The sequence below is a fragment of the Hirundo rustica genome, chromosome Z (assembly GCF_015227805.2).
Source record: "Hirundo rustica isolate bHirRus1 chromosome Z, bHirRus1.pri.v3, whole genome shotgun sequence".
Classification (NCBI taxonomy): domain Eukaryota; kingdom Metazoa; phylum Chordata; class Aves; order Passeriformes; family Hirundinidae; genus Hirundo; species Hirundo rustica.
Window position 1 is genome coordinate 77,525,078 of NC_053488.1, and position 115,736 is coordinate 77,640,813.

The window sequence follows — 115,736 nt, forward strand, 5'->3', positions numbered from 1 at the left end:
GCTCGGCGGGACGAGGGGTGCGCGGTTTGGTCCCCGAGGGTCTGGAGGCTGCTCCCCGAGCGCGAGGAGCCGGGTCGGTGCCGGTGTGCGATCGCTTCCATTACTGTAGGCGATCGATAAGACGGAGTCCGAGCCGAGGTGAGACGGGATGGCGGACCCCGCCCGCCCCACGCACCCGTCCCGCGTCCCCTCTCGCCTCGGTGCGGCGGCAGAGGGAGGTGAGTTCAGCATTTTTTGTTCAGTTGGGTTTCTAACCCAGGACCCACCGGGAGACACAGCACGATTAACACGCATTGTTCCCCGACACCTCTGACACACCACAGATGTGCTGCATTATTGGGCACCCTGCCCACCCCGATGATGATGGGCAAATGTGCTTATCCTCAAATACAGTATTAATTTTGTACAATTTCTCATTTAAAAATAATTTCAATTTTTATTATTTCAATCGCATCCGGTGTTCCACACATCGTACTTTTTCAGCAATTACTTCAATTTGTTAAACACTTATTTACACATTTTCATTTTGCATCTGCATTTCCCCAGCTCCTCCAGTTTTATTTAACATTCCCTCTACCATTTCATTGTCTTTTCACATGCTAGAAAATGCTTCTAAAAGTTTCCTAGTGTTTTCTAAATGCCCATTGCCACTGAAACTGAAACTTTTAGCATATTCACTCTGCAGTGCACTGTATTTCGTTTCTTGATTCTTCCAACTTTTAAACTGTAAATTTTAGCAAGCTCCTTTTAGATCTGTGTTTCAATACTGTGCTTCCTTCTATTTATTATGGAGTGACAAGATATGCTTGCCTTGCTCTTCATTGGCTTCTAAAATGGGAAAATAACCAGAACATAAATATGAAACAATAAGCAGAGAAAAGTATTTTAAAAGATCAGTGTTTCATTGACATCTCAGCCCCAGACATCACCATGCCAGAGTGGATATGGTTCTGGGCATCTCTATGGACCCAGAGAGATCAAGGGACTGTAATCATTGGCACTGCTGTGCCAGCCATAAGAGTAGGAGCCTCAAATAACAGGAATATGAATGGACCTATGAGAAGGATAAATAGTGAGTGTGTAGTGAGTATACTAGAAATGCCAAAAGAATATCAGTAAATATTGATATAGAATAGAACACTGATAAAATGGCACTAGAGCACTGCCCTGTTGCTCACCCAGGTTTGCTTTCTGCAACATGGTGTGACGACCGGTCAAGGTTCACCAAAGCCGAGGCAGCAACCAGGGCATGTGGCTCAGGTTCATTTGAATTTATTTTACTCTCTGCATGATTTTCTCAGTGTTCACTGCCAAAAATGTCTTTTCTTCACTTTTCTGGACAGATGCCTTAAAGATCCCTCTGTTCCATTTTTAGAATTGTTTCTGAGGCTTTATTTAAATGTGGCCATCTCACCAAGCAATTTCTGATTCCATGTGGGTTTTTCTCGTATGAGTGTTACCAGCAGTGTTCTACTCAAAACACAAAGGGCTCTTTACCTGTCATTTCTAATCACTGAGACTGCAAGTTGGCATGGCATTTTACTGCACTTTGTATTAAGGAACTCTGCAGAAATATTGTCTCCATATAGAAATGAAATCAGGGTTGTATGTACATATAATGATAATCTCCTCAAGTCTTTAAGTAGCGGTCAGAACATCTACATTCACAGAAGTGTTTTGAAAGTCTAGGCTCCCTTTTCTAAATGATTAATTCATTCATATACATTTGGTTTTTAAGAAATCCTTCCATGCAGGATGATGGGCTGTGTACAGAGTACTGAATTGTGCTGGAGAATGAGTCTGTGCTACGTGGACTTGGTTATGTCATCCATTCAGGAAATATGCTGTCCAATGCACTACATTCCCATCTAATAATAGCACAATAAATAGGAACAGCTTGCTCAGCAGCCTCAGATGGAGTCAAAGATAATTGTTTTATGCTTCATAAACAAGTTAGGCTTGTTGTTTATCAGTGAAATATTTATTTAGTCCCTCCTGCACCCAGTGGTATTCTGCCTGAGTGCAAGATCAGAAACAAGCACAAGGAAAATTATGAAAATACTATTTCTTCTTTATAACTTCTGTTTAACAAGAAATTCAAGGTATACCTGTGTCCAGGGGATCCACATCCCAATAATGACCCAGTGCAGAGTTTTTTTCAGTGTGTGGTAGCTCAGTGGGAATTGTTACATTTCCTAAACAGAAATATATCTTTGTAGACCTAGTGCAAAATATTTCTTTGCACATAGGTAAGATATCTTTCAATACAGCATGTAACACTGAGGATGAAATCCTAAGTTACAAGGGCCAGGACTTTAACTGAGTGGATTTTTCTCCCTTATTGTCAAAAGGCATGTAAATGTTTGAGGCTGTAGCCATGTTTTTGTCAATGATCTTTGAAGGATCAGAAATTATCACATCTTTGAAGGATCAGAAATGATCACATTTCTGATCCTTCAAAGACTTGTCCATGAAAAAGGGATTACAGGCTGATTTTGAAAAGCCAAGCACTTACACACAACACCCTATTTTCTTGTTTGTTAGCAGACATAACTTATTTAAATCTAGCAATCCTTATTCAAAGTTCAAGTCCATAACTCAAGACCAGCTCTCTGTTGACTGCCTTGGCATCTCTCCAGACATCTGTTCCTGGTGTGGGCAACACTCTCTGCAACAGGTGCCCTGTGGCTTCACCACGTTCACACTGACATCCAACAAACCCATCCCTTAAGTCAGAACTGTGCAGTGGGGAAAGCTGGAGGAGTTCAGGAGCTTCAGCACCTCTGAATACTGGCCAGAGCCCTGTGAAATTTAACTGTTACAGGGTGAGAAGCACAGGCATGAAACTCTGTAGCTGTGAATTGAGAAAGCTGTCACAGAAATGAAAACACCCCAGGGAGGAATAAAGTGAGAAAGATGCATTTCTTCTTTGTGCACCTTGTAGAAGAGGAGCAACTGTCTTCTTGCTGAGGCAATTAAGGAAAGAGCAGAGATAAACATGAGCAGGGCGTAAGAAAAACCAAAGGCAGGTAGAAGCACCATGTTTATATGAAGAAAATTCAAAAGGTTTCAGGAGAATGCCACTGTTTTATCATCTTGTTTTGCTGTGAGTATATTTTGGATGAAGAAAGGTATTATATAACAACATTTTCTTTTAGATCAGTGACAGTGTAAAAGTCAGACAGAAGATTCATCTCTGATGTCATATCTTGATTAGCCCATTTGATTTTGGAAGAATATTTTATCTACCCTCAAGCATATTTTATCTACCCACAGAGCTTGCTTTCAATACACAAACTGAATTTAGGTTAAAATACTCATAGTTCTTGATGGGTAAACAATAAACTGTCTCTGTGAGAAACCAAAATAGGTGTGTTTAGTGAACAGGAGGAACATATCCTGAACATGTTACTGAGTCCCTGCACCCACTCCTGGATTCACAGAGATAAGACCAGGTCTTTACTCTGGGAATCTTCCACCGCCATAGACAAACAAAGCAGAGAGTTGTCTGCAAGCCTGGCTTTGACAGGGAGAGTGATGCAGAGGCAGAGACACATGCTGGGGGGAACAGGTCAATCAATGCACAGGGATCAACTTTAAACCCAGTCTTGGACCAAGTATTTTGGCTGCTGAGTATCACCAGCCTTCACCTCTTAAGGATCTCTCTCCAGCTGTTCGGACACTTTTCTTCTTTTGTTTCTCACTCATGTGCGTTCACCCAGGAGAATAAATTCTTCTAGAAAACCTGTTGTATAAAGGGATCATTGACATTTCTGCCTGCACCTCATTCCACAATCTTCCTGGTTTTAACACCACAAGGCCAGTAAGTCTTACACAGCTGTTGGGAGTTAAAGGGTTGTTTTTTTTTCCAAACTAAAACTTCAGGCTGTAAATTATAAAGCCAACCAGGAGTTGATAACTATTTCACTAATTCTATTTGGAGGGCCTAATCTGAGGTTGTTAACACCCTTCGAATGGGAATTGTATGTAGCTTTAATGTGCTAAGTCAGAGCACATTTTAAAAAGAGAGTAGCTGGGAATTCAGTTTGATGCCTGAAGTGCTTGTGGTGGCTGCTGCAGTTTAATTAGTTAAATACTAAAAAGGACTGTTCTGCTTATATTTAATTTGGCTGTGGACCGAAGAACACTCTTGAAACCCACTCTTTTACAGTAACACCATTTCTTTTTCTGCAGGAGCCAGTATTACAAAGCAATTGGAGGATGGCATAAAAGAGGCCATATGTGCAGGCAATCACAGAGGATAAGGGGGGACACCTGTTTTTCCATCAATTACAGCCTGCAAGTTTGCAAGGCATATTTATTCTGAGGGCATTACATTTGCTTGGGTAATAGAGCATGATACATTTCCAGTTTTACAGCAGACAAACCCTGAGAAGGAGCTAATCATGTCTGTACAAATGAAACACAAACATGCTCTCCCGGCCGTGCCCGTGGTTAAATGGGCCCTAATGACACCAGGAGCCACCTGGGGCCAGCAGAAAGCAGTTGGGGAACAACCACCCATTTGTGGCCACTTGCATGATTCTGTTTGCTCTACGGCTGAAGCCAATCCTAGCAAAAAGCCCTGGGAAAATGCATAGGTGGGACTATGTAGGAGAGGTGGATACCTGCAGAGAAATGGCAACAAGCACTCTGTTTGGTAAGGACAAAGTCCAACTCAAGTATTTCACTGATGGCAATCAAAAGAGGTATTATTTGGGTTCATATTCCAGAGTGTTTTTTTGATAGAAGTGATCAAACAAAGGAAATATTTTAAGGAAACCTTTTATCACCTTTATCCACAAACCCGAAGTTTTAAATTTCTTCATACTTATGTTACACTTTTAATAATAATTTATTTATGGTAATGATTTTATTGTCCTTGTGTGCACGTCCTTCAGTAAATTCCTATAGGAGGATGAATAAATTTATAAATCTGTTGTTGATTTATTTTAATAATAGCATAATTAATATTTCACCTTGATGAAAACATTTCTGAGAACTCAAAGTTACTGTTTTAGTTACACATTTATTTTAAAGGGGGTGTTTTTGTAGTAATGTTTTAGAAGACTAAGTACATTGATTAATTGTTTTAAATGGCTGTTAAGGTGTTTTTTTCCTCTTCATGTTCATTTCAAGTAGGATGAAACAGAGAAAAGACCGGAAAGAACAAAGAGCATGTATACACGAGAGAAGAGAAAAAATACATGGAAAAACACATTAAACCCCCATTCAGAGCCATATAGAAAACTGTAGTTAAAAAAAATCTTGTCTTTCTCTGTCTCTTTTTTTTTTTTTTTTTTTTAATAATGAGTGGGTAACAAAAAATGACAATAAATTATGATTTTCGGTTAAAATTTCACGAAAGCTTTCTTGTTGGGAAAAGGGTAGTCTCACTGAAGAAAACTGGGAGAAACTAAACTGTTAGTGCTCCTTACCAAAGCCAATACTGGGTCTGTAACATATACAGATAAGAGAAAAGAACCACAGAACAGGATGACCAAGGTTGGAAAAGACCCTTAATTGCAGCCCAGCACTGCCAAGCTCACCACTCAGCCACATCCTTAAACTTGCTTAAAATTGGTCTCATTTCTTCATAGAGCATGAAATTCCTCTCCTCATTGTTTCACTGCCTAAAGCACTTTGGTTTGTATTATGCCAATGAGGGATAAGTCTAACCATGCTTAAACTGAAATTAAAACATCCTCATGTTGGTTTGTCCAATACAGTGTCAGGCTGCAGATAAGCCAGGCCTGTGCCTGAGTTTTGCTGCTCCTTGGGGCAGTATCTCAAATGTCTGTGTTACACAACCTGCCCTGCTGGGTGACATTTGGGCACAAATCATATTTTTGGGTGCTTTTGGATGCTTTTGGATGCTTCCAAGAGCTGTCTGAGTACTTTTATCTAATAACTCAAGTGTTGCTTTATATCATTACAATCTAGCTTCAAAGATGCAAGAGTTTAGGCTACTGAAGTACCAATGACTGTTTGAAAGGATTTCTTTAAATATTCGTTGAGTTCAGGTTCAACTGCAATAAAGCAATGATATTTCCAAGTAAATCACTCAGCCCTGTCCAAAGCTGATAAACACACAAAACCAGTCCTTCTGTCTGTGTGTCATGCATGTGGTTGGAAGCACTTTTACCAGTGCTGTGGCAGCCAAAGGAAATATAATTTTTAAGGGCAGGGTATGCATTTTAGAAAATGTTTTAAAGATGCAGCAGCAAATTCAGAGGTTTTCCACAGTGCACGGTCATGTACCCTTACATCTAACACTGTCCCTAAGAAGGTCCTTCCAGGACCTCCAGGTTCCTGGGTCTCCACTGTCTCATCAGAGACTTTTCCTGAACCCAGAAAGGAATGCCAAGTATGTTTCCCTTATATCATGCACATGCTCATCTCATTAAAGATGCCTGGATCTTGCTGTGCTAGGCTCTGCATCTGTTCTACCGCTGAATTCTTTCCCCAGGGGATTTCCTAGAGGGGTTTTTAAAAACCTTCTGTACCACAGGAAACATAAGTCAAAAATAACAAAAAAAATGCAGGTGTCACCCTTACTAAAAGGAGTACTAAGTGCTAAGGGTTAGTACTACAGTTATTAAATACCTTCATATGTGTGGTGGGACTGCCTGCCAGACCTCCACCCTGCTGCTCTTTCCTTCATCCTTCTCCAGAGGGTGGTGGGAAAGAAATAAGCAACTATAGCAGCTCACAGGTTGAGATAAGGACAGAGAGATTATTACTTACCAATTATTGGTAAGTAGTTGCAGGCTAAACAGATATGACTTGGGGAAAATTAATTTCATTTAACCACTTTAATTGACAATAATTTATTACTGCTTGAAAATAAGAGTAGTGTATTGGATAATGTAACCTAAAAATGTATATTCTATTTCATCTGTTGAAAGCTGGTTTTCAGGACATGTGTTAATCTCCTTACTCCAGGGGGGAAGGAGGAGGATGCCTCCTGATAATGACCCAGCCATTAAATCCAGGTGGGGCAGTGTTTCTTATCTTTCACCACCCCTCCATCCCCCAGGGGCACATCTTCTGATAATGGGCCATTAGGGCCCACCGATGCCATGACACATTCCATCATCCCATTGTGAGATGCTCCACCCAGTGGGGCAGGAGCCAGCTGTTCCTAGCTAGACAAAAACTGGCACTGAAGGACACAAGTATCCTGTTTTTCCACTGGATTCCCAGAGGAAGACTGGACCCATCTCTTCACCACTGGATTTTCTACAGGACCATCGCTACTCCACAGAGCCACATCTGTTCCTCCAGGAGGACTTATTTGGACTGCTTCCAACACCCTGACCAACAGGGTGCCAGGTCATATCCCTGACTCTGTCAGGGTGTTTTCCAGGATCTTTGTTTGCTTCCTTGCTTGTTTATTTTCTACTACTACATTTGTATTTTCCTTTTTTAAAATATTCCTAGTAAAGAACTGTTACTCCAGTTTCCCATATCTTTGCCTGAAAGCTGCTAATTGCAAAATTATAATAATTTGGAGGGAAGGGGGTTTACATTCTCCATTCCAAGGGAGGCACTAGCTTTCCCTGGCAGGCAACTGTCTTTCAAAACCAAGACAGGTAGTATAGTGAGAAGCAAAGATAAGAAAGAAAACTTGTGCTTCCCACTTCACGGGCTGAAACACGTGATCTTGAGATTAAGCGTCCTGCGACACAGCAAATGAATCTGCTCTGGCCCTGCTGATCTCAGAGACTTCTTGTTGAAGGTTTGGTTTGTTCCTTTTTGTCTTAAAGAATTTTTCCCCATAAATTGCTAAGAAACAAAGTGCTGGTACTTAGATGGTGCTTGACCAACACAAAGGAGGGGGAAAATCAGAGGAGTTTTGGGGCAAGAAAAAGACAGGGCTGGGGGAGCTGCGGGTCCTGTTTGCTCTGGGCATTGAAGAGGACGGTCAGGCTGCTGCTTGCTATGGGAGGGGTCCACTGTCAACAGAAAGTGCAGTCCTGGGAGATCTACCATCATCTGCTCGTGTGCCCAGGAATTCTGAGCTCCTTCGCCTGCCCTGGTGGAGCTGGGCCAGCCCTGTCCGGCCGTCACATCTTCTTCAGCACTGCTCACTTTGCCGGGACATTCCCCCTGCTTGCCGGGAACATCCTGCCATTCCAGCCACCAACCCAGGAGTTTCCACCGTTCCAGCTTGGTGCTTTCAGAGTCCCAAGAGATCAGACTGTCCTGGGCTTTGTGAAACAAAGCCTCTCGAGGTTCTTGGTTCTGTTTGTTATCAATGCTGTAGTTGTTGTTGGTTGTTTGCCTTGTTATACTTACTAGTAAAGAACTAAGTAAGGAACTTCCTTTCCCCATAGCCCTGCCTGAAAAACCTCTTTAATCTTCTAAATTGTAATAACTTAATGGGAAAATATTAGAATTCCCCATTCCTAGAGCCGCCCTCCCCTCCCCCCCCCCCCGCCCCATAGCAGATAACTGTCTTTCAAACCAAGACACTTCTAAAATTAAGAGGTCTTCTGAGAGGCCACCTCACCACTCTACTGGGACTTGGCTGTGTCTGTCCCAGCATTCAGCACCGTTAGAGAGGCATGCCATCAATAAGTACAGAAGAAGGGACCCCTTCCCTGCAGCTGTCTTTCCCTTCAATTTTTGCACAAGGCCTTTCAGCTTAGAAGAGGTTTCACCATCTCACTTTCTTATGTCCTCCTCCTGGGCAGTAGGAAGAACAAGAGGATGGTACCAGCATCTGCTTTTTTCTTCCAGCTATGAATAGGAAAGATCTGGTCAGGGATTTAAGATAAAGATAGCAACTGGGAGAGGCAGTGGACAAAACTTGGACTGGAAACATCCAGAAGAGTGGAATAGTTTTGAGGAATATTTTATTGTAATGTTGTGAGGGGCCAAGTATTACAGTTTTATTATGTTTGTAAATTGGCCACTTCAGTTAGTGCTGTGATGGCATTACTTTTGTTTTGGTGTGGGGAATATTTTGGTATGAGGAATATTTTGGTGTAAGGAGAAGTGTCTGTACAGTGGCTCATTCTCAGTTAGGAGCTGTGGCTCATGGAGAGGACCCACACTGGTATGGGCTTATCTGAGAGACTGCAGCCCAGGGAAAGGGCCTGTGCTGGAGCAGGAAGAAAGTGTGAGGAGAAAAGAGTGTAGAGGGAATGTTATGAGCTGATGACAGTCCTCATTCCTCATTGCCTCCCATTGCTTGAGTGGGAGGAGGTAGAGTCAGAAATGAAGGGGTGAAGGGGAAGGCTTTTTTAACTTCTATCTTTGTTTCTAGCCATTCTTTACTTCTATTTCTCACTGATACATTAATTTTCAGCAAACCATATCCATTTTGCCCATGATGGTAATAATTTTGTGATACCCCTATCTTTATATTGATACACGAGCTTTTCTGTCTTATTTTTTCCCTGCTGCACTGAGGAAGGGGGATGAGAGATCAGCTGGGTGTGTGTCTGTCTGTCTGCCAAACATGGTCCACCCACCCCAGTCCATATTGATGCCAGTCTATCTGGGATGGAGGTCACTTTCTTCATAGCACCCTATGTGATGTGTGCACCACAGCTCACACCCATTGCTGTGAGCTGTGGTGCACACACCACATTGAGATTTTTTCTCTCCTTCCTCTACCCTGTCCCAAAGCAAGGAATCTAGGGGTGGGATAGAAGCTGGAAGGAGACAGGGAGATATTCAAGCTGACTTTGTAGCTATCCCATATGATGCCAGGATCAGCAATAAAAGCTCAGGGAGAGGAGGAGGAGGAGGATGGGATGTAAGTGATTATGCCATTTGTCTTTGCAAGTGGCCATTAACCAAGCTGAGGCTCTGCTTTTCAGGAAGCAGCTGGACATCTGCCTGCCAGTGGGATGCACTGAGTGAATCTTTACTTTGCTTTGCCTACATGGGTGGCTTTTGTGTTGCTTAATAAACTCCATTATCTCAACCCATGAGTCTCTTTGCCTCCCTTTGATTTTTTTTCCTCCCCATCCCCCGGGAAAAGGGAACGAGTGAAAGGCAGGGTGGATGCTTGGATGCTGGCTGGGGTCAGCCCACTACAATGTGTTATCAACATCTATAAATTATCACAAAAGTAATGTACCTGTTGAGATTTAGGTTTTAAAACATTTGCAATGAAAGTCAGTGGAGCCAAGAAGAAACACAAGACCTTTCCCCACCTGTACTGTCTCAGCAACCTCTGCTGACACATAAGACACAAAATCACCCACAAGCAATGCAGAACCAGGAGCTATCCAAGAAGCAGCAAACGGTGTTGGTGGGGTAAAAAAGGAGGTGCTGAGTGCTTTAAGCACCCTGGAAAACAACCCCTAGACACATCCATAGGCATTTCTGAATTTACTGTGTAACCTGAACCCATCTCTCTGGGTTTGTTTTGTTTCTTTTTTTCTTTTTTTTTTTTTTAATGTTACATTCCACACAGTGTTTGCCAGTAATCTGAAGACATATTTCCTTTGTCATCTACAAAAGTAGCAGCTTCCTGTGACACTGGATGTTTTAATCTCATCCTATATTTGAGAGAAGCCACAAAAGAAGAAGAAGAAGCTTGTATGTCTTAAAAAGCATTCCCAAATCACATTTCCTTTCCCAAACAATCACAGAAATGTATTCCTCCTGAATAGAAAAGACATGTTGGGATTTCCACAGCTACCACTGTTGGGTCCAGGGAAGTGCAATCTGCCATACTTTCCTCTGGGAAAAAATAATCCAGGCAGAGCACAGAGCCACAGGATTGGGGAGGACCTTGCAGGACAAACAAAGCCAACCATGTAAGCAAAGAAAATTCATCTGCCAAGAAGCTAAAATTAATTCCACTGACAGTTGAAAACATTGAGCATCTTCCAAGATGATAGTGTCTAGCCACAGCCAAAAAAATGGGCTTTCTGGGGAATACAGTACTTGAGTATCATCAGAAAAGAGATGCAAAAGGCTAGCGAAAGCAAAGCACATGTATTTCAAATTTCAGTCATCTGACACAAATACCTGCAAAAGCCACCAGATTGGGTTCAGAACAAAAGGTATCCTACCATAACATTGCTGGAGAGTTCAATGGAACTACGCAAATAAAAATACTTGGAGTTTCTTGGAATTTTACAGAACATTAATAAACCCTATTCTCTGAAATAAGACATTATGGACAGCCTGCTCTTCTAAGCTTCTTTCCATCAACCCCATTTCCTTTGTCTTCAGTTGCCCCTGATATGTTTGAACAGATGTCACATAAAGATGTGTTTAATCACATTAAAATCAAAGCCTCTTTTTCAGATGCAAGCAAGCACTCCGAGTTAGTTCCCCACAGATCAAATACTTCAGGTTTGTATTTTATTGTTTTATTGCTCAAATCTTCCAAGGTAAAACAGTTCCATCCAAGATTAATACCAGCAATATTTCCAGAAAAGTTTATCCTGAATCATATTTTTGGGTGTTTTCGTGTTTTTATATAACCCACATGAGGTCCTGTTGCTATGCAGAACACAAAATCAATATAAAAGGCAAGCCATACCAGCTCATCTTTGAATATCTGTAGACATTTCACTTTCTTGTAACTACTTCTCTTTTAATGGTTTTCTCCCATAAAACTCTGACTTGACTTATAAACTCGTATTTTATATTTCAGTATATTCTGGAATATATCACATAAGACATTGCGCTATTTGGCTTAAATGTACCACTTTGATGAAACTGCTAAGACAGCCTTCCTTATTAATTTACCTTCTCTAACTAATGAGTGAAATTAGATAAATTTTAATCAGAGACTCATTCAGCTTCTCTGACAATATCTTCTCCAGCCAAATTACAGCAACTTTTGCTGAAATTCTATATTGCAGATAGTTCCTTATTTTCAGTCACAAGAACCACTTAAAAGCTTGCTCTCCACATCAAATAAATAAAAAGTTTATTTTATTTTTCTAACAGAATACAATCATTGTACAATAAATCTCCCATGTCATAGCTGCCAGGAAGGGTCATGCAGGCGAGTTGAGCTCTTCCTTTTTAGCTCATGCTTTTGTCTTCTCATGGGTCTGGTAAGAGTGTCCTGCTCAGGCCAGTACATATGATGTTATGTTATAGTCTCAGTAATTTTAGACATCATAGAAACATTTGGATTGGAAAAGCCCTCTAAGTTCAACCTCAACCCAGCACTGCCAAGCCCACAATAGAACCGTTTCCCTTAGTCCCACATCTACATGTCTTTAAATCCCTTCAGGAATGGTGACCCAACCACTGCCCTGGAAAGCTGTTCCAACACTTGATAACCCCTGTCATAAGGAAATTTCTCCCAATTCCAAATTAAACCTCCTTGGCACAATCTGAGGCTATTTCATCTTGTAATATTTCTTTCAGATATTTATCCTCCATGAGGTCTGGACTAAGATTATGGTTTTGGTGCACTGTGTAGTGTTGGCTTATGATACAACAGTGTTGCTGGTTGTGAAACTCACCTCGTCCGTGTGTTCAGTACTGCAATCATCTTCATACTTATGAGTCATCTAGTAGAAACATTTTTGTGATCCTTGCCTGAGGAAACAGGCATTGACAAAGCCATTGGGAAAATGACATGAGCCCTCAGACTCTGGAGACTACTCCTGCCAAGTGTGAGGGAAAGGTATCCTGAGCTCTGGTTGTGCTGAGCTCCTCTTGAACTGTGTCATCAGTCTCTGTGATGTGCAGATTCTCTGCTCTAGTGTTCCCAAAATTGGTCTCCAGACTCATTTTCTGCTCCAGGGTAACTCCACCAGGATATAGCAGGAAAGTGGGTATGAAATTCTAATTTGGAAATTGTCCTGCTGGGTGGGCTTTGCTGTGATTTTGTAACACAGCAGCTCTCTGGCCCACACAGTGCTGCTGGCAGAGCCGGCTGCTGCCTGCTCAAGGCTCAGGTAGGCACCTGAGCTGCCCTGCTGCACGGCCAAAGCCATCTCGATGGTGCAGTGCAGGCCAGAGATGCTGCTCAGCTGGAAGCTGCAGGACTTGCTGGAGGGCAGCGCCGTGAGCTGGCAGTGGTGCGAGTGGGGCAGAAGCAGCCAAGCCAACGCCACCAACCTCTGGACCCAGCAGGTGACTTTCTGTTCCTGTGGTGGCTTGCAGCTACTCTCACCTTTATGCATTGTTCAGGTGGTACCACTATCCTCACTCTGACAATTTGGCTACTGCCTGGGCACAGTTACATAACAGGAATCCAAATGGGAGATTCCCCAGAGCTCAGAAGCTGTGTTGGTAGGGTGTGCACCATGGCCATGGACCAGGGCACTCTGACAGCACTGTCTGTGCCCACATGGTCCTGCATGGCTCATCGCTACCTAATGCTCCCTGCACTGTCCTGTGGGTTGTGGACATGTCTGAAATGACCTGCCAAAACTGATACCAGCAGAGCCAACTGCACGGTCCAGCATGGGCAACAGCATGGCTGGAATGGTCAGTGACATCCCAACATCTGGGTGCGTGCCTGAGTTGCCACAGCACTCATCCTCAGCCACAACAAGAAGGACACTGGTCAGAGAAATGTTGCTGACTGTCTAGTGCATCCAGACTCCGAGCTACAAGGACACACATGATATCACACTGTACATGTACACATGCATTTCAGCATGGTGTGAAGCTCTGGACAAACCCAATCAAACAAACAGCCTTGGCTGACCTTCTCAGTTCAGACAGTAGGATTGACAACCATGCTGCTAAATCTCTTTTCTGTTGCAAAAAACAACTGCTTTACTTCATGCTGAAAATTACTCTCAGCACTTGTGAGGGGGGGAAGCCAAATCCAACAACCAAACCAAAAATATTCCATCCTGAATACCCAGAACAGAAATAAATGTTGCATGATTGAGCAGATATAGCACAGCAGATATAGCACAGATTAAAAGAATGATTAATTCATACACTTTATATTTACAAGTTATTTTGGAAAGAGCATGAGCTATATATGCCTGGAAATTCCCAATTAGATTCAAGAGCATGTTGGAATGAGAAAACCCACGTCCACAGGAGCAGATGTTTGTTTGCACTAACACAGTGTCATGTATCACCTACACATCTCATTTCAGAGATCAGAGGGGTGACTAAATGGTTCTGTGTTATTCACAGTGACTGTAGCCATCATTTTACCATTGCACTTCTCTGAATAAACAATTATTGAAGAAAATTTCAGGACAAAATGCCGAGAGAAAGAGAAAGAAGAAAATTCTTACCCTGTTTCCAGAGTGGAGGTTTCTGAGCTGATATTTTTCTTTGAGCTATTAAAAAAGGTCAGGGGAGAGCATAGGGGAAAATGGAGAAGGAAAATATGTTGAACATGGTGTCAGCCACCTGACAATTTTCTAATGACTTCTGTGGGCTTTAGTAGGTTGGAAATGGTCTCTGATGCAATTCCCTGGCCTCGCTGGCATCCTTGTATCTAGCTCCCCTTCTGGATTTTGGGACACTTTTGTGTCTGCTCCTCTGTCCATGTGCTGCTTCTTCTCTTGCCTTGCCTTGCCTTGCCTTCCCTCCTTAAATGGATGAAATTTAAGAGACGTTGTTTTAACATCTTGGTGGTTTTTCAGGTTGCTTGCTTGAACAGAAACCCATCCAGGTTCCCAGACAGGCAGCTTGGTATCTCATTTATCTGCTCAAAGCTCATCAGGTGCTTGTGCGCCCACACCATGGTGTCCATCTCTCAGGGTGCCTCGCTGGCTGCCGATCCAGGGCAGCTGGTGGTCTTCTGAAAGATGGGAGAGGCTGTCATTCCTCCTTTCCAGCTCTTCTTTTGACTTGTGTAAACAATGGAAGAGGACTAAGCACAACCAAACACAGAGCTGCAAAGCAGAATTTTCTTACTGGTGTGCAAGGTAACAAAACTCCCAAATCTATTCACACATGAAGTTCCTCCAGCATTTCTAGGACCACTGTGTCAGCTCTTAGTTTGGAAAGGAAGCCAGAAATCATAGATCTGTTTCAACTGAATAAACAATGACATCTGTTTTGGTTTTACAAATGCTAAGAATATCTTAAGGAGAAATCCCAATTTTTTTAAATATGTACTCTGACAGTGTCCTATAATTCCTTTTGGGAGAATGGCAAGTTAAGAGATAAGACACTAAGACAGCAGGATTCATCAACTTACTCTTTACAAGGAACAGAATTGTTATTTCTCTTTTATTCAGAGGGAAACTGGAGGAACAGGGAGGTGCCATAACTTTGCAGGGATCATGCAGCCAGACAGATAAATCTCAGAACTCAGGGGACGCACCAGTGCTTTATCTAGATACTGAGTTAACTTAAAAAATCAGTTTTGTTCCTCATATCCATTGGAAGCCAGTTTTCAAGCACTGAAATAACTTCATTAGCTCTTAATTTTTCCACTGGAGCAGGTTGCTTTTGCCCCCCTGGAGGGAGGAGAAGGTGGCTGACAAGCAGCAATCAGCACTGTGCAGAGCTTTGAAACCCCAGGCTCTACTCAGCACTTTCCTGATACCAAGTAAAAGTCAACAGATGTCCAACAAACAGCAGCAATATATTCAATTTTTGGGGAAAAAAACCCCAGCAAATAGCAAACATTTGCATCTACTGAAACCTAGTATCTAGGACTTCCTTCAAAATCCTCCTCCAAACTATACTGAGGGCAGAGATAAAATAGTGTAGATATGTCAAGTCCCAACTCTGATCACATTGACATAATTTTGGTTAAAATGTGGCCTTAGATTTGAATTCCCCCTCCAAAATCATAAAACCATAGAATTAAAGAAGCATTGAAACATAGAGTCTTAGAGTAATAAAATCACATAATCATAGAATGGTTTGGGTTGAAAGGGACTTTAAAGACCATCCAGTTCCACTCTGCCTGCCAGTGGCAGGGACATCTTCCCCTAGACCAGGTTGGTCAAAACCCTGTCCATCCTGACCTTCATCATTGCCAGAGATGTTTTTTTGGTTTTTTTTCCCACAGCTCCTCTGGAAACCTGTGCCAGTGCCTCACCACCCTCAGAGGGAAGAATTTCTTCAAATGTGTATTTCTCTTCAACCAAGTTTTTGTCTAAACCCAGGAAAATCCCTTGCTGTGTTGCTTTGACAGCAGCCCTGCCTGGTTTTTCCTTGTGTGGTTCCAGGGGCTGCCCATGTGGCTTCACAGATTCACAGAATGTGTAGGTTGGAAGAGACCTTCAAGATCATCTAGTCTAATCCATGCCCTGACATCTCAATTAAACCATGGCACCAAGTGCCACATCCAGTCTTTTCTTAAACACGTCCAGGGATTGTGACTCCACCACCTCCCCGATCAGACCATTCCAGTACTTTATCACTCTTTCTGTAAAAAACTTTTTCCTAATATCCAACCTAAATTTCCCTTGGTGCAGCCTGAGACTGTGTCCTCTCTTTCTGTCAGATGCTGCCTAGGGAAAGAGACCAACCCTCACGACTACAGCCACCCTTCAGGAAGTTGTAGAGAGGGATAAAGTCACCTCTGAGTCTCCTTTTCTCCAGGCTAAACAACCCCAGCTCCCCCAGTCGTACTTCATATGGCTTGTTTTCCAAGTCCTTCGGCAGCCTTGTTGCCCTCCTCTGGGCGTGCTCAAGCATCTCAACGTCCCTCCGGAACTGAGGGGCTCAGAACTGGACACAATACTCAAAGGTGAGGCCTGACCGGTGCCGAGTACAGGGGAAGAATGACCTCCCTGCTCCTGCTGGCCACACCATTCCTGATGCAGGCCAGGATGCCACTGGCCCTCTTGGCCACCTGGGCACACTTGTCGGCTCATGTTCTGCCACTGGCACCAGCACCCCCAGGTCCCTTTCCTCCTGGGCACTGTCCAGCCACACCTTCCCCAGCCCATAACGCTTCAGGGGGTTACTGCGGCCAAAGTGCAGCACTCGGCACTCGGATTTATTTCATCCCATGGGAAGGGCACAGAGGCCTTCAGAATGCAGCAAGGGTGCCAGCATGTTTTTGGGAATGTGTGGCCCCTCGCCTGCCAGTGGTAACCCCGTGTAGCCCCCAGGTCTGCTGCTGGACGCAGCAAAGGGACAGGGCAGTACTGGGACAAAGGTCTCTGCTCAAGGCATTTGGGTCATCTTGAACCCATTTTTACCTGCCATACTCCTGTGACATACAGAAGTGCTTGATCCTGGCCTTTTTATTTTTAAGGAACTGTTGTGCTCTGTCAGGGCAATGCTGGTTATGCCCTGTATTTCTCTTCCCTTTGATCTGATATTGATAACACTCAAAACTGCTCTCTGACTCCTTGTCTGCTGTGTTAGTAAGGGGGCCTGGAGAACAAAGCACAAGCAGGAAGGATGAAAAAAGAAAAAAGAAAAAAATTCCACGAGAAAAAGCAGAAGCCCTGAAGGCAAGTTTTTCATGTCAAAACACTTGTTGGTAGCTTGTTTAGAGTGCTTTGATTTAAACAATATACGAAAGACAGTGGCCTGAATCCTCCGTGTAGGAGCCTTGAGGAGACCAAGAGAAGTGCCACAGCTGCTGCAGTTCTATCTGCTGAGCAGGCCACAAGATGCTGTTGTTTCTATTTATTTTTAGATCTGGAAACCTCTGCTTCTCTCTGATACTCAGCACTGCTGCGCCGGGAGGGCTGTCAGAAGAAAATCTGTTTTTATGCTCCCTTTTGCTGTGACCTTATCATGTACAGCTCTGAGGTCTGCTCAATATTTCCAGCAAAACCTTAGTCTCCAGACTGTCTTGATAGCTTTTTTAAGCAGTGATGCCACTCATAAGACTTCAGAAAAATAAGATAATTAGTGCTGCTTGTAAGTAACTTTTAGGGAAGAGTCAGCTGCTCTGCATTCAGAGTATGCTCAAGCAGTGTTCTTCAAATGCTTGAAATTTCATCTTCAGCTTCCTGTGGATGAACAGGCCACATCTAAACTGTGTAGTAACTGAAGTGACACCAGAAAATTTCAGATAACAGAAACCTGCAGACTGTGTTAAATATGGAAGACTAAAATTAACACTGAAGAAAATAGAGAGGGTGAAGTGAGATTTGTTGCTAGAGCATTGTGGTAGTGAAGGATAACTTCCATCACTGCTTTTGGGAGGTGTGTTTACCAGGAATTTTGATGTTAGGTCTGATCTCAGTTGTCATCTGCCATTGCTAAACAGTTTGCTGTTGTCCTCCTACCCCTGTTTCTAGGGGTAAACAGAACTTCTGAGCCCTTCTGGTTTCCAAGCTGATTGATGGCTTTTTGAGAGGAAGGGTGTGGATGAAGGAATCAGCCAGTGGTGGCCACCATCCACAGGACATGTGGTCACTGCCAACACTTCCACTGCCCCATGGGCACCACTGGCCCGGCAGACCATTAACTTTCCCTGCTGGATTCGTAACTATTGTCTCATTCTTCTCAAACATTGCAGCAGCCCCGTGCTCCTCCATGCGTGCTTGAAAAATATATAACTAATTAAAAATAATGTTCCCTACATGAAAATAAGAGCAAAATAACCAAGCTAAGCACACCGTCAGATTAATAATATTAATATATTTTACAATGAGCACTGATTCCTTTGAAATCAGTCACAAGCTTGAAGAAAGATATTTCTTTCTGTATACTGAGTTTCCTGCCTAATTGCTGCAGCTAACCTGTTTAGGCAGGCTGCCTTTCCTCTGCTTTCTCCCCTTGAGAGAAGCAACAGCTTGTTCGTATGAAGAAGCATTTCTCTTGATCTCTGTAGTGCCTCTCATCCTAATTGCAGCTATCTCATTTAAAATGTCTCCTTATCTTACCAATTAGAAATCAGCCCCAGGGTTTGATTCCTGTCCTCTCAGCTCCCCAGCAGGGAGCTGGAGGCTTGCAATCAAGCTTGAGCCTTCTTCCCTGTCTCCTGAGCTGACAGGCTGGTTCAGAGGGGCTGAGAAAGACAGGAGATATTATTTCATAAGATCCTTATCAGCAAACCCAAGAAATAACCCACAGATACCCACCTGCCAGCACTACAGCTGACAGGCTGTGTCATAATAGCTGCTCACTGTGACAGTGCTCTCTAATTAAGGGGAAAAAAAAAAAAAAAAGGAAAAGGCAAGAATAAAAAGGGAAAAAAGAAAATAGAAGAGAAGCTTTCTGCATACTAAACACCCTCAACTTCTCAGCACGGATGGACAAACATGTTTCCAGTTGTTCGTCAGAGACAGGGAGCAAAAGTGTTGTCAGATGTAGCCATGGGAGCAGAACCTTTCTGAAGTTACTGATGATGGCTAACAGTGCTGGGCATGGGTGATAGAGACTGGGTGAGATAGAGATATCTCTAGAGATAGAGACTGCCTTCCAGGGGCTGGAAAAAGCTCGGATGTCCTGCCTCCAAGGGCAGAGAGGACAGGGCATACGTCCTTGAGCTTTCCTCAACAGACTACCCTTCCATTTCAGCCCAGACCTGCCTTTTTTCTTCCTCCCATTTTTCCCCTTGGGGTCTGACTCAACGGGCCAGTTGTCTCACTGCAAGTCTGGATAATTTCTTTTTCTAAAAAAAATAACCAACCCAGATCTATTTGTTTGAAACGTACACACAAGTGCATGATTTACATGTAACCCCCACTGACTGCCAAGAAAGAGAATAAAGCTCCCAACTTTTAAATTCTGTCTTTTTCACTGATGGGAAAACAGTGCTTAGTATTCAGGACCCTGCATCTGAATACATTGAGTAAATTATACGTGCCAAACTATTCACACTTCGCCTGACTGTAACATTTACTCACACAACCAGCCACAGAAATTACATAATAGGAAATAAGAATAATAAGAAGTTATATTTCCAAAATACAGATATCCTGGCTGAAGAGCCAGCCTGACAAAGAGAGGGATCCACTTCTGCTGTAGGTACTCATTTAGGGAATCCAAAATCTGGCATCCCCAGCAGATCTGGTGTTTCATGTCTCTGTGACCCAGGCAACTCTTCTCTCTCTGCGTACAGAAATACCACCTTTTCCTTTATCCCACCTGGGGTTCTTTCCTGCTTGAACAGGCTTAAAATGATTAAGCTGAATGTGTCAGTAGGTCTGAGAGCTGGTACCATTTTCCACAGAGCTGGAGGAGGGAAGCTCTATGAGTTGGATGCACATACACCCTTCCATGAGGGCACTTCAGGGCCACACTCAGGGAAATAAAATACACCATGCAGTAGCTACTAAAGGGAGGTAAAAAAGAACAGTGTTTCCAAGTAGCTTCTACAAAAACCAGATGGAAAACCCCCTCCTGGTGGGTATGGTTGCATTTCTGGTTGTTGCTCACTCTCTGAAGTGTTTTTTCCTAGCTCACAGCCATGTGGGAACACTGATGGATGTGCTGTCTCTGGTAAGTGTCCAACACAAGCCACCCCAAACAAAGATTGAGGCTCACTTTGAAGTCTCAAACCTCGTTAAACTGAAATCAATGAGGGACAGGATCTCCATCCTCTGGTTGTGGGAGATGATAACCTGAAACAGCCTTTACACACACATTTCCTGCCAGAGGCAATGTGGGTCAGGTGGATACACCAGAAACTCCATGGGGATGGCAGCTGTTTTCATAACCCGTGTTGCACATGCTCTATTAAACCACATTTTCCCTTCTGTAACATTACCCCCATAGTGTAGCTTTGGAGAAAACTGAAAACACGGACGTGAAGAGAAACTGAGCTAGACTGAAGCAGGCTGGCCAGCCAAGTCCCAACCTCTGTCTGCATTCGAGCTTGTTGTCTCCTGACACCTATCCAGCATGTTCCAGGGTGCTCCAGAGGAATCCACCAGCCGCAGGCGGCTGGGAAATGGATGCCAGTGAAATTAAAAGAGCAATCAGAAAATTCAGTATTTTCTGGTTCAGAGGGAAGGTCCAGAGACAGCTGGTCACAGCCAAGGGTGAGTGAAACCATGTCTTGGCTGTAAAATATGGGGAGGATGCAAGAGGAAAGCATTGGGTGTGTGGCGTTGCCCACAGTGCCCATCATCTCACCATATGAAATATGCAGAAAGAACAGTGAGAAAAGGCTAGTGAAGGAAGCTTGGAAATGGGGATAAATAATACTGGAGAGTGGAGAGCACAGCAGGGTTTGTGTCACAGCAGATGACAAGTCTGGTTATGGCTGAGAGATGGGATTGTTCAGCCTGGAGAAGAAAAGGCTTTGAGGAGGTATTAGAGCCCCTTCCTGTGCGAAAAGGAGCTCTAAGAGAGCTGGAGTGAGACTTTGGGCAAGGTCCTGGAGCAAAAGGACAAGGAAAAATGTCTTTAAACTCACAGAAGACTGGATTAGAAAATCTTGTCTGTGGGAGTGATGAAACACTGGAACAGGTTCCCCAGAGAAGCTGCGGCTGTCCCATCCCTGGAAGTGTTCAAAGCCAGGCTGGATGAGGCTTGGACCTACCTGGTGTAGTGGTAGGTGTCTCTTGCCCATGGCAGGGATTGGACTGGATGGTCTCTAATATCCCTTCCAACCCAAACCACGTTGTGATGCCATGATTCCTTAACATGTATCTTTGCTTTGCCTTAGGCAAGTGAGGAACATTAAGTCCAGCCTCAGATGATGGGTGAAAAGAGTTAGAATCTTATTTCTATGCATACACTCTGCATAGGCTGCACATCACACTTTTTGTATTTACTGGAGGATGATTTTCATGAGATGTGCCACCCTGCAGGGAAACAAAGACTAAAGCTGAGATAATTAATCCTTAATACTAAGTAGATGCAGCTTGTTAGTTTTCATTTCACCATGTAATTATCTCTGCCATGAAGCATTCTCAGAAATCCTGGGCTGCTATTCCTCAGCACATCCAACCTGAAAATACCACAGAAAAAGGGGCAGAGGCCAATGACGTGATGCTGGGAGCATTGCTGACTCATTTGTGGGGCAAAAGCTCAGCCACAGACATTTTATTCAGAAGCCTCCTTCATGCCTGTGTCAGTGAGAACACACTGACAGTGGCTCTGAAATTAACTGCAGATTGGAGCTATTAATCTGAATTTAAATACAATGTGTTCAAGGATTTCATAGGCAATTAATGATCCCAAATCTAATCTTCCCAAATGAAGTCCCAGCAAATTCCTCCAGGATCCTCAGCCACAACCTCCCATTGCTGCATCCAGGACTGCAGCACCGAGGTTTAACTCTGTTGATCTCCTTGTACAGACTTATTTGCTCATGGATTAATCATGCCCACCCCAGGAGCTCTCCTGAAGCATATGACAACATGATACATAGGGATACCCTCCCCCCTTTCATTTTCTTAACTGCTGTATTCAAAGCAGTCATTCAGCTCAGAGTTAAGACGCTTTGTGCAGAATTTTTTATTAAAATCTGAGTCTTGAAAGAGGGTGACAGTTCCACCCTAGAGGAACAGATACAATGGAACTGAACAGATACAATGCAGGCAACTTGCCCTGTCTGCTTGTGGAAGTGTGAAGACAGGTTCACACTTGCTGGGAAGTGACAGTGACTCGAAGGCCCTTGTGCCTTCAACTAGTAACCAACTAAAATTGTCTCCAGCTATGAAGGTTTTCCTAAATTACCACAGGGCTCTGCAGGAGATCAGTGAACATGTTCGGAAAAATATGTTTCTGCTCATCCCAGGCCAGAAATAATGGAGGGAGCTGTGCTGGCACCAGCAGCCACAGCAGGACTAAAGGATGAATGAGGCAGCAGTCACTGGCGGATGCAGGGGTAGCAAGCATCTGGGTGGAGGCTGGGGAAGAGATAGTACATGATAGGGGTGTTGTTATGCTATTATGACCCCCTGGAATAATGTTAGGATCCCACATCTGGAACAGTGTTAGGATCTGCTTATCAAAAGATGCCTCTGCCAGAATTAAGGTGTAAACAAGACCATATGCCAAAGCAATAGTATGGATTTTATTTAGCAGTAAATATGAGGTAGAGAAAGGGATAGAGGGGGAGAGAAAGAGAGAAAGATATTAAGTAGATTGTTACCACCACACAGGTTCCTGTGGCGTCCTGCTGGTCCCTTTTCCTCTGCTCAGTTCCCTGAATGTTCTCCTGAAGGTACCACCTTTATACAGTCCAAAGTACCCATGAGCCATATGACCTGTTCCCACAGCTTAGGATGGAATATGTGTAAACAGTGACTTCCTTTCCCACAGTTTGCCATGGTTGGAATTTTGTCTGGATGCGTTACCCAGATCTGCCTCACGAGGCCTGGCATCTTCCTCTTGTACCCTCTCTGCTTTTCCCACAGGCTGCTTAGTGGAATCTTGTCCAGCATGCTAATTCCAAGCCTTTCACCTCCATGTAGGCCTGACATAATGCCTTCCCACTTGCCATCTGTGCCTATTGTGGCAGTTCATCTCACCGGAATGTCCCCCTCTGACAATGTTTTGAGAAAAATTGATGGCATTCTTTATGTCCTGGCGGGTGGAGACAGAGATCAAAAGCCTGGGAGGACCTGTCAGACTGCAGGTGACTTTGAAACCATTGGCTTTGCTGCCCAGCTGCTCCTCTCACTCTCCTCTGGAACACAAATCATCTCCCGATGCAGATATTCTGTGCCTTGCCTTTTCTTGACAGCCAGCTACCACAGAAAACACAAAGTGGTTTTCGTTATTCATATCCATTGGAAGTCAATTTTCAAAATAGCTTAGTTATTTGAAATATCTTACTTAGCATGTTCTTGATTTTTCCACTGGAGAAAGTTGTTTTTGCCCCCCTGAAGAGAGGAGAAGGTGGCTGTTTACTGACAAGCCATAATCACCACTGTTCAGAGCTTTGAAATTCCAGGCTCTACAGAGCACTTTGCTGATACCTAGATGAGTACAGTCCCATCTCTGCCTGTGATCATGCTGGCATCATTTTGGTTTAAAAGCGATCTTAGGTTTTAATTCCTCCTCCAAAATCATAGAATCACAGATTTGAAGATGTATTGAAGCATCAAGTCATAGACACATAGATTTACAGAAACATAAAATCAAAGAATCACAGAATAGTTTGGAAGGGTTGGAAGGGACCTTAAAGACCATTCAGTTCCACTCTGCCTGCCACTGGCAGGGACATCTTCCCTTAGACCAGGCTGGTCAAAGCACTGTCCAGCCTGGCCCGCAGCATTGCCAGAGATGGGATGCACACAGCTCCTCTGAAAACCTGTGCCAGTGCATCGCCATTCTCACTGTAGAAAACTTCTTGCTTTTCTGCAGTCTGAAACTTTGGGGTTTTTTATCCCAAGCTGTGTTAGAAGTGCAGCTAGGACAGCAGAGTTCCACTGATGGCCCCACCTTGCACCCATCCCTCCCTTAGCACATCCTGCTCCCAGAGAAGATGCACAGAGCTGCCATTAACTCATGGGAAACCTCTTGTTGTGAGATCCCTCTGCCTGCCCTGCTACAATGAAAATGTCAGGGAAGGAAATCTGGTGCTGCATGACTCAGGGGCGATATGTCAGGCATACAGGTCCACCCCTGCCAGCCCCTCTCACCCAGGCCTCTTACTGCAGGCTGCTGCATGACGTCCCCGCGAGCCTGCGTGTCACCATCGTGATATAATCTCCTTCTGCAGAAACTTAATTAGCACACTGAAAGAGCTGACCTTTCCCAAGATTTTATTTTTCCCACTATGCTAAAAATATCCCACTGAATATGTCAATAGTATCCTTCATTGTGCAAAGCACTCTGACAGCCTGTTGTAAGGGGAGAGGAATTTTAAAATCGAGAATGAAAGAAACAAGCTTTTAAATACTCTTTAAAATGGGCAGCATTATTTGGAATCAAAATTATTAAAATTGTGCTGTGCAAAAAAAACCCAAACAAACAAACCAAAACAAACAAAAAACCAAACCCAACCAAGCAAAATAAAACTAAACAAAAACCATGGAAAACAGCACACCATCTTTATCATGGTGCATTTTACAGCAGGACTGGTAATCAATATTGCAAGGCATTTTTTGAAAGAACTTTATTTCTTAATCCGTCACTCAAAGGGGCTGGGAAAATTAAACTGATTTCCCAAAGCCCATCCCACAGGCTGTCCATCTTGCAAGTTCTGTCCACCAGGAGAGAAATTTCTTTCTTTATCACTTACTAATGCTGCATTTGCCTTCACTGAAAGAGCACCAGCTGACGCTGTTCTATGTACTAAGGGACTATATATATACATGTATGTATAAAATGAAAGTTAGATTGTTTTAGAGCACAGGCTACCTACAGGCAATTTGCTGGTAATCACACTGCCTCATGACCAGTGATAATTTTCTATTGGAAATCATAGTCTTCAAAGCTGTCAAGATAAGGGAAATATTCCGTATTTACAGATTCATTATATTCATTATATTTATTATATTTATTTATACAATAAAAAAAATCTACTCCCTTCAGTTGCCCCTTTTCTACTATTTTCTTGTGAAAGAAAGTAGCAGCTGGGTACTCCGTCTGGGCCAGGACCCTCTTCTGCTGCCACAGCAGTAGTGGGAAGAGCTCACAAAAGTCAAATCTTCATCTCTTTGACACTAAGTAAACACCCTCTCCTACAAAGTAAACACACATTTCAAATGGGAAAAATGCTTTTTCTTATGTATTTATGGGAATATTAGGCAGTGCTAATCTTATGACACAACACTTGGCTCAGAAAAGTTAGCAAATTTTACAGGTAAAATTAGCTCAGATTATCTCTTGCACCCTGTTTTTGAGAACTCTTAGATATTATGCTTCTTTCCAAAAAAAGATAAGAAAAGAAAGTGGATCCACACATTCAGGATTATAACTTTTGGTGGAGTGAAAAAATAGTGAGCATCAAAAGTCCGTGCCATGTCTGTGTTATAGGAGTGAATTAAACCAGCTTCACCTTAGCATCATAAAACTGGCATCCAGCACAACAACTTTCTCATTTGCTGGCAGATATTTTTGATGTCTTTTTTAGCTCTTTTGACATTGCTCAGGGAATAAAACATCAGTACCTTGACTTTATGTATTATTTTACTGCTTCTTTTTGCAGTAATTTGGAAGCCTGAATACTTGTGAGATAGAGAAAAAGGCAGTGCTCTTTATCCAGAGGCAACTCAGATTTTACTGATCTGCCCTCAAAATTTCCACCCTCTTGGCTGGTAAAACAGCTCAGGCAATTTAGCTTGCTGTTGTTGTTTTTATTGTGGCCTCTTTGCCCCCAGAAATATTACAAATGTTTGTATTTTCAATGCACCCAAAAAAGGACAACTTTCTGATTTTTGTGGCCTTTCTAAGGTTACACAGCAGCCCAAAGCAAAGTTGAGCAGCAGCAGTATGCAGTGAGTCTTGGTGATATTATGGCATAAAACTGAATCAGGATTTTAGCAGATATAAAAATAAATGAAGGATTGATTTGAACATGAAGGATTAATCCATCCTAAAAGATTTGCACTTCTTTTTATGCAGCACCTGAGATGTTATAGACATGAAGACACACTATTTGTGACAATGCCGGGTTCATGAAACACTAGTTACATGCATTAACTGTAGCACCACAGTTTTTTATCTGTTTTGGAGGGGATAGTAAGGAAGAATCTGTTTCTGAAGGCAATCGCATTTTTCTTGGTTGACTGATAACCTTCTTAGAGGCTCTGGGGGGCTGTAATAGAAAATGCCTGTGCCTTTCATGTGAAGGCAGGAACATCCCCATGTTCAACCCTCCCATCATGCTGAGCAGCACTTGGTAGATCCCCAGGAGATGGTTTAAACCCTCCAGCCATTCTTGGTGCAGGAAAAATTATAGCAGGACCAACAAAAACTGGAAACAGGGTATTTTTCATGAAATTGTGAATGTTCATTTAGTGTGCAGCTCCATGTAATCAAGATACTGTTAATTTAAAATTAAAATGAGAACCAATGTAGAATTTATCCTTCAGTGCTTTCCCTGAGGATTGATAGCATCCTGCAGGCTTGAAAGATCTGCAAAAGCAATTCATAACAATAACTGTCACGCATCAGACATCACTTTCAGGGTGGTGGTGCAACTCAAAATGTAGCCCAGCCAAAAATAGAAATATATGGTTACTCTAACAAGGTACATCTGAACATTTATCTCCTGGGCTGTTGCTCAAACTTCTGCTTGAAGGCAGAATTTAATAACAGGGTATGTAAACTAGAGAAAACCTTTCACATGCAGAGGGAATAAGTGTCAGGTAATGAGGATAAGTCAAGGAGACTGATGCAATGATGATTAGTAATTTTTCATTTATCCTTTGCTTAGCCATTTTTCAATAAAATCTCAGTTTATGGAGTGGAAACTTTCACAAAATCTGGGGGAAAAAGAAAAAAAAAAAAGAAGATAGCTAAAGTCATCTCTAAGTCTTCTTCAAGAACATTTAAGAATTCATAAGAGGCAGCATTGGGGAGGCAGAGCTTGCTGTCCCTGCTCTGGTGGCTGAAGTCCTGCAAGAACCACTGACCAGCTGACATTTGTAGACATGTCTGGTCTTTTTCTTGTGGTGTTTTTGGTTTTGTTTTGGGTTTTGGTCAACAGGTTTGTTTGTTTGTTTTTTAAAAGGGTTCTTACTGACTTTAAAATGAATAGTAAATAAGTTTCCCATGCAGTATCATAGACAGCTCAGCCATCTCTGTATGTGGCTCAAGTAAATGTGGGTTGTAACCTTCTCATCCAGAGGATGGGATGGGGTTGGATGGGATAGGAAACCTCATGCACAATTCAACTCAGGAAAATGTCTTTTCACCAATTTTTCCTGCAGGATCTTCATAGCTGTCAGTGCCTCTGCTCTTATTTAACCAGCTAAACTCAAAAGATTGAGCTAATGCTTGGTATTGTCTCAGAGCCATCCTGAAATTAACCATTTATGGTAAATTTGCTGTAGGCCACCAGACAAGTGAAGACAAATTCCAGAAAAATGTGAGCATAAACACAAGTATATTAAATGTGCCAGAAGGGCACAGGAATGGCTCTACACTGCATAAAGTGTTCAGTGATAAATCAGTTATTTTAGTGTGTGATCACACTGTTTATTTCTTATTTCCATCCATGATATCATGGCTATAGCTCTTGAAAGATGAAAGAAATTACTCCTATTGTTTTCACCATTATTTTACTGCTAATTTTTTTGTTGTTGTTATTATGGAGTAGAGCAGCCGTGCTTGTTTTCTCACACATACTCTTGTTGATGGTATAAGAGATATTTTTTTTTTCATTCCACAGGATTTTTTAAAATCCTTGGGTGATTTTATTAGCAAGAACCCTATTCCACTGTGACAACAGATCTCCTTTGTCTCTCATCTCTTATTAAGAAACAATGAGTCACTTTCTTACTCTTCCTTGGCACTTATGACTGCAGAATAATATGAATTAAATATTTATGAAGAGTTCTGCGTAGTCGCAAAGTTACTGTGAAGATCAAACACATTGGGGAAAGTGTGGTGAGTGCACTCCAATGCTGTGGTTGTGTAATACCAGGTAGCTCTATTGTAAAAGTGTTATTTATAAAAAAAGCAAACAATTTTAATTCCCAATGTCCAAGTAAATGGTCAGTAATTCAATCATATGGTCACTGTATTCCCTGCTTTCCCAAAAACTTGAAAATCAAGACATATGTTCTCTCACATGATGTGTAATAAAGAATGGTTTTCTCATAAACCATTTATTAGTGACCAATAGTTAAATATCAGGATGTTATGTTTGATTTTTCTCCTGAAAAAGCTGTCTGTGAATGCTGCTCTCCCAAGAAGGTTGATGGTACTTTCACAAGGATGCTTTCACAACAAATCTCCTTGGCTCAGGACTGCACACGCTCTGTTTTAGGGGGTTTTGTTTGTTTGTTTGTTTGTTTGTTTCTTTCTTTCTTTCTTTCTTTCTTTCTTTCTTTCTTTCTTTCTTTCTTTCTTTCTTTCTTTCTTTCTTTCTTTCTTTCTTTCTTTCTTTCTTTCTTTCCCCCTTCTCTGTTTTTTGGGGGGTTTTTTGGTGCAGAAAGGATTCTGCTTTGTAGGCTGTCTTCAATTACATAACCTAAAAATGTGTATTCTATTTCATCTGTTGAAAGTTGTTTTTTGGGGAGAAGTTTTATCCTTCTTACTCCAGAGGGAGGAGGATGCCTCCTGATAATGGCCCAGCCATTAAATCCAGGTGGGGCAGTGTTTCTTATCTCTTTCACCACCCCTCCATCCCCCAGGGGCACATCTTCTGATAATGGGCCATTAGGGCCCACCGATGCCATGACACATTCCATCATCCCATTGTCAGATGCTCCATCCAGTTGGGGAGGAGCCAGCTGTTCCCAGCTAGATAAAAACTGGGATGGAAGGACACAAGCTGTTCAGTTTTTCCACTGGATTACCAGAGGAAGACTGGACCCATCTCTTCACCACTGGACTTTCTACAGGACCTACTCCACAGAGCCACATCTGTTCCTGCAGGAGGACTTCTTTGGACTGCTTCCTGACCAACAGGGTGCCAGGTCATATCCCTAACTCTGTCAGGGTGTTTTCCAGGATCCTTTGTTTGCTTCTTTGCTTGTTTATTTTGTAGTACTACATTTGTATTTTCCTTTTTTTAAATATTCCTAGTAAAGCACTGTTACTCCAATTTCCCATATCTTTGCCTGAAAGCTGCTAATTGCAAAATTATAATAATTTGGAGGGAAAGGGTTTTACATTCTCCATTCCGAGGGAGGCTCTAGCTTTCCCTGGCAGGCAACTGTCTTTCAAAACTAAGACACAGGCTTTATTTGCTAAAGAGTTGAAAAATTTGTGAACCAGGTGAAGATTATATTTTCTTTTGCCATTTTACTGTATTATAAACTGGTCTTGGGTTTCAGGATCTTTGAAGAAATGCTTTGTCTGGCTGACGCATTACCAGCTTTCCCTGCCAGTGTGGACACTAAATGCACCCTGTACTTCACTTCGGGGATTATTTGTGTGCAATGGCTTTTTCTCTTCCAAATAATAATTTCTTAAATTCAACACAAACTACAGAGACTTGTACTTTGTCTGAGGTGTGAGCCCACCCAAGATCTTCTGAGAGCACAATTAAGGGTTTTTTATAAACTATTTTGAAGCTCTTTCCCTCCGTCCCACCCTTAAAAAAAAAAAAAAAAGGCAAGTTACGCTTGAACAAGGAGCATTTTTGCTATATGCAAACTTCAAGTAAAGTTGTTTTAGAGTAGTTCCCATTTTTCTTTTTTCTCTGCAGTTTAATATAATCTTGGTACAAGATTTTATTAGAGTAAATCTAAATATCTTCATTTTGCTGTTGGACACAAATTCAGTTACACCTAACAAGCATAGGGTTGACTGATGAGCAGGAAATAAAATGAGAAAATTGATCTTATTATGGACACCCAATAACTGACATAGGATTGACTCACTTACCCTAATCACTATCAACATAATCAGGTATCTTCCCAAAGCAGAATACAAGGAGTGTAAATGGCACATTAAAATAATTAGGAGGTGCATATAGAGAATAAAATTTTCTTTAACCACCCTCACACTATGAATCTTCACCTCCAAAGATGTACAATTGGAGTCATGAAAGGTCACCATCAGTGTTTTGTTATCATTATTGCTCTTTGGGAGCTTTGGGGGACCATCTAAAAGTCTCTGCTATGTGGCCCACCAGGAACGGTATAATAGTCTGCCGTCACTCTTAAAAGCATTAAAAGGGTTGATGCCACCCTGTCCAACCAGGAACAATTTTTATAAGAAATCTATTTTATCTAATTAAAGGCTGTGTTTACTCTTGGAATAAAGGGATCCATTTCTCCTTTCCCATGATCAGAAAATAAGAACAGCAGAGATATATGGCTGTGGCTCCTCTCTGGACATTGATTTTTTTGCCTGTTGATGTGTCTTAAATCCTGTGCATGTGTAAAGAAGGGCAACAGGGCTGTTGAAGGGTTTGGAGTACAAGTCTGGTGAAGAGTGGCCAAGGGAGATGAGCTTGTTTAGCCTAGAGAACATGAGGCTTACTACCCTCTGATAAAAGGTTGTAGCAAGAGGAAAGTTGGCCTCTTCTCACAGGAGAGGATGAGGAAATGGCCTCAAGTGGCACCAGAGGAGGTTTAAAATGGATATTAGGAAAAAATTCTGCACCAGAAGGGTTGTTAGGTGTTGGCACAGGGGAGTGGTGCAGTCACCATCCTGGGGAAGAATTTAAGAGATATGTGGAAGTGGCACTTGAGGACTTGGTTTAGTGGTGGGCTTGGTAGTGCTGGGGCTGGGCTTGGTGATCTTATAGCTTTTTCCAACCTGAATGATTCTGTGCTTCTGTGATTTACAACAGACACAAGAGCAAAGGCTGTAGTTCAGTACCTGGCCTTTATTAGCCAGATTAGTCATGGTGGGTTTGCTTCTCCTAAAGTGAAAGGAACTGCTGTTCCTCCAGCATGGGGATCAGCAGAATAGCCTGGTGTTGCAGTTGGTCATGTGTGCCTATTCAGGAAGTGTGTGGAATGCAGATGGAAAGAGAGGGAAAAGGAAAAATTGGCTGCTAGTCCTAAGGAAAATCTTCAGAATCTCTGTTCTGACACTTGTGTTCACTGTCATTAGTATTAATAGAGGGAACATACATGGTTATGTATGTTGACTAATATTAATAGACGGATAGATGGATGAGATAGCTTCCCAATAAATATTAAATAGAGCTGGTTTTCTAACTCCTGTGAAAACCCCAGGTAAAATGCAGGCAGGAGGACACCAACACTGCTCTCAAAGAAACGTCAAGGATAGGAACATTTTTACTTGCTAATCATGCCTACTGATTTCCCAATACTACATCAATAAAATTCCCATTTGCCTGATGTAGAACATCCATTTCCTCATGGGTTTTTGCCAATTAAGGTAAAGAACTGATCAATGAAGTAAAATTATGGGATTCATGAAAGTTAAAAAGTCATGTATAATTTACAGGCCATGCTTAATTCCAGCCTGCTGGAAATGAGGGAGATATAAACCAGCCTAACTACCCTGCTCTGCAGATCTTCAGAAAACCAAGCCAAATTTCTGCATTTGGTTAAGGTACAGAAAGTATTGTCCCAATATTTTTAAAGCAATCAGGAAATATGGACATGGAAAAAGATTTATGACTCTGATTATCTTCTTGCTTGCTGATGTAAATTAGTCTTCTGGGAAATGAAAGTTATTTCCCAATGTGCCCTTAATGGTCTGAGTCAGAACTGCAGATTATCTGTCTCCTACAAAGGTTTTATTGTTAAAACAGAGATGAGAACTTCCATTGCAAAGGACAATAGAAGTGGGAAGTGAAATATTTCATGAGTGTGAGCTCATCCTCTAGTGTGTCACAAGCATTACAGCCTAGCAAACAGAGCTCTGGATGGAAATAAAGTGTTTACTTTTCCGCTTGGATCAGGTCGATGGATTATTCCAGCCATTGACATTATTTCTGCAAACAAGGAATCATGCCTTGGACTGGCAGTCAGGGTTTTCAAGGTAATGAAAGTTGCTGGTGCCTGAGATCATCCCTGACTCCATGTCAAGGATATGGAATGACTAATGCACTCCCACATCCCTTGTTTTGATGAATGGACTGATCGTCCCAGCTCTGCGGCTAGCACCAGTCCAGGGTCTCACTTCACAAACTCCCACAGACAAAGCTATGTGGAGGGTACCAGTTTTGGCAAGCTAGCCCAAAGCCAGGAAAGAAGGGAGCTATGAAACCAGGGCATTCCCAAGGTGTTTCCTTGATGTTTCTATTTCTTCATGCTGTAACCAGTCCATGTATAACCATGGTAAGTAAAGCTGCAGTTGTAACCACACAAACAGGTTTGTATGACCACCTGCAAATGAGCTGTACTATGAGGAAAACCTCTAGAATGCATTCAGATATGCTTATCTCTTTGCCAGAGGGACATCTCTTCTCATTGCAAACTTCTTAGGTAGTTGGAATAGTGTGTAGCCTTGGCCTGAAAAGGAGTTGCAAAGGTGGTGATCAGATGCTGAATCAGGATGATATCTGGGAACACAGGTAATTGCCAGCTGACCCTAGATGTTCCTCTTACTTGGCTTCTATAGAGAAATTTTGAAAATAAGAACTGGTGTCAGAGTACTTTCACAAAATTCTGTTTGATTGAAATATCATTGATGGGCAAGATGAGACAAATTAACCTCAAATTTTAAAGTTTTGGCATAAAACTAGACAACATGACAATTCATGCTCCCACTCATTGGTGCAAAGGGGGTGGCTTGGACCCAGAGGTAAATCAGCATCCAGCATCCTCTCTTGTCTTCATGAGTGGCTCCCACATCTCCTGGTGAAGCTTTAGTAGCCCCGCACCAAGAGTCTGCCACAAGCATCACTTTTTCATGGAAAGGACAGTATGCATGTCACGTATGTTCACATTAATGGAAATTCTAGTGACATTGGTGACTAGACTTTAACAAACAATGATCAGTGCTTATCAATATTGGGTTCTTACTGCCTTCCAATAAGCCTTTTGTTATTCAGATCTTTCCCCTGCACTGCCTCTTCTCAGAAGGTAAAAGTAATAGGACAAGAGAAAAGGACCTAAAATTGCTCCAGGGGAGTTTAGTTTGGATGCTAGGAAAAATTTCTTCACTTCAAAAGATTGTCAAGTGTTGAAAAAGATTTTCCAGGGTGGAGTTACTGTCCCTGGAGGGATTTAAAAGGCATGTAGATGTGGCTTGGGGATATGGCTTAGTGATGGACTTTGCTGTGCTGGGTTAGCAGTTGGACTCCACGATTTTGGAGGACTTTTCCAACCTAATCTTTGAGGAATTTTACGACCAGAATAATTCTGTGATTCTGTGATTCTCCTGTTTGTTCCCTGCCTTGCAGAGCCTGTCCTGACAGTGGAGGCAGCAAAGCTCCTGGGCAGCACAGAAATTCTGCACTTGCACTGATGATCAATGGAAATGCTCGGATTCAGCATGTACTCATCCTGAACCAACTAATTCTCATTTATGCAATGATCTCATGAGTTTTCTTCCTACAGCATAACATTTTATTGACTTCACCTGCTGTTATTTTCATGCAAAGAAACCCTGCTTGGATTCCTAATGTGTTTTCGTGCATTTAGACAATAAGCTTTCATCTGGACCTGGCAGAAAGTACTGTGTTTTAACAGCCTGCTCTGTGAGGAAAGGCAACAAATTCAACCCTCTATACTGTTTCTCCTGATTAATAATTTATCTCCACTTATTTCTGAGGAAAAATAAGAAATATGTAGATGTGCTCTCTGCACCACCTACAGAGTCCCTTCAAACAGATCTCCTCTTCCTCTCTTCTGCTGAAGTTGCTGCAAAACAAACTCAGGGACGTGACCACCCCCACCACCAGATATTTCCTGACGGCTTTCACCAGCCCTGCAAGAGGGAAATGCTTCCAGGTCACCCAAGGTTTTGAACAACAAGCACAGTGCATTCTGTTGTGGAGCTGCGTCCTGCCATGGCACTGTGTGGTGCTAGAGAGAGAACGAGGCCCAAAACTACAAATATGAATTCTTAAAATACATTTTTTTAAAAAAAGCTTTCACAGACTTTGATGGACTCAGAAACTGAGCAATTTTCAACAGAGTAGCACTAATTAGCCCATTATTCAAATGAGGCAGAAATCCTTCTGCTGCTGTTGGGAGCACAGTGATGGTCCTGGGGGAGCACTAGGGGCTGGATCTGTAGCCCCTTCCCTGGGCTCAGAACACTGGGCCAGGGCTGTGGCCAAAGTGCTGGAATTCAGCCCCCCGGCCACTGCTCTTCCCACTCCTTGGACAGCCTGGGAAAGAGAGACACCTCCAATGCTTGTCCATGCTGCTGAGGTACAAATCAGGAAAAATAGTGCTTGTAAAAAAATTCAGTCTCTTCTGGTCAGGTCTGCAAAATGCTGAAGCTCCATTTTCAACAACAGGGACTACAGAGAGTACATCACATCATCTCATGTGGAAGAAGGACTTCCCTAACCTAATTTGTTTAGACTTTTCTATAAAATTCTAAAAACTATCCTTCACTACCATGTCTTGGAGGCAACATTGAGAAAACATCAGCAGAAATGCAGCAGCAATTATTGTCAGGTGTTGTGTTCCTCTGAGGAATGGTTTTTCCCCTCAGAATCCCCCTGAAGCCTGTGCTATATAGTTCAACCCTTTTTCCCTAGCATACCTACTCCTGACCCTATTGTCTCAGGGCCAATATCTTTCTTTGGCCCACAACTAGGTATACCCCTGTTTCTTCCTGGTTCACTCTCTCTCTCCTTGGCCTCCTGGAGCATCACATCGAGAATAAAGCTTGGACGGAAGCTGGGGTTGAGAGCCACTCTTTTGAAATCTCTATTCTGTCTCTCTGAAATATATTTCCCTAAAACCCCTGAATAACTGAGCTAGCGAGAGCCGGGGGGTGGCTAGAGGGAAGTATAATTCAGTCAGGTCCTCCTGATTTTCATAAAAGCCATGGAGTGTGAGTTACAGATTTCACAGAGACAGTTTTCCTCAAGGTTTACAATGCAGCAATAAGCACTGGGTATCCTTTCCATGGCACCAGTGCAATTTGTCTGTCCTCTCTCAGGCTGTGCAGCTGTCAGAACTGCCTCTGGGAAGAGCAGGAAAGGACAGGGGTGTTTCTGAGATGTTTGCCTCTTGACAGAAGAGAGAATAGGGCTGGACAAGCCTGCAGAGATATGATTGCTGTTTTGCAGAAGATCACAGGAGATTTGAGGCAATATAAATTGAACAGCCATGGAAGGGATTATGAAATAGGATTACTGGGAAGATGCATTTTTGGCAGAGAGGGGAATAAACCTTAAATGAAAGTGGACTCAAAGGAGAATTACCAGAAGGCCAACAGAGATGACAGACAGGGCTGTAAGGTATATCTCAGTGGTGTGAAGCATGATGTTAAAATACCTCCACAAGTTTAGAAGCAAACCTTTTCACCAGGTTCAGTTGGGTCCATCTTTAAACCATGCTTAGTCATAGTGAAAATGGGGCTTAGTAAGTCATCTCAGCATGGAGAAACCGAGTTTCATGATACCATTATCAGGGCTGGATGCAGCCATAGCCAGCAGGAATGGTCACACTGTGTCTATATTCACAGAATCACCGACACAGGGAATCACAGAATAGTTCCAGCAGGAAAAGCTCTCTAAAATCCTCAGCTCCAACTGTTAACACAGCGCAGCCAAGTCCCATCATATGTCCCCAGGTGCCACAAACACATCTTCATGTGCCTGCACAAAAGATGGTAGGACCAAACCTCACATCAGTGCATACTGGGCTTCTCCAGGTCCCTCTAACGCCTGCTGAAACCCAGCAGCATAGTGTCTGCTCTCACCAGGAGGAGCCTGGCCCTCAGAGTCTGACCACAAGTAGGCCGCCCCAGCATTGTCAACCCTTTGTGCCCACTGCTGAAATGCCCTGCTTTTAATTGAAAAACTGAAAGGCTTCAGCCTGCTAGATACCAAAAAAACCTTTCTGACCTTCAAAAAAAAAAAAAAAAAAAAAAAAAGACAGGAAAGAAACCAAGCAGAATGTCCTCTGGTGCCTAAGAAATTGTGAACTCTGAAGGAAGTTTTAATTTCAAATAATACCAATTATAACAACTGGGAAAAGTTATTCCACGTATGGACCTACCTGCTGCCACTGGGTCTGTTGCATTTCCTATAAAAATGGGGGTGGGGGGGAAGAAAAAAAGAGTTCAAAGCTCTTTAGAAAACTAGGCTAATAATGCAAGACAGGTTTTGCTTTAGAAAATAATAATACAGGAAACAAACACATTTCGTAATGGTGAGCATCTTGGCCAAGATTCAGATGGTTTCCAGCATTGTTTTAGGTATTGGCTCTCTTTAAAAGGAGGCTTAAATTGGCCTTTTCACCATATGTGAATTCCCTGCAAGAGCATGGCTCCTGTGACCAGAGGTGCTGGGGTTAGAGCTAGATATTAAGCATCCTGAATTCTTGTGAGACCCTGAGAGCACAGACAAGTGTGCTCCCACTCCAGAAGGGCCATGCTTCTTTTCAGATTCCTGATGAAAAAATCCTCGAAGCTGTTGCAGCTGGATGATGATAAAGTTCCTCTCTCAGAGCCACACAAGCCTGATCTCTGTCCCGGAGCTACAGCTGAATAATGTTGCCTAATTTCCAGCATTTACTGAAATACAAAGGTCTTACAGACAGGAGAAACGCCATCGATATGTGACAGCTCCTTCCCTTGCATAAACTGAATTTTCAGAGATTTTGCTCAAATCAGGCTAAAGAATCTGCTACCTGTTCTCATCATGCTGTCTTTGAAAAATAAAGGAAAATCTTTCCCACAAAATATGACATTCATAAAGCCTATATAAATTATTGCTGTGTCTTCACTCTGCATCTGCTTTGGAATATTAACCATTCCAGGTTTTATTGTGAAGTTTCATTGATCATGATCATCTTTCAGACACAACATAATTGGAAAGCAAATGAACTTCCACTGGCTCTGCAAGTGATTTGCATTTTCTAGCGATTGGGATAGTGGTACAGGATAAATTCTATCCTGAAATCTTTTCCTAGGGGCTTCCCAGTGTTAATGGAACCTTCTTCTCTTTCAGCAACAAGTATTTCCCTGCAGATGTTATGCTGTATTTCCTTTCTAACTTCTCACACACTCGGAATATATTCTGCCATACATGACTGTCTGGAGTGACTGATAGCAAACTGTAAACATTTTTCTTTATCCTTCCCTGGTCCTTTGCAAATGCCCCAGACTGTTTTTAGAAGCACAGCTCAAACTATTTCATGTTTTCTTAATACAAGATGTTACCCTGGAAGACTGAAGCTATTACCTCCCTGCTGTCATTCTCTGGAAAATCGATCAATTTGCTAAGTAGGAGGAAGAATAACCTGCTCTACCCATCAGTCTTTTTTAATCAGTGGATACATTCATGGCTTGTTAGCAGAGCCTCGGCTGCCTCTCTGCATGCTGCCAGCCTGACACAGCACCCTCTTCCCCAGCACTTTCCCTAAATCTTCATGGGAAAGCTGTTACTCAGAGAGGCTGGCTTGTCCTCACTATTATGTGACGAATTTCCATACTGCATGCAAGTCAAGGGGTGTGGCTGTTTCACAGGGATGGCTACAGCCTTGGGTACAGCCAGAGTGATGTGAAAACAGCTTTTCAGTTAAAAGCAGGCCATTTTTTGCTTCCCTCCCATTATACTGGCAGCCAGACCTCTGAAAATAAATCAGAGGCATTTCAGCAGCTGGCACAAAGTAATTGGTAATGCTGGGGCAGCCCTACTTGTGGTCTGACTCTGACCACAGACTCAGACACCTTCATGTACACATACCTTAATATCTAGCAAGGCAGACCCTTCTGCTGCAACCTTAATGAAAGTCAGAAAGAAAGAACTAGAAGGCACAAATCTGAGAATCCAAATTTGATTGACTCCCAGGATCAAGAAGAAACCCGTTTTACAGGATTTTATTTGGGAAATTTTTACCTTTAGGTTTAAAACTATTTTTCTCTTCCTTAAGAGTATGGGCAGCCTTGCTAAGATGAACAGAGCTTGTGCTTTGGCCAGCGTGGTTTCTTCTCATTTGCTTTTGGGACTGAGCTTGTTCCTGTGGGACTGCTGATCCTGTGTCTTCACAGACCCTGGGAGGTGGACATTCAGTTGGCCCTGAGCCACACTGAATGAAATCCATCTACCGTGCACTTGAAACCATCCTGAAAAAAAAAGGGGACAACCACAGGAACGCCCCTGTACTTCTCCTGGATCATCACAGTGTGTCACCCTTGCTCCAAGTGCTGCTTTGCTGGGTTGCACGTGTAGGGAGCTCAAAAGTGGGTGAACCAGCAATGCAGGAGGGCAATTATCATGTTAGAATCTGATCTTCCTCATCGCTGGCTGGCTTGTTTTCATCCAGCTTTTCCTCTTTCCAGGAGAATATGCAAACACTGAGCAAGAGCTAAAAAGTCCTTACATATGGCCCTTCCTTGTCCTCAAAAAATCCAAATAGTTTGGGGAAGAAAAAAAAAAAATTAAAAGGGAAAAAAAGGCCTGAAGTATGTACTAAAGATAAGAAACTATAGATTGCAAGAAAGGGGCAAATATAGACACCATTAGCCTATGACCACAACACAAAATTGTTGCCTGCAGTCCAGGTCGCTTGCTGACACTGGTGTTTCCAGTTTGACCACAAAACAACCAGAATTAAAGAATCAGTTACATCATGCAAACTGTTTCATGCAAACTAGTCACAGATTTAGTTTCAGTGTATTGACAAGCAGCAGAACTGTGGTGGAGATCTATGACCACAGGGCAAGTCTTGCTTCACCAGTCCAATGTCCTTCTGTGACAAGGTGGGTGAGGGAAAAGCACTTCTGAGGTCACATCTTGAATCCTGTGTGCAGTTTTAGGCCCCTCAGGGCAAGAAAGCCATTGAGGTGCTGGAGTGTGTCCAGTAAAACTCAGTGGAGTTGGGGAAGGGTCTAGAGATTGTCATAACAGTGACTGAGAAGTGTTTATCCTGGAGGAAAGGAGGCTCAGGGGGGATGGCAGCAAGATGGGAATGGATCTCTTTACCAAGATAACAAATGACAAGAGTAGAAGCAATCCAAGAGTACAAGAGGAGAGGGAGGAGAAGAATTTTGTCTCCATGCAAGAGGACATAACTCTTTGTTGCAAGAAAACTCAGAGTCAAACGACACAGCCCAGAAAACCTCTCCACCTAAGCCAGCAACATCCACTGATAGTCCCCATGTTCCTTTCAGTTACATCTTTGGAGGGCCTGGCCAAGGGCCCTCTTAGTCCAGAGAGCCCCCAAGTTGCTCCTACGGCTGGGTTTGCCCAGGGTGAGGATGCCCATGACTTGCTGAGCACAGCAGTGGGGACCAAGGCTGGGGCTACTGGGCTGGGAGATCCAGCTCTGGGGCTTCAATATCATGGAGGATGTGCCAAACTGGAAGTTGTGCCAGGGACATCAACAGGCAACCCCTGGCCCAGACCCAGCACATTTGGATTCTGGCAGCCAGTGAGTGCATACACAAGGGGAATGCTGGGCTGGATGGGGGCTGGGAAAGATGTCCTGGGTGTTTAAACCCAGAGTGAGAGCTGAGAGCCTCAGAGCAGGGCATTGTATGTCTCTTAGGGCTGCAGACAGATAGAGCTCGAGGCTCCCAGTGACAGTAGGTGCCCAGAGAGGCTCTGGGGACATTCCAGGTGCCCACTTCCCCCTGCTCCCTCCCAGCCAGACCTACTGAATGTCCTCTCCCCCCACTTCCTCCAGGCCATGGGTTCAACAACAATTCTCATCCTGGCTGTGCTGGGCATCTTCCTCAGCTTGAAGCTCAAGCACCAGGTTGATGCGTCCACAGCCACAGAGGTACAGGAGCGTGGAGAATATCTGCATCGGGAGATGACTCGGCTCCTGCAGGAGATTGAGGGGAGCAGTGGCATCATGGAGACCCTGCTCTATTGTGCATGGCAACAGCAGAGGCTGCTTTGGGTCACTGCAGCAGCCCTGGCTCTGGTTCTGCTCGCTATGGGCTGCTGGCTGCTCAAGGGAAGGAAGCATCAGGAACCTTCTCAGTTGTTCATTCTGTTCTGGCCTCCCAGAAGACACCTGTGAGGCTGGAATCAGGCTGATTGTGGGATGTATGCCAGTGCTGAAGTCTTCAGTCAATGATTTATGGTTCATTTGTGAATCCTCACAATATTCAAGCAAGTGTCTATATGGTGGCACTGATAATCTGCCAACAGCTCTTTGGTATAACAAAATCCCATTGGTTGTTTTCTATTTTCCCAGTGTCATCTTTTTTTTTCAGTCAGTCCCACCTCCCCGTCTCTCCTGTCATAATGGATGTGTGAATCTGGAGATTTGCCCTTTTCCAGGGAAATCATTGTATTAGAAACAACACTTGACGTGAAACCCAAGGGTGGGTGATTGTGCACACAGAAACATCAGCACTGCAGATATGAGTAGTGCAGAATCGAGGCTTCAGCACCACCTTCTTCCTGGCTTTTGGAATGTGTTGCTCCACAGCACCGTGCTGCCTCTTCCAGCAAAGCCAGAATGGCTCCCCAGGGAGCAATAACAGACTTCTGGAGCTGCATCTCTTGATTACAGCAATGTTTTCTGGTAGCAGAAGATGAACTGCAGGCACTGAGCAGCAAGGGTGGAGCCATGCCTCATATCAGGGCCAAGATATGCCCTTGATTTCCTCTTACCACCTCAGGGTGGTGTCTGGAGGGAGCTGTCCCTAGTTCCCCTCACAGACCTAAACATGCTGCTGGGACAATCAAGATGTGGTGGTTTATTTTTCTCTTTCATCATTTCTTCCTTCAGGAGAACTCCTCAAGACAATGACAGGAAAGGGTATGGGCTGCCCATGTGAATATAGAAGAGCAACCTAAAGGTTTTCATTAAGAAATTTTCACTCAGCAAGGCTGCCACTGCTAATAGGAAGGTGTCTTAAAGGACAGTATGACTAATGCAGGGTATAACAAATGTCTGCAACAGCAAGAAGTAGATGAGCAAAGTCCCAGGCTGAATTACTCCATCCTCTAACCCCTTAGAACTCACTGCTGGAGCAGGATCAAATCCCTGTTCCACTCTAGAATATACATATCAATGGAGAATTTTGGAGACAGAGAGATGGCGTGCTGTTCCACAGGATTCTCTGTGGCAGCAGCAAACCCAAACAGCCTCTCAGGAGAACTGAGCCCTTTTCTGAGCCCTGTTCCCCTGCTCAGACTTAGTGATGAGTCTCACCCAAGGTCTGCAGCTCCACAGCCCTGGTGGGGATGTGGGAGCATGCTACGAAGCAATGCCCTTGAGGGGATATTGTGGCCATGGAGGAGACGCTGCACCTCACAAAGAGTGACACACAAAGGGATTCTCACAAACTCTCATTCTGATTTCAGCCTCATAGGTGTCTTCTGGGAGACCAGAATGGTTGTCTGTAAGCTGATGAGGAGACTCCTGGAAATTCTCTTGCCAGCCATGGCAAGCAGGATCAGAGTTGCTGCAGAGTGCCAGCTCCAGGGCCTGCCTGCGCTTAGCAGCGGGTTGCCATGGCTACAGAGTGAGCTGCTTTAAAGAGGAAAAGATGAAATCTGGCCTGGCTGCTAGTCCGCAGCTACTCTGGGAGCTGTGGCTGTGCCTTGTGCAGAGTGCATCAGTGCAGGAGAAGCTCTGATGCCTCCAAAAGCTGCTGCTCATTCCAGGGCTTCCACCTTCCAGATGCTGCATATGAACTTTGGAAGAGTAAAGTGAAGTCATCCTGAGCTATTACACGAATCAAGGAAGAACTGAGCACTTTTTCAAACTTCACTGTCGTTAGAAGGCTCTTTGTCCCCATTCCTGGCCAGCTGCTGGCACAGGAAGGGCTGTGTCTGTCCCCACCATCTCCATCTCCTGGGCACCACAAAAGCTGACGCACAACACGGGTGTCCTTGGGCCACATCCAGAGCTTTGTCTCACTCCCCAGCATGGCTTGGCAGCTCACCATTCCCTCACTCCAAAAATCACCTCTGCCTCAAGAAGGCTTTTTTTAGCTCACTGCATCCAGGAACTGCAAGCGTCATGTTAGGGGTGAAGTGTGAGCACAGAGCTGAATGTAGAAATCTCTTGGCCGTGGATTAGTTTTCAGCTGCTTGTTTTGCATCCAAAAGGAAGGAAAGAGGGAAAACAAAGTGCAAAACAAAGAAAGGGAAAAATAATAAACAAAAGGAAGAGAGAAGGAAACAGGAAAGAAGAAGTAAAAGAAAGAAAAAGGAAGAGAAAAAGGAAAACCAGAAAGAAAAGGAAACAGAGTAAAAATTTTTTAAAAAATCAAGCAGATCCCATGTCTTCACCAGGTGGCACATATTTTAGGTTTTTCAAGAGAAAAGAAGGAATGAGTCAGCAGACTATGCCTCACTACTATAATCCTTCTTCTGCCATTCGGCTCTAGTTTGCAATTAGTAGTAAGTGCATTTAAAAAAAAAAAAAAATTAAAAATTAAACAGGCTCTGTATTACTGTCATTTCCACTCTGTCCTCACCCGTATACTGGCTGCCTTTTACCTGTTAAAACTGAAGTCTGGAAAAATAGGGTGCATCTGACACAGTCCACAGCAGATTGCTCTCTCTCAGCTGTAAAAAGGCTGATATTTTTCCCATGCATCTCTCTCCACACAACCTGAGAACAGCCTGGACACTGTTTCACAGAATGATTTTCATTTTCTTATCTTTCCCAGCCCTCCTGCATCCTATATTAGGCCCAACTGTAGGGGTTTTAGTATTAATTTTTGTGGGAGGGAGAGATTAGAAGACAAACAAATAAAGCAGGCTTAAGCTTTAAAATGAACAAAAATAGTTTTATTAACATTTATTAAGAGACAGAGAAAAAAAAATGTTGAGAAACAAGAAAAACTTAAACTAAAACAGAATGATACCTTAAAACACACTTCTTCCCTCTTACAAACTATTAACTTTCTTATTAAACAACATAGAAAGACACAACTTGGGATTTTCAGTCAGTTTCATTACTTAGACATAACCACTCATTACTTAAGGAGAAGAGTCTTTCTAAGACTCTTTTATGAAGACTCTTTCTAAGAATCTTTTATGAAGATGTTTGCCACAAGACAAAATAGTCCAGTGCTCCCCATGTCAAGCATCTGCTGCCGCCCAGACTTTTCGCAGAGTGTGATGTTCTATCAGCAAAGCTTCTCAGTATATCTGGGGTACTATTTACTAATACTTCTTCTAGTCTAAAATCATCTTTGTCTCAAAGGCTGAGACCTCTTTTTAACCCAGAAGCAGGGGCTTTAAAGTTCCCAAATAAATCTCAATTACATCAGTCCTCAATTTTGATTAGAATTAGCATTCTACCCAGCAATACTAAGATGCTGCTAAGAACAGTCCATTTCTCCATAATTTACCTTAGAAAAGTCCAGTTAAAAATGTCCACTTCTTCAATCCTATTCCAATATAATTAGCTCTTTCACTTCTAATCAAACTGACTTCATGTAGTGTCTATTTCTATGTACCTTCTGGTTTTCTTTCTTCTTTCTCTCCAGGAAGAATTGTGCTTTAAAAGTTCCATGTTGCTAGAAAAAGGGTTAAATCTGTTAGGGCTTGCAAAAACTACACGAGGCTGCAGGGCTGAAGAAAATGCAAAGCTGTGCTGATGGAGGAAGCTGGCAGATGTCCTTTTTTCCACCTCTCGGTCTCACCCAGGGTGGCTCAGCTCAGAGCTGTTACGGAGCTGCAGGTTTTCTCTCTCCGCTGCCAGCGGCGATTAAGCTGGGCCATGGTTTGGCCCCTTGTGCCACAGTCCGAGCCCGTGGCCGGCGCTGCCGAGCTGCAGCCGCCTCTCTTCCCGGCCGGCAGCAGGGAAAGGGCTCAGCCGGCCCCGGCCCTCCCTGTGCGGGCAGCGGCCCTCGGAGGCCTGGCCAGGCCCGGCCCGGCCGCCCAGAGGGGCAGCAGGGCCCGGCCCAGGCCTGGCCCAGCCCAACCACGATATTACCTCATGGCTGATCCCCAAAGAGAGACTGATCTCCTGCACTTAAATGTCCCCTCCAAAGTCACTTCGACATTTCCCATTGGTTAACCTGGCTGCCAGTATCCTGGCCAGCTTTTTGACAGGTCCTTGTTCTCCTACCCAAACCACTCCACAGTTAGGGCAGGGAAAAAACATCTCACATTTTTCTATAACTAGAAAACAAAATTGTGCCAACCCGTGATACCAACATAGAGGCAATCCTTCACTTGCAGCTTCAGGATCCATCAGCCCATCTCTTTGGATGTGGTGAGCTCTGGTAACTCTTCACAGAAGCAAAAAACTCATAGCACATCTCCAGTGAACCAGATGAAGAATTGGGGGAAAAAAAAAAAAAAAGGCCCTTAAAAAGTCCTTCTTTTACCCTGTAGCTGTAGGAAGCCAAATACCAGAATCATATTGAAAGGAGATTGCATAATTTTAAGATTCTTACCACTCAGTTTTCCTTGCCTCTGGTTTCAAAATCTATAGAAATAATGACACAGACTGAATCTGAGTGACAGGTGAAAACAAATTTAGTGAGGGCAAGATAATAACTGTAGCAATGGGGAGCAAAGAGACGTGGACCCCTTAAGCATCCAAAGAAAATCACTTTATTGTAAAAAACACTCTCCTTTCACACTTTTAGTTTCCACCAGACATAACCAAAACTTAGCAGAAGAAGGGCACCCATTGGCTGCTCAGCCGCAGTGCTGCTGTCCATGCATTCTATCACCCAGTCAGCTTCCCTCCCGCACGCTGTCCACACGTTCCTCCTAACCGCCTCTCATTCCCCCAGCCAGCTTCCAGCCATCCAGAGCCTGCAGCTGCGCCCTCCTATAGTGCTTTCTGGTAAACATAAGCTTTAATAACTTTAACATTAACAACCTCATATCCCACAGATAACTAAAACTTTTGTGTTTTCAATCTCAGAAAGGATCAGTTTCTTAGGCAACGAAAGTTCACCTGTCTTGAACAACATAAAGATAGAATTTCTGCTGCACATGCAAGGGAAGTCCCATCCACAGAGCAGGGAAATGTGCACCCCAATTTCCTGGCCAGTTCACTTTCAGGATGCCTCTGACCATAAGAACCAGCACTGCCAGCATGGTCATTTCTGCCTTCATTCACTGCTCAAGTTTTTAATTTATATTAACAAATTGGAGACTGAAGCCTGAGGCTACTTTACTATTTGAGTTATTATTGCCTGCACAACATGAATATAAAATGGCTTTACCTGCAAATAACTGGATTTTTCCCCCCACTTTTCCTTACATGTCACACTAAACACAAAGCCTCACAGACAAGGCCCTCTAGATGCTGGAGGAAAGGGGACACGACTTGCAACAACGTGATATCTTCACTTGTTTTTGTAACATGTTTTGCTGCTGCAGAGGGGAAGAGGGAGCTATAAGCTCTGGCAGCAGACAGGATGAGAAGAGCCAAAGAGAGGAAATGAGTCACAGCCCCACAGAGGGACAAAGGGAGTTCCCCAGAGAAGAGACAGCAGAAATCAAGCCCGCTGTCCTCCTGGGGCACCCTGAAGTAGAGTAGACACAAACTGGGTCAAAGTGTATCCCTGGATAGGAGAACCCACCACTATCATGCCACTGATGCTCAGAGCCATTTTGAGCTGTGAAAGGGCTGTGTAGGTCTAAGAGTTTAAATTCCTCAGATTTTTTCTGCCACACTGTTCAGTATTTCTCAGTATGATAGGGAGATGCTTGAAACTCACAAATGTCATCAGAGTATCAGAAAAAAAAAAAAAAAAAAAGGTGAGCGATGTAATTTAACCAAAGTAAGGATCCTTAGTTGTTTTGATTCCCAGGAATGGTAGAAACCAGGGTACACTACAGACCCTTTCTGGAGGATTTGGGGCTGAGGAACAAAAGCCTGTGTATAGCAAATATTAATCCAGGTATGAGCTACCTTGAAAGAGCCTGTACTGCCAGTAGGACAATTTGACGCATCCAGCAGCCATTAAAAAAAAAAAAAAAAAAAAAAGGCGCACTGTGGTAAAATTTATTGGGCAAGGTCTAGAAATGTCTAACAGACAGATGTGACATCTTGTCACCTGTGAAAGACAAGGGTATAAAGTCTGGCACCTCCTGGGTGCGTGGTGTATCTGGTTTGGGGGTGTTTTACAGGGCCTTGTCCCACATAGTGAGGAGATTGAGAGGAGGGGAGGCAGTGAAACCCCGCCGACAGTCGGGAGACTCGCCCAACAGCACAAGCACAGTAGTGCCCAACTTGTCCCGAACACGGCGTTTCTCTGCTCAGAAATTCAGATCCGAGCTAGAATGATTCTTAAGAACCTTCCCTTATAAGATTTCTGGCAAGACAAACAAGAAAAACAAAGAGTGCAACAAGCACAGTCTTGTCAACAGGTCTGTTCAACAGAGCCTGGCTCATCTGCAGAGTCAGTTTAGGGAGAAGTTTCAACTTTAACAACCCAGCTCCGCCACAGTCCGGGCACTGCTGCGGGTGAGTCATGCCTTGTGCATCCCATAAAGAGCTACTCTGTAAATACGGCCGACAGCGAGGAGCAGCGGGGATTGCGGGCAGAGGGAAGAAAATCATCCAGCAGCCAAGCACCCACTCCGTCCACCCCTGGGAATAGGGCGCCTGCCGCCGCCAGAGATAAACCACTGTCGAAACAAAGGGCTGCTGCCCGCCTCAGACCACTGCCATCTTTTCCCCAAGCTCTCCTACAGCGCTGTGGAATTCCCCTTCGCATTTTGTTTTGTGGGCTGTACTTAATATTTCCCAACCCCAGAGGTTCCCCAGGGATTCTCTCTTCGGAACGCAAAGCCAGTCCTCCAGCTCTTGCTGCAAACCCACACGGCTCGGCAGCAGGGACAGAGGATGCAGAGGAAGTGTCTGTGCCAGCATCTGCACAGATACAGGCATGCTGGCACTGAAGTTCTTACACTCTTTGTTTTTCACAAATTACCAGCCTGCTTGCCGCCACTGGCAGCAGGTTTGGGATTTTAAAGGATTACTTTTCTTCTGGCAACAGTACATGTGAAAAATGCCAGTCACTTGTTTTAAAATTTTAGAAGTTTAATAGCAAATAAGATGGTTATAAAAATAGAATTAGAGTAAAAAATTGAACAATTTTAGAGTTAGGACAATACGAGACAATAAAAACAAAGTTACAGCATCTGGGTGCCTTCCCGAGCCACAAACTCTGGAGAAGGACCCCTGTTAACAAAGGATTATCTCTTAAAAACAATAGCCTGTTGAATATTCATACAGTTCATACATGATGCATAAATTCCATTCAAACAAAGAATTGTCTCTGGTTATTATCTTTTTTTTTTTTTTTTTTCTTTTAGTCTCTATGGCATCCTCAAGGCTGAGAGAGGCAGGGGGAGTTGGTCTCTTCAGATAAGGAAGTAGTAAATTCTTTTTTCTCTGAAAGATTTATGTTTTCCTGTGGTTGGTACATAAAAACTACATTTTAACTACAAAACTACATTTACCATACTATCAAACCATTAATACAACACCAACAACCAACACAACACAACACATATAGTAAATATCTTGCACAGAGCCATATAATATGCACTTTTCACAGTACACAATACTGGCAGAGCTTTCCACAGCCTTTTTCACAAGGATAACATTGTTATAATGATTTATCAATTTTCCCCCTGTGATAGGAAAGGGGATTTTCACAGGTTTAAGTATCTTTATCTGGCTCATGCAAAGTACTGTTTCCACACTTTATTGTTGCAGAAATACTGGGTTTTGGACTTGATCTAAAACTCACAGAATGGCAGTGGAAAGCCAGCACTTGCAGTGAGGTTTGAAGGTGGTCCCTGGCAAGAGCAAGTGACCACATTTCCCCCAGTTACGGCAAATTCTGAGTGGTGGAGGAGGATTTTGACTTCCTGGTGCCCCTAGAAGATGGGCACTTGCACTCATACTGTGTTATTTGCAGAAATATCTATTTTCAGGGTCTAAACAGCAGGATGTATTTATTTTCTCACTCGAGGGCATTATTTTTGCCACATTTATTGATTGCACATTAACTGTTTAGCTTATTAGTCCACCCCAAAACTGCTGTGCTGCTGGCCTGGTGCCTCAGGAGAGCAGAGCAGGACAGGTCTGTCATGGAGCTCACTGAGGTAAGCCACAGCAGAGCTGTGAGGGGAGTAGGCATGAGGTGAAAGTGTCATCCATCTCCCAGCACAGGTCCCGGGGCTCCAGCCCCTCTCCTCTGCCAGGAAGCTTCCCTGCTCGTCATCCAGAAGCAACCTGGGAATTTGGACAAGGGGCAGGGGTGTTCTACTGATGCCAGGGCAGAGTACCACCATCACTGCGGGCAGGGGTGGCCAGGCTGGTTCTGGCAGCACAGTGTGTCTCTCCTGTGGCATGCCATCACAAGCCACTCCACTTAAACCAAATTCATTTCCTAAAGCAGAAGACTTCCCATCACTCCTCTCCCACTCTGTGGTGAATTACTTTGGATTTTGCCTCATTTGGGGCTGCTGTACAGAAAACCTAAGTTTCCCCAGAACCACTTGTCACCCGCCCACGTTTGGAGCACATGTTTGGTGTGTCTGTAGATGGAGTTTTGTTATCTACACAGCATGGCACAGGGCAATGGACACCCTCAGGGAGCTCTGGGGTGGTCACTACCCACAGCAGTCACCTCGGCTCATAGGGCTGTCTGGCCCCACCAGCCGGCCTCTGAAAAGAAGCATGTGGCTCTGCTGCTCTGTAAAAGTGACAGATCTGTGGGTTTGTGACATGCAAAAAAAATCCCACTTCTCTGCCACAATTTAAAATGATTTGCATGTCAGCCACATGTAAATCACACTGGGTTGCTCCACCAAGTGGTTTCACTGCAAATCATGCACTTCTGTGCTCTCGTTTACTCCTGAACATGCACAGAAACAGGTTTTGCCGCAGTGCAGGGCTGCCTCAGCGCACATCTCAGGGCAAACACAAACCGAGCAACTTAGAAGAGAAAGCAGGAACTGAGAATTGCTCCCAAGGAAAAGCAGTGTGCGCTGGGCAGAAGCTATCCACGCTTTGGCTCCATTAATGCCATATGCCTGATTTCAGAGGAGCATGAGCAGGAAGGGAAGCTGCTGCAAGCAGGGATGTCGTCGGGAAACGCATGGCAGAGGTTTTCACCCAGGCAAGCTGCACTGGGTGCTGTGGCTCTGCTGCTCACTTATCTATGGTTCAGCTCAATGTTCCTTCAATCTGCTTTCTTTTTATAACTACAAAAAATGTCTGCTGCCTTCAGAGCAACACACAGCTGTAAAATATTTTCCATGCTACCCATGATTTCTTTCCAAGCAATCTCAGCTCCATGTTTTCATGCATTTCTGAAACAATAAATAATTTACTGCGAAGCAGTGTTGCAATTTCCCATAAAATATTCCTGTGTCAGCCTGTCCTTAGTCTGGCTTCCTTTCTGTTGTTTTGACTGGAAGCTGTGCTTCTTAACAGGCACTAAGTGTGGTATTAACCTAAGAAAAGACCTGTGAAACTTTACCTGTGGGGAGCCATCATGCCAGCCCTTCCATGGAGAAAGCAAAACATCTTTTGCAGTCCTGGTAAAACAGCATTTTGTGTTTTGTAACAACCAGTGCTGTCCAGTCCTCTACCAGAAGCACAGCCATGAAAACCTCCAAGCAACAGCTCTAAAATCTTTCATGGCCACTCTGTGCTGCTTCTGTGTGACAGCTACAGCTGATATCCAGCTACAGGCTGCTGCTTTGGATAACCCTTGCAAAAGCTGACTGAAAGCAGGTGGAAGAGGTACATTCCTCACATTCCTAGCCCTAGATGATATCCAAGGTTTCCATCAAAATTCTGCCTTACACTAACATTTTTGGTGTGTAACTTCATTGCAAATTTATTTTAACTATCAGTGCTGTTTTGAGTTGTTATTCTTCTGCAGTGTTTAGTCATAAATCTTTTATTCTACCTGTGAATCACGGGAACACTGGTTAGTGATATCTTGTACTTGTACAAAATAGTTGCAAGATATTAATGTGCCGCTCATCTCTAACGTTGCTTCCAGCTCTATTTTGCCCAGGCTAGCTTGAGACTGCAACAAGACAGGAAAACTCCCTTGGGTCCTAAAAACCTGGAGAGCGGCAAAGGGGCTTTTCCCTTTATCACGAGAGAGACCCTGTTGGTGGTGGAGGAAAGGAGCCAGATTTGATCTGAGGGTGAGTCCAAGGCCTTTATTTCAGTCTTTGTTCCGTCCTGTCTGAGCCCCTACCACAGACCACAGCTCAAAACAAATCATGGCTGAGGCCTTCTGTTCCGGGCTTATAAGCCGGGGAGGGGCTGAAGGAGGGGACAAACCAACACCCAGTGAGGGACAAGGTGGGAGTGGAACAGGGTTGGAGGGACATTTAAAGAAACCAGTGGGGAACATAAAGGGAGGAACCTCCTCAGCTCTTGCCCTATCATTTGATGTCCTTTACCCGAACTCTCCAGAAGCTGGGAGGAACAGCCGAATGACAGACAGGACCCGCAGGAGGGGACTGGGAGGAGTGTGGGAAGAATGTGGGAGGATGAGCAGGGAAAACGGCAGGAACAAACCGTGGGATATAACATTTCCAGGAGGAGAGGGGAGTACAGAACAAGCCATTATAACATAAAACCCAATATAGAAGTGAAATACAATATGAAACCAAATAACACAGAGCAACATTTATGTATGTATGAATGTGTATGCATATTACATATAATATAGTTGATAATTAGCTTTAATTTTGCTTTTGGATTAGTTATAAACTGTATTTTAATCTGGCTTGGGCTTTTTCAACCCTGATTGCATGTGTCGGTGCATGGGCTAGCCAGTGAGAAAAAGACCACCCAGAACATAAACAGGGTTGTGATGACATGTAAAACCTTATCTTCATCACCCTGGCATCAAAAGTCACCCACTGCATCTTTGCAAACCAAAGCAGACAATTTTTAACTTCTTTTACTGGATGCATTTCAGAAAACCACACCCTTTTTCACAACCCTTCCTCTGGGGAGCCTCTTAATACCAAGAATCTCAGGATTAATTTCACCTGAAGAAGGGTACTACCATGAGGGGAGCATTGTTCACCTTGATGATTAAGGATAAGTGCACTCGAGGGAATGCTATCAGTCTCAAGCAAACCACTGTTTCCGTAGCAAATGAAGACTAAGTGAGAAAATGTCCAAGGAGTGCAAGGAATTTTTAATCTCTTGTATGGATTTTATGACTTGGCATATATCAAAGCATTTTCCAAAATTCTGTACATTTAAGCTGTACTTAAAAACTATGTGTTTTAATTTGTTAGCATGGATTTCTATTGATTTTGAAACAATACTGTATAAAGAATTTAATGTATATTTCTAAATACACAAGGCTTTTCTGTCTTGCCTCTCACAGTGCTCACCAATCCACAATTTCTATCAATAGACTACTCTAATCCTACAGTTTAAGAGTCCAAGACAATTAGTATTGTCATTTTCATACATATAAATCTTTACAAATCAGGCTTATAAAAATCAATGAGGCCTAATTCATATATTTTTCTGTATTTTCATAATTCAGTTTACACCTGAGAGAAGATACCTCATCTTGGGAAAGTTTGTTTCAGATAAAACCAGCAGACGTGAGCTGCAGGTTGGCCACTCCTACATAGCTGCAATGTTTGACATTCACTGGGACAATGCCTCACTGGTGCTGCTCTTCCTTCTGGACTCACTTTGGGGTCACAACCTCATCTGGATCTGTATCCAGTCCAGAAAAATGCCTGTGGTTTGCTAAAAGCTTCATTTATGGTGTCGTTTTCAAGTCAATTACCTTGAATTACTGCTGACTCCCAGAACTGACAGCAACCTTTGGCTTCCCCAGCAGAAACTGGTGAGAGATGAAAGGACCAAAGACAGCTGGTTGGAACACTGTCCTGGGTGATAAAGGCTGCAGTATTGGGTTTTCTCCCCTCCTGGTGGGATTTGCTGCATTTCAATGTAACAAATGAGAAAATCTGTATGGATAAAAATTTTCATATGTATCACCCAATTCTGGCTCCAGAAATTATTCAAGATTAATTTGAAATGGTTTTGGTTTTTAATTAAATTTCAGCTTGGTATTTAGGGAATTACAAAATATCCAACCTCAAGGAAGACTCTAATTTTCACTTGGTTGCTGTCAAAGTTTATGTCATCTGTCTGAGAGGAGGAAATCTCTACTAAGCAGTACGATGGAGTCCAGCAGGAAATCTTCAGATTGCACTAAACTAGCAGAGGACATACAGTTTATATGATAAAATATATTTATAACATGTGCAAAAAAGTATCTATCCATAGATAAGGAAAGAAACCCTTCTTTCCAATGGCAAAGTCTGGCATTATTACTGTCTAGACTAAGAATGTCATCAAGCTAGGCTTATCAACAAACAGAATGTCCATGACTTAAAATTCCAATTTCCATTTACAGAGTATGCTGTGAACAAAAACAGTAGAAGAAATGAGATGTACTTGTCCCTTGATGTTATTGGGGGTGTAATAAAACAGGGTGGGACTGAATGCATCAAATTAAAAAAAAAAAAAAAAAAAAAAAATAAAAAAAAAATCCTGATGGTTTTGGGTTTCAGAGGAAGACAAAAGAACAAAAAACTTTCAATGAGTTTCTTTGTAAACCACAGGAAGAGGAGGAAAGAAAAAAATTAAAAAAAATAAAAACCCCAAAACAAACAAAAACCCCCACTATTTCTTTAAACCGCCCTAGATAAAAATCCAGTTACACAGGAGATTTTGCACTTTATTTTGTAGATTTTGTGAATGACTCATAAACTTGCAGTCATACCATTATGCAAGTTATATTAATAAAATATGTATACTTGGCAAAAATTTCATCCCATCCTGCCAGAATTTTGAGCACCTTTTTATTGGGAGCCATTTGACGTCAACTGCTGCCCTTTGGAGATGAGACATGTGGGGAAAATGAGTCTGTGAGTCTCCATTCCAATTTTAGACTGGTAATACCTTGAATTACAAAGAAATGTATCCATGACTATTAAAAGGACACAAACACTTTTCGAATACTTGTTCACATCACACAGCATTGCCGTAAAGAACAACTTGTGTGTTCCTGATGTGGTCACCTGCTCTTTTTCCAGCTAATAAACATTGAAAAAACTGATGTTTGTGCTGTCCATCACTTCCTGCATCTGTTTCTGTATCAGCCCTCCATGGCTAATGAGATATAAAATCTCAGCAAGCCTCAGTGATTTTGTTCACTTGCAGATGTTTTGGAGGAATAAGTAGAAACCACTGACAGAAAACAAAGTATGATTTTGATACCACACCCTTGTATGCTGCTGCAAGCTGCAAGGAAAACTTATTCTCTCCTAATTAAAGATTATCAGAGTCAGACTGACTGGGGTAATTAATAATGACTGCTCCACTCAAATAACCAAATGTTTACCCAAATGAGTAAACTGTTAGAGTAGTGTTTAGGCCTTCAGTATTTAAAAAGCTGGCTCAGGCATCCATCAGCTGACTGTCCATCAGACAAAAAAGAACCTGCTTTTCCATTCCCAGGTAAATATGGGCTGCCTACATCCTTTACATATAAAAGTAATTTCAACTTGTTAGGAAGGAATTGCCAATAAACAGTGGTTTCTTGAAGCAGTGGCAAGCTAGAGGAGCCTTCTAATAGAAGCAATAATGCCAAGCCCTCGGCCCTAAAGCAAGGCTGGATGGAGCCCAGTCAATTTACAAAACACTGCAACAACTGCAGGAACTGTGGTGTCTGGGCAGCTCCCCTCCTTCCTGCAGCAGTGTTCAACCTTCATTTATAAACTGAACCAACTAGCAGAGCTGGAATGGGTGATGTGCTTCTGGGCCAGCAAAACCCTGAATGTCCAGCATGATGCAGGCTGACATCACCGAGGGTTTCACGTGTTACTGCCTTGTTCCTGTGCAGCTCCACCACGCCAGTTACTGTCAGCTCCTGTTGCCTGTCATCAGGCACATCACAGTGAGATGGGTGATGCTTCCTGAGGGCTCCCTGGAGCCCTCTGCCAGCAGGGAGGGTCTGCTGCCTGCAGCTTGAAGAATGCAGCACAGTCAGTTAGACCTGTCAGAGTGACCCCAGGTAAACCTGCACACATCATCCCCGTGTATAAGCCATGCATTTTAAACATGGCCCTTGCCTCCACCTGCTCTGGAGCACCTTGCCTAGGTGTCACAGGCTGAAACACTTCAGAGTCAGCCATAAATCTGCATGGATCTAATCAAAAAGGAAAAGCAGGGATGGCTTTAGGCAGATCCATCTGAACATTCCCTCTCTCTCTGCACAACAAAGACATTTCCCAAGACCTTGAGGGGAGACATCACTCACTTGTCTCCTGTCTGACAGCCGAGGGCGTAGGCACTATATGGTTTACAGGCTTCCTACCACGCAGATTAGTTCTACTGCCTCTTCCCCAACAAAGCAGGTGACGAGCACTCCCAAAAGACTAGGACACTTTTCCTTCCTCAAGCTGATAGACAGGGCCTCCTGACACAAGAATGTGTTCAGGAGCTGCTGCTTTTACCCCTTCAGATTAGTGCAACTCATTTAAAAGCTGTTTGACCCATCCAGCCTGGGTCTGGTGTTTCCTGGCACAGAACACCCCAAACAGCAACTTCTTTTACTGCATACAGCTTAGCAAGACAAATTTGTCAAACTGTGCCCATTCCTGCACACAATACCTGTGTTTTCTATTTTATAACCTGACCAGCATCAAATCCCCTGGATGTGAGGAGTAATATCACACCAGCCCACGGGATGCACAGCCAACTTCCAAACCAAGCATATTTGCCTGGTGGGAATTAGTTTATGCCAAGGTGATGGCCAAGGCTGGAGCCAGCCGAAAAGCTGGAGTGGCACAGCTCTAGGGGAGCTGGAACAGGAGCCAGAGGCTGGTGGAGGAGCTGGAATGCAGAGGCTTGGGAAGGAGCCTGCCATAGGAACAGCGTGCCCAATTTGGAGGGAAGCTAGCAGAGGAGCCAGAAAGAGGCTGGTGGAGGAGCCGGGTGTTGGAGCAGCCCCAAGCACCCTGTGCCCGGCTCCATCACGGAGGAAGGGCAAAATCCTCGCGGGGAGCTGCCATGGAGTCTGGAGCTGCCTAGAGTCGGCTGGCAACACCCAAACGCTTTTCCAAGGGGAATGACTTTCCTGAGGAAAAGAAAGTCTGCGCTCTATTCCTTCCACCTACCCCAAACAACGCTGTTTTAAAGAAAAGCCACTCTCGCTCCAGCTGAGCACTATCCTGTCACGGGCTCCCCGTCTGCTCTCCGCCGCCTCATCCCGGACCCGCGGCCCCCCCTGGTCCTGGCTCGGCCCCGTCAGGAAGGGGAGGGACCGACGGGCGTTACAGCTGCTTTGGAGCTGGGAGCGACCGGGCAGCCCTCGCTCCTCTTCCCCGGGATCGGCATGTCGGCGACCGGGAAGGGCAGGCAGCCGCTGCCCGCGGCGGTAAGGCGGGCTCGGGGACGCGGGGAGGGGTGTGAGGAGGGCGGCGATGCCGCTCCACGCTGCCCCTGGTGCCCCGCGGCCCCAGCGGGGGAGCGGCTCCGCGCCGGGCACCGCCCTGGGCGCGTCCCGGGCCGGGCCGGGCCGGGCAGTGCCGGGCAGCACGGGCAGAAGGAGCAGCTGCAGCGCCATGGCTTTCGCCCGCTGGTGGTACGCCATGGTGAGTGCGGGGAAAAGCCCCGGCAGAGCCGGGACCACCCCAGTGGGGAGCCAGGAGCACCACGGGAGCGGGGAGCGCCGGGAGCGGGAGGCGCGGGGTGCGGCGAAGCGGGCGAGGAAATGGGGTTGTGGTGCGCCTGGAGGCGAGACAGCGCTTAAAAAAACAAAACAAAACAAACAAAACAAAACAACAACAACAAAGAACCCAGTGCTTCAGGTCCGGTGAAAGCGCGGCGCGCTCCAGCTGTCCCTTCGCATCCCATCCCTTGTCAGAAAGCAACACTGAAAACGAAGGGTGTTGGTGCTGTTAGCAGTTTTAGTCGTCGCCGGCTCGCGGGGTGATGAAACCGCACTAGAACGCGTAAGACGAGATTTTACGTGGGAATGTTCCTGTTTCGGGAAAAACTGCGCTGCGCCTTTTTCCGGGGCCTGTTTTTCACTGCAGGTGGGTGGTGGCGGTGCTGCCGGGAAGAGCTGTCGCTTGCCAGATCCTCCCTGAGCAAACCACAGCTCTCTGACGGCTCCATGTGGTTTGGATGGACTTGGGTCGCTGCTCATTACTGTGACGAACCCACGACTGCTTTAAAAGGCTTTAAAACGCCTTTAAGAAACCTTTAAGGTTTATTACACATAGGAGGAAGCAGTTGGTATCTGTATGGAATGGTGAAAAGAAAAAAAAGTTTGCGTTCTGTCAAAAGTTTTACAGAAAGCATAAGTTTTGAAATGTCGGTTTCAGAAAAAAATATCACTTTAATATATTTCCTAAATATATGGTGAGGTCGATGAAATCTCTTGAAGTTATAACTGTACTTTTAAGTTGCTCCATGTAACTTCAATCAGTGTTTTCAAGTATCAGTCATTGTGATAAGTCAAATCAGCATAGTGGAAGTGACCCAGAACCACAAAGGGAAAAGTTTGAGAATTACGGCATTAAGCCATGGAATGGATATAAAAGGCCTTGTTAGCTGTGTGCCATTGCATCCAGGGGAACAAAAGATATTAAAATGCATCTATGTGTGATCAGGTAAGAAAACTGCTCCCACAGCTGCTCTTTTGGAAACCCTTGGTTGTGGTTGTTGGCACTTGTGGGCCTCCACGTGAGACTGGAGTCCTCTCCAGTGCATATGATTCACACTGGGGAGGTAAGAGAGGCAGGAAAGGTGGGTGAGAGGAACAGACACAAAAGGAGATTAAGGTTTTTACTGGCTGGTGTATTTAAAGCTGTGGTTGGATGTAATAAAAATCTGGGTTTCACCTTTCAATTCCGTACCTGGCTTGGTTTTAACTCCTCTGGCAGCCCTTTACATCTGACCATTTTCCAAGCAGTGTCAAAGATCTCTGTCTTCCTCCCAGTTCCAGCTGAGAGCTAAGGTTAGGTTCCCATCTGCTTAAAAATCTGTAATGCTGAGTTGATTGACTTCAGTTGAGAATCTTGCAAGACTTCACTCCTCACCCAGTTACTTCATGTCCTCCGGGATGCTGTGCAGTGGCCTTAAACCAAAGGCTTGTTAATGCCTTGGTTTAATCTCCTGAGGTTTAGGAGGAATTTCATGGAAGCAAAGCCTTTAGTGAGAGTTGGATTTTTGTGCGCATAATTGTCTATTAAGTTGTTCGTAATTTTCTCTGTGCTTTTTCACCAGTTACTTTCTAGTTTATGAGTGTTATTTGAGTTGGAAGTTTAAAGGTGTGTCTTGATAGTGTGGCAACATTTCTGTGCACTTCAGAACAGGATGAAGATCTCAGGACAAGCTTTCTTGCTCATGACACTTTTGTATTTTCTTGAACATGTGATTTTGGGTAGGATTGTGTGTTGTTTTGTTTTTGTGGGTTTTTTTAAAGTTAGTAAAGTTGGAAAATTGAAAATTGAGCCAGCTTAAAAGCTACAAGAAATTGTTAGCTCATGAGTTAAACTAAAATTTAGTTCACTTCAGCTGTATGCCCACTGTTGATGTGAGAGCTGGAGCTGCTCTGATCCACTGCCTTGGTTATGAATCTGTATCTTTGGCACTGTAAGGGAAGATGAGCAGGAAAAGGAAAGAGTGCCCAAAGAAAGTCAGCTTGTTGTCATGAATTGTGAATGTGAATGAGCAGCAGTGGATGTACACTGTCCGACAAAACCTGAGCTTAGCCTTCTGACTAAGCTGATTAATTTACTGTCCATTTTGTTTGTTTGTTTGTTCATTTTGGTATATTTAATTTTTTTTAGTGGAGGGTTCAAAGCTTGGAAATCCAGATAAGAAAAGAGCTCTTGAGGGGAATTTTTGAAACAGGGTTCCTCATCATACTTTATGCATCAAGTGTTCGGAGAACCAGCATGTTTTCTTCAGGTGTACGATGAAACTTTGCTTTCCAAGGTTACCTTTTCAGGACAGCAGACTTTCCTACAAGGCAATACTTTCACAGGCTGTTTTATTATCTGAGGCCAGGGAGTGAGTATCAGGGCTCTGTGTGTACACAGTGGATTACTCCACTTACTGGGAAAAAAACAAACAAACAAACAAAACAAAACTACTTGGGTCTGACCATATGCGCTTTGTTCCCTGAGCTGGGATAAACTTACTTGGCCTCTGGGTCAGAGTCTTTTTTATAGATGCTGTTTGACATAGCCTTCTGGAGGGAAGATGTCATGCTTTTAATGTCTCTCTGACTTGAGTTTAGGGATAGCAAAGTTGTGGTCCTTGTCCTGACCCATTCTTAATCCTCTCTGGGCAGTGAAGCTGCCCGGGGGTCCCTCAGGGAGTTCTGCCTGAGGGGCGGTTGAAGGAATCCTGCCAGTCCTCTTCATATCTCTTTTCCTAATCCTGGGTGTGAGTGCCCTTTTGGTGGCATGGTCCTGTCTGCTATGGGTTTCTTTGGTATGAAGATGAGGAGGTGGATTTAGGGAGATTAATCAGATTCAGCCCTGATAAAGGCCTGGTATACTCAGTAGGAAGCAAGTATTTAGTTCCGACATTCTCTGACTTGGTTTAGGAAAAAAAAAAAAAAAAAAAAAAAAAAAAAAAAAAAAAAAAAAAAAAAAAAAAACTCAACAACCAAACCCACCAAAACCAAAAAAAAACCCCTAAAAACACACCAAAAACCCAACTAGAGACCCTACACTTTTGCTTTTAAAGTTATGTCTGAATCTGAAGAAGAAAACAAGTGAAAGCAATAGAAGACTTTAATAGCTGGATTCAGGATAATACTTAATTTTTGGAGCATTTTGATGCTGAGGGTATCCATAGAAGAAGAGAGCCTGATCAGTAGTGTTCTCCTTTAGCTCCTGAACCTCATGGCAGTGCTGGCTCTGAAATTCCTGTTCTGTCAGCAATAGGACACTCACTGGTATTGCTCTTACTGATGTGTGTGCAATGTGCTTTTATTGTAGCAGTGAAAAGCACAGATAGCTGGGTAAATTGTATCTCTATTGGAAGTGCTATTACGAAGCAGTGAATCAATATCTTACCTGAATAGACCATCTTTGTGGCTTGTTTTTCCTCTGAAGAGGCACAATTGGAATATGAGTATAACATTTCCAATTTGAAAACTCATCAAGTGTCTTAGTCATAACCAAACTCATTTTAAAATTTTGAATTGTTAGAGGTTGTCTGTAAAAATTATTTGAATTTTTTGTTGCTATAGTACTCTTTTCAGCCTGTATTTTCTCCTGCTGATGTGCTGGAACTAATTCCTGTTGAAGACAGTGCAGTGATACATGGATCATTACTTTTCCCCTATAGCCATGTAAAGAAAAATCTGCAGGAACTCATTACTTAGTGGGTTAGCAGGCTCTGCCTCCTGCTGCTCAGTCCTGAAAACAGAAGGGAATCAATGGGTCTTGAATAATCTCCTGTCTTTATTTAACAAACAAACCAGACGTGAATATTCCCTCCCAGATGTCTCAGTTGCTGTGGAAAGTTACACTAGCTGAGATGCTAGAGAGTAGCTACATTATGTTGCCTTTTATATCAACTTCCTGCTTTTTGCTTTTGTTATTTTTGAAAAGAGATTTATTGAGGGACCCTATTCACCACTTTTCAGAGGCACAGACAGTTACAACATGCTGGATACAAGTGTGTTTGCTGAGCAAAATGTGTCTCTCTTTATATTGCTGCAGATGAGAGGCTGATTGCACATCAGGTTAAGTGAAAGGAAGAGGAGGAGATAAAAGACGCAGGAAGTTCAGGGGTCCTGGAAGAACTGTATTTCCTAATGTGCACCTGTGCCTGAATTGTTGGAGTGTTTATTTTTTCTGTAGCAGTACCAGAATTACAGCAGTCATGGTAACAGCTTTCTGTCAGGTCAGAAGAGCTGGGTGTAACAAGCATTTCAGTGTAACTGAGGGGAGTTCAGGTGTTGGGGTGGGTTGCACACATGTTAGTGCCTCTGAGAGTTGTTCAGCTGCTGATGAAGCCTGTGGTTTTGACATTTCCAAAACAAGCATTGGAAGAGTGCAAGAACAGTCATGTAACGGCCCTAAAAGTCATGACCTTCTGATGGATTTCTCTTGAAGTTATCCAGCGGGCCATTTAGAAGTCCTGTCCATTAGTGAGAAGAAAAACTTTTAAGTGTTCACTGCTGTCATATTGTGGTCGCTGAAAGGAATCATCCTTGCACTAAGAAGTTTGAGAATTTGTGTGGAAGATATGACTTAAGATCTAAATAACTACACATCTATTTTGTCTGTTCACAGCATGGTGACAAGAAGGCAAGTGAAGCTTCTTCCAAGGCCGGAGAGAAAAAACCAGAAGTTGAAGAGGTAAATTTAAGTATTTGAACATATTAAGAAGAAAAGTTGGCAGGGAATTTCCTCTTGTTTTGATTTTTGCCTTTTGATAACAAAGTGGTAGTTTTTGGCCAGTTAACTTGTTAATCCAGACAGTCATTATTCATCCCAGGAGTGTTTAGTTTTGTCTTCTGCTGCTGAGCAGCGTGGCTTGTCTCTCTGACGGAGCTCTGCGGCTCCATTCTCGCCCTAGCTAGCTCGAGAGACAAACCGCAGTTAGGAGTTTCCTCAGGGTCCCCAAACCCAGGAGCAGCTGAGAACCTTTCCCTTAACAGAGAGAGCAAGACCGTGTCAGCAGCAAAGGAAGGTCTGCACTTGATCCAGGGAGAAACCAGGGCTTTATTCAGTCTTTTGTCTATGGTCCTGCCCCAGACCTTTGCCCTGACTGCCCAAAGCAAGAGGCCAGACCACATGTGGCTTCAGCTTATATCCAAGGAAGAGGCTAAAACCGGGGACAAGCCAATACCCAATCAGGGATAAGGTGGGAGTGGAACAGGGTTGGATTACATTTCAGGAAGGGGACTGGGAACAATGTGGGAGGTGGGCTGGGGGAAGGGCAGGGACAAGCTTTGGGATACTCCGTTTTCCAGGAGAACAGGGAGGTACAGAACAAACCATTATAAAACCCAATATAAAAATGAAATACAATATGAAAACAAATAACACACAGCAACAGAGCAGTCTACTGGAAATGTGGTTTGTGGTTTTTTTTTGTTTTTTTTTTTTTTCTCTGTTTATATTTTCCCTACTGCTTCACGTTGGTATCTGTGGAAGTTACCTCAGTGAAGTGTCTGCTGTGCAGTGCTGGTACAGTGTGGGACACATCTGAGATGGCCCTGGTTTTTCAGTTGCCCCAAAGTACATGTGAAGGGAGTGCACTGTGGTGCTTTCCATCTGATGTTTCATCCACAGCAGAAACTATGTGGGAAATAACTTAGCGTAAGTCTGTTTGACTGCACTGCAAACCAGGGTCAGTGAATGCTTTTGTTATAGTCCTCTGAAGTAAATGATTCAAGCAATTGCTTTTGTTTCCTGTCCAGAAAACAAGGAAGGCTTCTCTAGCCTGAGAATCTGTTCTTCCTTTCCTCTCCAGACAGCTTGGTTTTTTTTTCATAAATACCATTGTGCATTTATACATTCTAGATTTAATGCCATATTCTTTGACTGCACATTGTTCTTCTTAGTAGAGAAGTGCTGACATTTTTTGTGGGAAGGGTGGGAGTCGAGGCCTGTAGTTTTGGGTTTTGGGGTTAATGTTTCTGACCTCTTATTGAGAAGATCTGATTCTGGCAAAACAAGACTCTTACTAAAATTTATTGTCCAGACACTTATGCTTTCTGAGTCCTTAGAATACTGCATGTATGTTTCCTCTTGTGAATTTCTTAATATGATTTTTTTTGTTCCATCCATTCCGCAGTGCTTAAAAGTGGAAATAGATCAAAAAGCTTCCACGGACCCATTAAGGGGCATTAACTCGACTGTGTCTAATACTTACCTCCAAAACACTCTGATTTGTTAAGCAGTTGAAGAGGCCACTTAAAATCTTTCAACAGCTTTCCCAAGAATCTGCAGTGTTACTTTCTAAGACAGATAATTCCTATAGTCTTCAATTTTTGAAGCAGAAATTTATATCTGTGGAGGGCTTTGGGCAACATTGTCTAGAATATTGAGTTTGTTTTGCCTGTTAGAAAAGGTTTGGCATTAAAAAGATTACTAGAAAATATGAAGGTCTTTGAAGAGTTTATATCCATACTGAAAGGAAATCAGTAAAATCAATATGGTTGTTGTTTAGCCAAAAATAACAACAAACAACTCTTGTTTCTCAGATTCTTTGAGTATATAGTCCTGAAGGAGTGAGAGAAGGAGAGCAGAGCTTTGAAAAGCAAACTTAGGGAGGGCCTGACACTGGTTTAAGTGGGAGATGCCAGTTAGCCACAACATCAAAAAGAATTCCCCATGAATACTGTTAAGGTGTAGAACAGGCTTCTTAGCCCTTTCTTCCTGGAGACTTAAAAGTAAACTGAAGAAAGCACAGCAGGTCTACTGTAGATAGAAACCTGTTTGATAAGACATGGACTTGCACAGAAGGGATGGAGCTGTGATACCATGGTGGACAGGGCCGTGTTGTCCATGGAAAGGTTGATCTCCATCTGTCTTGGTTTGAAAGACAGGTATCTGCTAGGGAGGGGCAGGGCCTCTCTAGGAATGGGGAGTTTCAGTCCCTTCCCTCCAAGTTATTATAATTTAGAAAATTAAAGGGGCATTTCAGGCAGAGCTATGGGGAAAGGAATAACAGTCTTCTACTAGTAAGTGTAACAAGGCAAAACAAACAACAACAACAACTACAGCATTAATAATAAACAGAACCAGAAACCTCGAGAGGCTTTGTTTCACAAAGCCCGGGGCAGTCTGATCTCTTGGGACCCTGAGAGCACCAAGCTGGAACGGTGGAAATTCCCAGGTTGGTGGCTGGAACAGCAGGATGTCCCTGGCAGGCAGGGGGGTGCAGGGCTACAGCGTAGCACCAAGAGCAGTGCTGGAGAAGCCACGACTTCTGGACAGGGCTGGCCCAGCTCCAGCAGGGCAGGCGAAGGAGCTCAGAAATCCTGAGCACACGAGCAGATGATGGTAGATCTCCCAGGACCGGACTTTGTGTTGACAGTGGACCCCTCCCGCAGCAAAAAAAGAGCCAGTCTGGCCGTCCTCTCCGATGCCCAGAGCGAAATAGAGCCCCCAGCTCTCCCAGCCCTGTCCTTTTTCCTCCCCCAAAAACTTGTGTGATCTTCCCCCTCCCGATGTCTTTTGTGTTGGTCAAGCACCATCTAAGCACCAGCACTTTGTCTCTTAGCAACTTATGGGGAAAAATTCTTTACGGCAGAAAGGAACAAACCTAACCCCCAACACTATCACTTCATTGCCTCAAGGTGTTAGCCAAGGAAAGACACTGTCATACTTGTTTGCATCATTTCAGCTGTGCTGCTCAAGCTTTAAGTCTAGACAGGATGTGGGATCTGCTTGCACAGGAAGGGTCAGCTTTTGGTTGAGATTGACACAATCTGTCAGTCCAGTGATGAGGAGCTGAGTGTGTATCTGTGCATGGAGCCTTGTAGAGACAGGCTAAAGATATGCTGGCAGTTCCAGATGTGTTAGAATATGTAATTGGGAAAAAAAAAAAAAAAAAAAAAAAAAAAAAGGCTGCTCTTCATCAGTGAAGAGGTCAATAAAAATGTATATGCTATGTTGTATTAGGCATTGTTCAAGGACAAAGGCTCAAGTCACAGGGATCTATCTTAAAATCTTTATGTCTTGGTTGTTAGAACCTTACATTTATTGAGTTCATCTTCTAGGGAGAGTCAGACACTTGCTGAAAATCTTGATCAGCTGTAATGAAATGTTTTCATTCCTTGTGGGTGTGGGGGGTGTTAACAGAGAAGAAATGGGAGTTGTTGGAATTGCTAGTTGCTTGTGCACATGAAGCTGTGGCACATTGTTGCAGCTGGGATGTGGTTGCCACCCAGTAAAAATGAGTGGTGTGCCACATGGTTCCCATACGTGTCCTTCTGTTCTCTCACTGTGATGTGACATCATTGACCTGAGCCAATGTGTTTGCAGCATGCCATTGTAAATTGTATGAAATACTATATTTTCTTTCTTCCCCCTGCTTCCTGGTGTTCCAGGGCTTTTAGCAATTTGTCAGCATGTGAGGGACAGCTGCTGTGGTTTTATTTTATCCCTCATCTGGACATTGCCTTCAGCTTACATGTGTGTGTGTGCCTTTCTACCAGATTCAGATCACTTTCACTTTTGAGGCCATTTGGGCTCTAGTGTTGTGGATGCTCTTGGATGCTAAAATATAAATGCTTTCAAGGGCAGATGCCACAAAATCACTGAAGAAAAACCAAGGATGGTTTATCAAATACACTGAATTTAAGAAATCCCTGGTCCACAAATTGAGTCTGGAAGAGTATTTAGAAGAAAGATCGACATGGACCTGGATTGGTTTTACATCACTGGTTTTGTTTGCTTTGCTGTCTGCTGCTGACCACTGCTAGAGACAGGGGAATGATAAAAGTGAAGCTTATCCAAACTCAGAACGGAAGGTCTTGCACTGTGATGAGGTGCATGGTTCTGCTGTCCTAATCTTTCACACCATGTCAAAGGGATGCCCTTGGGGCATAGTGTGTTCTGCTACATGACCACATGAAATTCATAAGAATAATGCAGAACAAGTGCTCACATTGTGTGTGGCTGTGCTCTGAAATCCCCCTGCTCTGAGTTGATCCATGTTAATAATATGCAAACATACCTGTTCTCTTTTTACTGTCACAGAGAGAAATACCAAGGAGAGATTCTGTATCTGTGTAAAAGCCCAGCCTGTGCATGGCTGCTGTCTGGATCTGAAAATGTGATATTAAAAAGGAAGAGTGAGTCATATATTCTAGGAATTGGAAGCCCAGCTTAGAGTGAGGCCATCTTTCACCAGGTATGGTGTAAAAACAGGTCCCTCTTTAACATGTCCTGGCATTTTGAGTTATTCTTTACAGGACTGTAGGCAGAACCTGTGCTGCTTACTCAGTTCATTGTACTTTACTTATCAGGAAATACATTCTTTACTTTGAAAGGATGACAGTGATAATTGGTGCTAAAGCATCTCTGTCCTTCTAGAATTTATTCTTTGCTCTGAAATCAGTGTCTGCGATATATTTTAATCCTGAGGCATGTCACTTAGGATTCCGTATCCAGAAAAAGCATTAAGGCTGCATAAAGGCATTATGACTGCTGACAATTTCGTTGGGGTGCCCACTGCTGGTCTGCGTTGTGGAAGTGCATGGGTAGTTTTTACCTGCAGTGTTTGTGAGGTTGCTTTTTACTTTGGTACCAAATTATTAATTTTTATCTACATTGTTTATTTCCACCTTGTACCTCTACAACTTTGCACTGGCAGAGGGGATTGTGGCCTTAATCCATCTTCGGTAGAGGTGTTGGAGGGTTCTAAGAAGCTCAGCAGCAGCTTCATCTGTCTCCCTTTTCTGTTTTGGTGCTTCTTTTGGCTAAAATGCCAAAGGTAGTTGAAAAATAACATTATTTCAGTTAAATTCTGGTACTCACTGAGAGCTGTTGCAGTGTAAGTTTCTGACTTCAGAAGGAATATAGGGTGTTTGCTGCTCGAGGTGTTCTTGAATGAAAGATTGATAGGGGAAGGCTGAAATGCTGCTGATGGTTGTCAAAAGCATTTGCAGAACAGAGGTTGCACATCCTTGCCTCTTGTGGTTTGTTTTTTTGTTGTTGTTGTTGTTGGTTTTTTCCTTAAAACAAGTGTACCGTTAACATTCTTACTGCAATCTTACAGTGAACACTTGAATGTTGTAGTCCAAAATGAACATTAAGTCCACATTCCTGGACACCAGTCACAACACATGTCTTCCTTTGCAAAATCAATTTATCATAAAAATGTATTTCATCTCCCCTTCAATGAAACAGTGTTGTCTTTCTGAAGCCACTGCTAATAATGAAGAGTAGATTAGAAGTACCTGTGTGCCACAGCTTTTATTCCTTCACACACAATTCTTTATGGGCCCATAATACTTTTAATTAATTTAATAAAGAAGCTGTGTTTTGATAATTCGTTGTCTCTGTTAATATTAGGTTGGGAAGCAAGGTGTGAGTACAGCTGCAAGGTAATTCTTCAGTTGTTTGCATCTGAGATTGTCATAGAAGAAAAATACTCTTCCAGTTCTTGGAGGGGTAGAAGATGGGAACAGCTCTGATGCATTTGTCAGTGAAGGATTTCTTAGCTGGTTTGCGTGGATGGAATATCTGACATCCTTATTTTAATAAGGGTGAAAGAAGTATAAACCTAATTGAATAATGTGGCCAGTCCTTCTGCTCTTACAAATGTATTAAGGGATACCTAGATACCAAAGAAGTTGCTCTTGAAAAGTGATTGTGGGATCTGAAATATATATTACTCCATATGCTGTGGTCAGTAGTCACTAAATGATATTCACTTGACATGGTGGCTTAAATTTTGATATGACTCATCTCCAAGTAGTCTTTCCCTATTTCAGAGGAGAATTTATTTGTTAATTTTTCTTCTTCTCTCTTTATCTTTTATTGCTGTTTGGTTTACCACCAAACAAATGTTGGCATTAACATTTTTTTTCTTTGTTCTCTTTAGTTGAGTAACATAAGTTCGTACTCTGAATAAGGATTTATTTCACTCTGTTAACTGCTTCTGGTTTTTAGGGGGCTTTTCGTGGTTGTTCTTGTTATGACTTTTTTCTTGGTTTTTTTGGGGGGGGTTGAGAGGTGGAATTTTTTTGTTTCTGGTTTTTGGTCTGTTTTTTTGTTTGGGGTCTTTTTGGTGGTTCTCTTTGGTTTTTATTTTGGGGGTTGTCTGTTTTTTTTGTTGCTTTTTAATTGATATTTTGGTTTGGTTTTTTGAGTTGGTTTTTTTTGTAGCTCAGACTTAGGGGTGTGGGGAAAGCTACTCTTGTGCCTGAGATTTTTGAGTATGTTGGTAGGTGTCATAAAGACTCCCTTCTCTAAAACAGTACTTTATGGATTTATGGAATTCTGTGATATTTTCAGAGCATCACAGCTCTGTTAGATATAGTCTTTGCAATCAAAGGTAAGTCTTGAACATCATAAGCCCTGGATCAGGGGCTGAGCATGAGGTGGCAGACAAGATCTGTGGTGCTGAAGGTGTGCCCACAATTCTGATTGCCCTTCAGAGTTTTGCCTTTTTTTTTTTTTTTTTTTTTTTTTTTTTTTTTTTTTTTGTGATTCTTTTATGATGACTCTTTTATGGTGACTTCCTTTTCTTTATTTTTCTCTTTGAAAAGGGGAGGCTAGCACTTCAGATTTTCAGCTACTTGGCTGAATTAAATGTTGAAGGATTTGTCGGTATTCCTTATTACAGACTCTTTAGTGCACTATGTCAGAGACAAAGCCCAAGGTGTTCTGAATTTTGGTACTGTCTCTACAAAACTGTAGGTGTGTCACACCTCTATCACCTGCCTCCAGGATCATTACCGCCTCAGCTGGAACACTGCTTCCTTCCTAAGGGAGTTAAAAATGTTCATTGTTCTTCAACAACAGTTGAAGAGTGCGTGGAAGAAGACTGTCTGCTCCCTTAGGAATGTGTGGTCAGAGGAGAAAATATAGAGACAAACCTGATTGATGCGTGATGGAGGGAGGTTGTGATGAGGGTTGTGTGTGTCTCTGGGGTGTGTTTGGGGTGTCTCCAGGCTTTGCTGCTGCTTTTTCCTTTAACCACATCCCTCAGCCTGGGCAGAGATCCCAGGTTCTGGGCAGGTACATAATGGGCAGCAGCATTGGACTTCGGTCACTGTGCAGGAAGGTCCTGGGCTGGAACATTCGTAAAATCCTTTTAACAGGCAAAAATCAGTATTAGCCTTAGGTTTTGCAGCATCCTGTGGAGTCTTAGTGGGATGTAATTTTTTCCAATGTGATCCTTCATACAAGATCTCTCTTAGTTTCAGTTGATATCAGACTTGGGCCTTGTTTTGGTCGTGCTAATCTTGTGTACATTGTTCGCTGACCCATCTCTGGAGGTGACTGCTGAATATCCATCTTTCCTCTAGCTGACCTCCAGGTTTTCAAACTGAATCAGAAAGAGGAGGTGGATTTACCTGAATGGCAGAGGTCTTTGGATCTCCCAGATTGTTACAAATCTGGTCTCCCATCCACTGAAAACTGGTGCTTCTGAGTTTGCTGGTTAAATCGCTGGTCCTTCTCTAGCCTGCCCTGCTTGTGGAGAGCTGTTGAAATGTGAAATCTTTCGTTGCATTGTGAATCCTGTGCTTCTTTAAAAAAACGTAAATTTGCCTGTAACTTTGTATCTTTTCTTCTCAGCCGGAGGATGTTGCCTTCTGGGTAGTCATTCACCTTCGGTCTGAACAGTAATAGCTTATCCCTCTTGTTTTCATGATACTTTTTATATAGTTACTGTTGCTTTAACTGTTAGCTTAAAACGGAGTCACTGTGCCACAGGAAATAGTACAGATTTATATATCCTCCATAAAACATGCAAAAGAACTCAGGCTGCTCTGGGTGTGCACATTCCTGGAATTGCCGGTATTTACTCACTGCCTTGGCTCTGTGTGTTCTTAGAGGGGTGTTAATTGGCTGCCTAAGTGTCCCTGTGGGCGTGCAAGAAGTGTGCTGCCTCTCTTGCCTCCTCCTCTGCACTAAGGGCACTCAGGAGGCTCAGTCAGCAATCTGGATGGGCCCAGTTTTTATGTGACTCAAATCTAAATTAATAATTTAGAGACGCTTCACTGAAGCAGGTGTTCTGACTCCTTTGTTTCTGTGACAAATCTTTTTTTCCTCTTTGATAGGGTAGTCCGGTTCAATGTTGGTTTGTACCAGGGGGGTTTTCATTGAGCACCTGACTTGTCAAGTAAATGGCGTGATTAGGGAAGTTCAGGTAAAGCTGTCATCATCAGGGATGTTTACTGGGTTGCCTAAGAGCAGCCTCTTCTATGTACACACTGACTGCCAAGGTGCACAAACCAGGTCATGGCTGCCAAGATTAGCAGGCAGCAGTGAGGAGGAAAAACTCAGCTAACCTTCTTCCTCTGCAGAAGGTCTCCTGCCAGTGCTGCTGTGTTTCCTTTTTACAGCTTTTAATGAAGATTTTGCCAGTTCCACAGCCGTCAGGAAAGCCAATTCCCACCTCAGTGTTCGATCATGTCTATTTAATAGAAGGCATTAATACTTGAACAGCTGGATCCAGCCACTCTTCCTGGATCTTTGTGTTCTTATATGGTATTTTTGTTGATAACAGATGATGTTTTGCTGCTTTTTATGTAGCAGATTTTTTTTTTTTTTTCATTGCTCCTAATGAGTAATTATTTTCTTTTTCTGGCTCACTGCTATAGCTTAGAGAAGTAAGAATCTTTGTGCTACTTTCATGGACTGTTGAAGCAGTGCTGGGACAGCTCAACAACAGTGGTGGAATTGCAGTTAAGACTTATTTTCAGAAGAAGCTTCTTGACCTTAATGATTTAATGAATTTAGAGTTAATTACTTTTAGCTGGCACCCAAATTAACAGTGTTTTGAAGGGGAATTCTCTCTGCTTTCTCATGCAACAAACAAGAAAACAAGGAAAAAGAAGAGTTGTTGCTAGGTGTCTTTGAGTGAAATCCCTACTGTTCTTGCAGCAGGCAAACTTATCTAGTTAATCATCAAAAGTAACACCTAATATCAGTGTGGGTTGTTTTTTTTTTTTTTTATGCTACACACCTTATTAACTTCCAGCAAATCTTTATTTTGTGAGCTTTGCAGAGGTACCTTATTGTCAAGGAAGAAATTTTTGAGTAGAAGACATCTGAAGTCACAGGATTGTTTGGGAATGTCCGCACAAATGCATAAGTTTACTATTACATTCCCAGTCACATTGTGAAGTTTGGAAATACTATCTCTAAAATTTGAGATTATTCAGAAAAAAAACAAATCAGGTTATCTGAGGACTTCGTTTCCATGTTCTCTCTGGGGTAGGTGCATGTCATGACACAGATTCACAGTTTATAGATGTTCTGCAGCAGGACTGTGGCAAATCATGGGGCTTACCCTGGAAGTTGACCTCAGGGCTGTTGGCAGCACATGAAAATCAGGGGGGCTGTGCCTGTGTGGGGAACAGTGCTGGCTTTCTCGGTGGCAGCAGCATGCTAAAAATAGACCTAAACATCAAAAATTGGAAGCTGCTGGAATACAGAAGGTGCCTCCTATGTGGAAGAGCTGGCTTTGTGTAAAGATACAGGATTTGCAACTTGCAGGCCTGTGCAGTGGTCAAAATAGTACAATCCTTTCACAAAAAAAAATCTATACTTCACTCAGAAATGGGATATTTTCTTCATCAGTCTGCAGATGTTTATCCCTTTCTCATTCTCTTCCAGGGCTGACTTATTTCTTATTATTTGCTCAAGATAAAAGGCAATGCAGAGGCTAGTATGAAAAAGTGGCTGAAGGTTTTGTTAGTGGCACAGGAGCTTTTTCTTTTAAAAAAAACTCCTCTCCATACTACTACAGATACTGAAAATTTGATTATATGGCAAAAAGAAATTCAAGAGCAGATCACTATTGGTATTTCAAGAAGCACCTCCTAATTTCTAAACTAACACAGATTATTTGGATTTGTTATGCTTAAAAATAGCGCTAGTCAGTCAGGTTAGGCATTAAGTGGCCTAAACCATCTCAATTACTCTCTCATGTACTCAGAGAGTCTAGGTAATCAGTCCAAATTTAGAGACTGTAAACTCGTAATAGAGCTGTTGCTCTGCTGAGGGAAAATGAGTGGGTTCCTTCCCTTGGCACCAGTGCTGAGAAATCAAAAGGTGGAAAAGTGCTGAATTTAGCTTCGCCCCTTGCTTTTGCTGCATGGTTCTCAGTGACAGCTCAGTGACAGCTGTCCCTGCTGGGGCACCCTGGTCTGGCCAGCTCCAGGAGCAACCCCAGAAGGAGCAGGAGGGGTTTGCTCACTGTGGCTCAGTGTGGGAGCCCGAACCTGCTGGTCTGGGTGGCCTCCCTGTGCTGGTGGGTGGGGATTGCGTGTCTCCGCACTCCAGCGCGCCCAGGGCTCGGCTGGGCCCGCCGCTCCCGGAAGCGACCGCCGCAGGCCCAGCGCCGGGGGGAGGAGCGGCCGAGTCCCGGCGGCCCTGCGGGGAACGGGAGCCGCACGTCCACCGAGTAAGTCAGCTCTTCCTGCTTTGCTTTCCCACTGCCTCTGCCGGACGCTTGTTAGTGTTGATATTGTAGTACTTTTTTTGTTTGTTTTGGTTTGGATTTTTTTTTTTTGTTTTGGTTTGTTTTGTTTTTGTTTTGGTTGGTTGGCTTTTTGTTTTGTTTTTGTCCCCATTCTCCCCCTCTTGGGATTTTGTGGGCTACGACAACACAAGCTGCCGGCTCCAGGGCTTTCTGGTATGACTCCCCTGTCAGCAGGCTTGTGTCATTCCACAGCAGTGTGTCATTATTAAGCTTTTGAATTTATTTTAATATACTGGAAACAGTCTGTTCAGACACCACGTGACACAGCAGTTTGGAGAAGAGCGGGACAAGGAAGAGCAAGCTTTAAAAGCGCTGTCTAAGTTGTTCTGTATTTGTATTTTTGTTTTGGGGTGGGGTTGGTATTTTTTCCTTGCTCGTGGCCCACACTGTTCTGGCTTCCGAGACCTGCGTGATTTTTTTGGCATACTAATGCAGAGCCTGTATGCCTGTACAGGGTATTGCATAGTCAGGGTGTGGTAATCTGCAAAAGCAACTTCTTGTTTGAACTGTTCTCAGGTATCAGTAGTTTATTGCACTTAAAAATATATGATCTAGAAGATGCTGAAACATCTGGGAAAAAATAGTACTTTTCAAGAAATTGTATTGTTTCTGCAGTAGTGAAAATTAGGTAGATAGGCATTGCTTAAGTTATGCCAGTGTTTGATTATTGTTGGTAATATTGTCTCTCCTTCGAAGACAGTTAAAGTAGTGTATGAAATAGCCCAGAATTTTTAAACATTGCAGATAGCTCTGCTGTGGTTTTTTTTTTTTTTTTTTTTGTAACTAGTTTCCTCAATGTTTTATTTTTTAGATTTATATAAAACAATTTATAATAGCTTCTTGTCCCAAACCAGGACACTTCTGCATTAGACATTTTCTTTTCTAAACTAACAATTGTTGCACTGAGCCTTTTATATAACCCAGTACTTTTTTCGTTTGGGGTTCTGGGGGGGCGGGGGGAGGGTTGTTTGTTTGGTGTGGGTGTGGGGGTTTTTTTGTGGTTTTTTTTGTTGTTGTTGTTTTGGGTTTTTTGTGTGTGTGTGTTTTTGTTTTGTTTTTTGTTTGTTTGTTGTTTTGTTGTTGGTTGGTTTTGTTTTCCTTTGAGTGGTTAGATACATAGGGTATGTATAGCTTGCAGAAAATTCTGGTTTTGATTTTGGAGTTGCAGAATGAGCTCCATGACCAGTTTTTCCTCATGACTCTGGTTGCAGAGCTTTGCACGTGAGGGAGACACTCCCAGTTTGAATTCTGGGCAAGGCTGTGCTGCCCTGGTGGCTCTTGGAGGACTGGGAGTGAGGGGAGAGGAGAAAGCTTTATCTCCAGAAAGCAAAGAAACTGTTCCACTGAGTTGGTCTCCAGCCTCTCCACTGTCAATATTTCTGCCCTTTGTTTCCCTGAGAGTAAGATGCTTGTGCTCATTAACATTTTTGGGCTCTGTCCAGAGTCTCTTCTGCCAAAGGAAGCTCCTTAAGGCTCAGAAACTATGCTGGTTTTATGGAAGAAGTCAGGTCTGTGCATGCCTTTATGCCATGCCCAGCAGAAATGCTGGAACCAACTTGAGAATGAACATTTTTGATCCCCAGGAGGTACCACTGCTATGACGCTAGATAAAACATCACCAAAATGGAGGTTTCATTTTTTTTAACTGAACTATAATGTAGTTATTCCTCCAGAGCATGCTGAAGGCCCTTCTGAAGTGATTTTGAATTGAAGCCAATGCTGAAGGAATAAGTTCCCCAATCTGCCTCTTTTTAAGTGGGAATAATAAAACAATGTTGGAATTTTCTAAAATGATTGAGGAACAAAGACCAGCAACATACCACCACCACCCCTGGTTATGCATCATTGCCCTTAGATGATATTTTAACAGCCAAGTTCTATTAAGATTCCTTGTTTTAGTGGTTTTTATTTATTCTGCTGTGTTCTCCATTCATTTTGATAGCCATGTGTGTGTCAGTCCATACAGCTATTCATGGATATTTTTCCCTTTCCATTTTCTCTGCATTCTGGGACTGAAAAACAAATTTCCTGTTCTGAGTGCTGCTCTCACATTGGATATTGCCTAGCTTGATTGTTGCAGTAAAAGTAATCTAGTGCATAACCTCAGAGACCTTTAGACTCAAGTGGAAGTTGTAACTCTACGTAACTTCAGTGCCTTTTTCAACTCTCCTTCAGAGAACATTGGCTCTGTTTATGACTCCCTGGCTCTGTGACTTCCTGGTTCTGTTTGTAATTCCCCTTTGCATCCCAGCTCTGCACAGTAGAGTGTTGCGTGACACTGCTGACCAAATGACACAAATCCTAGCTGAGCTCAGCAGCGCAGCGTGGCATGTGTCTGGCACCTAATCTCCTGTTTTCCTGGTGTTTATTCGTCAGCCTGCAGTTTGCTGCTGCAGATAATTGCAGAATGTTCTGGTGTTTGAAACAGCATGCATAGAATGGCAACAGTTGGCTGGAAAAGTTGCAGCCAAATGCTAAATGGTCACATGAGGCAAAACTGAAAAGAAGATTTGAGCTACCCACAAAAACAGGAGAACTTATCTGCAGTGACTGGCTCATATATTCCTGTAATTCTCTCTTGTGCAGAGTGGGAACCTGAGAAGAGGCTTGACAGGACTGGGGCACTGCTTCTTAATATCTGAATATGACTGAATGGAAGTGAAATTTTAGAGCATGCCAGCTTGTAGAATTTATTGTCACAGAAACGGGAAGTTTCCAGGAGGAGGTAATTGAAGTGCATGCTTTAAGGAGAAATAAGAATGGGGAGTGTAAAGCTGATGGTTGATTAATTTAAAAGAAACAAGGATTGTGCAGCCTGAGATACTGAAGTGGTCTGCTTGCAGACACACAGAATGTGAAGGCAGCAGATGAAATCTGGCTTTGTTTCCAGATCACTTCCAGTATCATGGAAGGACATTCAATAGAAATTGCCTTTGTGTATAGTAATGGCTTTGAAGCAGTAAGCCAAGCTGCGAGACTAAGGAGTCTAAGTAATTTCTCATGGCCACAAATTGAACTGTGAGTATGTAAAGCTCTTGCTGTATAGTAACTGTGCGTGACCTGTGATCAACTAGTTAACTCTTTCCCTCTTCTTCCAAAAGAAGCAAACATGCTTCATGCCATCAGCTGTGGGATACTTACAAATTTTTTGACAGTCCTAACTTCCTGTATATAAATGAGCAAAACTGAGGTGTTGGAAGTTAAAGGAAGAGTCAAATAGTACAAAAATTAATTAAGGTGAAATTTCATTCACTGGTCTCAGTTGTGTTTTGTTCCAGCATAAAGGTGTTTCAGAGTCTTAACAGTTGCTGAAATAAAGAAAAACATACCGGTATTAAGCCTTGGGCCTGAATTAGGTTGCTGCAATCCGAACATCCTAAAACAGACCTCTCACCTGAATATGGTTTGGCAGTTTCTGGGAGATGTGAAGCATTGTTCTACACTGTGGTAAATAAAATACTGATCTTACTGATGTACTTGATAACATTTTGTTTAGTGTGAACAAATTCAAATGCAAGTAGGTTGTCTCTAAAAACACTCCTTAAAAACCAGTTGCATTAAATTTGGCTAGTGTGGTTAACCAGCTTTAGCTGATGCATAAAATTCCACAGTGAAGTATTGAAGTTTCAACTCTATGCCAGAATGGCAGAAATTTTATTCTAGTATTCAAAGTAGAAGAAACCAGTATCTGTGTAATGGAAGTTGTCTGGCTCAATGTTCCATGACCGCCAATAAATTCAGCAGTACAAGAGTCTTTACAAGCTAATGAGCACCTCAATGGACTGGTTCAAACCAGTTCCTTTAAAAAATTGTCATGTTTTTGTTTCATGAGGAAATGGTGTATTTCCTCTGTGTCTTTTACCATCTCTAAATGGTAGTTGATCTTGATTCTGGGTATAGATTAATAATAATTGTTGCAAATACTTGTTCTGCATGATGAGAAAATGGCAGAATAATGAAATTTTAGTGATATTCTTTTCCACAGTAGTAGCTGCAGAAATTTGAACTATAATGATAGTAATAGACTGTAGATATTTTTCGGTTATATTCACACCAGCTGAGTTTATTGAGTGCTAAAAGCACAAGGAAACATCTCCAGAGACCAGATTTCTACTTGTTGAGTCTTCTTTTTCAAAGATAGGTATTTAAAACCAGGTATATTGATGAATTGAACTACAGTAGCATGAATTTTAAAACCAGCCAAAATAACAACTTTGGCAAAGAGTTTTAGATCGAGTTAGAATAGAGCTACATAAAGTAACTGGAACTGTCCTCCAAGGATTTTTTTTTCCCCCACCTGCCCTCAGTGGCTGGCAGGGACAGGAGACTTTTTTTGTAACATGCAGTGTTGGTGGGTTTCAGTGATGACAGTGGGCTTTAGAAATGAAAGGGGACTTACACGTGGGCAAAGTCAGCCATCAGAAATTGCAGGGTAGATAATTTGGAAATGGTTCTCATTGCTTCTACAAAGAAACTAATCACAACAGGACAGCATAACTACACCAGTGTCTGACTAATACACAGGTACTAGCTAGCAACCTGCATCCTGCTCTTCCATTTCACTGGGTTCTTAATATTAAACCTCCAAAAAATTAACTGAGAGCTTGAAATCTTGAGAAGAATATTGTTTTCTTGGTTGTTGTGTGTATTTTTATCTTTATCTTAAAAAACTGTTGTTTTTCTTAGAAATATAATAGCAGAACTGCATATAAGAGTAGCAGTTGCAAAATAGTAGGATATTTCCAAAATTACTTGGAATGGAAAATGACACACGAACACTCAAGGTTGTAAATTTTTAACTCAGCTATTGTAGGATACTCTAACAATAAAAAATATATAATGAGTTAATGATTAATCTTTTTTCCCATTTTAAGTCGCTGCATGTCTGAGATGCAGTGTAGCTTTAAATACACATGTTTATAGATTTATGTATTTATTTGTATGTGTGCACACACACCTGCTTGGTGCTATCCCTGTCCCACCTTCTGCCTCCTGTCTGTGCGTCCAGGGACGAGAGGGCTGCGCAGCCCTTGCCACACACCATCAAAGCTAGTGAGAGGTTTAACCTCTTAACAGCTCAAGTGGTATTTCACACTTCAGCAAAATAACCCATTATTTTACACAATGGCTCTCTGAAGAGCTTTTGCTGCCCCCATCTTACAAGTGCCATTAATTAAAGCTCAGTATCAGGACCATTCATGGAAAGAAGCAGCCATTCCTACCCAGGTAGATTAGGTTTTCTCTTGCATTACACACCCTGTGAGTTAGTAATTGTGAAATCATAAGTATTGTGAGCTCTAAGCCTGAGCAGCAGTCTCAGCTCAATCATACTAAAGAGGCATTAACTCACAAGAGAACTTGGGTAGCTCTTCAGTCCTCTGTGCTAGACTGAATTCAGCTAGATCATTCTAAAAACGTTTATATAAGCTCCTCCAAAGGCTGCTAGAGCTGGAGGTGCCTGATTTGTCCAGGTAGCCTTTGCCTCAGAGTGATTCTTCTCTCCAGAAGGAAGAGATCTTTGAGCACAGACCTGAGAGATTATTAAAGGCTAAGTCACTTTCTTGTTTCCCATTTCCTTGGGGCCCTGACCAGAGTACAAAGCATTGGGTGGTGGCTGGCCTTTTCCTGTCACTAAGTCCCTCATACATACTTTTTCTTTTTTTTCCCCCTAAACCTGTCCTCTTATCTTTCAGTATTCATCTCTGCTGCAGTGTAATGGTGAAAATTGTGCTAGCACTTGACCTAGAGAAGCTCAAACCAAAGAGCTTGGAAGTTGTATTTTACATTTATATTTGTTGTCACAGCAACAGATTAGTTTTCCCCAGATTCCTCTTCCCTTGTTTGTTTTTGTAGCAGAATCTCAGTCTGTGACACTATGGCCTTTGCATGTTTTTGTCAGTATTGCTGCCTGCCTAGAAGGGTTTGGTGTTGTTTTGGGTTCTTGTGTTGCTGCCTTCAACCTACCACCAGTGTCAGAGATCAGGAGCTCTGTTTTATTCAGCTGTCTGAAAGCAAGATAGTAACCCAGTGTTACAGACCAATTTCCCCATTTTATTCAAGAAAATGTCGCCTCAGGTAAAGTGAAAAGTTGCAGTGACAGTGTGTCCTCCTCTGGAGGTTTGTTGCTTTATTCTTGCTGATTCTTATTTATCCTCTTGTTGTCATCTCAGCATTTCTGTATGGGTTGCTTGGTAAAGCATCTCTTCTGGTTTCAAAGGTCTCTACCCGGTGCATCGTGCCTCTTTTTGAGGTTGGGCAATGACCTTCCTCAGCCTGATGAATATTCCTTACGAATTTCCAGAATTTATAATTTTAGTTGATGTTAGCTCTTGCTACACTTGGGGTAGTTTCAATGATTTTTCTGTGAAATGGAGAGCACCCATGGATTTTTTTTGCCTGTTATTTTATTTTTCCAGAGGCCACCTGCCTCCAGACCTCTGAGCTGTTCAATATTTTTTTTATTTTGATGTTGTCACCATTATTTCCTTCTTCTCTTTTCTCCTTATTTTTCATGCAAATTTCTGTGATACTCATAGTGAGACCAGATAACCAATTTTTTGTGGTTTTGTTTTGTTTTGCTAACCCACTGCTTGGCATCTGTGACAGTTCTCTTTCAACCACAGCATGAATACTGCCCTGCTAACTTGACAAATGAGTTTCCAAGGATATTCCTTCTCTTAATTCTATCAAATTAGATCCCAGATCTTTTCATCAGCCATCCCCAGAAAGCCATCCTCTAATGCAGGAGCACCTGAGGTCCTTTGGTCAGCTCCTGTGCAAAGACTGATCCCCACACTGCAGGTCACCTAGCAGCTCTGCTGGCAGGGTGTGGTAATTAATAGTGATCAATCAGTCTTGGCTTAATCAGTGCTGTCTTGTAACAGCATCTTCCTTGTATGTCAAGTCCCTGCTGTGGTGGTCTCGGGGGTCTTAGGCAGGGAGCAGCTCTTGGTGGACTATTAAAGGTCCTGGTTGCCGTGCTGTGGATTTGCCTCCCAGCTCACACAAGAGCTGTGTGTTAGCCATCCCCCAGGCTGGGATCCCTCCTGCACCTCACTCACAGGGCACTAGGGCTGGCACAGCACCCTCAAGAACCCATGCCTGGTTTCAGGCAGGACCCTCGGGGGTGCAGCTGCAGGAAGAAGGGGAACCAGCACTGATCATGCTAGTTCTTCCCTCCTGCTCTGCCCTACAGGGATCCCTGACAGCCCAGAGGGCACCCCACTCTCCTTTTGCGGCATCCTCTGACTTTCTCTGCCCCAGCCTCCTGATCTGGTTAAGCCCTTGCTGTTTGACACCCCAGCCTTCCCGAGAGGGAGTGTTCAGGCTGACCATCCTGGGGTGCGAGCTGGGTGTGCCACAGCCGCACAGCAGCTCTGCGTCAGGAGGTTTTTGTTGCCAAGTTGCCAGGCAGCACTTCAGTATTTACCTCCACGCCTGACACATGTCCCTGTGTTGCTTCATACCTTCTGCAGTCCCTCTGTGGAGCTGTGTCACAAACATCTGGGCACAGCTGGTGGCAGAGCAGGGTCCTGGGGACAGGAGCACCAGAGCAACGTGTGGTAAGATACTGATCCCAGAGCCAGGCTGATGGTGACAAGGTGGTACAGCGGTGACCACACCAGCCAGGGGGGTTGGAGCTCAGCAGCCTCTTGGCGTTGTCAGCCTGGCTTCAGACCCTGCTGGCTGAAGGGCTGGGAGAACAATGACCCTGCTTCTTCCCTGGAGTGGCGCTTTTTGGAGAGAGAGTGGAAAACTGTGGGCCTTTATTGTGGAACTTGAGCAGGAAGTGGGCAAAGTAAAGCAAAACTCTACATGCTGGTCCTTCTGCTCTTCCCACCTGTCCTGCATTTCTCCTCTGGCTCCTCAGGGCTTGGCTTTCTTCTCCTGAATTAACCCTGAGTGTCCCCAGGGAGGATGGCTTGGTGTCCTCCACAGACACTGGTCAGCAGCCAGGCATTGGGTTCTTTTCTGTTTTCAAACTGCTCCTTCTTTCTCCACAAGTACCCCCATCCTTGACCTTTTTGCTTCTCCTGGTCACTGCCCTCCAGCTGGATGGGGCAGGAAGAAGCAGGTGGGGTTTTGGGAGGTTTTCACTCATTACTGCAGGCTGTGGTGGTGCTGCTGTGCTCAGACACGGGAAAAAAGAATTTTTCAGTGCATTCTAAGACAGTGGCTTGGTAGTTTTCTAGGGGCTGGAAGGGAGAAGGGCTTAGATAAAAGTTTTTATTATTTAACAGACAGGGACTGTGGTGACTAATATGAAAGTGTAGAACAGATACCTACTTGTTAGTCATGCAGAAGGAAGTCAGATTAATTTCTTGCAGAAGAAAGAAAAGGAGAGAAAAAACTGTTAAAGAGCAAATTAAGAAAAAATACCGTGTTGCCAGCAGGTTACCTGATGATGGTAGTGGGAATAAAGTAAAAGGTTATTAAAAACTTTCATTCTCAGCCCTAATGTGGGAGGCTCTGTACATTCCTATGTGTGTCTCCACCCATGCAAAAGTTCCTATCTATTAAATAGTCAATCTGTATATGGAAGCAGATATTTTTTTACTTGTTTACTTTTCTGCAGTGTGACAACTGCAGATTCTCTATAATATATATATTTAGAACAGCCAAACCTCTCACTGAGGTGTGCGAGACACCAACTAAGCTGGTGGGGAGACCATACTGTCATCATCATACTGTGCAATTTAAATTCAATAAAGCATTTCCCTTATTGCTGAGAAATGCTTGTGCTGCAAAAAGTTAGGAAAATTAAAAATTTTTCCATGTGGAAGTAAGAAACCATGCTGGGGTGTAGAGTAGTAATATGGCTTCTGTTCATTCAAACTCTGTGTGTGTGTTTTCAAGTAGCATGGTAAACAGAAATAATATAAAAACGGAAGAGAAGACAAGAGAAAAAGTAAAAAAATTGATAAATTGTGCTGTAAGTTTAAATGTGACCTGTGAATGTGTTACTTTGACAGACATGGCAAATCACAGAATCATAGAATACAGCTATGAGTGTCTGTAAAAATACAAAATACACCTTTAAGCAGAGGAGTGTCAAGCAGGAATAGAGGAGTATTACTTCTTTATAAAGTATTGATGAGACAACTGAAATGTTCTGGGCTTTGAAATTTGATACAGACACAAGAGAAATACACCGTGGTGTTTTTGGATTGACATCCCTGAAGGCCAGAGAACAGACAAGATCCTTTTGTGGAGTTCCAAAAAAGTCAGATGATATATAGGAACACTGGGGGGACATACTAACTACTCCTTTTTATCTTGACATATTTGAGTTTGATACTTTAGTATTAAATTTTTTCTGTAACAAACCAGTAAATACAAAGGCAAATTTTTTGTTAAAAAAAGTAAAAAAGAAGTGTGGATGGATCCTGCAAAGTAAGTATATGTGCTTCATGTTAGAGCAGGATTGACGGAAAATTTGCTGTCAGTACATGTTAGAGGAGAAAAAATAATGTTTAAAGAAGGTCTGTGGGCATCATCAAACTGTCAAAATTCTACATGTATGTATTGTAGAAATACAGGCCAGGCAAAAGATTTGACATAATAACTCTAACTTTCAGAAATAATTTATTCTTAACTTTCGTCTGGATAACAAGTTAATTCAGATCGTTTATACTTGCTTAATGTAAGTATTCATTACAAAAGTAAAGGTTGTGTTTTTTGTTTTTTGTTCTTTGTGTTTTCTTTCTCTTCGAAGGAGTCTCCTTCTGCGGATGCATCAAAACCAAAAATTATGAAGCCATCTGAAACTAGGGTAAGAATTTCAGAAGAAAACCACGCTTGCATGGCCCATGTATGAAGCAATGGAATTTTCTTTTTAACACTTTGACACTGAGTAAACTGAGTAACTTTACCTGTATTTGTTATCTGTAGCTTAGTTTCCTCTGGAAAAAAAAAAAAAATCTAAAATAGTACTATTCAAAGCAACCATAAGTTTATACAACAGCAATAAAAAGAAAATTAATTGTTTAATTTTAGCTCTGTCATGTTTTTTGACATGTGTATAGCTCCCCCCAGTGTAACTGCATGGTTATTTACCATGTGATGATTTTTCACATACCCAACAAACCCAGGATGAGCTTCAGCTCTCTCTGTATGTACAGTTGCATTTTCTCATTAATCTCCTACTTTTCTCTGTCTGACAGCTCCCCTGCCTTTCCCCTTCACGCTTGTTCTGTCTTGTATGACTGGGGCTTCCTCAGTGTCAGGGCTGAATCATCAGTCCTGTCCATTGCTTGTTAGGAGAGAGTCATCATCCTCATGTTGCCTAACAGGAGTTATATGTGTGGTTTAAACAAATGATTAATGGTTCTCCCCCCACCTCTTCCATTTTCCACAACCATAACTGCAAAAACAACAAAAGCTGGATGTTGCAGCAGGTCAGCAGTGTGGTGGTAAAGGCTCGGGCTGCCTGCGCCTTGTGTAAATGCCAGTAAAGGGTGCATGGACAGGTGAGGGTGGGAGAGGTCCCTGCAGGTGCTCTGGTTCAGGCAGAGCCAGCTCTGCAGGTAAATGGCACTGCTGGAGGCCCTGCCAGGCAGCTTTTGAGCACCTACAGCATGTTGGCACAGTCAGAGCTGAGGTCTGGTCACCTTCATGGTTATTTTTTTTTTTCCATCTATCAAATGGAAAGTTTCTTTGTGAGAGCCTTTTCCTCTTGTCTCTGTTTGTTCTGGCCTGCATCTCCATCTCTGCATATGAACTTAGCCATTACATTCCACTCAGCCTTTTAAAACCCTTTTCTTCCATGCACATGCACCTCTAAGAGCTGAATGGCAATTAAACAAATTTTACGTTTGTGCACCATCATCATTACTCACAAATGAAAGCATCTGCCAGCCTCTGGTTTTTCCTCCCTGTTGTGTTTGTGGGCAAACTCATTTGTGTCATGTTCATTAATGCTGTGGTTCTCCATATGGTCTAACCCAGACAGCTATGGACTTTACCTACTTGAAATTTAGAACAACTCTCAAAAGAATGTGTTAAATGAGCCAAAAATAGAGTAGCAGAGGCATGCTTCAGCACTGTAAGACTGGTAAACACAAATCCCTTTGAAACAGTGGCCTGCATTTGCATGTGTAACATAATTAATGGTTTCTTTTAATGTCTGCTGTATTATTAATGTCTTTCTTCTGTTGGATTAAACCAGTCATTTGCATTTTTGACAGTAGACTTCTTTGACAAGAAGTAAGGTTGCTGAGTCATTTCAATTTCTAGTCTTAAATTTCTTGCAAATTAACAGATCTTTCCTAATTGCCTGCTATAACCATGTCTCATTTGTCCTTCCCGAAGTCTCTCTAGTGTGCCACTGCTCTTAAACATGCTCTGGACCACTCCTTAACCTTCAGTTCTCTGTGTGTATCCTTTACCTCAGCATTGTGCCTCTCTGAGAAAGCCCTGAGTTCACTGTGGCAGAGGAACAAATGGAATTTCTTGTTCTGTAGGCAAAGCCTGGGGTTAGGTGGAGAGTTTGGAGGACCAGGGTGTAGAGCCAGCACCCTGTGGATTTTGCAGGGTTGGAGAAAACAGGGTGCTGCCACAGCCACTGTCGCAAACACATCCCCTTCAGCCGTCTTCCTTTTGCAAGTATTTGTGCAACTGCATTGTGAGCCAGGGAACCAGTGGAAAAGTGGTTTTTTTTAAATTTCCAGACCATTTTTCACTCAGTTTAAAATGTATCCTATTGGATCCTGGCACAGTGCAGGTGGAAGCAGGCAGTTGCAGAAATGGAATATCTTTTTCGCCGTAGGAGTTCAGTGCATGCCATCAATTGATGCCATGTTTTCAGTCTGTGACTGCTCACAGCTGACTCTGTTTAAAGGATGGCTGAACAATTCATCTGAATTAGGACAGTCTAGTACTAAAATTGTTGGTTTGATTGCCTGTTTTTTGTTTGACTTTTTTAAAATAGATTTTAACTTTGTAATTGCTAAAAGTGTATCTAAATAGATGAGTCTCTGTGTGTGAGCAGGTGTTTATAATCATGTGTTTTACTGTGGCCTCAGCATGCTTTTGTGTGCAAGTCTTGAATCAAATCCTTGCCTATATGGGTCCATTTATTCTTCGGCATCACCAAACATAAATTTAGAGTATGGGCAATTCTGCATTTTTAAACATTACAAAAGAACAGTGAATGATGCATACCTCACACAGAAGGTGTATAAAGTATTAAGTAAAATAATATTTACCGTATAAAAAAGAAGACTTGCAGTTGTTCCTAACTGGTTTGGCAGGTTGAGAGTTTGTATTCAATGTTCTGTACAGGTGTTGTTGGGTGTGGGCAGAAGGGCAAGTACATATATTTTATGGTTCTGTAAAACTAAGGTGTGTTTAGTGTTCTTTTGAAAGGCAGATAATAAAAACCTGAATTTGTGCTCTGACAGCAGGGTACTTAAGAGTTCTGAGCAGACAGTAGTCCCAGAGCAAGAAAAGTCAAACTCTCTATTTCTTGTACATCATCTTTGCACTTCTGTTACATTTTTTGCACTTTGCTGCTGAAGGACACCTCATGTCTGATTACTCTTTGCTGTAGATGTTACAGAAACACACCCAACCTTAATTTATCATAAAAACTAGGAAAATTTTGGATTATCCTTTCATAACAGGATTATTTTGTATACAGGAACAAAGATGGATGTGTGTCTTTGAGGTAACAGTAGTCATGTAATAAAGACACACAAGTGGGAGTATATAAAGTATATAAAGCATGACTGAACCTGAGAGTTGCTGTGCTTTAATCAGCTTTTAGGCATCAGGACAAAATACAAAACAAGGTATTTAGGGAGAGAGTGGGAATCTGTGACCTTAAGTGATGATTTTTTAAAAATATTTATTTTTAATATATTTTTCTTACTTTGATAATTTTTTGCTTCTCCCTCTACATCAGTATTTCCCCACTTGAGTGTGGAGGTGTGTCCCTTAAAGCTTGGAGACTTTTGCCAGTATTATGCCCAGGCATCTGCATTTAATGTGTGCTCAGGATTTCCCAGCCAAGTGTCTGCAGTTCAGTGTGAGGGTGTGAGTACTTGCATAACAAAATGTAAACAAACTTAGCAAATTTCTCTGTGTGATCAGCCAGAAAAAGGAAGCTGGGTGATACCAAATGGTAATGAATGTTTGGCAGATGAAAAGCTCTTTTTTGTGTTGCTCATAGTGCAGCTGAAGTAGCAAGAAAAAACAGGAAGAAAAATATGGTGAGGAGGCTGGGTTTCTCTCTTCTTAACAGACACAACAATTTAATTTTTCAGTTTTGGTTCCTACTATTGTAATTTATTGCTTACTGTACTTTGAATTAATCACAGGAATTGATTTTGTGGCATGGCTGCAGAAGATTTTCAGGTGTAAACCCTGGAAATGCAGCCATGTAATACTATCCTAGCCAGGTTGTCCAGCTCTGTTGTAAAATAAGAGCATTACAAGGTTACAGAGGAGAGCAAAAATAGAAAATTTCTGCTGTATGTAGTATAAGGATATTAACTAACCATATCCCACCCTGTGTATGTACTGTTGAATCTAAGTAATTAATGTCTTTTCCATCAGGACTATGTGTATTTTTATAATTACATTATAATTATTTTATTGATAAATTAGTGAAAAAAGTCATTAAATAATATTTGAGGCTATTTTAGAATTTGCTAGTGGCAATTTTGGTTTGGTATCAAACTGGTTACTATATTTTAACATTTCTCCCTCTCAATCCCCCACATGAGGAATGAGTTTGTCTGTGTGTGGATGTTTGCACACACTGGAGTGCTCTTTAATCACTGGCAGCTTGTGTTTGGAGGTTGTGAACTGCAAGATTGTTGTGTAGTAGTTTGACAGCATGTGTGCTGACAAGTGTGAACTTGCCTGATATTCTGCTTTACATAATCTGATCCTCTGCAAATAGCCATGCATATTAATCTCTGTATAAATGTTGTTTACATTTCAGTCTGCACTGACAACCAAAGCAGGATCTAAAAAAACCACCCAGTCAGACAAGGTGAATACCTGTGTTTCAGCTTTGCAGAATTCCTGTGCTTTGGTTTTTTACTAACTTTGACAAAAGAGGCTGAACTGTTAGCTGTTTCTGTGTCACATGAAACGGGCGTGTGATCAGTAACATGCCTGTGCATAAACTTCAGGAGAGCCCAAGAAGTGTCCTGTTAACCATCTTCAGATCTGTCTTGTGCTTGTTTGGACAAGCATGTATCATGTTCCATAGCATTGAGTGGTGGAAATGGTAAATTATCTCTTTTTTTATTTATTTGTTTTATGACAGCCAAGAGACTCTCAAAATAAACAGCTGTCTGAAGAGAAGCAAAAGGACCCCAGTGATGTAAGTTCTGTAGTTTCTACCTCCCTCTCTCTCTCTGTCTCTCTGTGAATTTTTTAATGAGGTTTTCTTCTGGTATTTTACTTCCATCTTTCGCTTAAAAAAATAGTTTGAAAAAACAAAAAGCCAGCCCCCTGTAACTACTGATAATATTTTATCTCCACACAGGGAAAAATCCAAACCCCATCTACTGTGGTAACAGCTTCTAAACCTAATAACACAGGAAAAGTAACTACAACTCAGGCTGACCAGCCTCCACCAGCAAGCTCCAAAGAGACAGCAAAGGTATTGTAAGAGAAACAACCAGTTTTTATTATTTAAACCAATTTTCATTATTTTATTGAAGGGATGTTAGGAATCCACATCAAGATGGATTCTTTAACTGAATATTGTCAAGTGAGACTTCTGGGCCCCCAAAAATCACGGTGTAGATAAGCTGTTGGCTAAGCAAACGACATTAAGAACATCAGTTTTAGGCCTGTCCCTGTGTGTTTGGAGTTCTTCTGTTTTTCTCTCAGTTTTTTGGTTTTTTTTTTTAAGTTCCTTGTAGCTACACAGCTCTCATTGATTCTTTGTCAGGCTCTTCCCTTGCCCTCTAACTGCAGCATTGTTTCCGAATGTAGCAGGTCACCCCTGAATGCAAGGCTCTGAAAAACCTAAAGTGAGGAAGGTTGGGGAAAAAAGCAGGGGAGGGGCCATTTCCATGGGGCAAATGGAGGAAAAATGTGAAGGAAAAACACGTGGCAGCATCAGGATGTGGATGTTTTGGTTTGCTGGTGTGCACGTCTGGTGACAAGGCCGGGGTAACACGGTGGGCTCCTGCAGCTCTGCTACAACACACTTATGGGAATGTCAGTAATGCAGAAGTCTGCATTTTGTGTGGTGGTGTTGCTTCTCCCCCTCCCTGCCTGCAGCAGTTTTCAACCCACCTATTCGAGCTCCTTTTGCAGCTGGAGTTTAATGGTGCACTGAGAGCCACCAGGAGTAAATGACAGCTTTCCAAAAGAAACTTGGAAGGGACCTCAAAGTCCTTGCCCTGCAGATTTCTTTCACTGGGAAAGTAAAAGAAGGAAGTAGACTGCTTAAAATAGAAAGCTTTCTTTCCCACAGGAGAATCCTACTGGAAATAGAGCTGTTTTGGTGGTAGCTCACTCTGCCCAAACACCTGGGTGCTGTGCACCAGCCATTGCTAAGTCCAAAAAGCTGTGCACAGCCTCAGCATTGGCTGTTTTACTTTGTGTTGTCTCTCTTTTAACATTGCAATAAATTATCTCTTAATATTTCTCTTTTTCTTCTCCAGCAAAAGTCCGAGGACATGCCCACAGTGTCTGGTGCAGCTGCTAGAGCAGGCGCAGCTGGTGCAAGTGTGGTTGCTGCTGCTGACAAATCAAATACTGAGGTTAGTAAACATAGCCCCAGACAAAGGCTTCACTTGTACTAATGTCTCAGGGGGTGCTTCTCTCTCTGAAATACTTCAGTTTCAGGGAGAAAAAAAAAAGAATGGGTAACTGCAGAAGTACTGATACATCCTCAAGGTATGTATGATGGTGGAGGGCCGTCTAAAGGAAGAGGTAAAAAACAAGTGGTATGTTATTCATGTGTTGTCAGATAGGACTTGTTTAGAAGCTAGCTTAAAATTATACAAACTTAGAATCAGTTATTCCCTGTCTTTGGTTATATTTGAATATAAATGTGTATCCATTGATATACAAATACAAAATACCTTATTAATGACACCAGAGAATTTAGAACCATTATCACTGGAAAATTTGGCAAGTACATGTCTTTCTGAAGGACAGCTTTTAGGTTGGCTTCGAGGAGTATTCTGCAGATTGACCAGATGCTTCAGATTTTTTTTTTCCCCCCCTGTGCACACCTTGGTAACTTCTATAATGGTTTGCTTATTTTTTTAGCCTGGTATGGATGAGTCAGCACTTGATAGCCTAATAGATACCCTTGGTGGACCTGAGGAAGATGTGCCTACTACTCCTGTTTACACTGGCCCGGAAATTAAGGTATCTTGCACCTCACATTCTTATTTCTTAGAAGATTCATCCTGAAATTACATTTGTAGTTGCTCATTACTGCATTGGTCCAGGACTTGTAGCTGTGGTCTGTGAAGAGTTAGAACAGAGTGTGCACAGGTACATTTCAATTTTGGTTTTGTTAATATAGAGATGATGCAGTTTTGGGAATTTGTTGAAGAATGGTTAAATTTCTGAGTCTGAATGGAAGAGTCATGTAAGAAGAATTAGATTACAAGCCTAGTGGCTCAGAAAAAAATGGCAGAAATTTTGGAATTGCTATATATTTAAAAAGCAGTCTAGGTTCAACAATTCATTTTATGATCTGAGACAATGAAATGCTTAAATTAAGAATCTGGGAATGTTCTGCTGGATGATAAGCACTGTTGAAGCAGGTGGGGAGGCATGTGCATGACAATAGGTACTGAAAGACACTACGAAGTGTCCTAGTCAATGTGTTTTCTTTCTGATGGTATCACTGTAGGTAGCTCTGTCAGAAATTTATTTCAGTACAGAACAGTATACAAACATTAATATGTGCATTATTTTCACAGGAAGATATATATTCAAGATACTTGGAAGAAATGGGCAAACGGGAGGGTAGTCTCCCTCCAGAGTATGTGAAACTGTTGAAGGTGAGTGAGTTAAAAACCACATTCTTCATGTGTGTTTTCTGTAACATTGGATATCTCTACTTCCCATTTACTACAAAATTAATTCTCATTTTAGAGCAAAGGATATGGCAAAGATGTAGTCCCACCGAAAGCAAATGAGCAAGATGAAGTAAGACCTTTTTTTATATACTGGAAGGCAAAAGTAACCCAGGTGAAAATAACCCAGTTATCACAGGATTCCTAGGAAAATATAAATGTTGTCTATTCTCCGAAGGTCCCAGGCAATGGGAGGGGGATGTGGCATGGCAGATAGCTGGCTACTGATAAAACTAAATAGAACTTGACACAGATATTTTTAATAAAGGTGTAGGAATTTCCACGATGATGAAGCTAAAATAAGTCAAATAAATGCTTACAGAAATAATGGGCATATGAATAACAAAGGGGAGAAATACTGTGCAAGCAGGAATCTCTCTGTAATGCCTTCAGCAAAGACTGCTTGTATTTCCACACCGAGATTTCTGTCAATCAGCATAATTTTGCTGGTTTGGAAGTTTGGCATACTAAAAATAAAAGCTTATCTGAGACATGAATCTACCAGTGGGGACAAGCATCTTTATTTTTTATTGTGTCAAGAACTTGTGCCAGTGAGGTCACTTTGTGAGTAATTGTGGGACATAATCAGGCTGTAAACTGAGCTTGACCCGTGATGATATTTGAACTTTCTCATGGTCATAACTTGGTTTGCAATTCCTTGCTCAGAAGCCAATGACAGATGATGAGCTTGCAGAGGCCCTGTCATCTGACTTCACCTGCAGTGCTGCTTCTGCTCAGGAGAAGACAAGTCTAACGGAGGTATTGACACTTTCCTTGCCATTGCATGCATTTATTGTGAGGAAAAATTGACACTGTTATCATAATATTTCATTTTAAAGTAGATAAAAATTCCTGCTGCTTTTCTATATTTGCAAATTTGCTTGTAATTTCATCTCACTCGTAGAAACCAAATAAAGAAGGAGAAATTGTGCAAGCACAAGCAGCAAGTTCAGTTAAGACCTCAGTTCCTCCTAAGGACAAGAAAACAAAATCAAAAGAGGTACATAGTCCTTCTTTCTCTAGTTACCTTATAATTAAAATTTACAGGCATATGCTGCTGTTACTTGTTTTTGTTCTTGTTTAGATGCTTGTCATTCTCAATTTCAATTGTAAACAGATTCCATTGTGCCTTAAAGATCTGACATTAGCATAGCAGATGATTTTCCTTCTGGATTCTGCAGAATAAATGTGATTCTTATCACTAGAGGAAGTGGAGTAGAAACATTAGTAGGATAATTTTCTTAGCTCTGTGATCTGTGTTTAAAACTTGGATATGACGTAATTATCTCATATTTTATGAACCTTCTGTTTCTTCCCTCTGAATAGAGCAAGTGTGACCTTACACTTTTTCAGTTTCCCATGTCAAAGCGTGTGAAACTGTGTTAGTTGACATCCTGACAACTGTGGGTTTTGAGGGGGTTTTTATTTCCTTTTTTTTTTTTTCTCTCTCTAGTTAAGAAAAGTCCCATGTTTGACTAAAGCTGTACTAATTCTGTCATGTAATTTGGTGTTAAGGAAATTGGGTAAAGCCAAACCAAAATGACCAATCTGGTGCTGGCTGTTTTCTTCAGATACAGTATAAAAATATGTAAGTGTCTTGGTTTGAAAGACAGGTATCTGCTAGGGAGGGGCGGGGCCTCTCTAGGAGTGGGGAATTCCAATCCCTTCCCTCCCAGTTATAATTTAGAAAAAGAAAGACGCTTTTCAGGCAGAGCTATGGAGAAAGGAATAACAGTCCTTTACTAGTAAGTATAACATGGCAAACACACAACAACAACAACTACAGCATTAATAATAAACAGAACCAGGAACCTCGAGAGGCTTTGTTTCACAAGCCCGGGGCAGTCTGATCTATTGGGACCCCGAGAGCACCAAGCTGGAACGGTGGAAACTCCTGGGCTGGTGGCTGGATCGGTGGGGGACCGCAGCAGGCAGAGGGGAATGTCCCGGCAAGTGAGCGGTGCTGAAGAAGCTGTGATGGCTGGACAGGGCTGGCCCAGCTCCAGCAGGGCAGGGGAAGGGGCTCAGAATTCCTGGGCACACGAGCAGATGATGGATGGTGGTGGAATTCCCCCGACCGGACCCTCCGTTAACAGTGGACTCTTCACGCAGCAAGCAGCAGCCCGACCCTCCTCTCGGATGCTGAGAGCAGGAAAAAAGAAGCTCAGCTCCCCCCAGCCCTGTCCTTTTCCCTCCTCCAAACTTCGTGTGATCGTTTCCCTCCTGGACACGTCTTTTTGTGTTAGTCAAGTACCCTCTAAGTATCAGCACTTTGTTTCTTAGTAACTTATGGGGAAAATTTTTTTAAGACAAAAAGGAACAAATCGAACCCACAACAATAAGGTAAAAACCCTTGTCAGTTTAAAAAAATAACAAAATGGTTTGCACATGTTCTTAAAATACAGGAAATTAAAGATGATGCAATGGATGCTCTTCTTGATACACTTGGAGGACCTGAATCTGAACCTGAAGAAGATCCTGTCCCTGTTGTAGAGGTGTCAGAGGTAATACCTCACTACTTTTTTACCCTGGCTTCCAGATTCTGGCTGTGGAAACCTGAGTTCTCTTTGTTAGACACTGGACAAATGTGTAAAATAGCAAGAAAGTGACTTTGATATCGAAGGCCTAAGGAATGTGTGAGTCTTCAATGATTAAGAAAATGAAAAACATTAAGAATCCTGAGTGGATACAGGTAGAGTAGAACATAGGTGGTCTGGAATATTATAAGCATATAATTTGTTTGCTTATACAAGCACATATACATATATACATAGATACATTCATAGGTACATACAGCTCTATTATGAGTTACCTTTTTTTTACCCCCCAGCACTCTGTACAATTTATAGCAAGCTTTCATTTTGCACATATTTGCTGTTTGATTTTTGACTTCCAGCATGTGTGCTCCTTTTTCCATCAAACTCCATTATCTGTCTAATTTGAGTCTTGCCTTTCACTGTTTTTTCAGAGTTTTGTTTTTCCCCAACAGAAATAATTTAAAGTTACCCCGTGTTTGCATGTTAAGCTTTAACTTTTTTGTTTCATTTTTCAAACTCTATCCATAACCACAGTTAGAGCAGTTTTTTCCCTGTCTTCACTTACAGCTTAGAGCAAAGAAATAACAGGGCAATAGTAAAAAATCTTCTGTTGCTGAGATAAATTTTGACAAAAAAAGAGCTTCTTGTATTGCAGATTTAGTCAGTCTGGGCCTACAGATAACTTAGTGGATGCATTTCTTCATGAAGGAGACCCAGAAAATTAAAAACTTGGTTTTGGTGCCAGTGATGGAAAAAGACATATAATTATGGTGTGTCTAGTAAGAATGCTGAAATGCAAGAAAACCTGAGGATTTTGTACACGCAAAAATTCTAAAAATGCCTGCCACAAAGACAGTTCTGAATATTGTCTAGAGTTTTTTAGGACTTAAAATAATTTAGCTGTATTCATCTATGGTGTTGAATCTTAAACCATTATGATTTTACCACAGACATTTGAAAGGAATAAATTGAGGGATTTTAGTATCTTGCTACATAGAATAATTTCATCTGATGTCAGTCTTTTTGTGCACAGTAGGCAGAAGAATCCTGATAGTGAAGTTGTGTACTTGGAGCTTTTTTTAAAATTTCTTTAATTGTTTGTTGTTGTTGTTGTTGTTGTTTTTGTTTTGTTTTGTTTTTTCATGTTTTTTCTTTTTAAGGCAAAAGCCAAAGAGAAAAAGGAACAAAAGGCTGGAGAACGTGATGATACAATACCTCCAGAGTACAGGTTAACGCCAGAGTTGGTAAGTTTTTCATATGTCCATTGCTTTGTAGGGAGGGTACTGTGCCTGATACTTTATTTTGTTATAGAGAGGGAAAGAACAAAGGAAAAAACAAACTAAACTAGTATTTAATCAATGGCTTTCTCCTTGATGATTTCTATACATCTTATTTCCTCCTCTTCCTTTGTGAGTATCACTGTTTTTTCCAGGCACTCTGGGCAAAGATCTCATCTCATCCATGAGGTGGGTGAGTCATCTCAGATGGCAAAGTCACCCATTCTTTCTCCAAGAGTGACAAACTCAGCCTTGTAAAATAAAATCCATCCCTTGTCAGGGAAAAAAAAATTTACTTTACATTATTTTGCTGGTGATTACTGCATTTTTCTTGTAACAGAAAAATGTCAATAATACTTCATTTCCTTATAGGATAAAGATGGAAAGCCAATATTGCCGAAGCCTGAAGAAAAACCAAAGGTTAGAAAACTGACAATATTGTAGGAGTGTGGCTAGATATCCTGTTTTCTCCCTCTCTGTCATCACTTCTCTCTGTGCCATGATGTAAGTCTCTTGGTCTGCTTCTGTGTTTTATTTCCTTGCACAAAACCTGCTGGTCAGAAGCATCAAGTGGAAGTTGGTTTTCTTGAAATTCACTTGTCTGTGAACGGAGAGCTCCTGTAAGGAAAAGATTTAGACAGCTCAAGACAGGAGAGAGTTACAAAAATTATTGCTGAATCGAAGAAAGGCTGTGTGGGGAGTTAGTGTAAAATACTCTTTAAAGGTCTGTTGGAGCTGGTAAGGGTTGAGAGAGGTGAAGCAGGGAAATCTTTTTGTTTTCTTGACCGTTTCTTCTTGCTAGTGATCAAACACGAAGGAATTTGACTGGAAAGGGGGGAAAAAGTTGTGGTGGACATTTTCCTAATCACAAAGAACAACCTGGACTTGACAAAGAGTAAATGTCGTGGCCTAGAAAGTGCAAGAGAGGACTAAATCCTGAAAGATAGTTGCAAACACTAATTTTAAAGACACAGGAAGAAAGCAAAGGAGCTCTGCATTGAAGAAACTCAGGGCTCCACTTTGGAAATACTGTGAGCTGAGGAATGAGTGTTGTAATAAATGCACAAGCCCAATTCCGTAAACCAACATTTAGAATTTTATTTTGAGACTTCAATTCAGTCTCTAACAGCCACAATTAAAAGGAACAGCATCGAACCCCGGGTTTTGGCACTGGGTGAGCACAGAAACGGACTCTATCGCTCCGAATCTGCCCTGTTCACAAAGTGTGTCCTGAGCCGCTGGTTTTTATACATTCTGTCGCTGAGAGTGGAGGGCGACCGTAGCGCTCTTGCTTCTCGGTCGCCTCATTAGGTATTCATGTTCAGGTCTCCGGTCGGTTGAATAGGTTCTGGGGGTCAAACACTGTCATGATTGCTGGGTCCGGAGAGGGTTTTGGAAATCGTAAACTGGGCCAGAACAGATAAGATATCTATCTTCTCTTAATCGCTGGGTCATTAGCAGGTCCATCTCTGGGGGAGACACAGTCTATCTCATCATCTTTCCCATTCTTTGAGTTATTGGTTATCCTGAGGCTTTTCCCGGCAGGGACCCTCCCTGTCTCTCAACCCCGTGTCCCCCTCTTACAGTTCAGTTTTTAACCCCAAATACACTTTAGGTTTTACAGAGCTTAATTCCGACCGAATGCGAATTAACTTTATATTACATATCACAACACCTAACACAAATTAACTTTAGGTCACATATCACAAGTGTGAAGGTCAGGACTAGTTTGAGTGCCTTCTGAGCAGAAATCTGAAGTAATTCTTATTATTCAGTGTAATAAACTCAAAAAGCCAAATTCAGCGAATCAAAATTTAGAATTTTATTTTGAGACTCAAACACAGTCTCCGGTAGCCACAATTAAAAGGGACAGCGTCGAATCCCGGGATTTCGGCACTGGGTGAACACGGTAACCGGCTCTGCCAGCCTGTTACCCTCTCAGTTCACAAATTGGGTCCCCATACTGCGGATTTTTATACAGTCTCTCGCTGAGGGCCGACTGAGACCGTGAGACTTGTGCCTCACAGTAGCTTCATTAGATATTCGTGTCTGGGGTCCGTTGAATAGTTCCTCAAAAGCAGAACAATGTCATGATTGCTGCGTCCAGAGAAGTTTTGGAAATGGTAACACCGGGCCGGAACAGATAAGATATCGATCTGATACAATCAGGAGATCATCAGGGCCCATATCTCCCTTTTCCGTTCCTTTATGCTGTCTTTACGACGATTCCCGGCAGAAATTCCCCGTGCCCCTCCGTGCAGTTTTCGTCTCAGTTAACCCTGTACACACCTTTTAGCTTACTGATCTTAAACCCAATTTAAAGTAGATTAATGCTATATGATACATTATTACATTCTGCCACGAACGAATTACATATTTTATTGCTTAACATGAATTAACTTTAGGACATATATCACATTCAGGGTTAAAGTGTGGAGGGAAGGAATGCCAAGTGCTGGAAAGAAGACTTGTCTTGGTTTGGAAGACAGGTATCTGCTAGGGAAGGGCGGGGCCTCTCTAGGAATGGGGAATTCCAATCCCCTCCCTCCAAGTTATTATAATTTAGAAAATTAAAGGGGCTTTTTCAGACAGGACTATGGGGGAAGGAATAACAGTCCTCTACTAGTAAGTATAACAAGGCAAACAAACAACAACAACAACTACAGCATTAACAATAAACAGAACCAGGAACCTCAAGAGGCTTTGTCTCACAAAGCCCAGGGCAGTCTGATCCCTTGGGACCCTGAGAGCACCAGGCTGGAACGGTGGGAACTCCCGGGCTGGTGGCTGGAACAGCAGTGTTCTGGAAAAAAAGAGAGAGTCAGAGTCAGAGACTTGCTCTTTTTGTATGTTGCTTTATTATCAAGCTTGGCCTTGGGGGAGAGCTTGCTTGCTCTCTTGGCAACGCGGAGGAGGAGGTACACACAGCTTCGCTTCACAGCAAAGCTGGGGACTCCCACCCCCCCTCACGGGCTTTTTCCCCTTGCCGGGGAGTCCGTTTCGCGTCGCTGATGAGGGGTCATCCAGCGATGGGGGACTCCTTCTCAGGTCACGGCGACTAAGTAGAGCTGCTTCGGCGGACTCCCGTACCTTTTGCACTAGTCTAAAGTGCGACTTCAGTCCTGGATTTTACTTTAGTTTTCTGCTTTTTAGAGTCTCTTGTTCTTGAGTTGTTCCCAGAATTCCAGTGTTCTTTTTATTTGCATATTCAGACACTATCTGGCGAATGGGAGCAGAGATACAGGTAATAAGGTGAATTCTTAATTAACAAACAAGTAAATAAGGTGATAAATCAATATTAAAACAGGAATAAGGCAAATTCTTTATACAGAACTAGCATTAACAATCTTAATGAAATTACTTAACAATTAAGTAACTAAAACATAGATTATTCGAATAGAACTTATTTATAACAGCAGGATGTCCCGGCAGGCAGAGGGGTGCGGGGCTACAGCGTGGCACCAAGAGCAGTGCTGGAGAAGCCACGACTCCTGGACAGGGCTGGCCCAGCTCCAGCAGGGCAGGTGAAGGAGCTCAGAATTCCTGGGCACACGAGCAGATGATGGTAGATCTCCCAGGACCGGACTTTCTGTTGACGATGGACTTCTCCCACAGCAAGCAGCAGCCTGACCGTCCTCTCCGATGCCCAGAGCAAACAGCCCCCAGCTCCCCCAGCCCTGTCCTTTTCCTGCCCCAAAACTCAAGTGATTTTCCCCCTCCTTTGTGTTGGTCAAGCACCATCTAAGTACCAGCACTTTGTCTCTTAGCAACTTATCGTGAAAAATTCTTTAAGGCAGAAAGGAACAAACCTAACCCCCAAAAAGACTTGTGGTCTCTAAAGATTTTTATGTCAGGTCTCACATGTGTGATTGTCTTGAGTGGTGGATGTTTGAGAGTTGCAGAGAAGAGAACTCCTGCCAGGCCTGTCATGAGGAGAAGGGAACAGCTCTGCTCTGGGGGAACTAGGCCCTGCTGCCAGGAGATAACCCTGTGGGATCACCACTAACCCTGAGATCAGTGAAACCAAAATCACCAAAATTGGGAAAACTGTGTTAGTAGCTGGAAACCATCAGCCACCTGCTGTTCTTCCATGATTTCTGGTGAAGACAAAGTCCTTCCGTCAGGATTTCAGCTAGTGTTTGTCTTTTTTTGGGCCTCCACTCTGTGTAGCCTAAAGCATATGCTGTGGCCTTACTGTTAGTGTATAGAAGTCACTACCTAAATTTCTTATTTAGTGTCTGAAGGAGGATTTCAGGCATATGGAAAGTGGTTGAGACACTTTATAAAAAGTTAGGGGAAGGAAATGAGAGAGGGATTTCTCTCTCAGAAATGTCTTTTTATGCATTATGAGTCTGTCCTTAAAGCTGTTGAGTTCCATGCATCAGGTGAATGGCCATCACTGCTAGCAAAGATTTAAACATTTAGCTTTGAACAATAATTTGGAGGATCCCAGGAGTTTCTGGTATATAGATGCAGGGATATGTGGATTGCAGAGGCCTAGTTCACATAGTGTCAGTGGATTGTAATATGTCACACACAGCAGGAAACTAAAACTGCATTTTTATTCACCAAAACATGCACAGTGAAAACCACTGAGTGTTAGCAGTCAGTGGAGAGCTAAGGGAACTTTCAGGGAACTCTAGTTCTGCTAGTAAATATTAGCATTTTCTTCATAATTAGGAGGTTTTGTTTTTCCTTTTCAGTAGCCCTGTCTTGAACATGATATATCTGGTTCTCTATATTGTTTTATTTGCACAGTTTCTACATTATATTGACTTATGATAACAAAGAAACTTACTCTGAAGCATGTTTTTCTTAATTTTATGCACTGTAAAATTAATTCTGTTTTGTTGCACATCATTGTGAAAGGTTATTTCAGTGTAAGCTACAGATGTTTTCCTGCTTTCTGAGTAGTGGAAATATAGTTCTTGAAAAAATAAATTAAAAAGAGGCAGTGTGGCACCTGTGCCACATTTTAAAAATTTGTTTTGTTTGTTTATTTTGGTTTTGTTTGTTTGTTTATTTTGAGTGTTTTTGTTGTTTTTTTTGTTTTGTTTTGGGTTTTTTTTGCAGCCTTTGAGTGAATCTGATCTCATTGATGAATTTTCAAAGGACTTTGCCTGCCCTTCACAGCCTGCAATACAACCCAAAGCACCAAAGCCCTGCAACATATCCAAAGTATGTCTTTCTGGTTTACTGGAGAAGCTGACACTAACAGTTTTGATAAGACTGGGTAGTGCTACTGTTCTTTCAAAAAACCCATTTCTTCTCTTCCTGTTTTACTCTTCCTGTTACCTTTAGTGGAACATGCAGTATTGGCACTCAGCTCTTCATTGAGCATCTTCTTTAAATTTAGACATTCCTTTAAATTTAGACTTTTCTTGTATAGTACTGTATTTAGGAAAAAAAAAAAAAAAAAAAAAAAAGCCATTTAGCAGGCAGATTTTGTGTTTTCTAAGCATATTCACTAAAATACAGTGTAAATTGTTCTGTTTCAGAAGCTGTCAGGTTCTGTGTCTGCAAAAGCCACTGAGGATAAAGTGGTCCCTTGTGCCACAGCTTGCACTGTGCAGTCTGCAGCTCCTGTGCCTTCAGTAAGTAGTGGAGCGCCTTTAGCTGAAGCAAAACTCAGTGTTTCATTTATGGGACGGTAGAGCATGTTCTCATGATGCTCATTTCTATATTGCATGTTTGTCCTCCATAGTGGTAGACCATAAAAGAAAAAAAAAAAAAAAAAAAAGTCAAGCACGAACTGAATGGTCAGTGACCTTCCTCTTGGAGAAAGCCAAACTGATAGTTCTTACAGTGTCCTCCAGCTCTTACTGCCCCAAAGGGGGTGCTGTTTGTGAACCTGATAGGGACAGCAGGAAAAGACAAAACCCGGTTTATTCAAACTAAAAGTTGCTTTTTTCCTGTATCAACACCCATGCAGGTTGGTCCTGTGTCAGATGATGCACTTGAAGCCTTGTCCAGTAGCTTAGGAAAGAAGGAGCCTGATCCAGATGAGAAAAAGCCTGCTGTGGACAAAGTTAAGGTAGAGAAAAAAATGAGACCTCAAAAAATAGGCTGCTGATGTAATTAACTTCAGCATTCCTCATTTCCTACAAACAAAGTAGACGTTATGTTTTCAATTTTTTTACAAACAAAATGTACTGTTGAAACCAGTTCTGTTCTGCTTAGGAAGTACTAGTAGGATTTCAACACAGTGAGTACACTTTCCTAATTCTGATTATTGCAGTGCAGTAGTTCCCTCAGTTTCTGAAAACTGTGTTTTGTTATGTCCTTCTGCTGAACTGAAGCAGAATTAAGATGCACATCAAGGGTAGCACACAGTATAATCCTTTTTCTGAAGGAACCAAATTTATGATGAGGGGTTTAAATTAGGAATTATGCACAAAACTTTTGGGGTTTTTATATTTAAATAGGGAGCCATAAGTAAGTCTCTGAAATCCTGTCCAAGGGAATGCTGTTCATAGGCACCATCTGAATGCCCCCATGTACCACCCTAAACCAGATGAAATTAGCTGGAGTCAGAAACCAGAAACTAGAGTCAGAAACGGCTTTCTGGTGGCTGGAATTCTGTCAGGCAAAAGTTCCCAAAGTTGGCATTAGTCCCTTTTCTTAGTTGGAACTTTCCCAGCATAACTTGTATGGGAGTAATAATTTCTGAAGTGGGCCAATGATTTCTCTCTTCAGCCCAGACAGCTGTTGAGTGGATTTCCAAAAATGTCTAGAATTAAAACTCAGAGGTATTTTTGATTTTGTTCCACCCTTGTCTATTCACTTACCTCTGCTAGTTTCACTGAAATAGGTAGAGCCACGTCTGATACACAGAGGAAGAAACAGCCAGGTGAATGAAGGCTTTCTCAAGAGAAAATGCCTTCTTTTAACTTTCATGAGATTTTTATCTGGTGGTTGGATTGAATGAGAAAAAACAATTTGAATCAAAAGACTAAAGGCTGGAAGTTGGCTCGTGCATTTCTGTGGGGAGTTGTTTTTCTTACTGTGATTCCTATTTTGCCTTCACAGGAGAAAACCAAAAAGGAACAACACAAAAAACTAGGTGAAGAAGAAGAAACAATTCCTCCAGACTACAGATTAACAGAAGCTAAAGTAATTTATTTAATGTGCTTAGTCTTACTTCCCTTTCATTTCTTAGAACATGTGGGTGAAACTGAGACTTCCATTTCATTTTGAAACCCTGATGTTTTGTTCAGCCCTTTTTATAATATCTAGAAATTCTGGTTTGTAGTTCCCACAAATATCTATCTTCTATCATTGGATGCCTGCATGGGCACAGAACTGGTTTAGATACAGGTAGCTGCAGATTAATAATTCTGTATGAGATTAATCAACTGGAATCTTTTAGTAGCTTCTGGTATTTTAGAAATAAATAAATTGTGATGGGTTAAAGCTGTTAAGAAAACCCCAGGGACACAGATATTTTAAGTGGCATCTTGAGTAGCAGCAGTAGATGCTATAGAGGCTGCTGGTTATATCCCTGTCCTGTGTGACGCTTTCTGTTGCTCAGAAAACCCTCCCTGAGTGCTTATATTGCATGGCTGTTTAAGGTTTAATGCAAGGGATTTTTTTTTTTCTTTATAGGATAAAGATGGAAAACCACTCCTACCAAAACCAGAAGAGAAGTCACAGGTAAAAAAAAGTGATTTTTTCAAGTAAGTGTTTCATTCATGACTTACCAAATGTCAGCAGTGTTACCCAGTGTTAACTTTAAAAATGGGCTATGTTACCTGCTTACTTTTTAAGACATGAAGAGACTTATAATCTTCTTTTTTTTCTTTCCAATGGCAGTGTATGAGTGAAAATGATCTTTTAGAGGGTTTGACAGAAGGTTTTTCCTGTTCTACATCACCACCTGCACCATTACCTACATCAACTGTACCAAAAGTGAGTATATTAGATTTATGAAATCTAGTTTTATTTTCAAGTTGTTTGAATAATCATGACATTTTCTATGTTTCCTTTATATAAAGTTCCTTAAATGAAATCCAACAGCTAAAAATTTAAAATACTTCTTGCAGTAAGTTAATGGGAGAGCAGGACTTTAAAAAACAAACAAAAACTAGTTATGTGACCTATCTTTTTACCAGTTGCTTGCATAAGTAGTGCTTTGCAGCTGAGGATTTTAAAAGTGTTTTTTGGGAGTATTAGATGGTTTGGTGAAATCTTTGTTCTTTTGGAGTCATGTTAAACCTGTTTGAACTTCAGGTGTAATGAGGTTTAACCCAGTGGTTGAGACGGAAGAACAAACTGAGATGAGGAACAGTTGCGCTGTGTGTCTGTGTGGAGGTGGTGTGTTTCAATGTGAAATAAGCAAAGCTCCTCAGGAAGATTAAATCCTAGAAATCAACTGTGTGGGTATTGTGGTTTGGATGTGTTCTTGGGTCTGATGAGTGTTTTCCTCTGGGTCCCCTGTGTCCCTTGTTCTTCCAGAAAGCCAAGGATGGTGCCAAGCCCACGAGTTCCTCGGATGTCATCTGTGCTGCTACGGTTTCCTCAGTGCACTCAGCATCTCCTGCACCTTCTACCTCAGTAAGAAACTTCTTCTGTAGATCCTTACCCCAAAGTGAGAGCCTGAGTAATGAGGAGAGGCAGCAGCGTGATCCGGACAATGTGACCAGTGCGGACTGTTGCAGAATTTAATAATTTATTGCTAAAAATGGCTATTGTGAAGAAGGAAAATAATTCCCTGGGGGAAAAAAAAAAAAAAAAAAATTGAGTGGACACTCCATTTTCAACAGAGTTCCACCAGCAGCACCATTACCACCTTTGAATACCTGGGGAACTTTTCTTCCTGGTGTTTATTGTAATGTTGCTCACACATTTTGGTCCACACAGAGGGATCTTTCCCTGGTACTCTCAGCCTGGTTTGGAAGGGGAATATAAATCTGCTCCTGCCTGCATTGGCTTTAGGGCCTTTTTTTCTATCCACATTCTGTATAAAATTGCAACATGAATGGTAGTTGCCAGACAATTGCCAGTCATTTCATAGCTCTGTTCTCATTACAGCAGCTAGGCTTATTTATAAAAAAAGGAAACCATTCAAGTAAATTCTATAAAGCCCTTCTTGAAATGTTGTTTTCTGCAGATCAGAAATATTCTGTATTTCTCCTCAGCTATTGTGCTATACTACAAGTACAAAGGGGGTGCTCTTTGTTCAAGTTCTACAGTTCATTAGCCAGTACTTATAGTAGATTAATTAATTGCATAATTTTTGCAGCAGGTGTGCTTTCACAAATGTGTTTCTGCTTTGTTAGGGAGGAAAAGAGATGGATGAAGCCTTGGATCTCCTGTCTGTTTCCCTGGGACAGAGAGAACCTGACCCTGATGAGAACAAACCAGTTGTGGATAAAGTGATGGTAACAAAAGACGTTCTGAAACTTGAGCAATTTGGTGAGAGGGAGGGGTAGGAGGGAATAAACCAAACCAACAAAAAAAAGAACCTCCAAAACCTCCAAAATATGAAATGGTTTTCATATGCTCACAGGAATATATGGCACTGGGATTTTAGATGTTGGAAGAATAAGGTTATTGGAGGGAAAAAAAAAAAATCCATGCTCTTAGGTATAGGTGTGTCACCCACTTTTCAGTCATCTGGATTACATGTGTGTTCTGTGAAAAATGATGATTTGGTTAATATACTTTAGCCACTTGGAGGCAAGTGTTGAAATGTTACGGGAGATTTGAAATCACTTTAGTTCAGTGCTTTTCATTGCCATTATTCTCATCCTCTTTCAGGTGTCTTCTCAGGCCTCAGTTTCTAAAATTGATTTTCTGGCCCTCTTTTTGTCAAGCTTTGACTTTGATAACCACAAGTATCAAGTTCACTTAATCAGGCACATTTTTAAACTTCCTTGTTTCTGCTGGTTTTGTCTTCATTTAGTCTTTCATAAAATCCTATAAAGGCCCTTCTGCTAACAAGAAAATAAATTTATGCATAATAGAAGTAATAGTAAGAATTTGTAAGTTCAAATAGCTAAGGTAAAGTGTATTACTGGGGAAAAACAAAACCACCATATGCTGCCTTATCAATAAGTTTAGGCTAGAATCTTGCTGGAGAAAAAAAGAAAAAAGAGATCACTAAAATGTCTGCATTAAGAAATACAAAAATGTTCTACAGAAGTCTGCTTAAAAACCTCCTTGTGGTGTTCTGTGTGGCATGTTCCTGGTATGCTGCCAAAAATCAGAGCAGCATAAGTTGAAAAATAAATGTAGTTTTTAAAATTTTCAGGTGTGAAACACACTTCATAGTAAAATGAAGTGGGTGTTTTCTCAGTAGTTTTAAAATTTTTGAGAGAGAAAGGATATTTGTCCCAAGTCTGATATGCCCTCTGACTTGTTCATTGCTAATATTTCTAACAAGGGTATTACATTGTCTAAAAATTAAATGCTTTCAGGAAAAGGCTAAATCTGAACAGAGAGACAAGCTTGGAGAGAGAGATGAAACAATCCCACCTGACTCCCGAAAACTTCTGGAGTCAAGTGAGCAGGTAAGGAAAAACTTCCCTAGTTTTTATTTGCCACAGTGGAAATTCGAAACTATCTGAGCCAGACTGTCTTCTTTGGAATTACAAGTTGAATAAGTGAGTGTCTGTACTGTATTTATATATCAGGGTAAAACATGGAAATTTCCTTCAGTGAGAGTAGCTCTATCCTTGCATGCTTATAAGTCAAAAAATTGTTTTCTTCTTGGTTTTGGATTTTTTTTTCTTTTCCAACTGGGCAGTCTGAACAAATAAATCACTTTGAACTACTCAAAAAATCCATTCAGAATGTTTCAGGTTCATTGGCAATCTGTGAACATCCAGTAGTGCCGTATGTAAATACTTGTGTTTTAAAACTAATCTGTCCAGTTCAAAATGAGGATTGCTTTTTTTCTTCCCAAGAGTAAACCGGCAAAGCCAACAGCAAAGGATGATGTGAAACACAAAGGAAAGAAGGTAACATTTATGATGGGGTTTATTGAGGTGGTTTTTTTTTTTAATATTAATGATATTTATTCTGTGGGGTTTTTTCATGCTGTGGGCTCTGATTTTATTTCACTGTTGTGTCACTGTAGGCTTAAGGGGTGATTCGTTGCAAATACTCATAAATGCAGGAAGTTATAGGAACAGCAGTGGACAGTAAAAGTTTTATGAGGAGTAACTCTTCACAATAAATGCATTTTTTTTGTACAACTGCATTATGAATGTTCAGGAAAACATACCTCTTGGGAACCTCAAATAGATGTCTCTAACATATATGTGGAGTTCAGGTGTGTTTTTCTTTAAGAAAAGGGATAATTAATTAAAGCAGACATAAATTCCCGAACCCCTAATTTGACTGTGGTAAGCTGGGTTGCACATTTTGTGACTTCAAAATTAAAATTATTGCAGAAACCTACAGCTGACAGTGCAGCTATTGATGCCTTATCAGGTGACTTTGATACTTGTACAAAGGCTCCTGCTACACCGCAGCACTCAAAGGTAGGACATCTTCTGCTAGTAACTCACAAAATAAAGTTTTTCACTCCTCACTTTTCTTTGCAGTAGCTCATTTTAGGTTTACAGGAAGCCTGTCCAGATGCAGGGATTCACTTCTGGAGTGGAAGTTGGATGTATTTTGCTATGTATTAAGTATTTGGAGAAAGGAAGGTTTGTGGTAATTAGAGGCTTTTAGACAGACTTGAAGAAATAAGTTGAGCAGAGAAATGTTTAAGAGTGTTCAAAAACTGCAGAGAGGCAGAGAAACCTTTGTTCAATGATAGGAAGCACTGTGTGGCAGTGGTTGCTAGCTGGAGCCTAGATACAGTTGGAAAGGATTTTGTAGAGAAAAAAGCAGGGAGCAGCAAAGACATTTAGATATGTTAGGGAAAACAGCAGAGTTGACAAGAAGAAGCAGAAGGAATGTACTAGAGAGGTCCTGCAATTTAGGAAAGGAGCAGCAGCTTTGAAACCGATGTTCAAATCAGCTGCATTCCTGGGAGGAAAGAGCTGTTTCTAAACAGCTCTTCTGGCCACTGCAGTGCTTCCCCCAGGGGCTTCCCACAGCACAGAATCCTCACTCAGCTGAAGACAGGACCACTGGTGTTTCAAGTGCTGCTTCATCTGCTTGTGCAATACAGGGCTAAATCTGCTGCTGCTGCTGCATTATTGCTTGGTAGTAAATACAAAATCTGTCCATCTCTACCAGGTTTTTCTGATGGAGTCTCCTGTCAGCATGGCTTCTGTTGCTGCTATCCCCATTCAAAAGATTGTGTTTTGGCAGGTGTCAGAGCAGAAGCTACCTGTGCTCTAGTCTCCTTGTAACTGTAATTGCTTTTTTTTCTTTGGAGTGTAGGGCAAAAGTGGAAAAGAAGCTACAACCACTAAACCAACCTCAAAGGATAAAGGAAAGCCCAGAGACCCTAAAACGGTAGAAACACATTTATTGTAATATGGACAGTCATACAAGAGGGGCAGCTGGATTTTGGATTTATATTACAAGGTTGTTATTCTGGGGGGAGTTTTACATCAATAGATTAAACTTGACCCATTTTTGTAAACATGCGCATAGGAGAAAGGTCTTTCTCTATTTCAAGGGAACTTGGCAATAAACGGGTAAAAAGTATGTATCTTTCAAAGAGAGTGTGTTTTTTCTGAGGCGGGGGCGGGGGGGCTCAGTGCATGATCCAAAGGGTTCTCCTTCCCAGATTTGTTGATCTAAGAGTCCCACTTTGCATGCCTATAGCTGCCTCGGGCATGATTCCCACCACTTCTCTCATTTCTTAACAGTTTTGAGTAATGGCATCCCAAAAGTGATTAACAAGTACTCCTACAACCACACCACAACCACTGCTGTTTGTAGATTTAAAAAACAAAACAAAACAAAACAAAAAAAAAAAAAAAAAAAAAAAAAAAAAAAAAAAAAAAAAAAAAAAAAACGGGTGGTGGGAGAGGGGAGAGAAGAAGGGGAAGATAAAAATGTTACTTGGCTTTTTTTATCCCGAAGTATAGAAAATTGATTCAGGTCAGGGTGGAGCTTGTTCCATCATACTGTTCTCACAGAGGATACGTGCAGTATATTTCTGATTCAGATAATTACATCTGCTCTGGAAATTTCCATTTCAGATGTCAGTGACAGGATTTCTGGTTGTTGTTATTATTAAATTACCACAGGTGCCTTCTGTGTGACCACAGAACTGACTTGCAGTTCCCAGTGTAAACTGGGAGGTGTGTCTTTATCTCCTCTTCAGAAGGAGCTGTAACCCGATCACTGGTGTGGGTAAAAGGGTGTTAAGGAACAGGGAATGACGAGGTCAGGCGCAACCCACTCTGTCTGAAAGAATGCAATTGAAGGCAGAAAGGTGAAAATATTTGTACACAGCAGGAGTACACAAGTACTCTTGCTACACTATCTCTATTTCATTTGTATTTGTATTTGTGTCTGAACTGTGATTCTGAGAGTGTCTTGTCACTGCCTGATTTCAGGTTTTAGCTTGGATCAGTTCCTCATTGTCTCATCCTCTCTTTAGGCAAAGGGACAGTCCTCCAGCAGCAAATCTGAGAAGCAGAAAACAAGCTAAACATTAACCTTACCAGGTAAGATTTCTTGTTTCCTTTTCCCTGGGTTACCACAAAGACAACTTCATGCTTGTGAATTAAACCTGGGTTTTGCTAGCAGTCCTTGAGCCAAACCAAGGCATGATTAAAACTGCTGTTAAAATGCTTGGGATGACTTTGCACTTCAGAGTTCCCAAGCAGGAAAGTTTTTTCACACCTTTTATCCATTCATTTTGCACAGAACTACTTCATGTAGCTCAACTCCTTTAGGCTGGTGGAATTCTAAGCATTCCAAGGTGTGAAGTGCTGCTTCCCTAAGACATTTTCAAAGAGTAATGAGGACCAAGCACATCTCAGCTGGGAGTTTTGATCTTTAGGATATTGACCTTGTGTCATTACCTCTGCTCTGGAGGCTTGCTCCCATAATTCATCCCAGATTTATGCTGTGAGTTTTATTTCCAATTAACAGAAGATGAGCACTCTGACTTTATGTTTTTGTTTTGTTTTCTCCCTGCCAGGATCCTGCTCTGTCGTGTAAAATGTCGTCTTTATGTTGGTGGATGATTATTCTTGAAGAACAAAAGCTGATGCCAAAAGCACATAGTTATTCTGGGTGGTTTTTGTATAGTAACACTTGCTGGACTTTTTCTCATCTTTTCTTTTTTCCCATTAGTAGACTCAGGTGGTTTGTTTCTTTCCCCCAGCAATTCAGTTTATTCAGATTTATAGAGTCTGACATTTTTGTAATTTCCTTCAGCATTCAGAGGGAGAAAAAGCTTTCTATTTGCAGGAAATATATTGCAAATATATTCCAATGAAGAGCTATGCCAAAGAAGAGTAAGGAAAAAAAAATCTGCAGACTTTTGCACATAATCTCCGCATAGTGCCTGTAAATCTCTGAAGAGTTCATATGTGCTAGCATTTTTTAACATTGCAGTGAATGCATTAAGTACTCTGGGATATAGAGAGCTTTAGTTACACTCAGCTGGGTTGTACAGCCTTCTGCTCAGGCCAGTTCCTGGTGGGAAGCTGCAGGCCAGCTGTGGGGTAGCTAAAGAGTGAGAAACTGGGGATTAGCCGCTTCTTCCAGCAAGTCTGGATATCAAGCAGGTATTTGGGATGCTGCCTCTAGCCGCAGTTAAAACACACTACGGCAGGATGTTCCTTTTTTAATTATTATTAGCATTATTTCCAGTTGTATTATGTATTGTTATCTCATAATTTCAGGAGTCTCCTGGACTGGACAAATAACAAATGTAACAGCTACCAACACACAAGGGTGAGGAAGGAAAGGAAAATCCCAAGCCTCAGCAGCAATCAAAGCTCAGGTCTGGGGCAGGCTCCTTTTTATCTTATTTTGCACTGTTTCTAGTCCTCCTGTTCCTGGAACTCTGGCAGGGAACACAGGGATGGGGCTGAAGGTGATGCTGCAAAGAGCAAAGCCCCATTTCTCCTGTTCCCTGCGAGGACAGGCACGGCCAGGCGCCTCTCACAGGTCAGCTGCCACAGCCCTGGGCTACCACCACCTCCATGGGTTTTCCTCTGCCTCCCTGCCCTGCAGAATGTCATTTTGTCCATCCTTTTGCATGTACAGTTCTGCTGTGGGTTGGAAAAGGGAGGCCACTGGCAGCAGAGCCTGGGGTCTGCAGGCAGGGGTGGCGCAGGGACTGAAGTTGGGGATATTTAGACTTGTGACTGTAGTTGCAGTCTGCACCGTGTCACTCCAATAAAGTTTTTAAGGATGCACTGTGCCCTTCCTGGCTTTTCATTTATGACTGCTGCTGTAAGGCAGAAGAAAGCCTAGAAATTATAAAAAAAACCCCACAAACACTGGTATATTAAAATCAAATCTAAAATGTTTAAAAACCCAAAAAAATACAGAATTGCAGAATCAACTAGGTTGGGAAAGACTTTTGAGATCATCAGGTCCAAGCTATGACTGAAACCACCTTGTGAACCAGACCATGGCACTTGGTACCAAATCCAGACTTTTCTTAAACATCTCCTGCAACAGTGACTCCTCCTCCCTGGACAGCCCCTTCCAGTGCCCAGGCCCTCTTTTCTTTACATGTTGGTGACTCTACCAAAGCCTTCACAAGCACATCAAGATCCTGCTACAGGGTTTTTTTTGCCCCTTTTCCTTTGGATTTCAAAGCTGCATTGTGGTTGACCAAGCCCAAATCCAACTTGTGGACTGCCACTGTGCTGGGAGGTAGCTGGAAGAGTGAGATGTAAGTCACTGAAATTTATTGTGCCCAGATAAAGGCACAGTAAACTCACAGGTCCTGGAATACCTATGTGTGAGGTCACATCTCTTCTGTAGGAGGGCTGCAGTGCATCTGGGAGAATGGGCACATCTGAAATTAAAGGGTGGGGAGGGAGAAATAATGAGGCTCTGGGGTACCAGGAAGGCCACTTAATTTTCCCTCAGAGCTGAGCAGTTAAAAGCAAAAAGCAGAAATGCCATTTACTGCTCACAAAAAGAAATGACTGCACAGTAGGGACAAAAAAAGACCTTAATCTGAAATCACCTCCAATTTGAGGTTTTGTCAAATTCCCCTTTTGGCCCTTAAAAATGTTTAAAAGCAGCAGTCAGCAGTGCTTGAATAGCATAAAATGTCACTGGCATGACGCACAGCTTTCTTAGAATTCCTGTTTTATATATTAATAGATGTATATATTAAAAATACATGGAATTTGCCATGAGCCAGAGAAAGTGGTGCTTTCTGCATGATTGTGTCAGAGCTCTTGGCTCTCCACAGTGGAACAGGGTAGGGTGCCTTCCAAACACCTGTTATAAATGAGAGGACCAAATTCGATAAATCAAAATTTGGAAATTTATTAAGAGACAAAATAACAGTCTCGGACAGCCACAATTAAAAGGACAGCGTCGAGCCCGGGGTCGGCGCCGGGTGAAGAACGATAACACACTCTGCCAGTCTGTTATCCCCCAAGTTCACATCTGGGGTTTGCAGCAGCCTCTTTTTATACACTGGATCGCGGAGAGAGGCCTGAGATGATGTAAGTCCTCCATCTGAAGCAGCTTCATTAAGTATGCTAGTTTCAGTTCTAAGAGTCTGAATGGATCAGCGGAGGAGGACAGTGCTGTCGATGGTCGGTTCCAGGTGTGGTGTAGACATGCTGATTTTGGCCGGAGACCATCAAGATACAGATCTGAAACCATCATCGGGTTCTCCGGGCTATCATCTCTGTGTTCCGTTGCCCTTTGTTTCCTTTCAGCGATTCCTGGCAGTGACAGTCTTTTGTCCTCCTTTCTGGTAATTCCAATCAAGCTCTTTCCGTGTCCCTCCTAAACCTTTTCAGGCTAGGGATATTTTGTATTGTGTTGAATCCCCCTTCTTCCCAAGTTAACCCACAAAATGCTAAAACAAAACCTAACTTCTAACATGCTACTTTATACAGGACTTATAATCATACATTCAGTATCACAATTTATATTCTATTAACATGAAGTAACTTCAGAGCAGATGTTACATTCCTTTTTAACGATCTGTAGCCAAAGCATGTTTGTGTCTCTCTCCTGGTAATTCTTAATCATGTTATGTCTCGTGTTTCCCCCTCCCTTGTCCTTTCAAGCAAGAGGAATTCCTGCACCCTCTTCTGAGTTGCTTAACTCTGAGTTTGTTGGATTAAAATAAAACCTTACATTTATTTAGATGATATTAAATTTTATCTATCAACACGAATTAACTTTAGGACATATATCACACACCCATGATGGGGGTTTGGACTCCTTGGGCAGGTTTGATCTCCAGGTAGGAGAAAAGGGAGGCACAGACAAACGTTCAGGATTAGTTCTAGACTATGAATCTTTTTCCCCCTCTCTGTTAAAATTCCAACTGTTTTGGCACATCCATGAGAAAACTGAGGCAGGCTGGAACCACAGAGGAAATAAACACCAGGAACTCAATGTCAAGGGCAGGTTTGCAATAGCAATTAAATCACATGCCCTTAAGCACAAGTGGCAGTTGACTGATTTTGGTTAAGTTTAATACAGGAATCAGAGTTTTCAGCAGGTAAAGAGAGCAGGCCATTCACAACTGCCTTTAAAAAAAAGAAAATCCACCAAGAAAACCCGACTTCCAAGATTTCAACCTTGCTTTCTTGCGACTGGATGTGGTACTCAGTGCCATGGCCTGGTTGTCAAGGTAGTGTTAGGTCACAAGTTTATCACCCTGCAGGCGACAACGAGAGGAGGTGACAGAGCGTCCCCTGCAGCGACAAGGTCCAGTCACGCCACGTGCGGGGACAAGGCTGATCACGCCCCTTTCCCCATTGGACCCGCTTCCTCACGTGACCACGAGCCTTTCCGCTCCCAAACCGCCCCACCTGGCTGGTGCTGCGCCCCCAGGCGCACGGTGCACCTCTCATTGGCCAGAGCCGTCCCCTCGCGCCCACCACAACCTCTCATTGGCTGGATCGTCTCCTCGTGCCCGCCGCGGTCTCCCATTGGCTGCGGGTGCCGCTGTTGTTGCTGTTCCTGTTATTGCTGTAAACAGGAGTGCAGCGGGTGTCACCTGTCAGCTCTGCTCACCGCTGCTCACCTCTTACCGCCTTTTATCAACCCCCACCTCTCACTTGTCATCTCTTTTCACCTCTTGCTTCTTGTACGTAAGAAGGTCCGATCTCTCTAGTCTGCTGTCCCTGGTCACTTGCCAGAGCTCCATCCTCGCTCGCTCGGTCTCTGCCGGGCCATGTCACTGTGCGGCGGCCCCGGGGTGCCCGGGCTGGCGGCCAGCTCCCCGCTGCCTTCCCCGGGTACGACCCCGCTCACGCTGCTGGCGCTGGACAGGGGTGACCCGGCGGACCCGGACCGGTGAGGAGGTGGCCGGGGACGGAGGTGGCTTTGTTCGCTCGCCTCACGCGGGACTCCCCGACGTGACACGGTTGCCCTGCGCGGGGCTCGGCGGTGGGGCCATGCCAAAGAACGCTTTTGGGATCCCCTCCTTCGGCTCCTGCCCCCGGCCCACCAGGGCAAGAAGGGAAGAGGGGCACCCGGGGCACTGACACTTCCCCGTCCCGATCGCCTGTAGGCACCGGGACACCCCGGAAAGAAGGCATGGGGGGCTGCCCCTCCCGCGGCTGTGGCACGCATTGTCCCCGGAGCCGGTGGCCTCGGATTGTCCTCAGGACTCCGTCTCCTCCCAGCCCAAGGATGCAGGTGAGGAATGGGGCTGCTCCGTGCGGCAGCCGTCCCCAACCGCCCGCGGCTCCGGAGTGGTGCCGAGGGTGTTGGAAGCGGGGTCGGGGATGTCTCGGGAGGGTTTGGCCGAGGGGCTGGCGAGGGGGTCGAGGCGGGGGAGCTTCTGGGGAGTGATGGGCAGGAGCCCATGCCGGCTCTCCCTGGGGCTCAGCCAAGGAACCGCTCTTGTGGGGACCCTGCTCAGGGTGACACGCGACATTCCATGCGGGACCGGTGCTTCCAACGGCGGTGCCACCTGCCTGGGAGGGCTTCCTGCCCGCCCCATCCTGCCTGGTGCCCTGGGCTGTGGCCAGGACCCCGATCCCCACACCGGGACTACCCCTGTGCCTTGTTCCCGCAGGACTGGGGCCGGACTCGTACACACAGCAGAGCCCCGTAGCCGTGAAGGAAGAGTGAGTGGCCCCATCTCCGTGTTCCCCCGGGGACATCCCCTGTCCCTCCCCGGCCTCTCCCGAGCAGCAGGGCCCGGTCTCAGCCTGGCTGGGGCCTGCGCATCCAGCTGTGACCCCAGTCTGTGTCTGGGGGGTGAAACTCTGGGCTGCTTGGGCAGGCACGTGGATGCCAGCCCCCCATAAATTCCATCTCTGCTCTCCTCACAACTTCCAAAAAACGACCCCGGAATTTGGGAGAGCTCTCAAAGAGTAAGAGAATTGGCTCTCTGTCTGTGCGGCAGGACATGAATGCTAGGCTGTCCCCGTGCTCAGGTTGTCCTTGTCCCAGACCCAAAAGCCAGGCTGCCCCCGTGCCCCTCCTGAGGTCCCACTCCGGCCATTGGTTCACTCAGTGCCTAGAAGTGCTTTTGCCCCAAGTCCCTTTCGGGAGCTTTGACAGCCCTGGGGAGGTCTTACCCCACCCTGAGGACCTAGGGGACGGAGGTGACAGTGGCAGAGGAGAGGGACACAGCGGTTCAGGACATCTGCTGTCATTTGATCCTTTCCCGGCTCTTGCAGCAGGAAACTCCTTCGCCAGAGGATCCACTCCTTGCCGGTAAGTGCTGGAGGCTGTGCAGGATCCTGCCGAGTCCCTGGGCGAGCTGGGACGAGGAGGATGGAGCCAGGAGAGGGGCAGGTCTGTGCAGCACCTCTCACCCCCTGGGTGTCGCACAGCAGTGGCAGCTGGAAGCCAGCCCGGTTCTGAAGGACATCTCCCAGCTCCAGGTGCGGAGGGACAGAGTGCGGCGGCGCCAGAGGGAGCCCGAAGATGAGGTGAGGGTGCAGCGAGACCTGGGGGGTCAGGGAGGGGGCAGAGGGGTGCTAACGCCCTGTCCCCCCTGCTGCAGGAGGGCTTTGTTCCCAAGAAGCTGCAGAGGCTGGGCCAGCGGAGCCGGCTGCTCGCCAGCCATGGGGTTGCCAGGAGAGACCCCCTTGCCAAGAGCCACTGCTGGGCACCAGAGCTGCTGGTAAGAGAAGCTGGAGTGCTCGGGAGGGCACCAAGGATGGGTGATCCTGGGGCTGAACACAGAGGAACTACCACCTCAACCTCCCCGGGTGCCCTGGAGACCTGTGGATGTGGGAGATGGACAGGCTGTGGGGTCATGGGGACACCCTGACTCCAAACCTGGAAGGCACTGGGAGGTGGATGGACCTTGGGTGTGGGATCCATCCCTGCCTGGGGGTGGGAAGCAGCTAGCAGGACTTGTTCCCTCCACGATCTTCTCTGCCTTTTCCCCAAGTCCCCCCAACTGCTGCCCTGGCAGAATGACACCACCGTGCCCCAGGGGATGGAGAACCTGGTGACTACACCAGTGATGAGGAAGGCGGCAAAGCTGGTACGTGGCAGCTTTTAGCAGTGGGCGGAGCCCCACAGTCCCCTCTTGGGGTACCCAAAGAGGGGGCTGAAGGTCCTTGGGGTGGGGGCTGGTTGGTAAGCAGCACCAGCCCTGGTGCTGGGAACTTGCCAGACTCCCAGGCAGCAGCATGGGCTCTCCCCACAGCGTCTGGGGAAGCACAGCCAGTGCTGGCAGCCCTTCCGCTTGCCCTCTGGGCCCAGCAGTGCTCCCAGGCCCGTCCTGAAGTGGGGACAGCCCTCGGACATGGACAACCCTGTCAAGGCCAAGCGGCGGGGGAAGGTGGCTGGCAGCTGTGACCAGGAGGCATCGGTGGAGCTGGTGGGTGATGGAGAATCTGTGGGGTGATGGAGAATCTGTGGGGTGAAACTCAGCCTGTTGCTGGCAGGACTGGGCCATGCCCTGGCTCTGCCAGAGCCCCTGCTGACATCTGGGAGTGTCTCTGGTTGGTGCCTCCACAGGGAGTGTGGCTGGAGCCTTCCAAGTCTGCCCAGCTTGAGGAGATCAAGAACCTGCTGGCCAATGATGACCAGGAGCTCATTGGGGACTTTTCCAAGGTAGGGGCACAAGGATGGGACAGGTCTGGGGGTGCTGTCCCCATTATTCTGATCAGGGACCATCACTGGAACCCCACATTGCTGTGAGAGCCCAAAGCAAGCTGGTGGCCCTTGTCTGGGGACACGGGGCTGTGACTTCCCAGCCTGCAGCCCCTGGAGTGGTTGAAGATCCCCATCACTGCTCCTCTGGTCCATCCCTGTGCACAGCCATCTATATCTGCCCCTTCCCCTCCGCAGGTCCAGAACTAGTCACTGTGGGCTCCTGGGCTGGAGGGACAGGTGCTGTCCCCGGGTGGTGTCCCTGGGACGGGGATGACCCCACAGCTTGTTTTCTCCAGCCTCACCTCCTGCCGATGGTGGAGGGGAAGGACCAGGGCCTGAAGTACATCTCCCCTGGCATGGTAAGAGGACAGCAACCCTTCCCCAGCCTCGCCACCCAAAGGGCTGCCTGTCTGTTTCTCCCCGCCTGTCCCCGTGTGTGGCCCCTTGGTGACACGCTCCCCGCACAGCTGGCAGCAGTGCTTACAGGACACTTCAGCAGCTTCATCGAGAGCAGCATCGTCGTGGACTGCCGGTACCCCTACGAGTACGAGGGGGGCCACATCAAGGTCAGAACCTCCCTGTGCTCCTGGAGGCAGGAGGAGGGTGGTGTCTGAACCCCACCAACCCTCAGAGGTGCTGAGCCCACCACAAGGGGTTAAGCATTTCCCCAGGAAGTGCTGAGACAACAGGGATTCAGGATCCCCCAGGATTTGTTTCATACCCTGCTAGAGATTAAGCAGCCTCTCCAAAGATACTGAGCTCCCAGAGAGGAGTAAAGCAGCGCCCTGCACCCCCCCCCCCCCCGCACCCCCGAGGTATTCTGAGCCGTAGAGGGGTTGAGCAGGCCCCCATGGAGGGTACTGAGCTGCCCAGAGGGATAGAGCAGCCGAGTGAAAAGTGCCAAGCCACCCCTAAAACGGTTGACTCCCAACTGGAAAGAGGAGCATGATGGTGGGGAGGCTGGGGGACAACATCCTTCGTTCCTTGCAGAAAATGGAATTGGAGGCAGAGGGGGAAAAGGTGCCTTCTGTCCCTTCCCAGGGCGCTGTCAACCTGCCGCTGCAGCGGGACGTGGAGGAATTCCTGCTGGAGCAGCCCATCGTGCCCCTGGACGTCAGCAAGAGAGTGATCATCATCTTCCACTGCGAGTTCTCCGTTGAGCGGGGGCCCAAAATGTGAGTGATGGCATGGGGACACACTGGGGTCTGCCAGCCCCCTAGGCACGCCCGGATCCCTGCACGGGGCTGATCCCGTGGGCTTTCTCTGTGTCACAGGTGCAAGTTCCTGCGGGAGAGGGATCGGTCCTGCCACGAGTACCCCCAACTGCACTACCCCGAGCTCTACGTCTTGAAGGGGGGGTACCGCGAGTTCTTCTTCCAATTCCCGGTGAGTCCCCGCCCGGTGTCCCCTCGGTGGCAGGAGGGCAGGAACTGGGAGGAGGGAGGGGTGGCACAAGGCAGTGAGGAGGGGCAGCTCTGGCTCTGAGTATCTTCCCGACGATGGGAGGGATCTCCGGGGCTGGGGACGCTGGGTTTGGCCCGGGATGGGAGCGGTCCGGGGCTGCGCTGCGGGGGCTGATGGAGCCGTGGATTGCAGAGCCACTGCGAACCCCGGGACTATCGGCCCATGGAGCACCCGGCGTTCAAGGAGGAGCTGCGCAAATTCCGCGGGCAAAGCCGGCGCGGCCGGCGGGCGCTCTTAATCTGCGGGCGGAACCTGTGAGCGCTCGGGGGTCCTGCAGCCCCAGGGGAACGCTGGAGATTGTAGGATGGGTTCCCTTGATCGGGGATGAGCCTCAGCTTAGTTTGGTTTGTTAGGATGGGTTTGGGGTGGTATTTAGTGTTAAGATTAAGTTTGCATTTCTTTATCAATATTTTTGTTTATTGTCATAAATATTTTTGTCTTTATTGTTATAAGTATTTTTGTTTGTTTATTGTTATGAATATTTTAATGTTCATTGTTATGAATATTTTTGTGTTTGTCTGTTGTTAGGATCGTTTGTTAGTCTCCGTTAATAAACTCCTATTGCAGGAGAACAAACCCGGCTCCTGAGCTCTCACTGCCCACACCAGGACGCTGCAGGGGTGGGAGCCCCTGATCCGG

The 115,736-nt window shown here is 43.3% G+C and overlaps 2 protein-coding genes across 14 annotated transcripts; both read left to right on the forward strand.

Moving 5' to 3' along the window:
- Positions 1–55,712: 55,712 nt before the first annotated feature.
- On the forward strand, positions 55,713–106,859 carry CAST (calpastatin). Of its 13 annotated transcripts, none has more exons than XM_040089542.2 (29): positions 55,714–55,830; positions 60,719–60,784; positions 81,319–81,375; positions 85,552–85,602; positions 85,882–85,938; positions 86,104–86,220; positions 87,236–87,334; positions 87,849–87,950; positions 88,514–88,594; positions 88,689–88,742; positions 89,336–89,428; positions 89,574–89,669; positions 91,075–91,173; positions 92,367–92,450; positions 92,856–92,903; positions 97,557–97,661; positions 97,982–98,077; positions 98,416–98,517; positions 99,513–99,596; positions 100,089–100,136; positions 100,296–100,391; positions 100,938–101,036; positions 101,762–101,863; positions 102,902–102,994; positions 103,391–103,444; positions 103,880–103,969; positions 104,818–104,897; positions 105,997–106,063; positions 106,543–106,859. In XM_040089542.2, the coding sequence occupies exons 1-28, from the start codon at positions 55,789–55,791 to the stop codon at positions 106,052–106,054; spliced, it is 2,253 nt and encodes a 750-aa protein (XP_039945476.1). In that variant the 5' UTR covers positions 55,714–55,788; the 3' UTR covers positions 106,055–106,063; positions 106,543–106,859. The 13 variants fall into 13 exon arrangements, with proteins under 13 accessions (XP_039945481.1, XP_039945476.1, XP_039945478.1 ...); XM_040089544.2 differs by having other exon boundaries at positions 104,823–104,897; XM_040089545.2 differs by lacking the exon at positions 55,714–55,830 and adding an exon at positions 55,985–56,047.
- A 4,436-nt stretch (positions 106,860–111,295) lies between these two features.
- On the forward strand, positions 111,296–115,399 carry LOC120765839 (M-phase inducer phosphatase 2-like). Its single transcript, XM_058424195.1, has 12 exons — positions 111,296–111,308; positions 111,589–111,640; positions 112,258–112,453; positions 112,528–112,647; positions 112,921–113,016; positions 113,182–113,355; positions 113,496–113,591; positions 113,930–113,992; positions 114,101–114,199; positions 114,675–114,808; positions 114,908–115,019; positions 115,230–115,399. Exons 1-12 carry the CDS (start codon positions 111,296–111,298, stop codon positions 115,353–115,355), a joined length of 1,281 nt encoding a protein of 426 aa, XP_058280178.1. The 3' UTR covers positions 115,356–115,399.
- Positions 115,400–115,736: the final 337 nt, after the last annotated feature.

What these genes read in the sequence shown, in the direction of transcription:
- LOC120765839 (XM_058424195.1), top strand. An exon ending in AGTACATCTCCCCTGGCATG is followed by an intron (nt 113,993 to 114,100) that starts GTAAGAGGACAG and finishes CTCCCCGCACAG; the next exon opens with CTGGCAGCAGTGCTTACAGG. An exon ending in AGTTCTTCTTCCAATTCCCG is followed by an intron (nt 115,020 to 115,229) that starts GTGAGTCCCCGC and finishes CGTGGATTGCAG; the next exon opens with AGCCACTGCGAACCCCGGGA.
- CAST (XM_040089542.2), top strand. Translation starts at nt 55,789, where the DNA reads ATGTCGGCGACCGGGAAGGGCAGGCAGCCGCTGCCCGCGGCG. An exon ending in CTGACAAATCAAATACTGAG is followed by an intron (nt 87,335 to 87,848) that starts GTTAGTAAACAT and finishes TTATTTTTTTAG; the next exon opens with CCTGGTATGGATGAGTCAGC. An exon ending in CTGCAGCTCCTGTGCCTTCA is followed by an intron (nt 98,078 to 98,415) that starts GTAAGTAGTGGA and finishes ACACCCATGCAG; the next exon opens with GTTGGTCCTGTGTCAGATGA.